Source organism: Dipodomys merriami, unplaced genomic scaffold, assembly GCF_024711535.1.
Source record: "Dipodomys merriami isolate MVZ:Mamm:240054 unplaced genomic scaffold, mDipMer1.0.p SCAF_7, whole genome shotgun sequence".
In the NCBI taxonomy this organism is placed as follows: domain Eukaryota; kingdom Metazoa; phylum Chordata; class Mammalia; order Rodentia; family Heteromyidae; genus Dipodomys; species Dipodomys merriami.
Genome location: NW_027206290.1, coordinates 41,075,833 through 41,210,401, shown reverse-complemented (window position 1 = coordinate 41,210,401; position 134,569 = coordinate 41,075,833). Strand labels below are relative to the sequence as shown.

Below are 134,569 nucleotides of genomic sequence, written 5' to 3'. Positions count from 1 at the left end.
CGCGGGTGCGGGGACGCCACGCGCCTCCTTCGCGTGATCCCCGCCGGCAGCAGCGGTGTCCCGACGGCCCGGAGGCTTTCCGGGGGCCGGCGCCCAGGCCCCCGAGACCCAGCCCCTCCGGAGGCCAAGCTGGCGCCCGGGGCTCCCCGAGACCCAGCCCCTCCGGAGGATGAGGGCGGAGGCCGGCGACTGGAGGCCTGGGAGCCTCGCCCACCCGGGGTCTCACTGCCCGCGCTGAGCCCGAATCGCCGGCGTCATGGGCTCAGGCCTTCAGGTGGAGGTCCGCTGGGACGGCCTCACGCGGACCAGCGCTGTGCGGGTGTGTAAGGGCGGGTGCTGGTAAGGACCGCTGCTGTGCGGGTGTGTACGGACCGGTGCGGGTGTGTAAGGACCGGTGTGGGTGTGTACGGACCGGGCGGGTGTGTACGGACCGGTGCGGGTGTGTATGGACCGCCGCTGTGGACCGCAGTGATGGATACGCAGTGCTTGCAGCTCTGGGCCGATCTGCCTGGCTTCAGGGCAATCTCGGCTTCAGGGCACTGCCGGCTCGTAGCTGAGGCCACCGGCCCGCGTCCTCCACAGGTAATGGCGGCCCACGCAGGCCTATCACCGGTTCTGAGCTCACCCCACCCGGGTTCTGAGCGTTCCGCACCCCGGTTCTGAGGTGAAGCTCTCCCCAGTTCCGACCCTGGAGCAGGCACTGTGTCTAACACGAGAGTACACGTGGAGCTTCAACTCCGGCCTTGTGTTTCTCTTTCTCTGGCAGTTAACTTAGGCCTCTCTCTCCCTCCGCTGGGCCTTCTACCTCTGCAGCCACAAAGCCCTGCTTTCCCTGGGCTTTTTGAAGAGCCAGTCTCAGGGACCCTTCGTGCCAGGCTAGCTGCAAACTGATCTTCCAGATCTCTATGTTTATTTAGTAAGATTACAGGAGTGCTTGGCTTGTTTGTTTTTTAAATCTTGAATGTCCACCTTTGGAGCTACAAAAGTAGTTCCATGAGACACTTCTTGTCTAGCAAGCCCTAAATTTGATCCCTTAGCACCAAGCAAAAAACAAAAAGTAAACCAGATCATAACCCTAAAAGCCTTCTCACTTAAACAGGAGGATTCTAAGCCCCACCTCTGAGCAGGGGCCTGACCATGTATTCACAAGTATCCTCTTTTATTCCTGTTGTTGTTGGGCATGGGACTTGAACACAGGGCCTGAGTGCTATCCCTGAGCTCTTTTGCTCAAGACTACGCTCTACCACTTTGAGCCACAGCATCACTTCTCATTTTTGAATGGTTAGTTGGAGGTAAGAGTCTTATGGGGACTCTTCTGCCGAGGCTGGCCTTAAACAGTGATCCTCAGATCTTAGCCTCCTGGGTAGCTAGGATTACAGGTGTGAGCCACCAGCACCCAGCTGCATCTTTTTTTTTTTTTTTTGGAAGACAGCTACCAAAATTATAGCCACCTCAGACCCAACAAAACCTACCCCTGATAGGCTCTGAGATCAGAAGACCTAGTGCTCACCTATAATCCCAGCAATTTGGTTTGAAAGTTCAGAACCAGCCAACCTGATCTGCGTAATAAAGTCATAATAAAACTTGGTTTCAGAGCTACTATCTGAGCAATTTGCTGAATTTCCCTCTCAAAGCAAACTAAAGATAAATTGACAAGCCTGAGCTGTTGTAATAATCAAATGAAATAGTATTTGCTTGGTAATTCCCGGACAATGCTCTAATATGTCCTCTCTACAGTAGAGGCTGAGGTCTGATTATTGAAGTTCGAAGTCAGCCCAAACAGAAAAGTCCAATTAACCAGCAAAAAGCCAGAAATGGAGCTGTGGCTCAATTGATAAAACACCAGTCTTAAGCGCATGAGGCTCTTAGTTCAAGTTCCAGTACCAGCACACACACACACACATACACACAATCTACCTCATAGGAATATTATAGTAATAAAATTGATATTTCAGATCTCAATTTCTTTATTGCCCTGGAATGGAACTAGAGCCTGCGATTACAGGTAAAAATCCTTGTTGTTCTGCCAAATTTTCTTTGTGATGTGAGCTATGAGACATTGAAGAAATAAACTAAAAGGCATAGGACCAGCAACTTAAGACTGAGAAGAGGATAGAGACACCCTCCATATTTTACACAATTGGAAACCAAGCCCAGAGAAGCTAAAAGAATTTCTGAAAGGCAGGAGTGGCACTGTGGCTCAAGTGGTAGAGCACTAGCCTTGAGCAGAAGTAGTTCAAAGACAGAGCCCAGAACTAAGAGTTCAAGCCCCATGACCAAAAAAAAATAACAGTTTGGGGTTTTTTTTGGTCTGGGACTCCAATTCAGTTGCCAAAATGGAACCCCGCCTTTATATGCTAATAAAAACATTCTTGAAATAAAACAAAGACTGGGAGCAGTGGCTCATACTAGTACTTGGCAGACAGATCAGGCAGACAGGTTTGAGTTCAACCTAGGCAGAAGACTCCCACCTCAACCAATAAAAACCTGCACATGATGGTATGCATCTGCCATCCCAGCTACTCAGGAAGCTGCTGGGATGAAAGAAATTTCAAAAAAATAACCAAGAGCAAAAAGATTCAGAAGTGTAACTCAAGTGGTAGTACACCTGCCTTAACAAGCACAGAGCCCTGAGTTCAAGCCCAGTGCTGCCAAATGGAAGGGATGCAAGGGGAAAGATTAGTGGCAAGATAAAAGTTCAAAATTGAAAATTCCAATAACAATAAGTAGTCTTCAAGTTGAGTAAGTTGCTTGATTGCTTTATCTGGAAAGAACAAAAATCAAGTAACTGGGTGCTGGTAGTTCATACCTGTAATGCTAGCTGCTCAGGAGTCAGATCAGAGGATCAAGGTTTGAAGCCAGCACAGACAGGAAAGCTCATGAAAATCTTTCTCCAGTTAGCCACCAAAAAAAGCCAGACATGGAGGTGTAGCTTAAGTGAGAGATCTCTAACCTTGAGCAGAAAAGCTCAGAGACAGCTCACAAACCCTAAGTTCAAGCTCTGTCTAGTACACACACAAGATTACAGTGTGTTTTCTTCAGCTAGTTGGAACCACTTAACATATTTCCTCAGTTCCCTCATTTTTTATGTAATATAGGAAATTGTTATTCCCATTTCACTTAATATAATGCATCTTTTTAGTCACAAGTGAAAATACTACTTGAAATTTATAATAAGCAAGGAATTTTTTTACAAAAGTTATGAAAAAAATTCTTGCTAAGCAAACACCTAGAGTAAAGGAAATAATGTCAACCCTGAAAACATTTTTTCTGTTAGAGTGGGGAGATGGTGATTCACACCTGCAATTGAGATAGGAAGACTGTTTGAGGTCAGCCTGGACTGTACAGACACTGCCTCAGAAGAAAATAACATTAAGAACCCTCCCATTTAGAGCATCATCTAATTTTCATCTTATACGTCAACTATAGTCCGTCTACTTCCCAGAGTCTAATCTGGATCTGCAGAGAACTCATCATTTTTTTTAAAAAAGATTAATCAAGATGGTGAGATGCAACTGGGCCCCTCCCTGACCTCTCCCAGTCTCTCCTCAGCTCTTCCTGCTGTATTTGGCCCTGCTTTTATCTCTAGCATACACCACTTCAGCACCCTAATCAAGTTTCCTTACTAGCACCCTGTTAGCATGACATAATTTGGCCCAGACAGTTTGATAGAAAACAAATTGATTGCAATAAAAATTTTTTCAGGTGAGGAATTTTACTCTTTGTAGCTATGTTTTTTGTATCAATGTGTTTAATGATTTGGGTTGCCAAAAATTTGTTTTCCTGCTTCTCTGAGTCTTATAGGAGGTTTTGTTTTGCTTTTAGATTTTTGTTTGATGTATATATAAACATGTTTCTTCAAGGAATTATATTACATATACTATGAATTTTAAATAGCATGGGAAACTTATGTTTGTTTACTGATAGTCCAAAAATGACTTTATTATTTGCCAGTCCTGGGGCTGTTTGTTTTGTTTTTGGGTTTGGGGGGGGGGGTTGGTTTTTTTGTTTTGTTTTTGTTTTGTTTTGTTTTTTGCTACAGGCTAGCATGAACCACTTTCTAGCTTGTTGATGGTTAATTAGAGTTAAGAGTTTCACTGGCTTTTCTGCCCAGGCTGGCTTCCAACCATGATTCTCAGATCATAGGCTCTGGAGTAGCTAGGAGCACCTGCTCCTCCTGTCTTACCTTTTGCACAAATTCTAGGGCCAAATGTTAAGCCAGTTATTGTACTCTGATACGATTACCTTCTTGTGAGCATGTAATAAGGTCATTCACCTGTAGAGATAAGGTGAAAAGATTTCCCTATAAAATAAGTAGATGTCATTATCTGTCCTTTCAAAGAGATTCTTCCCACAGAAAAACTTGACACAGGGCTGGGAAGGTGGCTCAGTGGTAGAGCGCTTGCCTTGCATGCCTGAGGCCCTGGGTTCAATTCCTCAGCACTACATAAGCAAAAAGAAAAAAGCCGGAAGTGGTGCTGTGGCTCAAGTGGTAGAGCGCTAGCCTTGAGCTGAAGAGCTGAGGGACAGCACCCAGGCCCAGAGTTCAGGCCCCATGACCGGACCCCAAAAAAAAAGAAAAACTTGACACAGAATGGTTGGGAGATAGCACTTCTGGATATGCCTCTGTGTGTGTGTGTGTGTGTGTGTGTGTGTGTGTGTGTGTGTGTGTGTGTGTGTGTGCGTGCGCGGGCGCATGTGTGCACATGCGTGCTCACACATGCACACACACATTTACACTGGTCCTGGAACTTGAACTTAGGGCCTAGGTGCTGTACCTAAGCTGTTTTTGCGCAAGGCTAGCACTCTACTATTTGAGCCAGAGCTCCACTTACGGCTTTTTTTTTTCTTTTGTTTTTGTCGGTCTTCGGCCTTGAATTCTGGGCCTGGGCATTGTCCCTGAGCTCTTCAGCTCAAGGAAAACATTCTACCACATGAGCCAGAGCCACTTCCAGTTTTCTGGTGGTTTTTTTTTGTTTTGTTTTTTTGGTTAGTTGGAGGTGAGAGTATTTTATCTTGGATTTGTCTTCCCGGCCTGGCTTCAAATCTTAATCTTCCATTTCAGCTTGCTGAAAGGCTAGGATTACAGACCTGAGCCACAGCACCCAGCTCTCATTCTTGGATTTTAACCAATAAAGGAGACAGACAATAACAGAAAATTGTGTTGGAGTTAGAAAGTGAGGAATGGAGCCAGGCACAGATGGCTCACACCTATAATTCTAGGCACTCAGGGGGCTGAGATCTGAGAATTACAATCTGAAGCCAGACCAAGTAGGAAAATCTGTGAGACTCAATATCCATTGAACCACTCAAAAGCTAGAAATGGAGCTGTGGCTCAAGTAGTAGAGTGCTAGTGTTGAGCAAAAGTGCTCAGGGACAGTGCTCGAGTTTAAGCCTCAGGACCGGCACCAAAAAACAAAAAAGTGAGGAATGCCAGGCTGGTAGAGGAAGGAGGCAGCAGGCTAATCTCTTGTAGCCTTGTCTCTGCTGCAGTGTTTGAAAGAGGTGAGGCCCAGTGCTTGCCCCCTAAGTCCTCCTGATGCTTATGGTGACTGGTGAATGGCCAAGGGAAAGCTCAGACCTCAGAGCAAGAATTATAGAAGTTTTGTGTTGGACAGCCTCCTCACTGGCAGATCAAGACCCGAGTTTAAGGATAACTTCCTTACAACTTCATCCACAGTTTTCTTTATCCTAGACCCAGGGTTCCATTCGTCAACAAGGTCATGGTGACTGAAATGGCCACTGTGAAACTTCTGAACTAGATAGCCTTCAGCCCCAGACTTCACAGCCAAAATGAATGAGTTCTTTTCTGTCCATTTATTAAGACATGGTTTCAGCCCAACCAATGGTTCTTTTTTTTTTTTTTTGGTCCGATCCTGGGGCCTGAACTCTGGGTCTGGGCGCTGTCCCTCAGCCCTTCAGCTCAAGGCTAGCACTCTACCACTTGAGCCACAGTACCACTTCCAGCTTTTTTTTTTCTGCTTATGTGGTGCTGAGGAATGCGAACCCAGGGCCTCATGCATGCAAAGGCAAGCACTCTACCACTGAGCCACCTTCCCAGCCCAACCAATGGTTCTTGTCTGTAATCCCAGCTACTCAGGGGATTGAGATCTGAGGATCACAATTTGAAGCCAGCCAGGGAATGACTGTCTATGAGACTCTTATCCCTAATTAACCAGCAGAAAGCCAGAAGTAGAGGTATGGTTCAAGTGCTAAAAGTGAACAAAAAAGCTTAGGGACAGTTGCCAGGCCTTGAGTTCAAGCCCCAGCAACTGCACACCACACACACACACATACACACACACACACACAATGTATTGCTATAAATTTTGTGCAAACTGGGCTGCTTCATCTCCTGGTAAAGACACACACTGATTTCTGTTGAAATTAGGTCTGTTATTGCTAATAAATATTTGTTGATTACTACAGAGTGTTCAGTGCCAGCATTATGATGGTGATGCTTAGTGTATCCTCTCTCAGGCACTCTAGACAGTTTATATGGGCTTGCTCTTCATTTTTCTGGCCATCTCTAAAGGATCTGCAGCAATAAATTCCACAATTCCATCCTCACCTCCCCAACAAAAATAACTCAAATTCCAAGATTTTCTCATCATTATTTTGACTCCAAAAAGCTGTCAAGTTTTAGATCCCTGCTAGTCCCCACAGCTTGAACTGAGTACACAGCAGGTAGCTGTGTAGTTTGCCTTAATCCCTAAAGGAAGCCTAAAGGGACTTTGCACTTGGTGTAAGCTAAGAGAAAAGCACCCTAAAGGAATTTTGCACTTTGTGTAAGCTTTTGATTGTAGCTTTACAGAAGTAAGAGGAACAGAGGGGGAAGGGAGGTGTTCATTTGAAATCTTCTTTTTGTTTCCTTCTCTCCTTCCTTGTTCTCAGCCTTTCTCCCTCTCCTCTGCCCTCTCCCCTCCCTTTTCCCCTCTTTCCCTCTCTCCTCTCCCTCTTCCCCCTCCCCTTTTTTGTACCTCTCCCCCTCCCCCTTTTTGTACCTCTCCCCCTCTCCCTTTTTGTACCTCTCCCCCTCCCCCTTTTTGTACCTCTCCCCCTCCCTCTTCTTATTGTAGCCTAGGCTGACTGGAAACTCTAGATCCTCCTGCCCCAGCCTCCAGAATGCTGGGATTACAGGCAAATGCCACATACCTCCTTTTATCAACTTTCAAACAAATATTTGTCAATAACAGCTTACCTAGAAAATGTAGTTATGTAGATTAAACTGCCTTCTTCATCACAATGTAATAAAGTGTAATAGGTTGGTTTCATGGGAAGAGTAGAGGAGGAGTGAGTCTGATCAGGTATACTGCATACATATTTGCACACATCAAAATAAAACTCCCCTACACTGCTAACTAATACTAATTTTAAAATGTGTGAAGGGAGAATAAATAAAAGCCTAACAAAGTAACAAATAGGTTTTCCCCTGACTCAGACGTTACTTCTCCCCAGACCCCTCCCTCTTTTTGTTGATGCTGGTACATGAAATTAATGGCAATGACATAACAACACTAAAATATAAAATGCTAACCAAGAAATAAGAAAGGAAGGAAAGGAAGGCTGGTTCCCATTAAAAACCCTAAAAATATTTATATAAAGTCAGAAAGGACATTGATAATTTCATAATCAAAGGGTTACAGAGGTTTTGACCTTGCTGAGCATGGTGTACATCTCCCTAATCTTAGCAGAGGCAAGAGGATGGAGAGAAGAGTTGGAGGCCCACCTCTGCTCCATAGCAAGACCATGAAAATATGAAAATAGGGATGTGTATAGGACCAGGGCATAGCCAGCGGTATAACACTTGCATACCATGCACACAAAGTCCTGGGTTTGATCCTCAGCACCAAAATAAAATAAGACAAAGGAAAAGAATTGGCACTTACCCTTCCCCCTCAAAACACAAATGATCAATATAGGCAACAAACATTTGCTATAACTAAACATGTGTGAACTGAGGCAGATCAGCTTAGGCTACAGGACAGAATCCTGTCTCGATAAGTAAGCATGCATATTGACAAGCATGTGTCTAAATTATGAGGTACCTTACCTTAAGGGTTTTGTTTTGTTTGGTTGTGTTAGGTCAATCCTGGGGCTTGAACCTGGGCACTGTCCTTAAGCTTTTCTGTTCAAGGCTGGTATTCTACCTCTTGAGACAAAGCTCTATTTCTGGCTTGTTAGTTAGTTGGACATAAGAGTCTCATGGACTTTTCTGCCTGAGCTTTCTTCGAATCACAATCCTCAGATCTCAGGCTTCTGAGTAGCTAGTATTACAAGTGTGAGTGCACATCTTTAGTTTGCTTTTCTCTGTGTGTGTGTGTGTGTGTGTGTGTGTGTGTGTGTGAGTAGCTAGTATTACAAGTGTGAGTGCACATCTTTAGTTTGCTTTTCTCTCTGTGTGTGTGTGTGTGTGTGTGTGTGTGTGTGTGTGTGGTGTGCTGGTCCTAGGGCTTGAACTCAGGGCCTACACACTGTCCCTGAGCTTTTTCACTCAAGGCTGGTACTCTGCCATTTAGACATAGCTCTACTTCTGGCTTTTTGCCAGTTAATTTGAGATAAGTCTCATGGACTTTTCTGCTTGGTTTGTCTTCAAACTGCAGTTCTCAAATCTCAGCCTCCTGAGTACCTAGTATTACAGGCATCAGTGCTCCCAGCTTGTGATTTAAAAAAATAAAAATTGGAAAATATTAAGCATTCTACCCACAACAAAGATGAAAAGGAGGACAATTTGTCAGTCAAATCATAGAACATTTAAGCTGGAGGGTGGGTTTGAAATATTTCAATGCAGCTCTCTTTACAGATAAGAAAGTTCAAATTGATCAAAGGCCACCTAGATAGTGCTTTGAATCCAAATAACAATTGAAATTTTTAATTCTTATTAAAATGCTCATCTTTCTTCCTCTATAATTCAGTGACTGGCAACTGTTCTAACTCTAAAAAGAGCTTAAAATTGTAATAAAGAGAAAAGCAGTATTTCAAATAGCATATCAGTATAGCATTTCTTCCTTTTTTTTTTTTTTTTGGGGGGGGTCCGGTCGTGGGGCCTGAACTCTGGGCCTGGGCGCTGTCCCTCAGCTCTTCAGCTCAAGGCTAGCGCTCTACCACTTGAGCCACAGCACCACTTCCGGCTTTTTGTTTTTTGCTTTATGTGGTGCTGAGGAATCGAACCCAGGGCCTCAGGCATGCAAGGCAAGCACTCTACCACTGAGCCACCTTCCCAGCTCCTCTTCCTATTTTTGACTTAACAGTCACCATGAGAAAAAAAATTAAGCTATCCATATCCTGTGGAATTATCTTCAAAACAGCTCATTTGAAATAAAACCTCTAAATACAATTTTACAATGCTGACTTTAAAAATCCCTTTCTCTCTAACATACTCCCCTTTTTACTTAATGCTATTATCTTTCCTGGTGTCCATAGACTAAATACAAGAAGTAAAAATTAAAATTGACTTTCTATAGGCTTGGCTAGAGTCTGTGGAGCTTTTGGTTGTTTGATTGACATTTCAGCTTTGTTGTTTTATGATTTTGTCAGACAAGGCTTTTCTGTGTAGCCCAGACTGGTCTTTAGTGGGTTTTTTCAGGGGAGAGGAGTGTTTGTGGGGATATCTTGTTTTTTTGTTTGTTTTGTGCCAGTACTGGGGCTGGAACTTGACCTGGGCACTGTCCATGCAAGGCTGAGTGCTCCACCATCTGAGCCACACTTCACCCCTGGCTTTTTTGCTTTTTCAAATAATTGGATATAAAAGTCTCACTTTTCTGCCCCAGCTGGCTTTGAACTGGAATCCTCACATCTTCAGAGTAACTAGGATTATAGTGTGAGTCACCAGTACCTGGCTTAAAGTAATACATTTTAAATGACTAGCATGTAAGGAATTACAGAAGTTTGACGCCATGTCCTTTCATTTCCTAACATCTCTGTCAAATAGAGATCTGTGTTCTTGAGTCAAAGAAGGAAAACCTAAGGGCTTTCATCTGTTGTTGCCCTATAAATAATACATTTTCTACTTTAACTGAGGAAGTAAACACAGCATTAGAAGGTAAAGATTAGGCCCTCCCTACACCTCAGCCACTTGGCTGGTAGCAAGAGGTGCTTTCCTGTGGTCTCCAAGAGTTAGCTTATAGTGTCTTCCAAAGGAAAGGGAATACAAGCTGGAAAGGTCATGGCCAGCAGTGACCTTTTATTTCTGACATGGTTCTGGAAACGACAGGCCCTTTCTGGTATCCTGTACTTTATCACTCTCTATCAAACAAAGAGACCAGCCACCTTGCATCTGCTTCAATGGGGTCTCAATATTGTCACTGCCAGTTAATGAACAGCATCACACCACTCCTCAAAGGAGATCATGAGCCACAAGATCTGATGTGTGTCTCATACAGAAGGAGGGAGGTGGCTGACCGAAATGTCACAGGCAGCTGCTTTTAGCAGCTTGGCTATTAGAGACAAAGCTCCTCCTCCACAACGTTCCACCCTCCTCCTGCCTGAGTCGTTTATGGGGCTGGATGCTTTGAAACGGCTGTGAACTGACAGCTGCTACCTCAGTGTTCCTCTGTGGATGGACTGATACTCACTGGCTTGGCTACCAGTTTGTTTTGCTTTGTGTGTGGGTGTGGTGTACCCACTAGTACAGAGGCTTAAACTTAAGGCCTACACCCCTGCCCTTACCTTTCTCCACTTAAGGCTGGTGCTCTACAACTTGAACAATAACTTCAAGTGTGTCTCTTTGCTGGGTAATTGGAGATTAAAGACTCACAGACTTTCCTGTCCTGATGCTTCAAATTGTGAGCCTCAGATCTCAGACTCCTTAGCTAGGATTACTGGCCTACTGTTTTAATTAGGAAAGAATTCTCTTAATTACTTATCTTAGTGAGAATTGTGTGCTCTGCTATATCAGTAATAAGCCTCAGGTTCCTGGCTAAACTCTTTGTCAAACAATGTCCCTTGAATAAGCTAAACAAGCCCACTGCTTTTCCAGCTCTAAAATTAAGCACTTAACCCTAAATCAACTCAAGATGGGATTGTAAGAATAAGCCATTTCCTCCATCTGAAATTCTCTTCCCTTCCCTTTTCCATTACCAAATACTCCTTTATCCTTTGGATTTAAGTTAAAGTGTTAAGATCTTTGCTGACTGTTTCCTTACTGCCTAAAACCAGGGTAATTCCTTCTTTTGTCACTGGTATTGGCCATTTTGCAGCCAGTGTCTTGTTTATATTTATAATTGTTCGGTGTTCATCTTCCTTATGGGACTATAGTTTATGTAGGCTGTACTACTGTATCTTTCTTCATCTTCCAACTTATGTATCGGTTGTTGTACTTCACCAAATTAGTTTGGTGAGTGAATGAATGAACAAATGATTGATGAATCTCATAATGACTTAGAGATTCTGTGTGTGTGTGCACACTCACCACACACCCACATCCATGGTACTGGGGCTTAAACTCAAGGCCTTGAGCTCTTGCTAAGCCTTTTCGCTCAAGGCTGATGCTCTACCACTTGGGCCATACTTCCACTTTGTGGCTTTTAGCTCGTTAATTGGAGATAAGAATCTCATGGACTTTCCTGCTTGGGCTGGTTTCAAACCTCAATTCTCAGTTTTTAGCCTCCAGAATAGCTAAGATTACAGGCCTGAACCACTGGTGCCTGGCCCAAGTACTGCACTTTTTGTGCCTTTAGTAATCACTCAGGTAAAACTGAGAACAACGTAGAAATAGTCATATTTATTGAGTGGTTCTGAAACTCCAGGCCCAAAGTCCAAGGGTCCCAAATTAGGTCCCACCACTTGCTCCCATATGCCAAATATAGGTACCTGGTGAAGGGCAGAGAACTGAGATTCATTCATGGTAGTCATGGAAAGACAGCACTTCAGGACATCTTCAGGCACCTTCTGAGGTACAGACATGGGCCTCAGGTTGAGTAGGGAGCTTGAGGGCAAGGGTGAGAGAGGAAAGCACAGTTAAAACAGCTCCATGGCACAGTTGTGGCTGGCTCTAGAGACCTTGGGCGGTCAGTAAGCATTGAGTGTTCTCTTCAAGATGATAAGAAGATGGCATTGCCTGTTCAAGGGGCAGTTTACCTCTTGTCGTAGATGCTTTATGGGTGAGTCCTTCCTGGAGGCCATTGCCAAGTGACTACAAAAGAGAATAGCTCAGATTAAAAGACACACATGCAACGTGGAGGCTGGGAAGCTGGCGCTCAGATTTTGGTTAATTCACGGGCCTGTAAACGCCTTTTAACTTGCCTCTAAAAGTGAGCCCTGCCTTTTTCTATAGCCACATCTAAGTAATACTCATTATGGAAAGGACCCTATTTCCCTAAGCTATTGTTTCTCAGAGCTAAGCAGTTCACTTACATGAGGACACACAGCCCCTTCTCCACAGCCTTGGCTTTCTCAGAGCTCAGCAGTCCACTTACATGAGGACACAGCCCCTTCTCCATGGCCTTGCTTGTCACCATGCTTCTGTCTCTGAGGTGGGAATTGTGTACCTGGGCCTCACTCAGTCTGATGCCTCTGCGGTGAGGACACGACTCTACTTTATTGCTCTCTAAGCACTGCTCTTTCAGGTGTTCTATGCAGTGGTCTTTCTTTTTAGAGTTGAGCATTATATTTTTTCATATTTTAGTCAACTAAAAAAAAAAAGGAGCAAAACAGCCTATCCAGGCACCAGTGCTTCACATCTGTGATTCTAGCTTCTCAGTGGGTTGAGATCTGAGGATCAAGGTTCAAAGCCAGCTCAGGAAGGAAAATCCATGAGAGTTATCTCCAACTTACCATCAAAATACCCAAAAGAATAGAGAAAGAAAGAGAGAGAGAGAGAGAGAAGGAAGGGAGGAAAGAAGGAGGGAGGGAGAGAAGGGAAGAAGATTATCCCTCTCAAAAAATTAGGTATCCAGGGCTGGGAAAGTGGCTCAGTGGTCGAGCGTTTGCCTTGCATGCTTGAGGCCCTGGGTTCTCTTCCTCAGCACCACATAAGCAAAAAGAAAAAAGCCGGAAGTGGTGCTGTGGCTCAAGTGGTAGAGCACTAGCCTTGAGCTGAAGAGCTGAGGGACAGCGCCCAGGCCCAGAGTTCAGGCCCCACAACTGGATCCCCCCCAAAAAAATTAGGTATCCAGAGAAGATATTTTATGTAATCTGTAACTACGTTTGAGAATAAGTACATCAACTTGAATATTCTTATCAAGATATCTTGTGTGCAGCAGTGGACCGTACTGGACATTGAAGAAAATGAACTACACAGCTGAAGGGTGGAGATGGGAGAGAGGGAATGGGAGAGAATGAGGAAACAGATGACTCTGTATGAAAGGAAATGTATTTATTACCTGATTCATGTATATGTAACCCCTCTATACATCACCTCTAACAACAATAAAGTACATTGAAAAAAAACCTTCTTGTTACTCTAGTTGTTACTGAAATCGCAACCCTGAATATCTAATTCTGTCTAGAATCCTCAGAATAGACTCATAGTCGAAAGATAAACCAAAGTCAGATGCAATCTGCCAATTCATTCAATGTTTGATTGACAATGAATAAAGAGCAAGACATGCCAGGACCAGGCACCTTTCTAGATGTTTAGAAATATTAATGACTAAGACATTTGTGTCCTCAGGAAGTAGTTATAGAACTTCCGGGGCACAGAAATTCTTACTGATAATTCCATGTGTTCTGGCCCCCTTGCCTTAGATTGGATCAGGGATTGCAGTGATGGTTACCATTTTCAGGCTGAGCAAGGTAAAAGTTAGTGTACTCCACCTAAGCTTCTTTTCCCCCAATCACAACAACCTGAAATTAAATGTTCCACAGGCTATAAGATGCAACCTGCGTCATTTGCTTACTTGACCCTAGTGTGCTGCTATAACAGATAACAGAGTCTATAACTCAGCTATAACTAAGACTCCAGTCTGCTGCTATAACAAGTTATCCGATCCCCAACGCTGGGTAATTTACAAGTACTATACACTTATTTTTCAAAGCTGTGGAGGCTGGCAACTCCTAGATGCAGTTGAAGTAAACTCCAGGACAGCTGAGGTTGGCCCCCTGCTTCTAAAGACACTCTCTTTGCACCTGGAGGAGGTGTGCAAGTCTATGGCCTTAAATGCAAAAGGAACCAAAGGAGCAAACCTGCCTCCACAAGCCCTTTATTAAGCACTGATCCCTAGTGGTTCAGAGTCATAGCCTAGTCAGCCCCTAAAACTCCCCCTTCCTAATATTGTTGCATTAGGGATTAAATTGTGACATGAGTTTTGGAAGAGACAAAGATTTCAACCACAGCATTCCACCCCAGATCCTCCAAAATTCAAGTCCTTCAACTGTAGCATATATTAATTCCATACCACTTTTTCCAGCACAAGCTTTAAACTCATTTATCATCTAAAATAGATCATCTATGTCCAGCACAGATGGCTCACCCTTGTAACCCTAGCTACTCAGGAGTCTGAGATAGGAGGATCCAGGCAGACTAAAGACTTCCCCAGTTAAAAACCTTGAATTAGATGTGTGGTTCAAGTGGAAGAATGTCAGACTTGAGCAAACAAGCCAAATAAGAGCTGGAGGTCCTGAGTTCACACCCTGGTATTGCCATAAATAAAATAATATAATAAAAGATGCCATCTAAATCAGATAATAGTCAAGATACAATTCATCTCTTCAGCACCACATAAGCAGAAAAAGCCGGAAGTGGTGCTGTGGTTCAAGTGGTAGAGGGCTAACCTTGAACTGAAGAGCTGAGGGACAGTGCCCAGGCCCAGAGTTCAGGCCCACAACTGACAAAAATAAAATAAAGGAGCTGAGCTGGGGGGGGGGGGGGAGGGAAATAGATTTAAAAAAATTTAAAAATAGACCGTGATAGAAAATTCACTCCAGGAAAGTTAGAATGAGCTGTGACTTTAAATGAGTATCAGTATTCCACAATACTGTGAAATTCTGGAAATTATATAATCACTTAATCACAATTAAAAAAAAAAAAAAGCACCAGAAAACTAGAAGTGGCGCAATGGCTCAAGTGATAGAGCATGAGCCTTGAGCTGAATTGTTCAGGGACAGCTCCCAGGCCTAGAACTGAAGCCCCACAACTGACAAAAAAAAAGAAAGAGGGAGATCTTTCATGTGATTGTTTCTAACATATTTATAAGATTATGTCTTTGTTGCCTTGTATGTCCCTCCCCCATGGTACAACCCCTGCTTTCACTATATATGATGTTGGTATACGTGGAGGGGAAGGATAAAAACAAATTGTTAAAACAGGGATACAGGAGGACCTATTGCAACAATGAGATGTACAAGTCATTATGTCGAAAAGCGAACTTTACAACTTTGGTGGGGGGAATGGAGGGAGGGAGGGGGAAGGGGGAGAATACGAAGGGACGGGAAGGGGAAACAAAGCAGGAGGCTACAATGCTTGATAAAAAATGTGCTCATTATCTTACCCACGTAATTGTAACCCTCTGTACAGTATTTTCACAATAAAAATATATTTAAAAAATAAATAAAAATTAAAAAGAAACCAACTAAGTTGTTATTGTTAAGTGATCAGTCTTTCTTCCTTCTCCCCCATGTTTCCCCCTCCTGGCCTTACAAGTCACATCGTTCATTTTTTACATAAATACCAAGCACTTCTGAAAGACAGGCAGAGCAGGGCTATTGCCACTTCACAAAGCAGTGGTACACAACCCGGTCTCTGTAGGTCTAAATGCAAACCATTTTGAATCTTGATGCTCCTGGGCTTCTCTTCCCAACGTCTAGGCCCTGGGACAGAGGTTGGCCCATGGAGCTGAGCAGCCCACACCACATCCTTACTGTGCAGCCCACATGTGGCAGTCCCTGGGCTGCCCGGCTGGTGCAGCTCCAGCCTCTAGCCATAGCCCTTGCTCAGACAGTCTCTCTGTGCAGGTCCCGAACTTGCTGTTGTGCTGTGGATTGCCAACGTAGGCCTCCAGTGCCACCCTGGCCCTCTGGAATCCGGTCCTGAGAGCTTTCTGGTGTCCTCAGATCTCTGATGGCCAGGGTGGCCAAGAGTGCTGCCCTGGCACACGGGGGAAGAGCGGGCAGGGGTGGGTCGAAAACCCTGAGGTTCACAGGCCCATGATCCCTAAGCATTCTGCCCTCTGGGCAGGCCCAGCACCCTGCTCCTGAGAGAGGCTGGCCGGCAGCCTCAAAGATCTCTGAAATGCCTCAGAGTTACTCTTCCATTGTCCTGCTGCAGAGCTCTGCTTATTCCTGTCCAGCTAATCTTATCGAATGGCTGTTGGGGCCACTTTGGTATTCTTTCCCAGTTTGTTTTTACAACTTGGTCAGTCTGAGATTTTTTCCAAGCCCTTACATTCAGGCGCCTGCCTCATTATAGCGTCCACCTTTGATTTGTTTCTGCTCTCTCATCTTTTGGTTAAGCAGTTAAAAGAAGCCATGAAGGCCTCAGCACTCTACTAAGGGATTTCTTCTGTCGCACACACTTCGTATTGCTCTGCCTTTTATGAGGCATTAGGACTTGACCACGGTTCCGAGTGACTCCCCCAGCCCCACAGCCGACTGCAACATGCCCTGCAACATACCCTATAACACGCCTGGCACAGCCACCCAGGCTTTTCCTAGCATGTATCTAAAACTCTTCCAGCCTCTACCACTGCCAACTGCCAACAACTAAAGCTGCTTCCACATTTTCTTTTCTTTCTTTCTTTCTTTCTTTCTTTCTTTCTTTCTTTCTTTCTTTCTTTCTTTCTTTCTTTCTTTCTTTCTTTCTTTCTTTTTTTTGTCAGTTGTGGGGCCTGAACTCTGGGCCTAGGCACTGTCCCTCAGCTTTTCAGCTCAAGGCCAACGCTCTACCACTTGAGCCACAACACCACCTCCAGCTTTTTCTGCTTATGTGGTGATGAGGAATCAAACCGAGGGCCTCATGCATACAAGGCAAGCACTCTACCACTGAGCCACCTTCCCAGACCCTGCTTCCATCTTTTCAAGCATTTGTTAGAATACCTTGTTCTCAATATCAACTTCTCAGTCTGTTTGTCTTGCTATTAAAAGAAAATAATAACACCAGGAAACAGTGGCTCACATCTGTAATCCTAGCTTCTCAGGAAGCTGAGATCTGAGGATTGCAGTTTATCTGCCCAGCTTGGGGAGACAAATCAGAGAGACTTGCATCTCCAATTAATCAGCAAAAAACTGAAAATGAAGCTGTGGCTAAAGTGGTAGAGCACCAGCCTTGAGAGGAAAAAGCTAAAGGATGGCACTCAGGCCTGAGTTCAAGCCCCAGTACTGGCACAAAGGGAGAGAGAAAGAGAGGGGGAGAAAGAGAAAAAGAAAGAGAGGAAGGACAGCACCCTTCAGTCTGCTGGAGGATACAGACATCTGTCTCAGCTTTGGACACGCAGGGAGGCTCCCTGAAGTGGCCTCCTGGGTGACCTAGGCTTTGTCTCCAGAGAGGAGCAACATGTCAGCAGGGCTCTGCTCTTCTTCAGAAGATGCACTGCTGTCTGAAGGGCGGTCTGCTCTGTGACCTGTGCTCTGGTGGGGACTTCTGTCCTCCTGGAGGTGAGGTGCCACACATGCACTACGGGAGAACACTGCTCACGTCAAAGGGCTCAGACGAAGTCAGGGAAGCCAGAACTGGTACACCTGCCCAGCTGTTCTGATTTTAGTCAATCTGTGGGCAAGAGCTGCATATACATTGCTCCTCACATTAAAACCATTGCATTCCAGGTTAGGTTCCAACACAGACTTTGGAGAGAACCTAGACCCCGTGAAGTGGGAGAAGCACTCAGCCCTCACTGCCCAGCCCTGCTAACATGGCTTCTGTGAGGTACACATCTTTTGGTGTCTGGTTTTTTTGTTTTGATTCATTGTGCATTTTGTGCCAGTATTAGAGCTTGAACTCAAGGCCCGGGCTCTGTCCTTTGTTTTTTTTGCTCAATGTTGGAACTCTCTTGAGCCATAGCTCAAGTTCAGTTTTTTCTGCTTAATTGGAGATAGACTGTCATGGACTTTCTGCCTGGGCTGGCTTTGAACCATAATCCTTAGATCCAGCCTCCTGAGTAGCTAGGACTATGAGCATGAGCCACTGGTGCCCTGCTTCCAATCACATCTCAGTGGTGCAAAATAGCTACAGACCAAGCCTTCAAGATATGAGCCTTTTGGGGACGTGTCATATCTGAACAGAAACCGAGCTCATTAGCAATGCGGTGATGTTTAATTTGTAACACAACGCACAATTCATATCAGTCTCTGATTATTTTAGGTATAGGCACATTGACTCCCCATTGAGATTTTAAGCTTGAGGACAGTAATAGCATCTTATGTTTTAAATATATATAATTGTTATTATTAAAGTATTGTACGGCCGGGTGCCGGTGGTTCACACCTGTAATCCTAGCTATTCAGGAGGCTGAGATCTGAGGATTGCGGTTCAAAGCCAGCCCAGGAAGGAAAGTCCGTGAGACTCTTAGCTCTAATAAAACTACTAGAAAATTGGAAGTGGCACTGTGGCTTAAGCGGTAGAGCGCTTGCTTTGAGCCAAAGAGCGCAAGCACAGTGCCCAAGCCCAGAGTTCAAGCCCCACGACTGACCAAAAAAATAATTATTGTACAGAAGGGTTACCGTTTTCTAAGTCAGGTAGGAAGTACACTTCTTTCTGGACAATGTCACCCTTCCTTCGTTTTTCCCCCTCCTCCCTTCCATCCCTGCCCAGCATCATGTAGCTCATTTTCCTAGTAGGGCACCTTACTTTTTAAAGTATTTTGCAATACAGTTCCTAACACCATGCCAAGTAAAACGTAAAGAATTTACTAACATCACCTTTTCCCATTTAAATATGGAAGAGATTGTATTTGGCATGATGTACATAAAGGTAAGGACTCAGATTACATTTTGCCATTAAGCACATATTTTTCAAAGAACCCAGCTACTCCGGAAAATCTATTTTATGTGCAGAACTATTGCACAATCTGACACTCCTATCCACTTCACTGGAATTGTCATTGCCAAATGTTTCCTGGCCTCGTGGAAATTCTTGGCCAGACCTATGGATCGCCAGAATGCACAGCTGTTCACCCTTGAAATCCAATTCTATAATGTCACTCAAATAACATTTCTTAATAATGGAGCTGGTTGCCAGAGGAGGTACAAAGACATAATTGCTACTCACAGTAGTATAGAGTTTATATAAAAGCCAACATACATATTTAGTACCATGACAGTAATAGAACTTTGCTGTTTCCTGGGGTTTTTTTAACTTTCTTTCTTTTTTTCTTTCTTTCTTTCTTTTTTTTTCTTTCTTTATGCGCGTGTGCTCTCGTGTGGGCATGTACGCACGCGCGTGCCCACACACACACACACACACACACACACACACACACACACCTTCTACTCTCACTTGGCTTTTTCCCTCAAGGCTGTACTATTTAGGCCACACCTCCACTTCCAGCTTTTTGCTAGTAATTGGAAATAAGAGTTTCTAGGATTTGTCTGTCCCAGCTGGCTTCAAACTATGATCCTCAGATTTCAATCTCCTGAGTAGCTAGGATTCCAGGAGCTCCTAGCTTTGTTTTATTTTACATAGAGTATGCTTATCTCCAGCATTGTGCTCAGAAGGCTGTAGAACCTGGAAACGCTGTAACTGCTATTGATGTAAAACATACTGCTACTCTTCATTAATATCTGTAGATACATTACATATGATATATTATTATGTAATTTGAATTATATATTTATATATTTTGAATTATATAATTCTAATCAAATATTTATATATAATTTGAATTTTTGAAAACTTAAGCTGTCAACTTTGGAAAAATAAGTCTACAAGTTTACCCTTGCTGAGTTGATATCATACAAAATTAATGGCCATATTAATTTAGAAATGTCTGTACGGGCTTGGTGTCAGTGGCTCACACCTCTAATCCTAGCTACTCAGGAGGCTGAGATCTGAGAATCACAGTTCAAAGCCAGCCCAGACAGGAAAGGTTGTGAGACTCTTATCTCCAATAAACAACCAGAAAACCAGAAGTGGCGCTGTGGCTCAAGTGGTAGAGTACTCACCTTGAGCTGAATAGCTGAGGGACAGTACTCAGGCCCAGAATTCAAGCCCCACGACCGACAACAATGATGACTATGACAACAACAACAAAGAAATGTCTGTAAGAACTTATTGGAGAAAGATAGCAAGAGCTAAGAGTCCAGAGCTGGTAGTGGTAGCTTACACCCTTAATCTTAGCTTCTCAGGAGGCTGAGATGTGAGGATCAGTTTGAAGCAAACAATGCGGAAGAGCCTATGAAACTCCTATCTCCAATTAATGAGCAAAAAGCCAGAAGTCAAGTTGTGGCACAAGTGGTAGAGCATCAGAATTGAGTGGAAAAAGCTAAGGACTGAGTTCAAGCCTCAGTACCAGCCCTCCTCCCTGCTGCCCCAAATGAAGGAGCCAAGAGTCCAGTGCAGAAGCCCACCATGCTCTTTTCTCCCCTTCCATCACAATGTTGAAGTACACTTATGGGAAGGAGATGAACTCTTTTTTGTGTGGACTATCTCTCATCTCATATGCTGACCTCAGGCCACTCAGCAGCATCACTGAGATTCCTGTTAGGGAAAGGTACTCTTCTCCCTCTCTTCACTGCTAATTCTAAGTGTTAGATATGTATGACTTCTACATGTCCTCCTCTCTCTTCCAGGATTATCACAGAACTGTCTTTCTTCAGAAAGGAAGAAGCTTTGTCAAAATAACTGCAATCATCAGCCATCAGGGGCTCACGCCTGTAATCCCAGCTATCTAAGAGGCTGAGAGGTGAGGAGCCCTGCACCAAGCCAGCCCTCCCAGACAAACCCAAAAGCCTCTTAGCTCCAGAAAAAAGAAAGAAAGAAAGAAAGAAAGAAAGAAAGAAAGAAAGAAAGAAAGAAAGAAAGAAAGAAAGAAAGAAAGAAAGAAAGAAAGAAAGAAATCAGAACACATCCCAGAAGTGGAGCTGTGGCCCAAGTGGCAGAGGGCTAGCTTTAAGTGAGAAAACTGAGCTTGAGTGAGGTGCCCCCAGTTCATACCCCAGTGGCATATGAACAAAAGAACAACCAGAAACCACTGCCTCTTACTCCACATCCCGTTCCCTGTTCCTTCCCTAGCCCCACTCCCTCAGCCACTCTCCTTCATCTGTTTCTGGATGGAAACAAGCCATCCCATTTCAAGCCTGCAATCAATGCATTCTAAAAGGAGAGAAAGCCTAGGAGTATGAGTCAGCTTTATTCCTGGTACTGGAACCTGTTTGTTCTTGTGTCAGTTGCCCTGAGGAACAGGGAAGAGAAATGCAGCTACTGCTTCTCTATTAAAGGAAGTCACTGGCAGTCAACCCAGGCCACTAATTTAAAAGAAAGGGATTACACACTGGCTCCTGTTGCAGGCACATAGGGCCTTATGATGTATTTACTTGATGGTACTTAACATGCAACCCTCACCTTTTTAACCTTGATGTTGGCTTCTTAGGCAAAAATAGGGTCAGGCCACCCCAGGGGATCAACTCGCATTCGCCGAACAGCCTGGTAAGTGAACATGGTCTCCTTTATTACTGCCAGGTACTGTGACTGTAACTGTGGCCTACCCTTTTCCTGGCACCACTTTATATTAACTATTTATATTACAGTGATGGGTGTCCTGGTTAGAAGGTAGCCATCTGGGATGGAGATGTGGCTCAGGGCAGATCACCCTAGTAAGGCCCTGGGCTCCATTCCCAGCACCACCACACCAGATAAAACCAGCAAAACCCAATATCCACCTTCTCAAGGGAGAGAACCAAGCATCTATTTTCCTGTTCGTCTTTAAGTGACACACAAGTGCTCAACAATTGTGCATTTGCATGTGTGCATGTGCATGCATATGTGTGCACATGTGTGTGTACCTGTATTGGGACCTGAAGGAGGCCCTCTCCATCTCACTTGGCTTTTTTGCTTAAGGCTGGCACGTAAGCCACACCTCCACCTTTGTGTCTTTGCTGGTAAAGCAGAGATAAGAATGTCACAGATGAGAATCTCTTGGGGCAGGCTGGCTGTGATCCTCAGGATTACAGGTGTGAGCCACAGGTGCTCAGCTCAACAAATGTTGGTGCTTTGTTTTGCAGTATTGGGATCTGAACTGAGGGCCTTTTGCTTGCCAAGCAGGCGCTCTACCACTGGAGCCACACCTCAAACAACAAATGCTATTCATCAGCCAATCAACCATATCTTGCTGAAGTGATGCCCTATCCGCCACTCTTCCCAGGATTTGTGGAAGTCTTTTCATCTCTCTACACCAGTTCTCTACATGTTCAAAACAGTGACAACAGCAGTCACCCATAGCAACCATGTGCAGCAAAATCTGGAGATCCAATGACAGCCAGAGAGAGGGAGTGTGGGTTGTAAGATCTCGCACTGTCATCTGATGCCCATTGGCTCTGAGGAAGGACGTGTGGAAGGGGGCCTGTGGAAACCTCACCTTCGAGAGTGGTATCACTTGCTTTCAGCACTCCACAAACAGCCTCTGAGGACCTTGCTCTGGCGGCACTCTGGTTCCCCAGTCTGCAAGGAAGGGAGGCTCTGTCTGGCCCCAGCCCATGACCCAGAGTGGCTCCCTGACATGAGAACTGCTGAGACTGAGCAGATGCAGTAGGAATGCTGGTGTTCTGCCCTGACTGCCTATTTTGGCCATCTCCCTGCTTTTTAGACTCCACAGTGAAGAGGCCTGGGGGTTGAACCACGCCAAAGACACCGGAGAAAGGTCAGGAATCTACCTCAATGGGTGGGAACTTGGGGAAGGAAGAGCAGGGCACTGTGGGGAACGGTGGAAAACAAATCTTCTGCAAGAATCTGGCATGGTAAAGGGACAGCATTCCTGTCCAGTTAACCTGTGTACACCGTAGGAGCTCTGTTTTCACGTGTCAACCTAGAAAAGGGAGAGATGACATGGTTATCTTCAGTCAAAAGTCAGCAGTGCCATTTGACTGCCTCGATTGCATGCTCTCCCGCAGCAGTATCGAGGGGCCAGCCCAAGGAAAGAACTGGGGAAAACAGAATCTGAGTGTTCTGTGTCCATTTTGTAGAAAGATATAACTGGGTGTGGCTGATACCTGCCTGCAATCCTAGCTCTGGAAGCGTAGGCAGGAGAATCTGAAGTTCAAGGCCACTGTGGACTATATAGCAATATCAAAGCCAGCTTGGGTAGTACACAGGAAAACACTGTCCCAAAAAGAGAAAAAAATAATAAGTTGCATCCCTGTGGCTCACACCTGTCATCCTAGCCACTCAGGAGGCTGAGATCTGAGGATTTCAGTTTGAAGCCAGCCCAGGCAGAAAAATCTGTGCGACTCTTATGTCCAATTAACCAGCAAAAAGCTGGAAACACAGGCATAACTCAAGTGGTAGAATACCAGCCTTGAGCAGAAAAGCCAAGCAAGATCACTAGGCCTTGAGTTCAAGCCCCAGTGCCAGCACACACACACACACACACACACACACACACACACACACACACACACACACACACACACACACACACAGAATAAGTATGTAAGTAAATAGAGAAAAGCAAAAGAGAAGGGAGAGGAAGGAAGGGAGGAGAGTAAGAACAAAGACCCAAAAATTAGGGGCTTCAGTTCTCATTGTGTTGTCCCAATGTGGCAGCCCGATAGTACTAGAAAAATTCTCCAGGACCTTCCTCCTCCTCCTGTGCCCTGGAAGAGCAGGGAGAACAGAGGTTTGCCTGTACTGGTCCTTTCTGGTGATTGGCTGTGCATGGCATCATTCCACAAACACTGCTAGGGGCCATCCCTTCTTGGTTCTAGCTCTGTGGTGGCCTTGAGTCTGCAGATCCCAGGGCAATAATCTTCCCTCAGGCCATGGCTGCTGTTGCTGGTCTGGCTTCTAATCTCTCTCCTGAGAGACCCAGGCTAGCTAGAAACTGCAAGTCTGAGGACAGGCTTTGTGTTGAAGGCCTGGATCTGAGATGGGGCCAAGGAACAAAGTTGACTCGTGCTGTGAGCATGGCTCCCCTAGAGCTGCGGCAGCCAGCGCACCTGCAGGCCATGCAAATTCTTCTCCAAGCAGTCTCTTCAGTAGCTTCAGAAACAGCGTTTGTTATTCTTTGGTTTCCAGTGGACAGGCAAAACTCTAATGGCAACAGTGGCTGTTTCTGAAGGCTTCAGAAATGAGGAAACAGCTCCACCAGAGGGGTCCTGGCTCCTACTGCTGCTGTGGGGCTCAGCGATGGGACTCCTTGCTGATGACCTGGAATTGATGTTGCCCTTTCAGGTCAAAGCTTTAAGTTCAGCCAGGCCTGGGTTGCTCACAACTATAACCCTAGCCAAGCAGGGTTTCCTGCCTGTGCAGGCAACTCTGTGAGACTCTTATCTCCAAGTAACCAGCAAAAAGCTGGAAGTCGAGTGGTTGAGTGCCAGCATTGAGTGAAAAAGTCAAGTGTCAATGTAAAGCCCTAACTTAAAGCCCAGCACTGCCACAAAAGAAAAAAAAAATACAAAGCAAAAAACCATATACTCAATGCATAACAGATCAACGTGTAGTTACTAGCAGGTGTAGTAAGGAGAATGGCCAGCAAGACTATGCTTAAGTTAGAAAACACAAAGCTACGTTCAGTAAAGAATGTCATTCGGAAGCAGGTTGTTGAGCCTGGAACAGAGGAGAGGAGCTCACAGGTGAGAGGTCCCGCAGCTGTCCAGGACTAGAGGAAGTACACTGCTGCTCCAGAGTTGGATGAGTTTGATTTCTATCGTGACCCATAAATACTCATAACATAAAGCAGACTGGCTCCAAACAGAAACAAAACAGATGCCCTTGTTTCTGATTCTGTGCTCAGCGAGCAACCTATTTTAACCAGCTCCCCAAGGGCTGTCACAGGACACGGATGCTTTGGCCCTCCACCTTTCTATTTTTTTCTAGTTCTATTCATAATTTCATGAGTAACTGGTATTCCAGTTTTGAATGCCAGCCTGTGAAAGCTTGAGTCAGCTTTGACAGACAAATCTATGTCTATGTGTTAATAGATTGGATTTCTAAGCTTATATGACCTATACCAGATCGTCACTGTGGTGAATTATGCCACAGGGGTAGGAAAACGTTGGGAGGAGAGAGGCTGCGAGTCCCCGAAACACCGTGGCTGCCAGGTGGTCAGCAGGCCAGCCTTGGACAGGAAGTTTTCAGGCACAGTGAGGTTCTTTCTAGATTTGGCACCAGCTTGTGTCTAGAATCTTGGTTGTGAGGCCAGATAGATTTTTCTAGGATTTTTCACAGAGGATTCCCGTGACAGTCACGCCCTCACTGTCTCCCGTGCTCCCTGGGAGAGGAAACAGCTCTGGGGGCTGATAACATCAAGCGCTTGGCCACATGTACCTATCTATTTGAAAAGTGGAGGGTTCTTATCTCTCAGTCCAAAGTTAACCTATTTGGAATTGACCACTGAGAGCTACCTCCTGTTTAAAGGCTCAGCTGTAAGTAAATAATCTAAAAAATTGAAGACCTTGTTCTCTATCAAACTTTTCAAAGATCTTAAGTGGGTAAAAGTTCATTGGACTGAAACAATAGAAATACTTGGAAGTGGAATATGGCTTTTTGTTTTTGTTGAGACAGGGTGCCATGATGCAGCTCAGGCTGGCCACAAATTCCCAACCCTTCTGCCTCAGACTCCTGATTGCTGGGATGACAGATATACTCCACCACAACCAGTTTATGCCATGATTCAAATCTCACTTTCCACCCTGTGCTCTAAGAGATATTAAAAAAATTACATAGTCCTACATTAATGAGCCTCTAAATTAGGAGAGGAACAAATTAGTTACTAATTTTAGAGTGTAAAGGTAATTACATGCCATGAGTTTGCTGATGAAATTCAACGCAGTAAATCACTTGTCCTCATTCATCTGATAAGTTCAGATTTCACATATTTTATCTCCCTGGTCCTTTACTTCTCAGATCGGAAGTTCAGAAGTTGGTCAAATATGAAAAACATGATGAATTTATCTGTAGTTTCATTAAAAAAAAGTTCTGCCCATACTCAGTGCTTGAACTCAAGGCTTTGCACTCTAGCTTAGCCTTTTCACTGGAGTCTGGTGCTTTACTGTTTGAGCCACAGCTCCACTTCCAGTCTTTGCTGGTTAACTGGAGATAGGAGTCTCACAGATCTTTCTTCCTGAGCTAACTTCAATCCTCAGATTTCAGCCTCCTGAGTAGCTAAATTATAGGTGTGAGCCATCAGGGCCCAGTTAGTGTCATAATTCTTTTAACAACAAGGTGATCTTAGGTAAAGGAAGACTGCTGGAGAGCAAGTAGCCAATTTTCACACACCATGATATCTTACTGATAAAATCACAAGTCATATCCCCTACCTGACTTTAAAGCAAACCAAATAGATAGGACTTAAGTGATTACGGGTAGAATTTGTCTGCCCCTACCTCCTCACTCTGTGTAGGGAGAAGAAAGAGCCATCAGTGTATGGTCATTCTGAGTGCTTCCCAGGAGATCACCACATCATCACATCGTCCCGCTGTCAGCCTCGCCTCCTTCCCAGTGCCCCGTCACTAGATTGCCTGGATGCATTGGTCTTGTGATGATTTTTTTTTTTTTTTGTCAGTCATGGGGCTTGAACTCTGGGCCTGGGCGCTGTCCTTCAGCTCTTCAGCTCAAGGCAAGTGCTCTAACGCTTGAGCTATGGTGCCACTTCCAGTTTTCTAGTGGTTTATTGGAGTTTCACGGACTTTCCTGCCCCAGCTGGCTTTGAACAGTGATCCTCAGATCTCAGCTTCCTGAGTAGCTGGGAATACAGGCAAGAGCCACCGGTGCCTGGCCTTTGTGATGATTGTAACCAGGCATGGGTGCTCACACCTGCATTCCTAGCTACTTGGGAGGCTGAGAACTGAAGATCGCAGTTGGAAGCCAGCCTGGCAGTTAAGTCATATTTCCAGTTAACCAGCAAAAAGCCAGAAGTGGAGATGTGGCCCAAGTGGTATAGTGCCAGCTTGGGCAAAAAAGCCAAGGGAGAGCTTGAAGCCCTGAGTGCAAACCCCAGTTCAAGCACACACACACAAGGGAAGCAATTTTTGTAGCCACAAGAAACAATCTACCAACATTTATAAAACTGAAGGCTGAACACACTCTGTCTTGCAGATAATCTGCATGTACATCTTTAACATAATCAGATGTTTATCTCAACCCAAGTACTTGCATCTTGTTAACTATCCACCTTGTAATAAATGCTCAAATGCACTGAGGTTGTCAGTTGCTGGCTCAATAGCTAGGGAAGGGTGTTAGAGACAATGTTATCACCTCTCAGCCTTGTTCTTTTCAGGGTTTAATAGAGACTGAACTCAGTGCCTCTCAAGCATCCTGTTACTTGAGCCATATCCCCAGACTTTCTTAGCCTACTCTAAGCACAAGTATGTCACACCCTTTAGTCTTAAAGTTACGCACTACGTTTTCAATCTTGGCCAGTTCTCTTTCAGATGTGTTCAGTTGGAAATGATTTATTAAGTGTAGAGCAGCACCAATGAAAAGATGATTTAACATCTACATCCTACTGGTGGTGCATAAGTCATTTGTACAAGAACATCTTGATAATGGATGCAGCTCTAGGCAGCCTTCACACTGAAGCCTCCCAGCTCCCCATTCCCACCATGGTCCAGAATTCTAAAGAGGTTCTTTCTTTTTCTTTTTCTGGATAGTCTTCAACTGATCTTCTTTCTACCCTAGTCTACAGAGGACTAGGGTTACAGGCGTGTACCACCACACTTGCCAAAAGAACTTCTTTCTTTTCTTTGGATCATATCCTTGGAATCATCAAGAAGTTCTTCTCCTTGGACTGGTCCGCAGGGTGGTAACATATTGCTTCAGTGCAACATGGATAATTCAAAAGAGTAGCAAATGTGATGTGTTTGGAGTGTGTATATGTGTGTGTATATGTGTACTATGTATATGTATATATGTATGTGTGTATTTGTGTGTTTGTGTGCGCGCCTTAACTGTACCTTAAACTCGTGGTCTCAAGCTCTGGCTTGGCTTCTTCAAGTCTGATGTGCTACCATTTGAGCAAACCTCCACTTCAAGCCTTTTGCTGGGCAACTGGAGATAAGGGTCGTAAAGACTTTTCTGCCAGATCTGGCTCTGAACTTGGATCCTCAGAGCTCAGTCTCCTGAGTAGCGAGGATGACAGGTGTGGGCAATGGAGCCAGGCTCATTCTGGCTCTTGAAGCTGTCTGAGAATGGGCCTGAGGTGAGCCAGAGGAAAGAAGGCACCCACTAGAATGTGGGAGGTGCTGAGCATAGAGGTTCAGGTGTCGTTGCGTAGACTTCTCAGTCAGGGAGCCCTAGAGACTCCAGTGGACCCCAGTCTGAGCATATCGTGTTTGTATGTGGTTGTAGAGCAGCCTACATTCCAGAAAGACCTAGTACAATGAGAGCCCAGTACCAGTTAGCACCTTATAAATATTATTCATTCCCCGCTAAAGAAGCCAGGGTTTCTTCAGAGCAGCTTCTAAGAATAAAATGATAAGCCTGGGGTGTCTTGTTGGGTCATAAAATTAGGAAGCTCAAAAAGTGTTGAGACATGTAAAATGAGTGGCTTGAAAAAACAGCCACTTCCTACATCAGAGACAAATTGAACATTACTATAAGTACTCTCAGCAATAGATTATCCATTATGATTATTATAATTAATAGTTGAATTTGAATAAAATATGAACCTGTGAGTTTATACTGTCAAGAAAAAGAAGAGAACCTAGGCACCAGTGGCTCATGACTGTAATCGCAGCTACTCAGGATGCTGAGATCTAAGGATTTCAGTTCAAAGCCAGCCTGGGCAGGAAAGTCTGTGAAATTTTTATCTCCAGATAACCACTAAAAAACAAAAACAAAAACAAAAAAAGCAGGGAGCTCAAGTAGTAGAGAGCTAACCTTGAGCATAAAAGCTCAAGAACAGCTGGGCGCCTGTGGCTCACACCTGAAATCCTAGCTACTCAGGAGGCTGAGATCTGAGGATCGCAGTTCAAAGCCAGCCAGGGCAGGAAAGTCCGTGAAACTCTTATCTCCAATAAACACTCAGAAAACCGGAAGTGGTGCTGTAGTTCAAGTAGTAGAGTGCTCACCGTGAGCTGAAGAGGTAAGAGACGAGACAGTGCTCAGGCCCAGAGTTCAAGCCTCACAACCACTACCACCACAACCAACAACAAAAAAGCTCAAGGACAGTGTCCAGACCCTGAGTTCGAGCCCCAGGACTGGGAAGGAGGAGGAGGTGGAGGAAGAACAAAGAGAAGGAGAAGGAGGAGAGGAAAAAGAAGAAGGAAGAGGGAAAAGAGGGGGGAGGAGGGAAAGGGGAAGGAGGGAGAAGAAGAAGAAGGAAGGAGGAGGAGGAAGAGAGAGGAGAAGGAAAAAGTTCCCCTTCTTTCTTTAGAAATTTTTTGCCAGGTGGTAATGGCTTATGCCTGTAATCCTAGCTACTCAGGAGGTTGAGAACTGAGAAGGATCTTATTTTGAAGCCAGCACAAGCAAGGAAGGGTATAAGAAACTGAGGTCTTGAATTCAAGCTCCAGTATTGGCACAAACATAAATAAGAAAGGAAGAGAATGCATTAATTTTTAGTTATTATACAGTGAAGTATTTCAGGGGAAAGTATAACTTACAACCAAGAGGAAGTTCAATAAAAATAAAGACGCCCTCTCACACACACAGTTTGTACTAGGTGCTAAGGGACAGCATTGAAATAAACAATGAACCCTAACAAGTAATTCTGAGGATGAGCCCCGAAGACCTTTCCATGAACTTGAATCACACCGATTGTCTCACATGAGCTATGGATCTAACACATAACATGCATGTGTCTATTTATACTACGTGTTGTGAGATAAAACAACATCTTTATATCTGTTTACATTGCCTGTTGTAAGATGAAGAATTGCCCACTCAAGATGGCCTTGAGTCCCAGGACCCAACCCTGCTCTGTAGCCAGTCAACTCACCTCCTTTCAACTTCAACTCCACAAACTATCAAACTAAAGTTAAACAGTGTAACTTCCATCTCCACGTGGGGTGACTGGACACACATCCCACGCCTTTCTGGGAACAATAGGAGAATCTGGTTTTGACAGACAGGTTGAATCCAAATAACCTCCAAACACCAGTCCAAGATGGAACTGAAACCCGCTGACTGGAGCTCAAGGCTAACGTGCCGCTGTGAAGGGCTCCGGGCTAGTCTCAGGACTGGCTGTATTATCCCTGCACCGCAGCTTCCGGACATAGACAAAGCACTACGCAGAGTCTACTTGTTTCTTTTACAAAAGAAAAACAAATAGATGGTTTACTCTAAGAATGTATGGGAACTTATATGCTTAATGTCCATAAATACAAATTCTAGGAGCTCTTATCACCTCCAAACCCTTCAACAACTTCTCTTTTATCTTTTTAAACATCTTCATAAACTGTAGTTGTGTCTAGAGTAGGAAGACAAATAAGATAATAATTAGTCAAACATCAAAAAGCACTTATGTGGGCCGTCCATAGACTTTCAAACCTGTCTCCCACCAACGCCATGTTCATGGGGTTTGGGGTTTTTTGTTTATTTTAAATCTCTAGCCGTATCAATGCATCTTTGTTTGTTTGCTTTTTGTCCTTTCTTCTGAGTAATTACTGTGAATTTTTACCAGGTTAGGAATTTTTCTCTGGAGGAAACCCCAGATGATGATGATGATGATGATGATGATGAAGCCAGACAAAAAGGGCTTGATGTAAGCTCGGTGTGAGTCTCCCCTGCCTTTGATTTTTCTCTCCATGTTGAGTGGAGTTATGCATGGGCCTGCACATCCTCAGCGTTACACAGGGGAGAGGCCTCTGCCAGGGAGTCCTGCCAACTACACAAGATGAGTGTGGAGCTGTCCTCCTCATCAGAACCATGCAAACCATCTCACACTGGCTATGAATCTACTACTTGTGTATGTCCAGCAGGTAGTGTCTGTGTGTATATGTGTGTGTATGCACATATGTGTCAGTACCAGGGCTTGAGCTCAGGGCCTGGAGCTCTAACTTGGCAATTTCTCTCAAGGCTGACACTCTACCATTTGAGTCACAGCTCCACTTCTGACTTTTTGGTGGTTAATTGGGATAAGAGTCTCAAGGGCTTTCCTGCCCAGGCTGGCTTCTAATTACAGATCTCAGATCTCAGCCTCCTGAGTAGCTAAGATTACAGGTGTGAGCCACCACTGACTGGCACCATTTCACTTATAATGAGAAATATAATTCATTTATTTTGGACGTAAGGACTAGGGATTTTGCTTGCTTGCTTGTTTGTTCTGTGGTGTTGAATATTGAACTCAGGGTCTGTGCATGTTGGTCCAATACTCTACCATTGAGCCACAGTTCTGGCCTGTTCACTCTTGACCTTAGTGTAATGTCCAGAAAATAATGCAATAGTCCACATTTGACCTGAAAGGCAGAAAGTACACTATGATTTTACATCCTTTAATCTGGGCACAGCACAGCTATCAGTATCCAAAGACTGCATTTGGTGTTTTATCTCTGAAATGAGATTATTGATTCACATCGAGCTTAATAAAATCCTCCCGTACTTATTTTTCTTTTTTCTGCTCCATCAAGATGGTGCGCCCTGTCACCCCAGCCATGGTGGAAATGTAAAACAGGAGGACTGTGATCCAGAGTGGCACAGGCAGAAAGAAAGACCATATCTCAAATAAATCAGAGTGAGCTTGGCACTGGTGGCTCACTCCTGCAATCCTAGCTACTCAGGAGGCTGAGATCTGAGGATCATGTGCTCTACCACTTGAGCCTTGCCTCCAGCTGTAGCTTTTTACTGGTTAATTGGCTATGAGTTTCTCTCGGATGTGTATGCCTAAGCTGGCTTCAGGCTTGCCTTCGGCTGCTGGCGCCAGCTATAATAAGTGTATTTACATGTGTCTGTAAATATGCAAACCACAATTCATTGTCCATTTTGTTGTTTATGGACTTTCTCTCTGAATTGGAAACCCGACACCATAACCCTAGTTCTGTGTCATCAGAGATTTAGAAGATTACATTTCTGTCTACACAAATTATTGACTCTTTTGTTTTGAAGCTTTAGCAAGTTCCATTTGTTGAGATGGAGCCCTTCCGACTTTGCTGCCTCGAGGCCAGCTCAGTGCCCTGTGGTTCGGGGCACGGGCACACAGTTCTGGGCCCAGCATAGTCAGGAAGAGAGCTGGGCTTTTCTGCCTAGGCTGGTTTCAAATCGTAACGTTTCGACCTCAGCCTGCCATGTAGATGGGGTTCCAGGCTACAGCCCTGGTGCCTGGCTTCACTGAAAGATTTGAGCAAAGAATTCTAATAGCAAGGTTTGGGTTTAAGATCACTTTAGCTTCTGTAGAGAGAATGAATTTTGCTAGTGAAAAATTAAAATAAGCTGGGCACCAGTGGCTCACGCCTGTCATCCTAGCTACTCTGAGGATCGAGGTTTGAAGCCAGCCTGGGCAGGAAAGTTCATGAGACTCATACCTCCAATTAGCCAGCAAAAGGCTGGAAACAGAAGTTAGCTGAAGTGGTAGAGCACCAGCCTTGAGCCAAAAAAAAAAAAGCCAAATGAGAGCCTGAGAGCTTGTGTTCAAAGCAGCGTTCTGTAATGGAAGGAAGGAAGGAAGGAAGGAAGGAAGGAAGGAAGGAAGGAAGGAAGGGGGGGAGGGAGGGAGGGAGGGGGAAGGGAGGAAAAGAGGGAGGAAGGGAACAAAGAAAACAAAATCAGGTTAGAGGAGGCAGTGGCTCAGAGGAGGGAATTAATTAAGGGAATTAATTCAGGGAAGTGCTAAGGAGAAGTGAGTGGATCTGGAATAAGATTTGTAGATTGGAAAATGGGTTCTTCCCAGGCATTTTGATTAACTGGATCACTGAAAACTTATTTCTTTGATCTACCTATCCAGTAATCATTTCCAAAAATAGGACCTGGCCACTGCTGTGCCCAGGACGTCTGTGTACTTGAACACCTCACTTCTCCCCTCCCCTTTGTTCACCGGGCCAGCCAGCCCAGACACCGCATGACCTTCCTGGTAGGATTTTCACCTAACACAGTGCTCATCCTTCAGGGCTTTGGTTAGACACAGCATTCTCTGGGCAGGCTTTGCCCTCCTGCCTCCTCCTGTGCTAACTGGGTGTCCACAGCGATTGTTCCCCCCCCCCCCCCGCCCCCGCACACAGTCATTCTGCCATGATCTTTGTCATGTCTTCCACAGGTCTCTGCTCCATCCCATCAGTGGCTTGCTCCATAACTGGAACCCAGGAGACATATAACAAATATTTGTGAAGTTCATGAACTTGCCCCAGCTGTTCCACGTGGGCAGTTCAGGAACACATCTGTGAACTCTGTGCCAACATCTTTCCAGGGATCGTCACAGATGTCCAAACGACAATTTTCAGTATCTCATTTTTTTTCTAGATGAAAATATAATATGGGTGTGATTTTAAAGCATTACCCAACCGGGCTGGGAGAGCTTGTTTAGCCTGCACAAGGCCCTGAATTCAAGCCCTAGCACCACTACATAAATACTTGATTAATTAAAGAATAAATGCCAAATATTTATAACAATATTTTTAAACTGTTCTCTATCCCTAAATTTTAATTCTTTTAACCCAAGACCTAGTTTGTGCTAGGCAGCTGTCTGTGGGAGTGAAGGTCACCTATGGATGCTCATGGTTAGGCTGACTGCAGGCAGAGTCAGAAAAAGTGAATTTTCCTGTCACGCCTTTTGCACCTCTTGAATTTTGAATTATGATGTGTCAGTGTGTGCTGGTCCTGGGGCTTGAACTCAGGGCCTGGATGCTATTCCTGAGCTTTATTGCTCAAGGTTCACATTCTACCACTTGAGCCACAACTCTACTTTCAGCTTTTGGGTGGCTAATTGGAGATAAGAGTTTCACAGGCTTTTGTGCCCAGGCTCTTCAAACTGTGATCCTCAGATCTCATCCTCCTGAGTAGCTAGAGTGACAGGTGTGAGCCACCGGCACCCTGTGGTATGTCATTTATTTTTTAAATTAAGTTGTTATTATCGAAGACTTAAGTCTGGGAGGTGAATCTTTTTAAAATTATTATTAAGTGGTTGTCCAAAGAGGTTACAATTCTATACGTCTGGTTATGAGTAGAGTGAATCTTTATCAATGCCACTCTGAGAAGAGGAATTTAGGAGTTCGTTTTGGCAGCTTAGATCCTGGGATTTACTCCTTTTCACACTCGAGTTGTTCATTTGATTTGTGGTTCTGTGCTGGGAGGTTTTAGTGTAGGATCCTTTCCTTGGAAGCCCAGCCCCCAATCCTGTGCTGGAATCTAAACAGACCAATTTATGCATGACATCTCATTCCTTCACGCCCAGCAGCAAGTAGAAGTCATGTTATAACGAGATTCCACTGCTGCTGGAGATGGGTATGGCCGTCATGCGCCAGCCCTGCTTTTCACCAGCTGTGTGGCCTTCTGCAGACCAGGAATCTTTCCCGTGGGCTCTGGAGGTGCTGTGGAGTGACCCTGGCTTAGGGAGTGCTGCAGCTTCTGACTCTCTCCAAGGCCTCCCACATGCTGGGAGTCCAGAGCTTCATTTTTTCTTCTAAAGCTGGAACTCAGCCTCATTCTCCTACTTGTTTTTCTCTGCTCCAAGGAGGCACTCTATCACGGGAGCCACACTTCCACCTCTGACTTTTTGCTCTTAACTAGAGATCAGAGTCTCATGGACTTTCCTGTCTGAGCTGGCTTCAAACTATGATCCTCAGATCTCAGCCTCCTGAGTAGTTAGGATGACGAGCATGAGCTCCGGCCTGGAGCTCCATTTTAGTTTTTCTTTTTTTAAAAATTATCCTTGGACTGGGAAGGTGGCTCAGTGGTAGAGTGCTTATCTCACATGCATGAAACCCCAGGTTCCTCAGTACTACATACACAGAAAAACAGGAGTGGCACTTCTGGCACTGGCTGTAGATAATTTAGGATCATTTGATTTCTCTGACTGCCCTAAATTGTGCTTGAGTTCCAGAGAAGAGCCCCTATCCTCCAGCTGGGATTAGGCAGCTTTCTCCGGAGCCTGCCCCAGGTGCCTCACCCCATCTGCAGGGGGAGGGGAAGGAGCTCCTTGTTCCACCTGGATGCTGACTCATTTCTCCAGAGAAGAGATGCAGCTCTCAGCTCTAGCTCTCTGACACTCACCGAAAATGTGCACTGGATGTAAGCAGACAGCTGTGGTGCCTGCCCTGGGGATGTGGACCGCAGAGGAGGAGTCTGAGGCCAGCCTGGAGGGAGGGAGGGGGGAAGGGAAGAGGGAACAGAAACTCACAGAAGCTGAACTGAAGAGTATGATAGTAATAATAGTGAGGACAATGATAAAGCCAGTAGTTTGTGCCTGAAGTTCCAGCCACTCAGGGAGACTGAGGCAGGAGGATTGCATGAACCCCAGAATCTGAGGCCAACCTAGTCAACATAGCTGGTATTGGGCAGTAATAGAGTTCGTGTCTAAATCAAGTTTTGTGTGTAAGTCAAAGTTGTTTCTCGATCTTTGTCAGAGTTAACACCATCAAGTGGGTGGACACATGCTCACTGGGTTAGAGCTCCATCCAGCTCTGTAAGCAAGCCAAGTGAGGTCAAGGTCCCCGGTTCAAGCACCAGTACTAGCAAGAAAAGAGAGCTGACTGTGGGAAATTAACTGTGCTCATGGTAGGCAGGGACAGAAGGGGGAAACAGAAAGCAAAGGAAAGGGTGACACTGTCCAAAGGGAAATGCACTCATTGCCTGACTTAGAAAGCAGTAACCCTCCGTACATCACCTTTATAAGAACAATAAAACTATCGATTTCAAAAGCGTCAAAAGTGGTTCAAATAGAGTGCCAGCCTTGAATGAAAAGGCCAAGAGAGTACAAATCCCTGAGTTCAAGCCCCAGAACTGGCACACATATTCACAAAAAAGAAAAAAGAGTCTAATTGGGCACCAGTGGCTCACACCTGTCATCCTAGGCTACTCAGGAGGCTGAGCTCTGAAGATGAAACCAACTAGGCAGAAAAGTCCCTATAAGACTCTTAGCTCTACTTAGCCACTCAAAAAACTGGAAGTGGAGCTGTGGCTCCGTGTTACAGTGCTAGCTTTGAGCAAAAGAGCTCAGAGACAGGGCCCAGGCCCTGAATTCAAGCCCCACAACTGACAGGAAAAAAAAAGAGTTTAGAAAGATTGAAGAGAGAGTGGTGTGGTGTTCAGTCACCTACAATCCATCGCAGGTAAGACATTTTGCAAGAGGCAAAGGGCAGGACCTGAAGTAAACCTGGCCTGTCTTCCAGGTCAGTGCAGGGCATCTGTCCACCAGCAAGGATCTGCTGATGGACAGACAGACAGGCCCAGCTCTGCCTTGGCTTGCCTGGCAGACCCAGCCAAACACAGAACTGAGAAATCAGTAGCATCCTTTGTTTCTTTGCCTTGTTTTTGTTCCCTTCCACCTTCCTTTGCCTGAAAACAGCTGGCAATGGGATTTCTCTTGCACACACCTTGAAGGGCACACTTTTCCTCCTCTCTCCTTTCCGAAGGTGAGAGCGAAAGATGTGTGCAGACCAGGTTGCACAGTACCACACAGAAACTAGCACAGCTTCTGTGTCCTCCCAACCACCACTAGCCTTCGAACAAGAGTGACTTAAACTGGGAAAGTGGTAAGGCGAATGGTGCTGTTATTTGGGGGAAGAAAAACAATGCATTTGACGGTGGGGGTGGGGGGCAGAGGTTATGGGGCTTGAACTCTGGGCCTGGGCACTGTCCCTCAGCTCTTCAGCTCAAGGCAAGCACTCTACCACTTGAGCCACAGCACCATTTCTGGTTTTCTAGTGATTCATTGGAGATAAGAGTCTCACCAATTTCCCTGCCCAGGCTGGCTTTGAACCTCCATCTTCAGATCCCAGCCTTTTGAGTAGCTTGGATTACAGGCAGGAGCTATCAGTTCCTAGCTGAATTTTTTTTTTTTTTTTTGGTCTGGTCATGGGGCCTGAACTCTGGGCTTGGGCGCTGTCCCTCAGCTCTTCAGCTCAAAGCTAGTGCTCTACCACTTGAGCCACAGCGCCACTTCCGGCTTTTTTCTTTTTGCTTATGTGGTGCTAAGGAATGGAACCCAGGGCCTCAGGCATGCAAGGCACGTGCTCTACCACTGAACCATCTTCCCAGCCCTGAATTTTGTTTTTAATTAATTAATTTATTTATTTTTGTCAGTTGTGGGCTTTAAACTTAGGGCCTAGGCGCTGCCTCTGAGCCTCTTTGTACTCAAGGCTAGCACTGTACCACTTGAGCCACAGCGCCACTTCCAGTTTTTGAGTGGAGATAGAGTCTCACAGGGATTTTTCTGCGCAGGTTGGCTTCAAAATGCAATCCTGAGATCTCAGCTTCCTGAGTAGCTAGGATTACAGGCATGAGCCACCAGTGCCTTGCTGGAATTTTATTTTTGTGCTGGTCCTGGGGCTTGACCTTAGGCCTAGGTGCTATGTCTGAGCTTTATTGTTGATGGCTGGCACTCTACCACTTGAGCCACACTTCCACTTCTAGCTTTTTCCTGGTTACTCAGAGATGAGAGTCTTCCAGACTTTTCTTCCAGGGCTGGCAGATCTCAGCTTCTTGAGTCAGTAGGATTACAGGCATAAGCCACCAAGGCCTGGCAAAAATTGAATTTTAAAGTTTTTCTTTTCACTTTAAAAAAATGCTCTTGCCGGGCGCTGGTGGCTCACGCCTGTAATCCTAGCTACTCAGGAGGCTGAGATCTGAGGATCGCGGTTCAAAGCCAGCCCGGGCAGGAGAGACCGTGAGACTCCTATCTCCAATAAACCACCAGAAAACCGGAAGTGGCGCTGTAGCTCAAGTGGTAGAGCGCTCGCCTTGAGCTGAAGAGCTGAGGGACAGTGCCCAGGCCCAGAGTTCAAGCCCCACGGCCGACAAAAAAAAAAAAAAAAATGCTCTTGAGTTTCTGGGATGGAGTTTGGTGTTAGAGTGCTTACATAGCTCTGGTGTCAACTTCCAGCACCACAAAAACAAAAATAAAAATAAGACAAATAAAATTCTCTCTGAAGTACAGAAATACATTACCTACACCTAGGCCTGTGGACCTGAAGTGGCCAGGTAGGGTGAATCCATTCTGGATTGTCATCCCTGAGAGGAACGAGCCTGAACAAGAAAAACCAGAACTTGGGGTGAGAAGCCTGGCTCCATCAGAGCAAGCTGATACCAATTACAGACTGGCACCGGAGAAGACAAGAGCTTAAAGGACAAGAGACTCAGGACCCCAAAATTGTATTGGGGTACTGGAAACCATCTTCAATTTGAATAAGGGAAGAGTGGGACAGAGAATGAGAACAGATGCCTGGTTAAAGCACTCCTGATCAAAGTGTGGCCCCATTGATCATTATTTCAGTCTTTGTTTCTGTAGGGATTTTGGTCTGTTATCAGTTTACCTCTGGAGCCAAACAGGAACAAGCTGCCTGGCAGGTGGCCTCCCAAGCCGTGGGCTGTTTTCTTTAAGATGAGGAGATGGCCCTGCTTGTTTGAGGGGCAGTTTGCCTTCCTTGATGGGATGCGGACCCCCAGGTGACTGTGAGATGACTAAGGTTAAGAATGGGTCACATCAAAGAGCAAGTCAGAGGGGAGGGGCTGGAGGGTTAGCCTTGGTTAATTTAAAGCTCAACAAAAGCAGCTCTTCCATTGCCTCATAAACAGAACTGCCCTGTGTTCCTGGTTGCCTTTGCTGTGGCCTGAGTTTCCATCTAGCACCCTGTGCCCACTTCCCAGGCACCACTCAGCTCTCCAGGCCTCAGCACTCTGCTCCTGTGTAAACCAGAAAGGAGCAGACTTGGTTCACCTAGAGGGTGACAAAGCCTTCGCAAATGGTTCTTAATTCAACTATGATGCTGGTACCAATGAACTTTTGAAGTGTGGCGCACACTAGTCTTCCAGAGGGGGTTCATTATGACATTTGCATACTTATCTATCTAATGTCTGCGTCAGCCATGCCACCTCTGCCGCTCCCCCTCATCCCTTCTTAAAACATTCCAACAGGTTTCAGGTTTAATTCTGATCATGGAAACAAACTAGTGGTCCATTTTCATCTCATCCTCCCAGTCAGCCCCACTCCCGAGTGCCCATACTACAACAAAGCTTAGTGTACTTTCCTGTCATTCTTTTCATCTTTTTTGGTGTGTATTAATTGTGCTAAAGAATGGTTTAGCACAGTATTTTAGATGTGCATATATTTTGGACATAGATTTTATATATTATATTTTATTTTTATATATTACATTTGTTCCCCCCTCTTTCTTTGTGTATGTGTATGTGTGTGCTTATTTTTCCAATAAGGACTTATATTTATGCCTGGGCCCCTACCTTGATCCTCCAACTTTCTGCCTCTCATGTATCCAGGATGTCAATCATGTGCTGTAGAGCTCAACATTTTGGTTGATATGGGAAAGGTCTCTCAAACATTTTTGCCCATGATCTCTGCCTCCCAAGTAGTAAGAATTACAGACAGCACGTCTAGGCATGGGTAACTCACATCTGTAACCCTACCTACTCAGAACTGAGATCCAGAAGATGAAAGTTTGGAGCCAGTCTGGGCAGAAAAGTCTGAGAGATCCCAAAATAACTGGCAAAAGTCCACACTGGATATGGAGATTCCTCAAAGGACTACACATAGACTCCCCTATGATACAGCAATCCCACTCCTGGGCATTTGCCCACATGACCACAAACAAGGCCACACTAAAGCTACCAGCACAACCATGTTCATTGCAGCATTATTTACCATAGCTAAGATATGGAAACAACCCAGATGCCCCTCAGTAGATGAATGGATCAAGAAAATGTGGTATATGCACAATGGAATTCTGTGCTTCCATCAGAAAGAATGACAGCACCCCATTTGTAAGGAAATGGAAGGTCTTAGAAAAAAAATTATATTAAGTGCAGTAAACCAGACTCAAAGAAACATAGGTCATATGGTCCCTCTTATTTGTAATAATTAGTATACATCTAGGATAATCTTAGCAGATGAGCAGAATAGCTCAATAGCTATATACATATGACCATATAAGATGATGCCAAGTGAAACAAACTCTAAGACATGGACACAGAGGTTTTTCTTTGTTGTTGTTTTTAATATACTACATGATTTCTTTTTTCTTTTGTGTTTTCCTCCTATGGTTTATCCCCTGTTGTCACTGCATTTGATTTTGGTACCCTAGGTATTATGTATGTTTATCTGAATTAGGACAGGGAAGGGGAACAACAAAATGGTGAGACAAAGGACAAGGGGGGAACCTATGCAATAAGGACACAAGACAATATGTTGGAAATAATCTATACAACTTGGAAGGGATGAGGGGGAGGGAAAATGGGAGAAAAATGAAGGAGGGGTTAACAAGTTCCACAAGATATGTAATCACTACCTTACTTATGTAACTGTAACCCCTCTGTACATCACCTTGACAATAAAATGTTTAAGAAATTAGACAAAACATCCACACTGGAGGTATGGCTCAAGCAGTAGAGTACCAGCAGAACAAGCAAACCAAGCAAATTGGGTATTTTTAATGATTTCCAGTTCCAATCAAAACCTTCATTCTCCTTGGCTAGTGGTACTCTCCTGAAATCCCAGAAGTCTGGAGGCTGAGTCAGGAGGATTTATAATTCAAGGTTATCCTGGGTTATATACCTGAGATCCTGTCTCAAAAACACAAAAAAGAAAACTTCATTTTGAGTCTAGTCTAGTCCTGTTCCAGCTTTGTGATTCTGATGAGCACTTGAGGGCTTTTGTTTTTTCTTTTTTATTCTCTGTCTTTCTGTCTTTCTTACTTTCTTTCTTTTTCTTTCTTTCTTTCTTTCTTTCTTTCTTTCTTTCTTTCTTTCTTTCTTTCTTTCTTTCTTTCTTTTTTCTTTCTTTCTTTTTTCTTTCTTTCTTTCCTTCCTTCCATCCCTTCTTCCTTCCCTTCCTTCCTTCCTTTCTTTCTTTATTTTTTGCCTATCCTGGGGCTTGAACTCAGGGCCTGGGCACGGTCCTGAGCTTCTTTTGCTCAAGGCTAGCACTCTACCACTTGAGCCACAGCACCACTTTCAGCTTTTTCTGTTTATGTGGTACTGAGGAATGGAACCCAGGGCTTCAGGCATGCTAGGCAAGCACTCTACCTCTGAGCCACCTTCCCAGCCCACTGAGAGCTTTTCTTTTGCTTTAGTTTGTTCATCCATAAGATGAGTCTGTGCTTAAAAATGTAAGTTATGATCTACCAGTAAGTCATGTCATTAATTTAGGAGGCTGCAACTGGTGTTTTAAAGTTGAAATCTAAGTGTTCCATCTGTAGTAAGGTAAAAATTGTTTCATGAAACTTTGCTAGGTTATATTGTATGGTGCAGGATCATGCTGTAGAGTATACTTTTTGCTGCTAGCATAAAAAAAACTAAAGACAAAACTAGCAACAAAAGACAAAAAACAAAAAGATTAGACTAGATGGTAAATGTGGCCTCTTTCATCCTTCATCCACGTGAGCTGACAGGACTGCAATGCCACACTGACAGAGCACAAAGAAGACTGGCAAAAAATAAAGAGCTCATAACAGGATGTGAACTATAGAACAAGAAGAACCAATAAAAGAGCACCGTAAAGGTAAAAAATAGAAAATCTCTTTAGAAACTTGTTCATTCTGTCCTTGACCTGGCCTTAAATCTCAGGCCTGTGTATGGCCTTCATTTTTGGTGTGGAAAGAACATTGTGTTTTCCTGGGGCTGTTTGCTCCAGCCTGGCCTCCCCTCCTCCCATCCTCCCCCTAGTACATAGTGTGTGTGTGTATGTCTGTGTCTTTGTCTCTGTGTGGATATGTCTATGTCTCTGTGTGGGTGAGTCTACATGGTATGTGTGTCTATGTGTATCTCTGTGTTTCTCTGTGTGTGTGCTGGTAGGCAGGGGGACTTGAACTCAGGGTCTTACCCTCTTGTCTGGCTTTTTTTACCCAAGTCTTGGCACCCTACCACTTGCACCACACCTCCACTTCTGACATTCTTGTAGGTTAATTAAGGAGAGGAGTCTCCTGGACTTTTCTGCGTGAGCTGGCTTTGGGCCTCCTAAACCTCCCGTGGCCGGGACCATGGGCGTGATCATCAGTGCTCAGCTCCTGGTCTGTGGTCTTTGTGCCCTTCACCCCAACTTCCCTCCACCCCTGAGGGCCCCCATGAGAGCCTGCACCTCAATGACTGTAGGCTATCTGATCGCAGACCTTGTTTCTTCCTTGGTGCTGAGTTTTAGATTCAGGGCCTTGTGTGCATCAGGAAGCTCAGCTGCTGAGCTATGCCTGCAGCCCTTTATTTGCATCAATTACATTTGAGATACAGTTGTGATTTCTCCCCAAGCATATTCCTGGACCTCCATCCTCCTCCTTTTCTGCTTCTCACCATAGCTGTGATGTAGGTGACCATCCCGGGTATTGGTTAAGAAGAAGTGTGTGCCAAGTGGCAGGTAGCAGCACTTTCTGTTCCTCCTTGGTAGTCTGCCGCATGGAATCCACACATCTTGGATCCAAAATGTGTATCTGGAATATAGAAGAGGGCTTGGATGTGATTTAAAAAGAAGGGTAGAGGTCTGGGAAGATGGCTCAGTGGTACAGTGCTTGCCTTGCATGCATGAGACCCTGGGTTCGATTCCTCAACACTATATAAGCAAAAAAAAAAAAAAAAGGCCAGAAGTAGCACTGTGGCTCAAGTGGTAGAGAGCTGGCCTTGAGCTAAAGAGCTGAGGGACAGCGCCCAGGTCCAGAGTTCAGGCCCCATGACCAACAAAAATTTAAAAAATAAAATAAAAAATGGTGGAGATAGTGAAGGTAAATTTTATAGAATAAGGACAAAAGGAAATTTGCTCTACACTTTCTGAAGTTTGTGGCAAAGATTACATAGAGATGTATTTGCTACAGATGTATTCACGAGCAGTGGGGAAATCCCAGCAAAGCAATGGGTCACCCACAGGTCTAAGTCACTTAGGGGCAACCACACAAGCCTCCAGGGAAGGAGCGGGCAGGGTCGGGCGCTGTGGTGGAGTTCGGGGAAGGCCAGGTGTGTGAAGGACATTCAGTGGTCAGGGACAAGTCCATAGGACTAGCAGAAGCCATAGTAGATTATGAATCTCTAGATCAATAAGGAGGACAATGTTCTGTAGTCTATTTCAGATTCTTAAGTAGTTGTACAAAAGGGCTTCAATCCCAGAAGTCAGGTTACGTGATCACCATCACCTTCCATTGTTCTCCCTCATCTTTCTCCATCCCATTCCTTCTCTCATTAATATCGTCCAGTTTTTGCATAATGTACATTGAATATAATAACTGCATGTACCCACCCTCCCTCCATTCATATGTGCCACATCGCCCTCACCAACACTTTCAACTTCCTGTATTCACTGTGTTAAATGTTAGTTGTTCAGGGGAGTTACGCCATTGGCTTCTTCCCTTTCCTTTGTGTGTGTATGTGTGTGTGTGTGTGTGTGTGTGTGTGTGTGTGTGTGTGTGTGTGTGTGTGTGTGTGTGTGTACTGAGGCTTGAACTCAAGGCCTGGGTGCTGTCCCTTAGCTTTTGTGCTCACACTACCACTTGGGCCACAGCTCCACTTCTGTACTTTTCCTATTTTATTAGACACTCAGAGAGGCCCAGTACTTTGCCTTAGGGTGGTGAGGTGTTGCGTAAGGTCTGTGACTGTCAGGCCGGCGCACCTGCAGCTGTGTGAGTCATAGGCATGTCACCTGGGCTGGCAGCTGGGGTGGTGGTGGAGGAGGCGAAAGGAAGCTGGAGAGCATTTTGGTCCAGCGTGGAGCTCTGCAGAGCTGATGCCGAGGATCATGGGAAGGCCGGCCTGGCCCCTTGGCTCCCCCTCCAAATGAGGTTGGCCTAGAACTTCAGTCTTCACCTGTTTTGCTCTGCTTTAAAAGTTTTGAAAACTGTATTTCCTCATGAAATGAGTATCTCAGCCAGGTGTGGTGGTACAGGCATGAGCCACCCAGCCTGATGGAAAAAGAAAACAAAAACACTTGGTTGACCACCCTGGTGGGAATACTTTTCACTCGGAACTGAGCACAGCACTGAGCCGAGTTTGCCCCTAGTCCTATGTATGCTTTTTGTTGTTGTTATTTTTGCCACAAAATGCTTAAGTTAAAATGGAGATTTTTTTTATGTCAGTCCTGGGGATTGAACTCAGGGCCTGGGTGCTGTCCCTGAGTTTTTGTGCTCATGATTGTTGTTCTACCACTTGAGCCACAGCTCCACTCTCAGAGTTTTGGTGGTTTATTGAAGAGTGGAGTCTCACAGATTTTCCTATCCAGGCTGGCTTTGAACCACAGTCCTCAGATCTCAGCCTCCTGAGTAGCTAGGATTATAGGTATGAGCCACTGGTACCTGGCAGAAGTAGTTGTGTGTGTGTGTGTGTGTGTGTGTGTGTGTGTGTGTGTGTGTGTGTGTGTGTGTGTGTGTGTGTGTGTGTGTGTGTGTGTGTGTGTGTGTATGCGCATGCATGCCTCTACCTACCTGTATTGGGGCTTGAACTCATACCCTTGTTCAGCTATTCTGCTCAAGATTAGTGCTCTACTGCTTTAGCCACACCTCCACTTCTGAGTTTTTGCAAGATAATTAGAGATTATCTAATTATCTGAGCAGGGCTGGCTTTGATCCACAGTCCTCAGATCTCAGCCTCCTGAGTAGCTGGGATTACAGGTATAAGCCACCAGCGCCCAGCTTTAGATTTTTTTTTCTCTACCTAGGAAGAAGTCTGTTGAGAAAATGAGATAGAAAGAAAGATTCCAGATGTCCTCCCCACCTCCCAGGCACCTGAGCTTTAGGAGAGAAGACACAGGGAAATTGGACATTTGGAGTTTCATTTCTTTGAAATTATCCACAGCCCCATAGTGTTTGGAAAGCATCCCTGTCTCCTGATAGCCCCAGCCCTGCTGTCTCCCCGGCCACAAAGGCTTTGGGGGAACTGGGTCACCATAGCAATGACGGGCAGTGTTGTTTCTTACCCTTGGCTGCGCATTACCCGCAGCCCTGGAAGGCCCCTTCCCGCTGCTCTGAAGTCTCTGGGGAGGACTTTTTTTAGGGGTGGGGGTCCTCTGTGGTTTATGCCCTGTCTGTCCATTCACTTGCTACTCCCTGCGACAACAAGGCTTCTGGCCTCTCATCTGCCTTCATGACTCACTGAACCCATGGTCAATTGTGGTCTGAAAATCCTAAACAGAATATTCTAGAGATAACTCATAGGTTCTCATTAGTTTCTTTCTTGTTGGAGGAGGCCTCACGATGGAGTCCAGCCTGGCCTCTAAGTCAGCCTCCTCCTGCCTCAGCCTACCAAACGTTTCATATTAGCTTTGGTCACACCTAAAAAGCTTCAAAACTAGCAACTAGAGTGTGTGCTGACATAGGTCCTGTCCTTATGCCCAAAGCCTGGCAGAAGTGATGCCATGTTATCCCCCAAGGACAAAGGCCCCTGACCCCAGAGCTGTTGTTTGCTCAGCAGGTTCTATCTACTCAGTGTTTGGGGAAGTAAGTTTAAACTTACTGGTAATGCCTCTGTATATGTTTTTCAAAACAAACAAAAAAAAAACAGTAACAAGAGTGTGTGACGTGGCTAAAGTAAGCTGGAAAGGTGTGAAGTCTGTTTGTGGGAGACAGGAGCAAGGTGTCTCACGGCCGTCACTCTAGCTTGGCTGAAGTCTCCCAGAATAAGTGGCTCTAAGTCACCTGTTCTGAGTAGAAGATAATTACTCTGATTCACGAATAGATTTGCATTAAAAGGTAAAAAATAGGATAAAGCCAAAGCCATGTACAGAGCAGAGACTGACATTTCTATAAAGAAAAACAAAAAGGAGTTTAGGGTACAGGTGCCTGCCTAGCAAGGGCTGGGCCTGAGTTCAAGTCCTAGTACCACTCCCCCCCCTCCCTCCAAAAAAGGGAAGAAAAACAAAACAAACAAAGGAAAACAAAAATCATCTGGGCATTTTCTCTCAGCATACTCAGAAAGCAAGGGCAGTAGTTATATTGTCTATGGAATGGTTCCAAAATGTTCTATCCCAGAAGAAAAAAGATACTGAGAAGCTGAAGTGTTGGAATTTGCTATGAAAATAAAAACATAGCTGGGTGCTGGTGGCTCACCCATAATCGTAGCTACTCAGGAGGCTGAGATCTGAAGATTGCAGTTTGAAGCCAGCCCAGGCAAACAAATCCAAGAGCCTCTTATCTCCAATTAACCAGCGGAAAGTGGAAAGTGGAGGTGAGAATCCAGTGATAGAGGGCCAGCCTTGAGCAGCAAAGCCCAGCAAGCATGAGGAGAGCCTGCAAATTCAACCCTAGCACATGCATGGCAAACCAACAAATGAGAGAATTCTTCTTGCAGACTACTTGACTTAGAACAATATCTCGACCACAATCTTGAACTGTCCTAGGCCCTGAAGGGGTCAGTTACCTTACCTTGTATATCTGGCTGAGATTCTCCTACTAGATAAACCTCTCTGGAACGGACATCAGGTACCTCTGGAGCCCTGGTGCTAGAGGACACTGTAGGAGACACGTGCTGGTTCAGCAGCCTGCATACCTGGTGTTTCCACCCTGGGGTTGGTAAGCTGATTTATGGCACTCTTTTGTTCTCTGACTAAAAAGTTGGTGTAACATCTTCCATGGTAGTGTCATTCGGTTGCCTTTCCTGGGCGACAGTCACTCATTTGGCTCAGAATTGACTGCTTTCTTCTTCTAATGCAGGAATATGTCACCATAACCCAAACTCAATGCATTAAAAAGAAAAGGATGCCAGGCATCAGTGATTTATGCTATAATCCTAGCTACTCAGGGGGCTGATCTAAGGCCTGAGGTTTGAAGCCAGCCTGGGCAGGTAAGTCCATGACACTCTTACTTCCCATCAACCAGCAAAAAGCTGAAAGTGGAAATGTGGCTCAAGTGGCAGAGCGCCAGCCTTGAGTGAAAAGTCTGAGCCAGAGCATAAGGCTCTGAATTCAAGACCCTGCACCAGCACCAGAAGTAAAAGAAAAACACACCCCACCGATGGCCGTTTCTGCTCCTGCTATCAGTTGTTGGCATGGGCAGGCCTGGCAACCTAGGTTCACTGAAGTAGATGATCACACCTGTGAGCTGTACCCCAAGAATCTGGCCAGGCCTCTGTCTCTGTGCTAACTCATTCTAAATCTAAACTCCATCCTTTTCTCCAGTGTGCCGTTTCTTCCTTCCTCTGATGTTCTTCAGGATTTTCTACTCACTCCATACTCATTTGCTGTTCCTGGAGCTCGAGTTTCTGTCTGGCCTTTTCACTTGAGGCTGGCATTTTACCACTTGAACTATACCTTCACTTTTGGCATTTTGCTAGTTAATTGGACATTGTCTGCCTAGCTGGTTCTGGAATCCCACACCCATCTTTTGCCCCTCTGCTCTTTTTTCCTCCTTTGTTTCAGAGAATGCTGGTGTCCAGAACAGGTTTTTGTTTGATTGTTGGTTTGCTTCTGGTACCATTTGAAATTTGGGGTCTCCTGCTTGCTATCCGAGTGCTCTACCACTTGAGTCACATTCCCAGCCCAAAAATGCTGGTATTAAAGCCTAAAAAACTTTTGTGAGATGTTCTCTGGAGATTTATCCTGAGCATCTCCCATATATACGTCATTTGTATTAATAAATGTGTTTGTTTTTCTTCTGCCAATCTGTCTTTTGTTACAGCTAAGAACTTACTGAGGGTAGAAAATTTTTTTTTCTCTCATACAAGATCTATCACTTGGTTTAACAAGAGACTATGCATCCTGTCAAAAGCAAAATTGTAACAATTTAGTTTTGATATCGTTTTTCTTTCTGTGTGTGTGTGGGTGTGCACGCACGTGCATGCCAGTCCTGGGGTTTGAACTTAGGCTAGTTCAAGGTAGCACGCTACCATTTGAGCCACATCTCCACTTCTGGCTTTTTTGGTTGTTAATGGAGATATGAGTCTCATGGATTTTCCTGCCTGGGCTGGCTTTGAATCGTGATCCTTAGATCTCAGCCTTCTGAGTAGGTAGGATTACAGGTGTGAGCTACTGGCGCCTGGCTAATTTGGACATTCTTAATGTGCTCTATTTTCATTCTAGAATTGAGCAATATTTTAATCCTTAAAACAAAATACATGTTCTAGTGGGCTGGGCTCAGCAGATTCATTTCATAGAAAGAAACAAAAGAACAAAAAACTTGCCCTATAAGGTGGACAGAATAATAGAAAAATAACTGATTGATTAAAGTCAGTTTATTTCAGATTGTTTTTGCATGTGTAGAGTGTAAGACAGAAGGTACCATGCCTATTTGTCCTGGCCTGTTGGAAAGTTGGCTATTTGTGTAATGCAGGTCCTTGTTAGGTAAAAGAAATAGTATAGTTTCAGACTGGGAATATGGCTCTTTGGCATAGCTAACTCCATTTTAATTTTGAGCATGGTTTGTTGGGTCCCAATGCAGGAACCTGATATGAAACAGTGTCTCCGGTAACTTCTGATAACAGTCCCCAGTATTTAGCTCCAGGGTCTGGACAGGGAAAGTCTTATTGGCATTGGCTGCTTTGAACATTGTGCTATTGAAAAAAATCTGGGGGAAAATGGAGAATTCTCCTGACTGGCATGTGTCATAAATGGGGATAAAGGAGTCTGAGAGATGTTCGTTGTAGTCAGATCAGAATGCTATAACAATACACCGTTAGCTGGGTGCTTTCTTCCTGTGTTTGGGACAGAGATTCACTCTGTAACCCAGCTGTCCTCCAGCTCGAAATCCTACCTCTGCCTCTCAGGTGCTTGGATTACAGATGTGTACTACCATGCCCAACTTCAGAGTGGGTAATTTATAAACTACCGAACTTGGGCTGGGGGTGTAGTTCAAGTAGAGCACATGTACAAGGCCCTGGGTTCATGCCTGAGCAACACGCACAAATTAAGCTATAGAAATTTACTGCATATAGTTATGGGTATTGCAAAGTCCAAGATTAAGGTACCGGTAGATTGGGTGGCCGGTGAGAGCCGTTCTCAGTGATGGTGATTTTTATATGGTACAAAGGGCAAACACCCTCCCTCAAGCCTCATTTATAAGGGTTCTGCCTTTTTTTTTTTTTTTTTTGGTGCCAGTCCTGGGGATTGAACTCAGGGCCTGGGCACTTTTCCTGAGCTTCTTTTGCTCAAGGCTAGAGCTCTATCACTTGAGCCACAGTGCCACTTCTGGCTTTTTCTGTAGTTAATTGGGGATGAGCCTCATGGACTTTCCTGCCCTGGCTGGCTTCAAACCACGATCCTCAGATCTCAGTCTCCTGAATGACTGGGATTTTGGGTGCGAGGAACAGGCTGCCCTGTGGTCTAGGGCTCTCCTGTTATCATTTCCTAAAGCTTGAAGAGAAAAGCCTGGTACTGCTGGCTCGCACCTGTAATCCTAGCTGCTCAGGAGGCTGAGATCTAAGGATCAAGGTTCAAAGCCAGCCTGGACAGGAAAGTCCAAGAGATTCATCTCCTATTAACTACCCAAAAACGGGGAATGGAACTGTGGCTCAAGAAGTAGAGCACTAGCTTTGAGTAGAAAAAGCTAAGAGAGCATCTAGGGCCTGAGTTCAAGCCCCAGTCCCGTTGCACACAGAAAATATGCGGAACATTTCTACTGGTTATCTTTAGGCGTATAAGCAGAGGGGAGTGGTTGGTTCTCTTTAAATTGGTCCAAGGGCCTTTAGGTGTCTGTTGGGTAAGGGCTCCCCACCCCAGAGGTCCTAGGGTCTCAGGGAGCTGAGTAGGGGACAGGAAGCTCTGGGCTCTGGAATGATTGCTCATCTCCACCCCCGTGAAGAAAGGGCCTGCTGTGGTTTCCTGTCAGCTGGGATAAGAGAAGCATCCATGGAGAGTGGGCCTGTTATCTGACACCACCCCACGCTCCAGGGGGAACATTGGCTGCTCTTTCTCCACGGGAGGGAGGAGGATACAGCCCTGGTGATCTGTGAGATCTTCTGGCCTGGATGTGGGAGGGTCTGGGGGAGGCCATGGGCCAGGGACTTACAGCACAGCACCCTGGCCAGGCCAGGGAGTTACAACACGTCAGCACAGCACCCTGACCTCACTCACCCATCACCCAGCCAGGGCTTCCATTGAGCACAGCGCCTGGGAACAGCTCAGAGCAGTGAAGAAGGCTCACACCTGGCCCCACCTCCCCCCTGCTCCAAGGGGAGGCCCAGGAGAGGGTTCTTCCCCCTCGCTCCTCCCTCCCCTCCCCTGAGGCAAGGCTCCATGTCCAGGCTGGCCTCCTGCATGTACCTCCGGAGTGCTGTACCCAGAGCAAAGCATGTTTTGATTTGTGATGGAAAAGGCATTTATTTCCTCTGTCTCAATTTTCAGAAGGTGTTTCAACAAGCCTGGGGGAGATTTTTAACGTACGTGAAGGTTCTCTGTAGGACGGAGTTACATAGAATACCACCCTGCACACATGCGTGCGTGCACGCGCGCACACACACACGCATGCATGCACATGCAGCCATCCACTTTCCTGCACCTGCAAGTGCTGCTTGCTCATTTTCCTATGATTTCCCTCACTAGGACCCTGGATTTGTTTTTCTCCACTGAAGACCTGTCCATGCCCTGCTGTTTGCAAGAACTTGGGGAAGGAAGAGATGGAGATAGAGACAGGAGGTGGGAGGGGAGGGGGGAGGGAAAGGGGGAGGGAACAGGGGAGAAGGGGAGGAGGGAAGGGGAGGGGAAGGGGAAGAGGAGGGGGGAGGGGAGAGGAGGGGAGGCAAGTCGGTGTCCCTTGGTGAAGGGGGCAGTTCAGTCCAGGGGCTCAGGCCGCCACAGCCCCACCTGAGGTGACTGGTCATTCCCCAGGGCCAGGCCGCCCCCTGCTGCCCACTGCCAAGCAGCAGAGGCTGAGGAGCGGAGGAGGGAGGCCAGAGCTGGATGGGCTGTAGGTCATGTCACCACAGAGGCTCCTGCAGAACCTTGTTGAACCATGCAGAGAAGAGAGACGGGCTAAGTCCTGGGTATCCCGGGACTCCCCCACCAACAGCGGGCTGAGCCTGACCCCCACAACCCTATGACCTCCACAGCCCCAACCCTCAGCCCTGCCCCCAGGTGCACCTCTGCTCACCTTGAACAGAAAGATGGTTAGAAAAGGGAAGCCATGATGAGCAATGATGATGATGGAAACTTTCCATGTGGAAGGATTCACAGGCAATTTGTCAAGGCTCAGACTTTTAAAACACCAAACCAAACCAAACAAACCTTCCTTCATCAGACCCGCCTTTGTCTCTTTGGATGGTGTGGGATCATTGTGTATCAGGTCTCGGTGTGGCCGTCCTCATGCTGGGAGGTAGCAAGGAAGCAAGGATTGATCCAGAGGAGTTCACGTCACAGCTGCACTGCTGGCGTGGACAGTGCCATGACCTCCTTCTCCTTCCCTCTCCCCGCCTTCCCCCACAGCTCTGGCTGTAGCTGACACCCTTGGTAAAGGTGACTTCCTACCTAAACGAGCCCGGGAAACCATCTGACTGTCAGCAAGGCCCTAGAAGGAGGCCGTGGTAATGTATGGGAGAAAAGATGGGGTTATACTGTGGGGGAGGCAGGGAAGGCAAGAGCAGCAGCCAAATCTGTGTGAGTGTGTGTGCACATGCACATGTGTGCATATGTGTATGCACATGCATGTGTGAGTGTGCATGGTGTGTGTGTATGCCAGTACTGGGGCTGGGATTCAGGGCCAGGCATTCTTGCCCTGGCTTTTGTTGTTGTTTTCTTCATGGATTCTGAGGCTTGAACTCAGGCCCTGGGCACTGTTCCTGAGCTTTTCTGCTCAAGGCTAGCACTCTATCACTTTGAACCACAGCGCCACTTCTGTTTTTTTTGTTGTTTTGTTTTTTTGTTTTTGTTTTTTTCAAGAGCTGAGGACTGAACTAGTGCTCTTCCATTGAGCTAAATCCCCAGCCCCCCACTTCTGGCTTTCTGTAGTTAATTGGAACTAAGCGTCTCATGGACTGTCCTGGCTAGACTGGATTTGAACTCTGGTCCTCAGATCTCAGCTCCCTGAATAGCTATGATAATGGCTCTTTATTATCTTTAAATAGTTGTGCCAAGAGGCTTCAATGCAACATGTCAATCCATATGTGTCTTATTAGTGTCACCCTTCCATATTTCTACCCTCTTCCCTACCATTGTTTGTTTCTTGAGACAGGGTGCCACTGTCAAGGTCAGCTGGGAATGATTCTCCTGGGTCAGCCTCTTGAGTTCTAGGATAACGGGAATGGGCTACCGTGCCCCGCTATTCTATTGCTTTGGAAGTGCTGGCTGGGCAAGCATCTGTGACAGTAGCTAGATAAATGTGGCTTCTATGTGACACGTTTAGTAGTGGATGCAGCGCTGGCCTGGACCCGGTTCTCAAAGACTGGGCAGCCATTCTGCAAGGACTAGTGGACAGATCCATTCCCACCTTGCGCCCACTGCCTCTCCCCAAGGCCATGGACATCCCAGGGACCCTGGTCAGACTCTTGCCTCAGAGCCACCAGCTGTTGCCCACTTTCATCCCTTGTAAGTCATTCACTTGGTTGCAGCTCTGTAGCAATTTTGAGACTGGCATTAGACCAAAACTCCAAGTGGGAAAAGCACATTCATAGGCCCTAAGTAGGGAATGGGTGTTCCGGGCTCTGTACTCTCAGACGGATGGGGTTAAGGAAAAGCCAGGTATCAGAAGGCATCAGTAACTTCCAGACTCAGCACAAAATGAAAATACAACGGCCCTCATTTAAATACTATTAAAGCAATCAGGATGGTGATAGCAGAACATAGAAATAAGCATACCGCTCTCTAGGGTGAGAGTCTGTGGAATGGCACAGGTGCCTGGTCTAGGAAGTTGGGCAGGAAAGTCTGTGTGTTCCAGGGACTTAAACTCAGGGCCTGGGTGCTGTCCCTGAGCTTCTTTGCTTAAGACAAGGACCCTACCACTTGAGCCACAGCACCACTTCCAACATTTTGGTGGTTACTTGGTGCTGAGAGTCTCACAGACCTTTCTGACCAGGCTGGCTTCAAACCGCCATCCTCAGACCTCAGCTTCTTGAGTAGCTAGGATGACATGTGTGAGCCACCTATGCCCTGCTAATTTTTTTTAAGTGAAAACATTAAAACAAAATGTTTGGAGCTGGGGTATAGCCCAAGGTAAGCACAAGGCCTCAGTACTGATTTTTTAAAATGCCAGTCTGCTTAATGGATTTAGAAAAACTTTTCTAAATGGGTTATCTGTAGAACAGACAAAGCTGTCTTAAGGAAGAATGTTCAGAGGTGCCCTAATTACGGAGAATGCAAAGCCTGAGCTGCAAACTCCTTCAAAGCCTCCCTTATTTCCCTCTTTCCTGGGGGAGGAAGCGGGCAAAGTCTTTGAGACTCAGCAGTAATCACAGAATTGTATTCTACCTCTGCTCTGGGATTAAAGTAGATGCAATGAGGTTAAGAAATCTGGTCATTGTTCACTTTCAACAATGTGAAACTTGTTCCTTAGCAGCTGAAGCATGTGTGGCATGTGGATGGGACAAGGAGGGTGCTAATTGTCCTTGTCATGGTCACTAATCAACCTCTGCAGAGCTCCCTGCTAACAGACTTTGGATGGAGCACCCTATTTACCTTATCGTTATCTGTATGAGGACTGTTTGGCTAGGATTGTTCTTTCTCTCCTCCTTCCTCCAGCTATGTTGCTATTTCTAACCCCCACCTTGCAGGAAAGGAAAGGGAAGCAAAGAGAAGTCAAATATTTTACCTAAGGTTACAGAGTTGATGAGTGGCAGAGCTGGGATGGGGGGTGGAGTGTGCATGTATGTGGATGCATGCATGCATGTGTGCATGTGTACGCATGCATGTGTGCGCATGTGTGCTGGCAGTGCTGGGGGTCAGAGCCAGCCTATGTCAGCCAAGCACTGTCTCCAAGTTCTGTCTCTGGCTGCAGAGCTGATATTTGAATCCAGGTTCCTTGGGAGTCAGTTCATGCCAGCCATCCAGTGTACCTCCACTCCACTGCAATGAAAAGGCGAGAAGCCCTGAGTCCGGCTGGAGACTCCCATACAGGAACATACTTGGTTTTACCACACTGAGGACCTGCACAAAGTCTCTTGAAAAGGCCAAAGAATGCCCTGGGTCCTGCCTGGGCACAGGGGGGCAAGCGGTATTTGAGCCGGATCTTGAAGCATTCCTGGCTTTGTTCCATTGAGGAGAGGGACAGGGAATCCCAGGTACAGATTGCTAAGGAAAACGAAAGATGAAAGCACATACCTGGGCTGGCAGCTCATGCCTGTAATCCTAAATATTGAGGAGCTGAGATCTGAGAGTTGTGGTTCAAAGTTAGCTTAAGCACATCCATGAGTTTCACATCTCCAGCAATAGAGGTGTGGAAATAGAGGAGGTGTGGCTGAAGTGGCAGAGAACCAACTTGAGTGAAAAAGCTAAGGGAGAGCATGAGACCCTGAATTCACACACACACACACACACACACACACACACACACACACACACACACACACTCAGCACTACTGGGAACATGGGTGCACAAACCTCATTCAGTAATTCTTTTTTTTAATTTTTCTTTTCTTTTATTTATTTTTTTTGTCGGTCATGGGGGCTTGAACTCGGGGCCTGGGGGCTGTCCCTCACCTCTTCAACTCAAGGTTAGTGCTCTACCACTTGAGCCACAGAGCCACTTCTGGCTTTTTTTCTGCTTATGTGGTGCTGAGGAATTGAACCCAGGGCCTCGTGCATGCGAGGCAAGCACTCTACCACTGAGCCACCTTCCCAGCCCTATTTACTTATTTTTAATTAGTATCAATTAGTCATACAAAGAGATTTTATTTTAACAAGTCCAGGTATGAATAGAACTATCATGATCAGAACCCTGTTCCCTGCTCCTCCATCCTCAAACCAATCTCATCCAGCTTCATTGTTCAATTAAAACAGATTCTTCAAAGCTGAGAAAATTTCACATTCTAGACAGCCTCTGCTTAATCTAGTGACTCGCAACATATTCAGAAATTCTGATTTCACTGGCCTAGACATCAATATTTTAATCTCACTCATTAGGTAATTCTGATAGGCAGCCAGAGTTGAAAACTCTACTGTAATCTTTCATTGTTGCTGATTCTTCAGTCCTATGATGCCTTTTATCTGTAGTTGAACTATGTTAGATATAAACAAGAACAAGTTGCTAGAAGCATGATGCAGTGGTAGAAAGCCTATCTAGCAAGCTTGAGGCCCTGAGCTAAAAATCCTGGTACAAAAAAAAAAAAAAGGGCTGGGAATGTGGCTCAGTGGTAGAGTGCTTGCCTTGTATGCATGAGGCCCTGGGTTCCATTCCTCAGCACCACATAAGCAAAAAAGAAAAAAGCCAGAAGTGGCGCTGTGGCTCAAGTGGTAGAGTGCTAGCCTTGAGCTGAAGAGCTGAAGGACAGCGCCCAGGCCCAGAGTTCAGGCCCCACGACCGGAACCCCCCCCCCCAAAAAAAAGAATACAGAGGTACTAGGGTTTAAATGTGTTCCCAAAATTTCATGTGTTAGAAACTTAATCCCCAGTCATATGTTAATAATATTTCAGGGCTGAAGCCTTTGGGAGGTGACAGGAGCACGAGGTCTGTGTCCTCACGAATGGATTAATCCACTTAGAGATTAAACTGTTTCCCTCGGAGTAGCTCTGCTGTGAAAGGGTCAGTGTTTCTGGACGGTAATCCAAGGCACTTGAGAAGCAGAAATCTGGAGGGTGGAAACTGATGACTAGCCAGAGCCAAAGACTCCATCTCCACTAGCAGCTATGGCAGGTATTGGCATTCCAGCTACGCATAAAACATAAATAGGAGGATTATAGTCCACACAGCACCAGGTATAAATACAAGCTCTTATCCCCAAACAACTAAAAGTGCTGGAGGTATGGCCTGGTGGTAGAGCACCTGCTCAACAAGTGCAAGAGGCTTTGAGTTCCAACTCTGATAGCATCCCCGCTCCAACAAAAGGCCCCTGCTAGATGCCAGGATCAAGCTCTGGGACTTTCCAGCCCACAGCCCTTTGAGTTACACAGATTTTTATGCAAATTACTCCATCTTGGGTATCTTATTGCAACAACAGAAAATAGATTAAGGTAATAGGCAAACCTGTAACAGAAGTAACAATAATTAGCACTTGTTGAGACATATGTTCCAGGAACACTGCAAGTTACCTTACGTGCATTACCTCATTGTATCCACCCAACCATCTAATGAGACAAGAATGGCTTCTCTTTCTTCAGATGAGCAGGCCCAGGGAACTGAATTTAGCTGTCCCAGGTCAAGCCTCGAGTGTGTGGACTTGAGGAGCTGGGTTTGTAGCTTGTGGATTGGCACTGCCCTGGCAGGTGAAATGTCCAGGGTTCCATCCTCCCTCCACAAAGATAAGAGGGGACTCCCTGACCACAGCCCATCCCAGAGCTCTGACCATAAGCGATCCATTTATAATCTAACATTGCCCAATTTGCTGGAGTTGCAGACACACCTATGTGGTTATCAGGGCCTATCAGGTCATAGCAAGGTGGGGCTTTGTTTTTAAATCACTTCCTAGTGCCTCCCATATTAGCCACATTTTATGTACCTTGTGTGACATACACTCAGATTATACGTAGGATCCTGTGTGTGTGTGTGTGTGTGTGTGTGTGTGTGTGTGTGTGTGTGTGTGTATGTGTTGGTACTGTAGCTAGAAATCAAGGCCTTTTGCTCTCACTTTTTTTGTTGTTGTTCAAGGCTAGCACTCTACTACTTGAGCCATACCTCCACTTCTAGCTTTTTGGAGATAAGAGTCTTGGCTTCAAACTGCGATCCTCAGATCTCACCCTTGTGAGCAGCTAGGGTGAATGCCTGGCCATATTCAATACTGTATCAAGTTGTAGACAGCAGGCTCCAGTGTAGGACACCTATTCCCAGTTTGATTTTTACCAGCACAGTGAACTTATACTCAGACTGGCTGATGTTTTGCTCATCTGCAAATCATGGGAGCCAGTGCTGCAGGGTTACCTGAAGGTCAAGCAAGGAGACGTGCTCACACTCCTCCCAGGTTGGAGCTTGCTGCTTACAGTGGTCTCTGGCTTCACCTTCCACAGCGGGGCTGCACTGCACTGCACTGTGCCTGTGGATATGCTAATCACCTTTCCTCCCCCCCCCCCCCCCCCCCGGCTTCCAGTCTACCCATAACGTCAGCAATTGCCTGCAAGGAGCACAGGTCAGAGTTCACAAATGTACCAGGAAGCAGGCGAAAGGGCATAGGAGAATGGACAAGGCTTTTTTTTTTCTTTTCATAACAAGTCCTTGTTGGCTAGGTGGCAAGCAAACAGGCACTCCCTTCCCACCCCATGTCCCAGTGGGCTCTCGGCCCACGCCACACCAAGCTACACCTCCAGCCCCAGAAACAGGCACTTTGACCCACTCCAAGTGGGAATGAGACTTAGTAAAAACAATCTGGGCTAGGCACCAATGGCTCACACCTGTAATCCTTGCTATGCAGTAGGCTGAGATCTGAGGATCACAGTTAGAAACCAGGCAGGAAAGTCCTGAGACTTTCATCTCCAACCATCTACCAAAAACAAAGACTTGGCACTGTGACTTAGGTGGAAGAATGCTATAGCCTTGAGCAGAAAAGCTCAGAGACAGTGCCCAGGCCCTGTTAAAAGTCCCAGGACCAGAATACACACACACACACTTGGGACAACTTGCTAACCAACTGTAAATCAACACATCAATCTTATTTTGCATTAAATAATAGAAAATAAAAAGTAAAGCTGGAGCCAGGTACAGTGGTTCACATCTGTAACCCTACCTACTCAGGAGGCTGAGATCTGAGGATCACAATTTGAAGCCAGACCATACAGAAAAGTTATGAGACCCATCTCTACTTAGCCACCAAAAAACTAGAAGTATGGTTCAAGTAGTAGAGTACCAGACTTGAGTTAAAAAGCTAAAGGACAGCACCCAGGTCCTGAGTTCAAACCCTGGTACCAGCACACACACACACACACACACACACACACACACACACACACACACACACACACACACACACACACGCACACACAATTAAATAAAAAAACCACGTTTATATTTATACCACAATTTACATAGATAAAGTAGGAGAAGATAACTAGTAAATGACCATCAGAAGCTATCTTAGGTGAGGGGAAGTTTCTCCTTTGTATTTTCCTGTGTAACAAGTTTGAATTTGCCTATAAGAATTTAATATTACTACTATTGTGTTTTCAAAAAATGAAATCTGTTCATAGCAGAGGATGGCTAGCTAGGTACATCTGGCAGTGCTCCATGCCCTTGCCCGGTTCCACTGTGTAAAGTCGGCCTCGGAGCCAGGAGGGCACTGCCCCTGCCCGCCCCGCCAGCCCTCCCGGCCCCTGCCAGCCCCACTTACTTGCCACATGCTGACCTGGCAGCCCTACCAGCTGTGTGGCAGCAGGTTCCCGGTGGCTGCTCAGCTGGAACTCCTCAGGACAAACAGGCCTCTGGCTGTGACGACCTCTGAAGATGACCCTCATTGACAGAAACCTCAAAATGTGGAGGAAACAGCTGGTGGCCCACGCCCATCACCCTTGTTACTTAGGAGATCTCTGATCTCTGGAGGGTCACAATTTGAAGCTAGCCTAATCAGAAGAGTCCTTAAGACTCTTATCTACAATTAGTCAGAAATCCAAAATGGAGCTGTGGCTCAAGTGATAGAGCATCAATCTTGAGTGAAAAAACTAAGGGAAATCATCCTGGCCAGGAGTACAAGCCCCATGCCAAGCAAAGTGGGAAAATAATGTTGAGGAAAATACCATGCCGCGTCACTCCTCAGGCCTTCTGGATCTCGCAGGAGCTGGACCTGGGGCACTGCGAAAGGACCCTGCAGGTGCAGCTGCCTCCTGCAACCCGACCCCAAACGTGTTTAGAACTTTTGCTCCACTGGCTATGTCAAGGTGGCCCTAGCCCCCTCTATCACCTTGGCGCTTCCTCTGTGGAAAACCAGAACATCTCATTTCTTTCATGCAAGATGCCTGCCCATGGCAAAGGCAGATCCTGATGAGCCTGGAGAAGGGGGCAGGGGAACCAGTCTCTCGTCTCTGACACTTCCTAGTTATGTGGCGTTAGCCTATGGCTTCACTTCTCTGAGTCTAGCTTTCCCTATTTATAAAACATGGAAACAAGCATAGCTGCATCATAGGGTTGAATATGACATTGTTGTTTGGTGCTGGTATTGGGGCTAGAACTCAGGGACTTGTGCTCTTACCTGGCCTTTTTGTTCAAGACTCTATCATTTGAGCCACCTTCACTTACAGCTTTTTGCTTATTAATTGGAGATAAGAGTCTCACAGACTTTCCTGCCCTGGCTGGCTTTAAACTGTAATCCTCAGATCTCAGCCTCCTGAGTAGCTAGGATTACAGGCGTGAGCCGCCAGTGCCTGGCAACTTGAAGATGTTAGTGCTCTGTCTCACATCAAGGAATGCCCAGGGACTGCTACTTATGTATTGATCCTCATGTCCTGTCACTCTCCAAATGGTGGTGACTGAGAGCCTGGACTTCTAGGGCTGGGAGTAGATTGATGGTAAGACATTTGTCTATCACATGCCTAAGGCCCTTGGTTCAAGTCCAGAAATACAAAAAAAAAATACTAGCCTGGTTGTGGTGGTGCACACTTATAATTCACCACTTGGAGGCTGAGGCAGGAAGATGATGAATTCTACACTACTCTACCTGTTCGGTTATAAGGCCTGTGAGTTGTAACAACCATCTTCAGTCCTTCCCCGAGCACTCCGAGGGAGAACGGGGCTCCCAACCCAGGCGTCTGCATCTCTTCCTGTGGCACGAATGCTCCTGCCCTCATCCACCTCCTTCTTACTCTTCTGGCGTCTTTCCCGGCCCAGGCCTCTCATTAGTCCAATTAATAAGCTGTTGCTGTCATTGTGGTTCAGTCCCTGTGCATAGACCTGGTGCTGGGGATGCAATGGGGAGGGGCTACCCTATCTGCCAGGGTGGGGACACAGGGACCAGGGCTGGCAGCAGAAACCTCCTGGCTCAGGTCTCCTGGGACCTCATCAGGATGGTCAGCAAGGGCTTCATTAGACTAAGCAAGAGACCGTCCATTTGGCAGGACACCAGGGTCCTGCTCAGGGACAGGATGGCTCAGGATCAGAGATAACGGCCAGCCTTAGGCTCTGGCCTGGTTCCATGTTCAGGTCGAGCCTTCAGCTCCCTTGAGAGCATGCACGCAGGCACGCATGCACGTATACAAGCTAGTTCCCTGGGCTTTCAGTCAGCCAAAGTGTTTGTGGGTGCATTCCTGTCCTTGAAGGCTGGCGAGCAAGGCGAGGTCACAGAGCCCAGAAACGCACGAGTGCTCCTGCTGATTGCTGAGAAAAAATGAACTCGGAGGTTCCCAAGAGCCTAGGAAGCCATCACAGGTCTGAGGGCCTTCCCTCCCATCCCAGAGAGGGGGAACAAGAGGGCCATGCATCAGCAAGAGTGAGGCCTTTCCTTTTTGTCTGCTGACACCTGACTCCTATCTGCTTCCTGCCAACTACCTAGAATTATGAGCTTCTGTTCTGGCAGCAGCCCAAAGAGAACGTGAAAGAAGAAGGCCAAGTTGTTTCATTGCTTTTGGGGTTCTGTGTGTGTGTGTGTGTGTGTGTGTGTCGCGCACTTGGGCTAATTCCCTAGGGCCTCCTATTCTTGCTTGACATTTTTGCTCAAGGCTGACACTCTACCACCTTAGCCACAGCTCCACTACTAGATTTTTGACAGCTCATTGGAGATAAGAGTCTCATAGACTTTCCTGCTTGGGATGGCTTCAAATCTCGATCCTCAGATCTCAGCCTCCTGAATAATGAGAAATAGGAGTGTGACACCCTTGGACCTGGCCTTATCATGAAGTTTTGTTCTTCTCTGGAGGCCTATCTGCCAATATTGATTTCTTTCCTTATTGAGACAACCTACAGCACATTCCTGTTCTCTCTCCCCCTTTCTTTTCTTCCGCATCTCAATCTCATTTCCCCTCTCTCTCCACAGAGGCCACAGTAGTTTTGAACTTGTTGACAATTCTGCGCATGTATTCACTGCCTAGTATTTGTTTTTGCAAACTTTGAACTTTGTGTACTTTGGACACAATGTACCTATTTTTGGCAGTTTCCCTTTTCCATTAAACATTGAGATTTATGTTTGGTGCTTCTCTTGATGAACATTAGGCTGCTTCGGATTCCCTCCCTTCCTCCCTCCTTCCTTCCACCTTCCTTCTTTCCCAGGATTGTTTTGGCACTTTATGGTATTGATGTATTTTTTATTTTAGTATATTAAGATTTTATCAAGCAAACATCAAAGCTCAGAGTGTTAGCTTTGAGATAACTTATGAAGAGAAATAGTTTCTTGTCTTAGAGTTTTACCTTTCAGTCTATGGTGGGATAGTACCCCTGTGTTGGGTCTATGGTACTCCACAGCAGGAGTGCTTGGGGGCACACACTTGCTCCTCTCCTTGCCCCAGTGATTTGTAGAGCCCAAGCCCCATCTACCAATAGTGCTGACAGCTGGTGACTGAGTGAGCACTGAGGACATTCCAGATCCAAACTATAGACTTTACATTTCTTCTGAGAAACTACAAACTACAGAGTTTAGGTTTCTTTGTGTTTATGTTTTTCTTATTTTTCTTGTGCTGGGTATTGGGACTTGAACTCAGGGCATGGGTACTATAACTGAAATTTTTGTTCTCAAGGATGGTGTTGTACAGCCTGAGGCACTCCTCCACCCAGCCTTTTGGTGGTTAATTGGAGATAAGAGTCTCAGACTCTCTCCTGCTCTGGTTGGCTTAAAACCTCTTCATTCAGATCTCAGCCTCTTGAGTAGCTGGGGGTCCAGGCATCAGCCCCTTGGGCCTGGCTGTGTGTTCACACTGTGGCACTGTGTGGCGCTGGGCGGGGTTGGATCAGCACTTTCCCATGGTTTTCCCTCTCTGAGTCATGGCCACACATACTCTGGTTTAATGGAGATTGGGGTGTTGTCACGTACAGTGTTCTAAGGAGCAGAGCTCGGTTCTTGGGACGCAGAGGCTGGAACCGGGAACTCGCCATGCTCTTCCTGCATGCTCGCTTTGCACACGGGGGTTTTCTTCGGAGCACAGTGTGAGTTGGAAGTCCTCTTAAAGTGTAAGTGAGACTCTCGGGCTCCCCGCCGGCCGCGGTCCTCGGAGCCAGGACCTAGCACAGGCTGTTCTCTTCCTGTTACAGTCCTGCTCGTGACCCGGGCGGCCTGGGCCTCCCGCCTGGGCCTCCCTGCTGCCCCGGCCTCCCCGCTGCCCCAGCCTCCCGCCTGGGCCTTCCCACTGCCTCGGCCTCACGCCTGGGCCTCCCCACTGCCTCGGCCTCCCTCCTGGGCCTCCCCACTGCCTTGGCCTCCCCGCCTGAGCCTCCCCGCTGCCCCGGCCTCCCCGCTGCCTGGGCAGGGCTGGAGTCGAACACACAGGTGCTCTATGAGAAGTCGTAGTGCACCGCAGGAGAGTGAGCCGCTGCTGCAGCTTTAGGTCTTCCGTGCTGCTCTGGGATGAGGAGAGGTATGAGGTGTAAGTTGAGGTGTGAGGCGGGTCCACATGGCTCCGCCATGACGTGTGAGGTGAGGTGTGAGGTGTGCGTTGAGGTATAAAATATCAGGTGTGAATCATGAGGTGTGAGTCAAGGTGTGAGGTGTGAGTCATGAGGTGAGGTGGCAGGTGTGAGTTGAGGTGAGGTGTGAGGCCGCCCTCACGGCTCCGGGGTGAGGTGTGAGTCATGATGTGTGAGTTGTCAGGTGAGTTAAGATGCGAACTGAGGTGTGAGGTGAGGTGTGAGGTATGAGTCAAGGTGTGAGTCGAGGTGTGAGTTGAGGTGAGGTGTGAGGCGGCTCGCATGTCTTGGGCGTGCGGCTTGAGGAGGATCTGACATGCTCAGGGAAGCAACGCACCCGGCAGGGCGGGGAGGCAAATTTGAACTCTCTCCTTCCACAACAGGCGGGTGCTGGGCGCTCGATGCTGCCCGCAGCCGGAGGGAAGAGGCGGCTGCCCTATGGTTCCGCAGTCCCCGTCCTCCCCGGGGGCCCTGCGAGCTGTGGCCCAGCGCAGCGGCGGGCTGGAGGCTCGGAAGGCGCCGCCGCCAAGCCCCTTCCTCGAGGCGCCCAGGGGACAAAGTGCGGCCCGCAGCTCAAGGCCCGCAGCCCGCCAAGCGCCGCCCGCCTCGCTGGTTTTCCTCCCGAGAGGCCACGGCGCCCCTCGGCGGCGGCAGCGCCGCACGGCCCCGCCTAGCGCCAAGTCCCGGGCTCCAGAGTTAAGCAGAGGAGTTTGGCCCTTCGAGGGCGGGACCCGATGCCGCCCCGCCTCAGCCTCCGCCCCGCCCCCGCGGCGTTCCTCGCGCAACCTCGTCAGAGGCGCTGATTGGCTGGCGGTCTGCGTGAGGGCGCTGCGTCGCGGGGCGGGGCGCGCGCGCGGCGTCCGTGGGGCCTGAGTGAGTCCCGGTGGCCCCCCCCTTCACTCGCCGCCGCGCCTCGCCCGCCTCCCGCCTTCCACCCGAGCGTCTGGGCCTTAGGGTGGGCGGCCGCCTGGCTTCCGGCGGAGCTGCCCGGGGGAAGGCAGCGCCGCCCGGCGGCACTCCGTGTGGGGAAGATGGCGCCGGGGCCCCCGGGCGTCGGTGCGGAGCCGCTCCCCTCGCGGCTCCTGCTCCTCGCCCAGGCACTGCTCCTGCTGCCCGCCGCCCGCGCTGGGCCCTGCCCCGCGCCCTGCGCCTGCCGCCCGCCGCTGCTGGACTGCAGCCGCCGGAGGCCGCCCGCGGCCGGCTGGGGTGCGCTGGTGGGCGCGCTGCCCCCCGGCGCTGCCGGCCTGTGAGTAACGGGAAGCTGGACGAGGGCGGGGGGGGGGAGCGGGGAGCGGGACGGGAGGAGGGGGGACGGAGAGTGGGACGGGGGGGCGGGGAGCCGGACGGGGGAGGGGCGGGGACGGGAGGGGAGAAGACTGGGGGGGGACGGAAGGGGGGGGCGTAATGTGTCCTCTCTGGTCAGGACGGAGCTGGCCTGAGGGCATAGTTCTCCGCCGGAGGTCGCTGTCCCCACGCTGCTGGTTCAGTGTTGGGTACTGGGCCAGAGCCCATGTCAGAGCTCCTGGGAACTTTGGTGAAGACCGAGCCTGGTTTCCTGGACCCAGGAGCTTCAGAGCGGGCAGTGGCTTGGGTTGTCTACACATGTCTTTTTGAGGTACCAGCACCCTTCTTTCTTTGGGGTGCCCGTCCTGTCAACGCAATGACAGCCTCTCTAGTCTGTTATTGGTGGGTGGGTGTTCTGCTACGGTGGTCTGGGGTACCCAGCGTCGTGAACGTGGACCCTGAGACTCCTCACCAGATTGGGACATCTCTCTGAGTAGCATTCATAAGCTGATTCAGAAACCACAATAAGAAAGGAATTATTTCCAGAATCACTGAGGCTTTGATAATTCCTAGTGCCTTTCCAAGTAGGGAGGACAGAAAATCCCTCTCTTGTGTTTACAGTGTGAGCACCAGCATGGTGGCTGGGTGAACCTTTGCCCAGTCTGCCTGGACCAGGTCAGGTCAGGCAGTGCTGTGGAGTGCTCCTTGCTCTGAGTCAGCTCAGTCTGCCTGGACCAGGTCAGGTCAGGCAGTGCTGTGGAGTGCTCCTTGCTCTGTGTCAGCCCAGTCTGTCTGGACCAGGTCAGGTCAGGCAGTGCTCTGGAGTGCTCCTTGCTCTGAGTCAGCCCAGTCCACCTGGACCAGGTCAAGCAGTGCTGTGGAGTGCACCTTGCTCTGAGCCCAGTCTGTCTGGACCAGGTCAGGTCAGGCAGTGCTGTAGAGTGCTCCTTGCTCTGAGTCAGCTCAGTGCCTGGACCAGGTCAGGTCAGGCAGTGCTGTGGAGTGCTCCTTGTTCTGAGTCAGCTCAGTGTGCCTGGACCAGGTCAGGTCAGGCAGTGCTGTGGAGTGCTCCTTACTCTGAGTCAGCCCAGTCCACCTGGACAAGGTCAGGCAGTGCTGTGGAGTGCTCCTTGCTCTGAGTCAGCCCCAGTCTGTCTGGACCAGGTCAGGTCAGGCCATGCTGTGTAGTGCTCCTTGCTGAGTCAGCCCGTAGGGTTGTTAAATACTTGGAACTATGGGAACTCCCAGCAACCAACGCACAGTTAGTTACTTTTCTGCCACTAACTGAGCAACGTGCTTATTAATTGACTTGTAATAGAGTCATCTCTGAAAGAAAGTCACCACCGAAAAGAATATCTTAGGGTGTAATTAAAATTTGTTTCATTGGAAATAGAATATAAATACAAGATCTGTATTGTAGAGGTTAGGAAATATTGACATATTTACAAAGAGATTAGCATAGCTAGGAAAGGAAGCTACCTCACATTCATTGAAAAGCTAAGTATTGTAGAAAATATAGAATTCAGTGTCATAGTTTCTGTTGTTTTATAACATGTGTCTGGTTCTCAGATTACAAAATGCGTATCCTTGTGCACTGAGTGTAGTCTGACATACATGTAGCATAGTATCTCAGTTTTACATTCTTGAAACAGCTACCTGGTGATAACTGAATAAGTCTGGCTCAAGTCTGAATACAAATTGGCTTCTTGTAAATGTGATTGAAACACATTTGGCTTACTTTTTAAGCTAGCTTCACCGGGGATGGGATGTAGCTCAGTGTTAATCTACTGAGGATGTCCAGGCCCTGGATTTGATTCCCAGCACTGAAAAGGAAAAAGAAGAAAAGACCCTCCACTGGTCATAAGACAGTGATTTGAAATGATTTTATATGAGATGCATTTATTTTGTGTTTCATTTTTGTTTAACCAAACAAATTATCCAGAGCAAGTGATACTCAGAAATTTTGCTTCCTTCTTGAAACAAGGTCTTGTAGCGGGGCTGGCCTCTGACTCACTGTCTTTCTGCTTCAGCCTCTTGAGACCTGGAATTAGAGAATGGCCTAGCTCAACATGGAGACATTTTAACCATCCGATGGTGAAATTAACATTTTCAGCTGAAATGAAATGCTTTGGAGGATGTTCTGGTGTGGACATGTAACAAACAGAAGTGCTAGGAGCAGAGGCTGAAATGGTGACAAGACTCCCTCACCAAGCACTCACACAGATGGAAGTTTATTATGAGCTGGACAACTTACAAATACTGAAAGATAGGATTATGTTGTCTTAAATTGAGACATGAGATATTATTTAGCAATTATTTTCTACTCTAAAACCACCAAGTATGTTTAGGTTCTTTTTTGTAATTTTGGATTTTAAACATGTGATACACTGTATAATCAAACTCATTTGTTCAAACTTAAGCTCATTGAAATTATTGTCAACAAAATTTGTTAATCCTTTTCAGTGCTACAGTTGAAACATGGGGCTTTTTTGCATGTGAAACAACCATTATATTACAGAGCCCAGCTCTGTTTATTTCAAACCTATTTAGATACTTACTGTCATTTTGCTCCTCTCCATGAGAAACTCCAAAATACTATTTGGTCATTCAGAACCTAAATGGCCCCCCTTGAATGAGAGCTCTGCGTTATGTTGCTCTAATTCTGCATGGCCTTGGAGACCCAAGAGTATTAGTCAGTATTTTGCTTTTTAATTTTGTGGTTCCAAGGATTGAACTCGGACCTTGTGCTTGCCAGGCTACTGGCTAGTCATGTATCCTTTTTCTGTTTTCCAGATAGGGTCTTGCTGTATGCCTGGCCTGGCCTGGCCTGCAGCCCTCCTAGTGTTTACTCTTTCTGTTGTCTGTTTTATGGGGTTTGGCCAATGGATACTGACACATACCCATGTGTATAGTTTACAGGTTTATTCCACTGTCCTAAAAATCCATGATTTCTCCAGAGCAGTGGCTTATGCCTATAATACTAGGTACTTGGGAATTGGAGATTGGGAGGATCACTGTTCAAAACCAGCCTGGCAAACGTTAGACACCATCTCATCTGGATGTACTTGCTGGTTTGTGCCTGCTATCTCAGCCCCTTGGCCAGCATAAATGCAATTTATTGTTCAAGCCATTTGGGGCAAAATATTTTAAAAAATAGTTAAAACATGGCCCAAGTGGTAGAACACCAATCTAGCCAGCATGAAGCCCTGAGTTCAAATCCCTGTATTACAAGAAAAGGCCTCTGTGTCTAACCTACACCCCCTCCCCAATCCCTGGCAACCACTGATCATCTCTACTGCCCACATTTAGCTCTGCCTTTCTCAGAATGCTGTGGGTGTGACTGTGATGTGTCCCCGGCTCAGAGCGCTGCGTGGTGGGACTGTGACATGTCCGCAGCTCAGAACGCTGTGTGGTGTAACTATGACTTGTCCCTAGCTCAGAATTCTGTGTGGGTAACTGTGACGTGTTCCCGGCTCAGAACACTGTGTGGTGTGACTGTGACATGTCCCCGGCTCAGAGCTCTGCATGGTGTGATTGTGACGTGTCCCTGGCTTAGAACGCTGTGTGGTGTGACTGATTTGTCCCCGGCTCACAACACTATGTGGTACAACTGTGACGTGTCCCCGGCTCAGAATGTCATGCGGAGTGACTGTGACATGTTCCCAGCTCAGAATGCCGTGTAGTATGACTGTGATGTGTCCCCAGCTCAGAATGCTGTGAGGTGTGACTGTGACATGTCCCTGGCTCAGAGCTCTGCATGGTGTGACTGTGACATGTCCCTGGCTCAGAGCACTGTGTGGTGTGACTGTGATATGTCCCCAGCTCAGAGCGCTGCATGGTGTGACTGTGACGTGTCTCCAGCTCAGAACGCTGTGTGATGTGACTGTGATGTGTCTCTGGCTCAGAATGCCGTGTGGTATGACTGTGATATGTCCCTGGCTCAGAGTGCTGCGTGGTGTGACTGTGACGTGTCTCCAGCGTTTCAGTTGATTCCCAGTTCAGTGGTAGGACTTAGGTGGATGGGCTCTAGGTCCTGACTGTATCTTGGGTTCTCTCCCCCATCTCTTTGTCCTTCCAGACCTTTATCTTGTAGTATGTTAGTTTCCCCAGAGGGATTTCTTCAAGAGGTTTCTCCACTTTTATACAAGGAATCCCAGTCCACCGCCTCTTGTCTCTCTCCCCTCCCTCTTCCATCTTATTGTTCTGTTTTCATTGACTGAATTCATCCTCACTGTTAGCTCTCCCCCTTACTGGGGTCAGCCCTTCCTCCCACAACACATCTGAGCCTGGTGTGTGTGTGTGTGTGTGTGTGTGTGTGTGTGTGTGTGTGTGTGTGTGTGTGTGTGTGTGTGTGTGTGTGTGTGTGTGTGTGTGTGTGTGTGTGTGTGTGTGTGTGTGTGTGTGTGTGTGTGTGTGTGTGTGTGTGTGTCCTTCCACAACACATCTGAGCCTGTTTTGTGTGTGTGTGTGTTCCCTTGGTACTGGGTTTTCTTGGTCTTGAGTTCACCGTGTAGCCCAGGCTGCCTGTCTTCCTGCCTCCATATCCTAAGTGCTAGTACTACAAGCCTGTACCACTGTGCCCGTTAACTTGTTTCACCAAATAAAAATGTTAGAAGTCCTCTTCCCAAACATTTCTTGTCATATTCATTTCATGATAGTGTCAAAAAATTAAGAATCATGACTAATTAGAATTAAGGACAATCCTATGTGTTTAAAAATGTCACTAGTCTTGTAGTCTCTTTTTGTTTTCCAGATAGGGTCTTGCTCTATGCCTGAGCTGGCCTCGACTGCAGCCCTCCGGGCATTTACTTGTGATCTTGTCCTTATTTTCATTTCACTATAGACAGCTGATAACTTAGGGATTTGGAACCATGAGTCCTAGATTAGTTGCAGTGTATTACATGTGTAGTTTCTGTGTTGTAGTCTTTACACTCTTAGGACGTTAGCATTCACTGAGTAATTCTGGGGAAGTCCTTCTAGTCACGAATGACTTTTGAGCTTCACCTCTGGCTGTCTCAGGCTGTCGACAGGACACCTTCGTTGTTCACATGGGGAAAGATGCTGTGATAAAGCAAAAACTGTACAACTTTGCCTATATTTTCTATTTCCTTCTCTATTAAACTTTCTGTTGCTGTGACAGGAGTAACTTGTGGTTGGAAGGATTTACTTTCTATTTTCTGGCAGTATTGGGGTTTAGACTAAGAGCCTCAAGCTTGCTTGCCTTTTCAACTTGCTTACAGCTGGTGCTCTGCTAACTGAGCCATGCCTCCAGCCCTGCTACGTCTGGTTAATTGAAGATGAGAGTTTCACAGACCTTTCTCTCTGTGCTGGCTTAGAATCATAAGCCTTTGAATCTCAGCCTCTTGAGCATTGTAATTGTGAGCCACCAGCACCTAGTGAAGGCATTTTGCTCATGGTTTCAGAGGTTTCAATCCATTGTAGTAAGGCGAGTGTGGAACAGGGTGGCTCACTTCTTGATGGCTAGGAAGCAGAGAGGAGAAGGGGGAGGTGAAGGAGGGATAAGGAAAGGGAGGGAGGGAAGGAGGAAGAAAGTAGGGATAGAGAAAGAATGGTTGGGCCCCTAGCCTAAGGGCTAGTACTTCCCACATTCAGGAAAGGGCTTCATGCCTTGGTTATTCTCTGGGAACACTGACACATCCACCAATGTCCTCAGTCCAGTCAGATTGACAAGACTAACCATCATACCCTTCCCAAAGGGACAGGAAACTTGCAGTATCCTTCCCTATACATGTAATGCTAGTGAACACTGAAATACTCTTTGGAAAGCATTCTTAGTTTTAGAATGGTAATATAGAGTGGGGCTTGATTTGAAGACCTTTTACAAAACAGTGAATTTCTGGGCATGGTGTCAGGAGCCTGTAATCCCAGCTACTTGGGAGGTGAAGATAAAGGAAGATAAAAGCAGAACTGGGGAATGGCTCAGGCAGTAGGACACTTGCCTAGCAAGGGCACAGAGCCCTAAGTTCAGTCCCTAATACTTGACGGCAAAGACATGTTCCTTTAAAACTAGTAGGATTTTAGTGCTGAGTAACCTAGGTCCTTATATATTACCATTGAACTACAATCACAGTCCTTGCCCAGTGAAATGCATACCAGCAGTCTAACAGTCTACCAGTATGGCTTGCTACATTTACCTTGGATTTCATTGTTTAAATCTTGTTTTAGAAAACAAAAACCTTACCCGGTGTATACCCACATACCTGGCTAAAATAGGTCTGTGTTTTAACTGCAGCTTACCAGGTGAGATCAGGTACGGGATTTTCTTCTTGTGGCATGTGTTCATGTTCAAAGGTTGGGGAATTTGGAACATTTTGTTTTTTGAGGTAAGGGATGTTGGACCTCTATTTAAAAATCTTCCCTGGTGATATTCATGTGCAGCAGTAGTAAGGAACGACAGTAATTGTAAATAGCTGGTGTGATTCACCATGCACTTATTGTGTGAGTCTTGTGTGAATCTTGGGCTCAGCCCCTGAGCCTCTCTCCAACCCCAGTGTTGTTGTTTCTTGAATGTTATTTTAGAAGATTGGTGTGCTTTGCTCAATTCTTTAAGGTTCTTTTATACTTTGGAGAACCGATACACGTGCATGTGCACACACAGCTCAGTGTCCTAATTATGCTTTGTTGTATAAATATTTCCATTTTTCAGTATACAACATATCTAATCAACATAAGTCATTAAATATACTAAGATAGTCTTGTGGATTCCTAGTGCTTGAAAATGCATTTTTTTCACCCTAGGTCCAAGCCATTTTATATGCTTTATTCTTTTAATTTCTAGCCTAATGAAAAACTGGAGAAAAGATCACACCATCTTAGCCAAAAGATAGAGAAGTAGTTGTCTTAATCACATTATGTTAAGAGCTTAGCAGCAGGTTTGTTGTTGTTGTTGTTTTTTGTGGGTCATGGGGCTTGAACTCTGGGCCTGGGCGCTGTCCCTGCTCTTCAGCTCAAGGTGAGTGCTCTACCTCTTGAGCCACAGCACCACTTCTGGTTTTATATTGGTTTATTGGAGATCAGAGTCTCACAGACTTTTCTGCCAGGGCTGGCTTTGAACCTTGATACTCAGATGTTAACCTCCCAAGTAGCTAGGATTACAGGCATGAGCCACCGGCCCCTAGCAGCAGTAGTATTTTTAAGGAGTGCTTTGAGGCCCTAGTGGATGGTGTTTTCAGTAGCAGTGCTCATGTAGCTTGCTTAAGCCCTGCATTCAATCCCCAGCACTGTGAAGAAAACAGACTTGGAGTTAATACTTTCACCATATTTTCTTTTATGATTCATTTATTCTATATTCCAACTGTGAAAAATGTTAGAGTGTGTAAATGATGCAAATAAGGAAATTTAAGTAGTTTTACCTCATCAATATTATTTTGAACTCAGCATTTGTACTTGTAGGTGAGTGCTGTACTACTTAAGCTACACTTCTAGCTCTGGTATGTGTTCTTTACTTTTGCTTGTATTGCCCTTTTCCAGTCTAGAAGTAAGACTATATTATTTTTCACAACTGCCAGAACAGCTAGTGGTAATAAACAGCTTTACAGCTATACCATAAACAGTACAACACTGGTGAAGTGTGATGTAAATACATATATAGCAAAACACTCCTTGTTTCTTTTACATATTTTGTATTTTTTACATGTGTATGTATAGTAATGTATATATTTCCAAATCACTTTGATAACTAACTTGCTTCTGTAATCAAAACCCTGATAAGTTGTAACAGGAGAAGCATAGCTAACTGTGAGCCTAAGTGTGCTGGTACGAGGAGATACTAAACTTGGTGCCAGATTAAACTATGGAAAATCTTGGATTGCTTTTTTTTTTTTTTTTTTTCCTGTTGGTTGTGGGGCTTGAACTCTGGGCCCAGGTGCTATCCTCAGCTCTTCAGCTCAAGGCTAGCGCTCTGCTACTTGAGCTACAGTGCCACTTCTGGTTTTCTGGTGGTTTATTGGGGATAAGAGTCTCACGGCCTTTCCTGCCCGGGCTGGCTATGAACCATGATCCTCAGATCTCAGCCTCCTGAGTAGTTAGGATTACAGGCGGAAGCCACCAGGCTACATCGCTTTAAAAAATTTTTTTAACTTTAAATTTTATTGTCAAGGGTGATGTACATAGGAGTTACAGTTACATAGTAGGTAGTGAGTACATTTCTTGTCAAACATTGATACCCCCTCTCTTATCCCCCCCCCTGCCAAGTTGTACAGATCATTTTCAACATATTGTCTTGTGAGAATACTGTTGTATTGGTTCCCCCTTTGTCCTTTGTCTCACAATTTTTGGTTCCCCTTCCCTTCTCTAATTCAGGTAAACATATGTACAGTATCTTGGATCACCTTAATAAGGAGAAATTCAGCATATGCTTGGCTTTGTAAATAGACCTCTGCCAACATTGAAAATAATAAGATACATTGTTTTAATGTCCATCTGCTTCTAAAAATCTTTATAATAACAGTTCTAGATAGTTTGTGTAGTAACCCTAAGTAGTTGATACAAAGAAAAGTATTCACTAAGATGGAAAATGTCATATTCTGTATATTTCCATATATAAGCTTATGGCATTTGTTCTATTATTTCCAAACCTTTTTTTTTTTTTACACAAGGACTCACTGTGTAGTCCAGCAACCCTAGAACTCATTGTGCTGTAGTGTTGTGCTGTAATGTAGCAAGCCTAGAATTTAGGTTGTAGTCCAGCAAGCCTAGAACTCGTATGCTGTAGTCCAACAAGCCTAGATCATTGTGCTGTAGTCCAGCAAGCCTAGAACTCACTGTAGTCCAGCAAACCTAGAACTCATTGTGCTGTAGTGCAGCAAGCCTAGAACTCGTTGTACTATAGTGCAGCAAGCCTAGAACTCATTGTGCTGTAGTGCAGCAAGCCTAAAACTCATTGTGCTGTAGTCCAGCAAGCCTAGAACTCATGTGTTGCACAGATTGGCTTCAAACTAATGATCCTCCTGCCTCAGCCTCCCAAGTGCTAAGGTTAGTATTTTGTCCTATCCTTCTATTTTAAAAAGGAAGGAGAGGCAGCTACTAAAAATGTGGATGGGAGATAAGGGACTGTTCAAGTGGTTGAGTGCCTGCCTCAACTGATTTCAAGCTTAAATACTACCAAAAAACAACAATGACAGAAGAAGTCAGGCAGCGGTGGCTCACACCTGAAATCCTAGTTACTCAGAAAGCTGAGACCTGGAGGATCAAGATTTGAGCCATCCTGAACTCCAACTACTCAGCAAGAAGCTGGACTTGGAGGCCTGGCTCAGGTGGTAGAGTGTAAGCAAACCAACCAGAGCAAGTACAAGGCCCTGAGGGCGGGCCTTGGAACTGGCAAATTTTTAAAAAGGAAAGATGAAAGGGTTATTTTCTATGGTTTGGTCACTAAAAGTTTAGCTCTGTTGATTTGAGATTGGAGCGGTGAGACGCAGGCCTGTAATTGTAGAACTCAGGAAGACTGTGGATCATGAGTTTGAGGTCAGCCTGGACTACACAGTGAAACCCTGCATCAAAAACCAATACAACACTGAAACAAAAGTATTACAAAAAAGAAAGTGGCATTTATTTCTGCCTAAATCTAGTGTATTTGCATTTTCTACCTAATAAAATATAAATTACTGAGAGGAAGAGCAATGACCATGTAGGCTCTGGCCACTGTGATAGCCCCAATTGGTCATTTTATGGTATTATTCTGGAACATTGTATGAGAAGAAGCCTTCTTCCTTCCCTTTTTTTGTTTTGTTTTGTTTGTTTTGTTTTGTCTTCTATTGTAAAGCAGTGCTAGATTGAACTCAGGGCTCTAGCCTTGTGGGAGGAATATTAATCGGAGAAAAATAAATGAGAATCTTATTTCCCAGTACATGGTGGTAGATTTTTTTTTAATGGTATGTTTAGTTCTAAATAACCTATCGTACTAAACAATTGTAGTGGTGGTACAGAGTTCCTAAAGGTAGTCAGGTCACAAGTTCCAGGGTCTTTTTCGTGTGTTTGTGTTTTTTTTTTTTTTTTTTTTGCCAGCCGTGTTGTTTGAATTTGGCTCTGGTGCTGACTGTTCCTACTATTTGAGCCACAGCGCCACTTCCAGCTTTTTTTCTGAGTCGTTTATTGGAGATAAGAATCTCACAGACTTTTCTGCCCAGGTTGGCTTGGAACCAGGATCCTCAGATCTCAGCCTCCTGAGCAGCTAGGATGACCGGTGTGAGCCCTGGGTGCAGGCTCCAGTTAATTTTATACTAGGAAGTGGATTAAACCTGCAAGCAGTAGATAAGTGCCCAGAAAAGGAGGTGGTGCCAGACCCCATCCAACTTCAAATCCTGTATTACATTCTGTGCTTATCATCTTATTTGTGTTTTAAGTTTTTTTGTTTTTTTGATCAGTCATGGGGCTTGAACTCAGGGTCTGGGCGCTGTCCCTGAGCTCTTCAGCTCAAGGCGAGCACTCCACCACTTGAGCCACACCGCCACTCGTGGTTAATTGCAGGTAAGAGTCTCACAGATGTTCCTGCCCAGACTGGCTTTGAACCGTGATCCTCAGATCTCAGCCTCCTGAGTAGCTAGGATGACAGGCGTGAATCACTGGAGCCCAGTTCTTTTAACTCTTAGAGCAGTCCATTAAGGCTAGTACTGATATTCTCATTTCACAGTGAAAGAGACTGAAATACACAATAAATTAATTAAGTAACTTGCCAAAGATTCCTAACCTGAGCATGGAAAGTTCAGATTCTTTAATGTAGTTATAGAATTCTTCACATTTTGTTGCTACATCACAGAATGAAATATTATTGTATTTTCAATCATTAAAAAACTAAGGAAACAAAATGGGGGAAAAAGCATGCTGCTAATTCTTTTATATATTTATTTTTAGTACTGGTCCTGGGGCTTGAACTTGGGTTGGGCTCTTTCCTTGAGGTTTTTCGTTTGTTTTGTTTTGGTTTGGTTTTGTTTTTTGTTTTTGCTCAGGGCTAGCTCTCTATCATTTGAGCCAGTTCCACTTAGGGCTTTTTGCTGGTTAATTGGAGGTCAGAGTTTCAGACTTTGCTGCTCTCATGGCTTTGAACTGCAATCCTTAGATCTCAGCCTTCTGATTAGCTACGAATACAGGCCAACTGGCTCCTGACATGTCTCTAATTCTTTTTATTTTTATTTTTATTTTATTTTATTTTATTTTATTTTATTTGAGAACATACTGTACAGAGGGGTTACAATTACATGGGCAGGATAATGCATACATTTCTTACCAAGCATTGCAGCCTCCTCCTTTGTTTACCCTTCACCTCCCTTCCCAGCCTCCCCCCTCCCCCCCACCCAATCATACCCCCCTCCCCCCCACACCGACATTGTAAAGCTGGTTTTGACATGTCTCTAATTCTTGAAATGAGTGCTTCCATCTTCCAGCCTCCTCCAGTGTTTTGGATTCATAGAAAGGGTACTGTGTAATGTAAACAAGTACAAATAAAGGAGAGGAAGTTTAATTTGAAATAGCATAATGCTTCATGCTACCATAGAATCTTTTTTATCCTGCATATTTACCCAATACTTCCAGTTATCTTTAGCTTAACCATAAAGCAAAAAGGAACCATTTATTTGTAGAGGAGACTCAATCTCATTTACTCCTTATTCAGACAGTGCTAATAGGCACTGGGTTTCTGAGCCTGAAACAATTTCAGGGTGTGTGTGTGTGGTGGGGCGGAGGGCAGGGGGTGTAAGTAGGCCATTACAGGCAGGAAGGGTAACAGTTCTAAAATGTGGGAGAGCTTTTAGTGCAAAGCTGTTAGTGGCAAAAGAAGAGCCAATCTATCAAACAAACAGTATTTTAAGAGTTGTTTTCAAAGTTTTGTGCTTAGTTCATTATACCTCAAGAATACTTAGATCATGCATGTTAAATCACAGCATGGTAATGGATTAGAGTTGTAACCCTGAAGATTATTTTCAAAACTAAATTGTCCTAGGTATATTCTGATAGGACAGGAGTTAGTCACAAAAGATAGAATTATGCTAGATAAGGAAGTGAAGGATGTCATATCCCAAATATTAGATTTTGGGGTGTGTTACTGGAGATTGAACCTAAGGTCTCATGCATGCCAGGCAAGTACTGTATCATTGAGCTACACCTCTAGCCTTGTAAATTTTTTTATACAGGTTGTCTTGAACTTTTGATCCTCCTTCAGTCTTTTGCAGAAGTGGGATTACTAAGTGGTAACCAGTAATTACCTTGGCTTCTTGTGTTTTCTTATCTTTAACTTTTGTAAAGATTCCTTTTATCAAAGGCTTTATTATTGAAGTTATTTATCATTTAAATACTTCAATGGGCAGAATAAAAGCCTGCCTGTAGTCTGGACTTCTTTGCAGTTAGGTGCAGAACTTGGGTTCCTCCCCATAGTGTATACTCTATAAATAATTTACACTCCATGGTACTACATAAGTACATTAATGGCACCTCTGGCTCCACATGATATTCAAAACTTCAATAATTCATCATTTGTTACAGCTGCATCCTCAGCCTAAGTGGAGGTAGACTTTACAGCATGGTGATATAAGGCCTTCTCTGAGACCTTTACCATCCAGTCGTGTCCATTAACACTTAGAGATTCATAGCGTTAGAAAATAAAGAAAAGGTACCACTATAAGGTAAGTAAGTACCTCTCAACAGTGGAGGAAGACTAATTTTGTCATCTGCTTAGGTAAACTAAATGGAATTAATGCTTGGACATAATAAAAACAAGAGAGGCTTCTGAATGTTTTGTTGGGTTTAGTTTTTTGGCTATTCCTAGGTGCTGTCTCTGAGCTGCTTTTTGCACAAAGCTAGGGCTCTTACCATTTGAGCTCCATTTCAGGCTTTTTGGGTAGTTTAGTGGAGATAAATGTCCATAGGCTTTCCTGTCTGAGCTGGCTTTGAACTGTGGTCCTCATGTCTCAGCCTCCTCAGTCAATAAGATTATAGGCCTGAGTTACCAGTGCCTGCTTGTTTTGTTTTGTTGGGGTTTTTTTGGTGACAGCGTCTTACTGTATAGCCTAAGCCATCCTCTTCACTCAAGTGCTGGAGTCACAAGTATGTAGGTGAAGAGCGGCTCCAAGTTTTAAAAACCAATCCAAACTTTTTTCCCCAGTGTGTGTAAAGGAATGGTTCCCTTGGGGCCTTGTGCAGGCCCACAATGTTCTGCCTCTGCGTTGTACCCTCAGTGTATCCATTGGGTTTTCTGTTTGATATTGGAAATCTTCACATTTTCATTTTCTTCTGTTTTTGGAGTACTTTTAGGAAAAGAAATGTGGTGTCTGCATGTAGTCCCAGCTGTTCAGAAGGCTGAGGCAGAAAGTTTTTGTTTTTTGTTTTTTTTGTTTTATCGGTTGTGTTTTTTTGTTGTTGTTGTTTTATCGGTTGTGGGGCTTGAACTCTGGGCCTGGGCGCTGTGCCTCAGCTCTTGAACTCAAGGCTAGAGCTCTACCACTTGAGCTGCAACACCACTTCCGGTTTTCTGCTGGTTCATTGGAGATAAGAATTTCATAGACTTTACTGCCCGGGCTGGCTTTGAACCGCGATCCTCAGATCTCAACGTCCTGAATAGTTAGGATTACAGGTGTGAGCCACCAGCTCCGGGAAGTGGCACTGTAGCTCAAGTGGTAGAGCACTAGCCTTGAGCTGAAGAGCTGAGGGACAGTGCTCAGGCCCAGAGTTCAAGCCCCACGACCGACAAAAAAAAGAAAAACACCGGCTGAAAGATTTGAGTACTCAAGTTCAAGACCAGTCTGGGTAACATGATGAAACACATATCTCAAGGGGGAAAAGAAACAAGAAAGTCATGAGTATGGAAAATGAAAGCATGTGTGTACTCCTGTAAGCGCACATGTCATGCGATTCACTTCCAAAATGAAACAAAAATATAGAAGTTTGCCAGGTGCCAGGTGGCTCACACCTGTAATCGTAGCTACTAAAATCTGAGATCTGAGGATCACAGTTCAAAGCCAGACTGGGCAGGAAAGTCCTTGAGACTCTTACCTTCAGTTAACCGCCAAAAAGTCTAGATGGAACTGTGACTCATAGAGCACTAATCTTGAGCAAAAAAGCTAAGAGACAGCACCTGTGCCTGAGTTCAAGTGCCAGACTCAGTGCACACACATTAATTTATACATTTCCAGTGAAGGGAAAAAAACAAGTTGCTGTTGAGTTTCTTGAATTTTGGAGTAATTATAGGTAGATGTTGTTTTTAGGGAAAAAGAAAAAGATTACTGGTAGATGATGTTTGAAGTCCTACCACTCAGCATAGTGAATTGGCACATCGTCTATCATATTTCCAGTAAATTGGTCTGGTGATCATGTAATCTGGTTAGACACCTACTTTTTCAGGCATCTCTACTGCTGTATGCTAGAAGCTTTCTGTGGTAGTACAGTGTTGGGATTATATTCAGTTCACTAGTGATGTCTCTTCATCTCATCCTGGTAGGCTGGTTCAGAAGGTTCTGTGGGGTTGTGAGCTTGAGCCGTTTGCCACAGCCTGTGTGTCTTTATTTATTTATTTATTTATTTATTTATTTATTTAGGGTCCAGTGGTGGGGCCAGAACTCTGGGCCTGGGCGCTGTCCCTCAGCTCAAGCCTAGTGCTCTACCACTTGAGCTACAGCACCACTTCCGGCTTTTTTTTTTCTTTTTGCTTATGTGGTGCTGAGGAATCGAACCCAGGGCCTCAGGCATGTAAGGCAAGCGCGCTACCACTGAGCCACCTTCCCAGCCCCAGCCTTTGTGTCTTTAAAACTCGAGGCTCAGCCGTCATAGCTGCAACAAACTGCCCTTTCCTCCAGAAGAAAGATTCTGTTGTTTTCACTAATGCTGGCTACAAAATTGTTCATACCATGTGTCTTGTCAATAGAGCTTATTTTATTACTTTAATACTAATTATTTTAAGAGCAATTATCCGGTTGTGGTTATCAGTGTTGAGCGATACCCACAGGAAAGAACTCTGTGAGGGTCACACTTGTAGGATTTAGGGAAGGTGTTCTGAGGCCTCTTAGATTAATGTGAACACTCCACTCTAGGAGGAGGGGATGTTACAGTGTTCACAGCCACAGGATGTAGAATTACAGCATACCATGTTAAGCCTGCTGCCCAGCTGCTTATTTGTCATGGGAAATCTGTGACTTCAAGTAGAACAGTTGCTGTTTCCCCCCCCCCCCCCCCCCCGTGGTGGTACCTAGGCTTGAACTCAGCCTTCTGCTCTTGCTCTGCTTTTCCATTCTTAGCTGGTACTCTACTACTTGAATCACAACTTCAGTTCACCTTTTTGCTGGTTAATTGGAGGTAGAGTCTCATGGACTTTATTGACTTCAAACTTTGATCCTTAGAACTTAGCCTTCTGAGTAGGCAGGCCTAAAAACAGCAACAAAACTATATTCGCTTGATTGAAATCAGGAGTTTGTTGTTTAGTAGCAAATATAAATTGGATTAAAGCATCTAAATATAAGATTTTTGTTGTTGATGCTGAGTAATTGAACCCAACACACTTTTTTTTTCTTTTTCTTCTTTCTTTGTCAGTTCTGAGGTTTGAACTCAGGGCCTGGGTATTGTCCCTGAGCTCTTACACTCAAGGCTATCACTACCACTTTGAGCTATAACACCACTTCCAGTTTTATGGTGGTTAATTGGAAATAAGAGTCTCACAGACTTTTCTTGCCCAGGCTGGCTTTGAACTATGATCCTCAGATCTCAGCCTCCTGAGTATCTAGGATTACAGACGTGAGCCACCAGTGCCTAGTGGCACATTCTTTATTGCTGGGTAACACTCCCAGCCTAAATACACTTTCATTAATTTTTTTCCAGTGCTGGAGATTGAGCCCAGGGCCTCATGCTTGCTAGGCAAGTACACTCTACCATTTGAGCTGTGCCCCACTACGTGGAATGAATTAATATCTTTAAATTTTTTATTATTATTAAAGTGATGTATATGTCAGGTAATGAGTACATTTCTTTTTGGACAATGTCACCCCTTCACTGTCTCCCATTTTAATGTAGGGCCTACTGAGTACTGAATTCATATTCTTACCTGTTTCCCAACACAGACCTTCATTCTGATACTTCATGCCAGATACATTGTAATGAAAGTCCTAGAACAGTTGTGGGAAAGCAATGGCATAACATCACCTTAGTTGCCATGGTGTTAATTAAGCACTAAATGAAAGTGATACATGGGCTGGGAAGGTGGCTCAGTGGTAGAGTGCTTGCCTTGCATGCATGAGGCCCTGGGTTTGATTTCCTCAGCACCACATAAAGCAAAAAACAAAAAGCCGGAAGTGGCACTGTGGCTCAAGTGGTAGAGCGCTAGCTTTGAGCTGAAGAGCTGAAGGACAGCGCCCAGGCCCAGAGTTCAGGCCCCATGACCGGACCCCCCCCCCCCCAAAAAAAAAAGTGACGCAGTTTACAGATGGGCAGGCATACATCTAGCTGAGAACAAATTGCTGTGCTGTGTGTGATTCAGACATCAAAACAGCTTGTGTCTTTCTGGTGCCTGTGGCTGCACAGGGAGCTACATTGGTCTAAGATGTGTCTCCACTGTGTGCCTTCTGCTAGCCATATTGTATAGCATGTGTGGGTTGGATTCTCCCTCAGCTTATAGGTGCCAGGAACCAGGTGAATTCCATGACTGACTTGGGTGAAATATCCTTGCTGGAAGTGAGGTGGGATTAGCATTTTGAACTTATGGCTTCCTGACTTGCGGTTGTGTGACTTTGGATTGACAAACTAGTGATCTCTGCATGTTTCTTAAAGTGAAGATTATAAAAGCATTTGCCTTACGAAGTAGTTGTGTGAATTAAGCCAGTTAATTATAATGTGAGAAGAAGACTGCATGTTACTTAATAAATGTTATTCACCTGTGGTCATCATTACCATAATTTGAGATGAGAGGAATTTCCCTCTCGTGAATCTAGATAGTTATTTTTAGGGTAACCACATCCCTGTAGTCAGATCCATTCTCTTTTTTCCACCAATACTCGAACTCAGTACCTGACACTTTTTGCTCATTAGCTGGTGCTCTACCACCTGAATCATACCTCCAACCCCTCCAGTTTTTTTTATTGCTATAGGTTGGTCTGGAACTTGTATCCTTCTTGGTTCCATTTTCTCTTGAGTGCTGGAATTAAAAGTATGCACTACTATACTAAGCTTCATTTTTTTTTTTTGGTCAGTCATGGGGCCTGAACTCTGGGCCTAGGTGCTGTCCCTCTACCACTTGAGCCACAGTGCCACTTCTGCTTTTCTAGTGGTTAATTGGAGATAAGAGTCTCACAGATGTTCCTGCCTGGGCTGGCTTTGAACCTCCATCTTGAGACCCCATCCTCTTGAGTAGCTAGGATTACAAGTGTGACCCTCCAGTGCCTGGCTCTTAAACTTAAAAAAAAATTGAACCTTGTTGAAGAAAACATAAAAATTAAAATATAATGCATGTATTTTGAAACCCAGATAAGTTTTTTATTGTTGTTGGTCGTGGGGCTTGGAGCTGTCCTGGAACTCTTTTACCCAGGGCTAGCTGCTCTACCACTTTGAGCACTGCTTCCAGTTTTTGAGTGGTTAATTAGAGATAATAGTCTCAATAGTCTCACAGGGACTTTTTTTTTTTTTTTTTTTGTCGGTCGTGGGGCTTGAACTCTGGGCCTGGGCGCTGTCCCTCAGCTCTTCAGATCAAGGCGAGCGCTCTACCACTTGAGCTACAGCGCGACTTCCGGTTTTCTGGTGGTTTATTGGAGATAGGAGTCTTACGGTCTCTCCTGCCCGGGCTGGCTTTGAACCGCGATCCTCAGATCTCAGCCTCCTGAGTAGCTAGGATTACAGGCGTGAGCCACCAGCACCCGGCTCACAGGGACTTTTCTGCACCGGCTAACTTCTAACTGTGATCCTCAGATCTCAGCCTCCTGAGTTGCCAGTATTTACAGGCATGAGCCGGCGGCCTCCGGTTCCAGATACATTTCTATTCGTAAACATTTCAATCTGTACTATACAAACTCTCTCTCTCTGTCTCTGTCTCTGTCTCTGTCTCTGTCTCTCTCTCTCTCTCTCTCTCTCCCTCGCTCTCTCTCCCTCGCTCTCTCTCTCTCTCGCTCTCTCTCGCTCTCTCTCCCTTTCTCTCCCTCTCCCTCTCCCTCTCCCTCTCCCTCTCCCTCTCCCTCTCCCTCTCCCTCTCTCTCTCTCTCTCTCTCTCTCTCTCTCTCTCTCTCTCTCTCTCTCCCCCCCCCCACCAGTGCCTGGCACAAGCTCATATTTAATAAGACTTTTATGCCTATTTTAGTTTAGTTGCTTTTTAAAAATTTCTATTTGTGTAATTAGGGATCAAACCCAGATTCTGGCACATACTAGGGAAGACCTCTCACTAAGCTAAATCACCAGACTATTATTTTTCCTTTAAGTTTGCTCTCAACACTAAATTAGAATGATTTTCTTTCCTTCAGGGATTTGAGTCATAATCGATTGTCTAATTGGAACATCAGCTTGGAGTCACAAACACTGCAGGAAGTGTAAGTTATTTTATGTACTTAATGTTAAATTCTTTGAAGTGATTTAATTATGAATTTGAGTATATTTTATCTAGAGATGCTGTCAAATGAATTTCTTTAATGTAGTTACATAGTTTGTTTTTCATTATTCATTGTTTTAATGTAGTTACATAGTCTGTCTTTCCTTATTCACTGTTACATTTTCACAGGTTAAAGCATGTTCCCCTCAGTCTCATCCCTTCTATCACTCTCTCTTTCCCTTCCCAAACATTTCCAATGAGTTTCAGTGTTCTACTTTCGTACCTGCTCACAATCTAACTAGTTACTCCTCCACCACTCTGTTTACCCGCTTACCCATGAGGGAAACTGGTTAATTATATTACTTAGAAACCTAAACTGTTGTCTTTGTTTCTTATTATACACTGAAGGTATTGAGTTGGTGACTTCAGGATACAAATTGTATAGAAATATTCTGCTTCTCTGAAACCAGAAATAAAATTTCTTCCCTCCTGGGAATAAGTTTTTTTTTCTTATTTTGTCATAGTTTCAAGCTAATGAAACTGTATGGTGTAAACTTTTTAAATGTTGTGATAAATTGTCTAAAATAGTAGCATCATATCTAAAGTTATTTGTAAGAAATATAGTATTTGGGTTATTACTTGAGAATGTGGTGGTTGATAGAATCAATTTCCCTCTTGGCTGAGGTTTTTCCTTTAATTAAATGTAATGTGTAATTTGGGAAGGAATTTTTCTGTATCTTTTCTCCCCTCTTCCCCACCTCTTTTTATTGTTGTTGTTGTTCCAGTCCTGGGGCTTGAACTGAGGGTCTAGGCACTGTCTGAGCTTATTTTGCTCAAAGCTAGTGCTCTATCACTTGAGCCACACAGCTTTTCTCCTGGATATTTTTAGAAGTGTATTGGAGATAGTCTCACAGACTTTCTTGCCTGTGCTGGCTTCAAACCACAGTCTTCAGATCAGCTAGGATTATAGGCATGAGCCGCTGGTGCCTGACATTTTTCTCTTTCTTTTTTTTTTTTTTTTTTTTTTTGGTTGGCCTGGCTTTTGAACTCTGGGCCTGGGCACTGTCCCTCAGCTCTTCAGCTCAAGGCTAGTGCTCTACCACTTGAGCCACAGCACCACTTCTGGTTTTCTGGTGGTTTATCGGAGAGTCTCAAAGAGTTCCCTGCCTGGGATAGCTTTCAACTGCAATTCTCAGATCTCACCCTCCTGAGTAGCTAGGATTACAGGCGTGAGCCACCAGCGCCTGGCATTTCTTTTCTTTTTGAGTCAGTGTCTAACCATATAGTTCCAGCTAGACTTCAGATCCTCCTGCATCAGCCTACAGAATGCTTATTTTATAAAATATTAACAGTAAGCCGGGAGCTGGTGGCTCACACCTGTAATCCTAGCTACTCAAGAGGCTGAGATCTGAGGATTGTGGTTCAAAGCCAGCCCAGGCAGGAAAGCCCATGAGAGGCTTATCTCCAATTAACAACCAGAAAACCGGAAGTGGCGCTGTGGCTCAAGTGGTATAGTGCTCACCTTGAGCTGAAGAGGTGAGGGACAGCACCCAGGCCCAGAGTTAAAGCCCCATGACCAACAGGAAAAAAAAAATTAACAGTATCAGTTATTGTGTTGTGATGTTCTCCAGGATGCAACTGTTGATAGACTGCTTTTCTCTTTACACCCTCAGAACTCTGAGTTGTTTTTAATTTTTAAGATTTTGTTTTTAAATTTTGATTTCACACATTGCATATGGGGGGGGGGGTCCTTAGGACGTTTCCACATGTGGAACCAGTGTGTCCTGATCAGCCTCATCCCCTGCTACTCCCCCTGTCCCACTCCTCCTTTTATTTTTTTTTCTCTTGTTTTTTTTTATTGTAAAGATACTATACAGAGGGTTACAGTTACATGAGTGAGGTAATGAGTACACTTCCACTTCCTCTTGAACATTGTTACCCCCTCCATTGTTTTCCCCCTACCATCCCCTCCCTCCCTCCCTTCCCCAAGGTTCTTTTTTTTTTTTTTTTTTTTTGATTGTGATTAAGTGATTACTTAATTTCCGGAAATTCACAGTATTGTGGAATAATGATGCTCATTTAAAGTCACAAGTTCATTCTAACTTTCCTGGAGCAAATTGTCTATCACAGTCTGTAATATATAACGGTGCTCATATGTTATATACCATATATGTGATCAGCAGCATGGGGATATTTAGTAGTGGTTCAACCAGATGAGTGGGAGTTCTTTGTTTCTTAAGTCCTGTTAGTTTTGTCATATCACCTAACATTTTGGATTCATCATCCACTTATCAGGGAGACCATGTACTGTTTGTCTCTTCGTTCTTGGCTTACCTCGCTCAACATGATTCCTTCTAGCTCCATCCATTTCCCTGCAAATGCCATTATTTTGTAATTTCTAATGGCTGCATAATATTCCATTGTGTATAGATACCACAATTTTTGGATCCATTCATCTGTGGTGGGGCATCTAGGTTGTTTCCATATCCTAGCTATTGCGAACAGTGCTGCAATAAACATGGAGGTGCACGTGTCCTTGTATATTGGTTCCTGTTGTTCAGGGTAGATGCCTAGAAGTGGTATGACTGGGTCGTAAGGGAGGTCAATCTTTAGCTTTCTAAGGACCCTCCAGACTGCTTTCCAAAGTGGTTGTATGAGTGTACATTCCCACCAGCAGTGTAATAGCGTTCCTCGTTCTCCACATCCCCTCCAGCATTTGTCGTTGGCTGATTTGTGGATGTGGGACATTCTGACTGGGGTAAGGTGGTATCTCAGGGTTGTCTTTATTTGCATTTCCTTCACCACCAGGGATGATGAACATTTCCTCATGTGTTTCTTTGCCATTTTTATTTCTTCATTTGAGAAGTCCCTCTTTAGTTCCCTTGCCCATTTAGTAATTGGTTTGTTGGGTTTGGGAGGGATTAGTTTCTTGAGTTCCCTGTATATATAGGATGTTAACCCCTTGTCTGATATATTGCTGGTAAATATTTTTTCCCAATTAGTTGGTTGTCTTTCTAGCTTGGTTGCGATAGCTTTATCTGTGCAGAAGCTTTTTATTTTAAGGTAGTCCCATTTGTCGAGTCTCTCTCCACTCCTCCTTTTAAAAGGATAACTTCTTTGAGTTCTGTTGTCCCTGTATTATTTTCTCTCTGGCACCAAATATACTGCTTTTACTTTCTTGTAAACTGAATACACAGCTGAAAGAATGGACAATGAGGAAAGGCCTCCCTGGGGAGATTTGTTGCATGACTTTGTAACTTCAACTCGTTTCTTATAAACCATGTATTTCTGGTTTCTTTTCTGATTTTGAGTTTGTTGGTGATTACAAACCAGGTTAATGAAATGTGATTTAGATTTGTTCCTGAAACCTTTGAAACAGTGTGTTGAAAGGGTAGCTAAGAATAAGCATATCATGCATACCGTAATAAAATTACTCATAGGTTCTGTCTCTGCATGGATGAGTTAATTCCTCCTGTGTTCCTCAGCAGCCTTCTTAACTTTAAATAGCTTTCAAGAGTGTATGTTACAACTACTTGAAGACAATAAAAATGTGTGTGTGTGTGTGTGTGTGTGTGTGTGTGTGTGTGTGTGTGTGTGTGTGTGTGTGTGTGTGTGTGTGTATAGAGAGAGATCTGGGTGGACTTAATTATACTGTAAGGACTCAATTTGTAAATACACGTTTTCAGAGAACTTTGCTGATACTAAAATTATTTAATGTGAAATATTTTTAGCCTTCCTAATATTTTAATAACCAGTATTATTAAAACATTTCATATTAAATTGTGTAATTTCTAGATAAATAACATTTTTATCTTAGTCAAACCCCAAGTCATAGACCTTTTCAAATTTGGCTCCTACCTAAATAATATATATTAGGCAGAAACCAGAATTTGAGAGGCAGAAAGCATTTCTTTTATTAAGCTTTTAAGTCTCTTTCTCTTTTCATAGGAAAATGAATTATAATGAACTAACTGAAATTCCATATTTTGGAGAACCAACAACTAATATTACTCTACTTTCATTGTAAGTAATTAAGATTTCAGATCTCTTGTTTAAATTCTGAATAGATACAGGATTTTTTTCTTTGTTTTTTAAAAAGTACCCATTCTGTTGATCAGAGTTACGTAATGACCTGTGGCCTATGGCGAATCACTGGTAACAGCTTTACTATAATATTTGTTTTGTAGAGTTCATAACTTAATCCCACAAATAAATGCAGAGGCATTCCAGTTTTACCCTGCTCTTGAGAGTTTAGACCTCAGTTCCAATATAATATCAGAAATCAAGACATCTTCCTTCCCTCGAATGCAGCTTAAGTACTTGTAAGTAAAATGAGTTTAATTTATTTAAATTTTTTTATTTTTTAAAAGTTTGATTGTGAAGGTGATGTACAGAGGGGTTATAGTTACATAAGTAAGGTAATGAAAAGAAATGTGCTCAGAATTTTAAGTACTTTTTTATTACTCATTGGTACCTAATTTCCCTCAAATGTCTTATTTATTTGTGATTTTGGTATTCATGTAGTAAACAAGCCCAGGACTGGGTCATTGGATTACTGGTCTCCCACCTTCCTTCCAGAAGAAAGAGTACACTGGTTAGAAAACATTGATAGGCATCCAGAGCAAACTTTGAGGTCCAGTTCTGGATTTTTTTTTTTTTAAAGAATAGCAGCTTTTCTAATTGGTTTGTGGTGCTGAGGATTGAGCCCAGGGCCTTGCAAATGCTAGGCAAGCACTCTATCTCACCTCCATACTTCCAGCCCTAATCAGCAGTTCTATAAAAGGTAAATAGGAATGATTGAATTATTTAATAAACAGTAACTTGCCCTGTATAATGATGATGATAGTTAGCATTTATGCTAGTGTTTTCTGGTTCATAAAGCCTATTCACTAGTCAGACACCAGTGGCTTATGCCTGTAATCCTAGTTATTCAAGAGGCTGAGACCTGAGGATCACTGTCTAAGCCAGCATGGGCAGGTGAGATTCTTTTCTCTCTACTACCAAAAGCCAAAAGAGGAGCTGAGGCTCAAGGCACCAGCTTTGAGTGAAAAAGCTTAGGCACTGGGGTTCAAGCACCAGTACTGGCACACACACACAAAGTAAGTGAATGAACTTAAAACACAAAGAAAGCCTATTTACACGTAATCGTACATAACAACCTACATAAAGTAGTATCATACTTTTTCAGTTCTGGGGATTGAAGCCAATGCCTTATATATTTTAGGGAAGCACTCTACTACTGAGCCACACTCCCAGACTTGTCATACTAATTTTGTAAATGAAGAACAAAAGCAATTAAGTGATGTGTAAAGTTGTATATAGTAAAGTGATAGAGCCGGATCTCAATTACAGACTTTGAGCAGCTTTTTAGTAGTGTAAATTTTACCTAAAGCTTTTTCTTTTGTGTTATTTTGTTCATTTTAGGAATCTGAGTAATAATAGAATAACCACTTTGGAGGCTGGTTGCTTTGATAATTTATCAAGTTCCTTATTAGTGGTAAAGTTAAATAGGAACCGGATTAGCATGATTCCACCTAAGATCTTCAAGCTGCCCCACCTCCAGTTCTTGTGAGTAACTAAATAATGGATTGTCAGGAGACAGCTTTTCCTTTCACTTGTCTCTTGCTTCTCACTTATTGTTAGAGCATTTCAGTAAACCAATTTTCTGACTAGAATTGTTTTATTTAAGGGAACTTAAAAGAAACCGGATTAAAATTGTGGAAGGTCTTACATTCCAAGGGCTTGATTCCTTAAGATCTTTGAAAATGCAGCGCAATGGAATTAGCAAACTTAAGGATGGAGCATTTTTTGGTTTGAATAACATGGAAGAACTGTAAGTACTGAACACTAGAATAGAGGGTTATCAGGAATAGAGTCTGCCTGAGACCTTTCAGTGCTAAATGTCTAGAATGGCTGCTTAATTAATACAAAGGTACATTAGTTCTCTATTCTCTGTTGTGAAATAAGTATATGTAAAACTTTTTTTTTAGTGATGGAGAGACAACTTAGGGTTTCACAATGCTAAGCACACACTCTACCACACACTACCTGGTTTTTACATAAAGCTTCCAAGTTTTGTTAGCCTAGTTATTTATTTATTTATTTAGTACAGTCATGGGGCTTGATCTCTGGGCCTGGGCACTGTCCCCTTCAGCTCAAGATGAGCGCTCACCACTTGAGCCACAGCGTCACTTCCAGCCTTTTCTGTTCATGTGGTGCTGAGGAATTGAACCCAAGGCCTCAGGCATGTGAGGCAAGCACTCTACCACTGAACTACCTTCCCAGCCTGCTAATTGATATTTTTATCATTGTTCTTAGAAACTTCTCATGTAGAGCTTGGTGCTATAATCCTAGTTACTCAGGAGGCTGAGATCTGAAGATCACAGTTGGAAGCCAGCCTGGCAGAAAAGTCCATGAGGTTCTTATTTCTAGTTAACCACCAAAAAGCCAGAAGTGGAGCTGTGGCTCAAATGGTAGAGAACTAGCTTTGCACAAAAAAAGCTCAGGGACAGCATCCAGCCCCTAGGACAGGCACCAAAAAACCAAATCAAGACTTTCAAAAAACTTGTCATATAAAAAAGTTTATATCCCTAATGATTTGACTGGTGAAAACTATCTGAAATTATCTGGAACAGGAATGCTATACCACTTTAGCATGCTGGTTTTGTAGCATTGATACTTTTTCATCTCTAGCAATAAATCTTAAATAGAACTGAATGTGTTACTTGGGTTGATCAAAAGTACATGAGGATTTAAAATTATATTTGCACTGGGCACTGGTGGCTCACGCCTATAATCCCAGCTATTTAGGAGGCTGAGAGCTGAAGATGCAGTTTGAAGCCAGCCTGGGCAGAAAAGTCCATGAGACTCTTATCTCCAATAAACCACTCAATTAAAAAAAAAAAAAGCCAGAAGTGGCACTGCGACTCAAGTTGTAGAGCACTAGCCTTGAGCACAAAGAGGCTCCAGGACAGCACACAGGCCCTCATTTCAAGCCCCAGGACTAGTAAAAAAAATTGATTTTGCTCTCAAAATGCCTTGTTTTTACTTACTTCCATTTTCTAATTTTACAGAGAACTGGAACACAATAACCTTACTGGAGTGAACAAAGGTTGGCTGTATGGCTTGAGAATGTTACAGCAGTTATATGTGAGCCAGAATGCTATTGAAAGAATCAGCCCTGACGCATGGGAGTTCTGCCAAAGACTGTCTGAGCTGTACGTGTTGGGTGACATTTCAGTGGAAGGTCTGTTAAGTGTGGGGTGGCATCACTGGAGGTTGTGGACTAGAACAGGTTGAATTAAGTAGCTCTCATGGCCATAAAGAGATCTAACATCTGTCTTTCCTTGAAGCTTATTGGAAGCTAAACTCCCCATGATGATATAGGAAAAATTGTAAGTTGAGCCAAAATATAGCACCTTATTTACCTTCCATATTTCTTGTTTTTAGAGATTTGTCCTATAACCAGCTGGCCCGTCTTGAAGAGTCTGCCTTTGTGGGTCTGAGCTTACTGGAGAGATTGAATTTGGGAGACAACAGAGTCACTCACATTGCGGACGGTGCATTTAGGTTTCTTTCTAATCTTCAGACACTGTAAGTACATTTTAAAAAACAAGTAAAAGCTGGGTGCCAGTGGCTTATGCCTGTAATCCCTAGCTACTCAGGAGGCTGAGATCTGAGGATTGAGTTTTGAAGCCAGCTCAGGCAGAAAAATCCATGAGACTTATTTCCAATTAACCACCACAAATGTCAGAAGTGGCTCTGTGGCTCAAGTGGTAGAGTGCTATCCTTGAGCAAGGAAGCTTAGGCCCTGAGTTCAAGCCCCAGAACCAAGTACACACACACACACTCACACACACACTGAAATAAAGCAAATTAAAACCAGTAATCAGTCTTCAGATTTATGTATTCTGCTATTCTCAGCCCTGTGCCACATGGCAAGACGGTTGTGTCTGTTCCATAAGTTTTACACCTATAGTAGGCCGTGAGTATGTACTTGAAGTTAATCATATGAACATTAAAACTGGTTACTGTTACTAGTTTGCTACATGACTATGTTTGTGTTTTTTAGGGAGAGAGAAGGGAAGGGAGTTGAGATCCAGCCCAGGGGCTGTGTGTGCCAGGCAAGCATTCTATTTGCTCCCAGACACCAGCATATTATTGCCTTTTCATATTAGTAGGATAAGGTCTAAGGGGTTAATTTGCATGATGTTTGGACCAGAATTAGAACCCAGATCAGTTTTATAGCTTTTTACAGGCATTATTTTCTTTGTTTCTTCATCCATGAAAGAAGAAATGCAGAAACATCCATATGAACATGGTTGTAAAACTAAATTTCAACTCTAAAATCTGGTGGTTCCATAAAAGCTGAATATTTTGTCTTGGATTATGAAGTGGAATTTTAATGAAATGTAGTCCTTTCAAACAGCAAAATAAGAGAAAACAAGATAGTAGGTATTGTAGGTTTTATTTTTCTAAGACAGATTCTTGCTGATCTTGAACTCCTGTCTCTCTGCCTCTTGAGTATTGGAATTACAGTCCTGTACAACCATGCTTGGCTAAATTTGCAAATGTGTTTACTGGACAAGCAGTGCTGGTGATACATAATTGCCTTGTGCCTGGTAGGCATGTGGGCTGCCACTGACTTACAACCCTGGTGTGAATTTGTAGGTTCTGATCAGTTCTTTGCTAGGAGACTTTGTGGCCCTCAGAATTGGAATCATACGTGGTTTCAGAAAACTGCTAGGCTTCCAGGCTTGGGACCTAACCATCAATGAGCTGCATAAGTCTTTGTTTTCTGTTTTGTTTGGTGGTGCTAGCGAATGAATCTGGGTCTTTGGACAGTCACTGAGGCCAGAGCTCTCTCCAGTTTTGTCCACAGCCAGGTATCAGTCTGAGTGACTCCCCTCCTCTCCTCTTCTTTCTGTAACATCCTTCAGATTTGGCCTTGAAGACTAAGGTGATTTCTCCTCCCCTTTCCTGTATAAGAACTGAAACTAGATTAGTACAAACTTAGAAACATATCAGATTCAGATTGGCCTTTTGACACTTCTGAGAATGTCAAACAAACAGTTTTACTATCAGTATATTATCACTTACAGAGTTAAAGTTTAGGAAAGTAATTAAGGAAGTAACCATCTAGTGTCACTGAAGTAGTTAAGGTAGAATAAAGATTAAATCTGACTTATTCTGTGTGGCAGTATTGGAGTTTCACCTGGTTTCATCTACCTCTTGAACCCTACCTCTAGTCGGAGAGTTGAGCCACTGGTGGTTTTGGTGTTTATTCCTTAGTAAAATGAAATGCTTTGTTAGCTTTTCACTTCAAGTAAAGATGGCTAAGGAAGAGAAAGATCACCTGTAAGTCACATAACTTTATGCTAGGTTTTTTTTTTTTCCAATACCAGAGTTTGAACCTAGTAGGGTCCATGCTTGCTTGGCTGGTGCTTTACCACTTGAGAACCATCCTCTCTAATTAGCCAGTTCCGCTTTATCTGGTTAAGTAGAGAGGATATCTTAAGAACTTTTCTGTCCAAGCTAGCTTTAAACTTAGATCGTGAGCCTTCAAACTTAGATCTCAGCTCCTGAGTAGAAATATAGACCTGAGCTACGGCATTCAGTTAACTGTGTATGTCTTACAAATCAGTTTTTTGCTTCCTTAGGAAGCTACAAAGATATGTACTCTCTCTCTCTCTCTCTCTCTCTCTCTCTCTCTCTCTCTCTCTCTCTCTCTCTCTCTCTCTCTCTCTCTGTGTCTGTGTCTGTGTCTGTCTGTGTGTGTGTCTGTCTGTGTGTGTGTCTGTGTCTGTATGTGTGTGTGTCCTGGGGCTTGAACTCAGGGCCTATGAGCTATCCCTGAGCTTTTTTACTCAAAGCTAGCACTCTTAACATTTGAGCCACAGCTCCACTTCTGGCTTTTTGGTAGTTAATTGGAGGTGGACTTTATAGTCTTTGCTGGCTGTGAATTTGGATCCTCACATCTTAGCCTTCTTAGGTGTAAGCCACCGGCACCTGACTCAGTGCTTAGCATGCATTCTTTCTTCCTTAGAGGCATGGAAATGGCTCTTGAACTGCAAAGTTCAGTAATGCTCTTTGTCAGTCATCTTAAGTTTGAGGTCCAGTGGGGAAGCTTGAGTTACCCAGAAATCTCATGATTCTGAAATTGGGTTTGTAAGCAATATTTGCTCTGTCTTCCTTTTTGCAAGTCCCTATTTATAATTTTTTTTGGGTCCAGTTGTGGGGCCTGAACTCTGGGCCTGGATGCTGTCCCTCAGCTCTTCATCTCAAGGCTAGCGCTCTACCACTTGAGCCACTTCCGGCTTTTTTCTTTTTGCTTATGTGGTGCTGAGGAATCGAACCCAGGGCCTCAGGCATGCAAGGCATGCGCTCTACCACTGAGCCATCTTCCCAGCCCCTATTTATAATTTTTTATATGTTCACATAGTTAGCTGCTGTTAGCTAGGAAGATTAATACTATTATCAGATTGCTTAATTTATTTTATTTTTTTATTTTTTTATTTTTTTATTTTTTTTGGGTCCGGTCATGGGGCCTGAACTCTGGGCCTGGGTGCTGTCCCTCAGCTCTTCAGCTCAAGGATAGCGCTCTACCACTTGAGCCACAGCACCACTTCCGGCTTTTTTCTTTTTGCTTATGTGGTGCTGAGGAATCGAACCCAGGGCCTCTGGCATGCAAGGCAAGCGCTCTACCACTGAGCCACCTTCCCAGCCCCTGCTTAATTTATTTATTAAGGTTAGCTTAATGCTTCTGAGAACATCATCCTTTGCATGTTTATTACAAATTTTCCTTTAGAAGGCCAGACTGAATCATTATCATCAGTTGTTTTTTATTAGCAAACATGAGCTCTATACAAGGGGATTTCACTGACATTTCCTTGCCAGTATTCAGTCAATCTCACTCTGTCACTTGCCCTTACCCTCTTCCTAGAACAATTTCAGCAGTTTTCCTGGTTCTGTTTTCATGTATAATCTACTTTACCAAAAAGGTAAAGTAGATTGGGCTATTAGCCCAACCCCTCCTTGCTAGTACCTCCCCCACCAACAGAGCCTGTTTTTCTTTCCCTCCCCATCAACTGCCTAAGAATCAACAATTTTTAGTGAGGTTCTTTATGCTGTTTTAATATACAGTTTTAGTTTCTCAGAATTATTCACACAATTATTCACCTTCTGCTTTTATTTTCCCTTTCTTCTCTTAAGTAGTCCCTTAGACTATGTATATTGTGTGTACATCGTGTGTGTGTGTGTGTGTGTGTGTGTGTGTGTGTGTGTGTGTGTGTGTGTGTGTGTGTGTGTGTGTGTTTTCAGTAATCATTAATAACTGTTAAGAATGTGGGTCAGAATTAGCACAAGCCCCATGGCATTGCCAATCCAGGGTGTGAGGCTCATATTGATCAACATAACCTGATTTTCTATGACTTTATTTTTAGAGACTTAAGAAACAATGAAATTTCATGGGCCATTGAAGATGCTAGTGAAGCCTTTGCAGGACTCACAAGTCTCACTGAATTGTACGTATTCGTTATACTTGAGTATGTCTGCAAAGATTAGATTGTGTTTATTTGATACAGTTAGAAAGTCTGAGCCTTATGATCTATCTCCTAAAGGCAGGAGCTTTGTTTTTTTTAATCAATGGTGTGTCATTATTGGTTGTTAGTGGGCTCTTCTTTAAAAAAAAAATTGATAAAGCATTCTTACAGACCCTTAAAGAGAGGTTAAGCAGCTAAAATCTTTTCATTCAATTAAAAGAGATGTACTCATACTGTAGTTAACTAATAGTGTATTGAATTGTGTGATATTGATGAGTATGTGTCTAGTGAAGAATCTCTCATGTAGCACTTTAAATCCTCATGATAAGAATTTCTCTAAAGTCTCACACTTGTCTGAATTTATTTGATCTCTTGTTAAGAAATGGTTGCCCAACTAGCATAGGCAAACCACAGGTTTATTAGTGGTCACTTTAGTGTCAGTGTGCTTTATCGACTGACATCTTTTTTTATTCTAGGCAGGTACTCTACCACTGAAACCATGCCATGCCCAGAGCCTTGTTTTTGTTTCATTACAGTAAGATCCAGACTCTCTCTCTCAAAACAAAAAAAATAAGCTGGACATTGCCTGCAATCCTAGCTATGCAGGAGGCTGAGATCTGAGGATTGCAGTTCAAAGCCAGCCTGGGCAGGGAAGTCCATGAGACTCTTACCTCCAGTAAACCACTCAGAAAAAAAAAAAAAAAAACGGGACTGGTGCTGTGGCTCAAGTGGTAGAGTGTTAGCCTTGAGCAAAAGAATCTCAGCAACAGTACCCAGGCCCTGAGTTCAAGGCCCAGGACCGGCAAAAAATAAAAAATTAAAACAGGCCATTGTGGTTTGAAGCCAGTCTGAACAGAAAAAAAGTCCCTTGAGACTCTTGTCTCCAATTAACCCGCAAAATGTTAGACTGGAGCACATTGGTAGATGGCTATCTATATGCATGAAAGCTAAACAAAAGCCAAGGCCTTAGTTCAAGCCCTGGTACTGCACATGTGCGTGAACACATGCATACACACACACACACACACACACACAAGCTAGTAAGAACCAATGTAGTAGGAACCAGATCTCATTGAGCACCTAGTTAAGACCAAGCCCTGGTACTGCACATGTGTGTGAACACATACACACACACACACACACACAATGTAGTAGGAACCAGATCTCTCATTGAGCATCTAATTAAGACCAAGAAATGGATCTTACTGACATCTTAATATCTTAATAGAAGCCTTTGTTCTGGTTTTGCATAGATTCACAAATTCATAGCATTCTTTTTTTTTTTTTTTTTTTTTTGGTCGGTCATGGGGCCTGAACTCTGGGCCTGGGCACTGTCCCTCAGCTCTTCAGCTCAAGGCTAGAGCTCTACCACTTGAGCCATAGCACCACTTCCGGCTTTTTCTGCTTATGTGGTGCTAAGCAATCGAACCCAGGACTTCATGCATGCAAGACAAGCACTCTACCACTGAGCCACCTTCCCAGCTCCAAATTCATAACATTCTTAAAATGTATATTCTTACTAAACTGTACACATTAAATGTTTGTAATGTTTTATCAATTTCACCCAAGTAAGGCTGTTAAAAAACACACATACAGCATGAACACTTATTTTTACTTTATAAGTAAATATTTAATGAGTTATATTTTATTTCAGAATCTTACAAGGAAATCAGATTAAGTCAATTACAGAGAAAGCATTTCTTGGCCTTGAGTCCCTTGAACATTTGTAAGTATTTTGCATATATCTGTTGACTGTATAAATCACCTTTGCTGTTAGCAGAGGTTGTTACAAATATGTAAAGTGTATAACTTAAAAATTTTTTTCTATTTTTAAGTAGTTGTACAAAGAGGTTACAGTTCCGTAAGTCAGGTTTATGACAATGTTTCTTGGTTACTGTTACCCCTCCTTTGTTCTACCCTGCATCCCCTCCATCCCAGCTGTCAAGTTACAAGGTTGTTTTTACATAATGTACATTAATGTAATGACGTACTCTTCCTCCACTCATGTCCCCCATTGCCCTCCCCCAAACATGTTTATATAACTTAATTGTAGAAATGGTGACTCATAATTTTTCATTTCTGTCATTTCAGAGATTTGAACAACAATGCTATTATGTCTATCCAAGAAAGTGCTTTTGCTCAGACTCCCTTGAAAGAACTGTAAGTGACGAATGGTGTTTGGGTTGGTTTGGTTTCGTTAAAACATTTTTTTCTATGTTCGTGCTTGTGTTTCCAGTAATGTGCAGTTCAGGCAGAAGGAGAAAAGCATGTTATTAATTAGTTATTTTAGTGGAGGAATGTAGTTTAGAAACGTAAGTATCACAAGATATTTTTGTATTATTTTTCCTAGACTTTAATTGTAAGGGCACAACTTAATGCAATTTAATTTTGCCCCTTTTTTTTTGGCCAATAAGGAAATTATATGAACTCAGTTTAGGCTGAGAAGGTGGCTCAGTGGTAAAGTGCTTGCCTAGCATGCATGAAGCCCTGAGTTTGATTCCTCAGCACCATCTAAACAGAAATATTGAAAAGCTGGTGCTTATGATTGGGAAAGCTTAGAAAGCACCAGATTCAGTTCTTTTTCCCCCTTTGTCCCTATTATCTCAGAAACACATGTCCCCAATTCTTGCCCTTTGTGTGGGTTAAAATGAAGATATTATTAGTTTAGTTTTGTTCTCTAGTTTGTGACTTGGATGACTCAGGACTTTCTGTATAATTATCAAATAATACTTTCAAATTACTAAAATGATCAAAGCTGATAAGTAAAAATAGCATTTCATATCTCTGTGTATGATTTTTTTTTCTTTTTTGGTGAGTGCTGTCCTCAGCTTTTTCTCTCAAGGCTCTTGAGCTACACTTCCATCTCCAGCTTTTTGCTGGTTAATTGGAGATCTTGGTCTCATGGACTTTCCTGCTCAGGCTGACTTCAAGCCACAATTTTGAGATCAGTTTCTTGAGTGGATAGAATTACAGGTGTGAACCAGTGGTGCTCAGCTTGTTTCTCAGCTTTTTTCACTCAAGGTGTGCTCTACCACTGGAGCCACACAGCTTTATGTCTGGCTTTTAGCTGGTTAATTAAAGATAAGAATCACATGGACTTTCCTGCCTGGGCTGGCTTTGAACCTCAATTCTTGGATCTCAGGCTCCTGATTAGCTAGGATTACAGGTGTGATCACTGGGGCCTGACTTTTTTTTTTTTTTTTTTAAGTTTGAAGGTTTTGAGCACTGAGACTTACATACAGATGAGTAACTATAAGCACTGAGACTTACATACAGTTGAGTAACTATAAAACTTGAAATGTTGTGGAAACCATCATTAAGCCAAGGATGGTGACCTCTGCCTATAATCCTAGCTATTTGGGAAGCAGAGATGGAGGACTGAGGATGGAGGCCAGCCTCGGCATAAAAACGTGTAAGATTCCATCTCTGCCAAGGGCTGGTGTTGTGGCACACTCCTGTTACCCCACTGCAGGGGAAGCACAGTGTCGGGCACAATGACCTGGGCCTGTGGTTCCCAGCCACACAGGACAACACAGGTGGGAGAACCACAGCCAGGGGCCCCACCCAAAAACAAGTCAGAAGGGGCTGGAGGTGTGGGTAAGGGCAGAGTGCAGGCCACAACATAGTGTTTTCATTTCCAGTTCAATCCCCAGCACCAAACCTCTTCCAAAAAAACTAACTGGAGAAACGTAAGTGTCACAAGATATTTTTGTATTATTTTTCCTAGACTTTAATTGTAAGGGCGCAACTTAATGCAATTTAATTTTGCCCCCTTTTTTTTGGCCAATAAGGAAATTATATGAACTCAGTTTAGGCTGAGAAGGTGGCTCAGTGGTAAAGTGCTTGCCTAGCATGAATGAAGCCCTGAGTTTGATTCCTCAGCACCATCTAAACGGAAAAACCCGGAGTGGTACTGTAGCTCAAGTGGTAGAGCACTAACCTTGAGCAAAAGAAGCTCAGGGACAGTGCCCAGGTCCTGAGTTCAAGCCCCAGGGCTGGCAAAAACAAAAAACAAAAAAACACAGTTAAGCATAGTTTAGAATAGTTGAAGGAAAATACGTGGTTTCAATCTCTAGAGATTCATTTGGAAATTGTGAAAAAGATTCTTTCCTTGACCAAACTTTAATCAGGCTTTTGAATTCCTGCCTTTTTTTTTTTTCCTCCCTCAAATCAGCTTTATCTTGTCAAACCAGTTTAACAAGAGTCTTTCCAGTGGGACCATCTGGTTAATTTCAGCTGTTCTTGTGGTGTGATCTGGTTCTTCCTCTACCATTCTCCAAGTGATACTTGATCACTAGCCTGTCTTCAACAAGAATTGTGTTAGGTTGATTATATCTGCTTCCTAGTACTTTGCCATCTACTAACTCTCACATGCCCATTGGCTGACGGTTTAGACCAGTTAAAGGTTGAGATCAGTTTTCTCAGCTCCCTCGTGAAATCCCATTGCAGTGGTCTCTATATGTGAAGAGATCGCCTTAAAATCTGCCTTACCATGCTTTAACAAGTGTCATTGAGTAACTTTTTCTTTAACAGTCATGGTGGTATAAGATTCATCATTGGACCCCCAGACCTCTCACCCAGGACTCCAAAGTATGCACCTTTGAAGACTTTGTCTTCATTCCTGAATGATTGATTGGGGATCCAATGGTGAGTCTGACTGGTAGAACCATAGCCGTGGACAAAAGTCCATTGGAGCTGGTAAGGAGAGATTTTGATTCTGAGTAGTTTCTGAAGCTCCCAGAGTTCTTTTTGCCAAGCTGGGAGCCTTCTTTCTGGCATCTCCTTCCTTGACTTCCTTGGCTAAAAATGTTTCCTGGTCCTCTGTAAGGCCCTCTGCTTTCTCTGTGATCTGAATTTCCTCCTCTTCTATCCACTAATGCTGATCTCTTATTAGAACTTTAATGGCCTCTGTGGAAAGTCTCCCAACTGTTGGGGAGATTTTATCATTTTCTTCTGACTGGCACATAACAATAACCTTGGCTTCCCGTTGTTACTCCTCCTTCCTCCTCATACTCACCACTTTTCATCCTCTCTTCAGGTCCCTTAGATCCTTTCATGTGTCTTGTCCCTCTGCAAATACCTACCTCCAAGTTCGCTGCCTTTCATCCTTTCCCTTGCAAGTGATCTTGCAATCACTTGAAAGGCAGGCCCTCTAACGTAGGCTTTCCTAGGACTCAGAGACCCCTAGAGGCTGGGAAGCAAACACTTCCAGAGGAAGTAGTCTGAATACTTTATCTAACCTTAGTGTTCTTGGATGTCTCTTCAGGCTCCATTATATATATATCACAGCAAAAGAAATGTGGACCAGGGAAATGTTCCACGATCCCCAGTGTATGCCTTAAATTGTGGGTAGTGTCAGACCGAATATATACAACTTATTTTCTCCTACCATACCCTTGCAGCCTCAAGTGGAAGAGTTAATCCATCCTTCCACATTCCGTGCTCTGCAGCACTGTTGAATTGAGTAAAATGAGGGTTACTTGAACACAAGCAGGCACTCCTGCAGTAGTTGATCTGATAGCCAGGATGGCCACTAAGTGATATGCCAGTGGACAGCATAGATGGAGGGAGCGCATGAGAGTTTGTCACACTAAGATAGCAACATTCCATGTCATATTTTGAGTTCCATTGCCCGTAGATAACTGAACGGTAAAAAGCAAAAACCATGAATAAAAAGAGGACTAGGATTTTGGAAAATAGGTTGTTTTCCCCATTTTTTGACAAATTAATTTGGATAAATGATGACACAAATAGTTTATATTACTGTCTTACTAATGAATATCTAAAGTTTTAGAGTAAAAGTTATAAATTCTCTTACATCTGCTGATATGGTAATGTATATTTGTGTGTGTGTGTATGTATTATGAATGTAATACTTTTCTACCTCTACGTGATACTGCCAAATTAACTTACAAAATTCTTTAGAAGCAGTTCTGTTAAAATTATTTTAGAGGGGCTGGGAAGGTGGCTCAGTGGTAGAGCACTTGCCTTGCATGCCTGAGGCCCTGGGTTTGATTCCCCAGCACCACATAAGCAAAAAGAAAAAAGCCAGAAGTGGCACTATGGCTCAAGTGGTAGAGCGATAGCCTTGAGCTGAAGAGCTGAAGGACAGCGCCCAGGCCCAGAGTTTAGGCCCCACGACCGGACCCCCAAAAAAAATTATTTTAGAGACAAATGAGCACAAACATAGTTTAAATAATCCCAGATATATAGAAGTTACACTATGTAGTGCCTTTCAAATACCTATGACTTGGTTAAGTCTTTCATAAATAAATTGTTGGTTTAATAAAAACAGCATGCCTTCAGAATTGTCGACATTAACTATAATGCAGATATACAATTTTTTTCTGCCTAAATTTACTGGTCAGCCTTATTATTGCTCCTAAATATTTAAGATTTTAAAACTAAATCCAGCAGAAGTACAAAATGTACCAAAAAAAAAGTGAATTCCTTGATGTATGTTAGGTATAACAGGAAAAGAAAACTATATGTTTAACTTTTCAGGTTTCCTTTTTGCGGGGGAGGGAGGTGGGTAGGAGTTCAGCTATGTAAGTCAGGACAGTGCTCAACTCTTGATCCTTTTGCTTCATCCTCCTGTGTTTGGATTTCAGGTGTGTACCTCCAAGTCTGGGTTTGTCAGGTCATTGATTACTTAAGAGTACTGAGTCTTTCCAATATTAAAATAAGTAAGTTGTTTTTACTTTAGTTAAATGGGTTATCATTATCCATAATACTGTTCAGTCAGCTGTGTAAACCTTTAAATCTTCTTAGCAAATTTCCTAAATCAAATTTAATATTGTCTTATTTTTGTTGTGCTGGGGCTTGAACTATGGCCTTGTGCTCTTGCTTGGCTTTTTCTATTCAAGACTGGTGTTCTACCACTTGAGCCAGTTTTTTGCTAGTTAATTGGAGATGAGTTCCAGGAGTTTTCTGCCTGGGCTGACTATAAATCTCAATATTGCAGCCTCCTGAGTAGCTAGGATTACAGGCTTAAGTCTTCAGCCCCTACCTTATATTGTACTTACTTCAAGTTAACGTGGAGATTACCCAGCTGACTCATATCAATTTGTCTTTTCTTTTATGGTGTTGGGTCCAAACCCGAGGGCCTGCTTTGCATGTGCTAGGCAAGCCTTCGACCGCTGAGCAGCACCCCAGCCCTTGGTTTTCTGAGGCAGTCCTCCTATGTCACAGGAGTGATTCTCTGGCTTTAGCCTTCTGAGTAGCTGAAACTGCAAGTATATGTCATGGGTCCTGGCTTTTCCTGGGAAAAAATTAAGAATTAATTTCTTTAAAAAAAGAGAATTAGTTTCTTACCCTGTAAAAAGATATAACTTAATAGGTTTACTTGGTATATTATGTGGTAAATATTTATGTGATAAACTTAGAAGACAAAGGCTGGAAGATCTTGAGTTTGAGGCCAGCCTGGGCTACTTTCAAAAGTGATGCTAGGCTGGACACCGGTGGCTAACGCCTGTAATCCTAGCTACTCAGAGGCTGAGATCTGAGGATCGCAGTTCAAAGCCAGCTCGGGCAGGAAAGTCCATGAGACTCTTAATTCCAATTAACCACCAGAAAACCAGAAGTTGAGCTGTGACTCAAAGTGGTAAAGTGCAATCTTTTTGAGCAAGAGCTCAGGGACAGTGCCCAGGCCCAGAGTTCAAGTCCACACCACAGCTGGCAAAAAAAAGATGCTAAATGTTAGGTTATATTTATATTATGTATGATAGCAAGTATTTGAGAAGTTATGTCAAGTTAATAGAAATTTGTCAACTGCTGTTCATGAGAAATCTGTCATGGTGCTACCAGTCATAATTTTGGTATATTGCATACCACAAAGTGACTACTTACCAGGTAAACTCATCAGATCTTTGAACGATGACCATTCTAAGTACTTTGGTATTTGCAATTACTGTTTTACCCTCATGATTTCTTCAAAGCTTTGTAAACAGTTAACAGTCCCAAAGTACTTCATTTTCAGAGGTTCATGGAATAGACCTGAGTCTGCTCGACTCTAATGAAGGAACTGGTTTAATTATAAAACTGTGAGCTAGGGACCAAGCAGAACAAGAATTAGTCAGTGAGGTTCAATGAACCAGTGAAGGGTAATCACAGCTCTTGGTTTGGAAGAGTCCTGGTTCTTTTCAGATTTAAAGAATTCCTTTCTGGGGCTGTAAGGTGGCTCAGTGTTAGAGCGCTTGCCTTGCATGCATGAGGCCCTGGGTTGTATTCCTCAGCACCACATAAGCAAAAAGAGAAAAGCCAGAAGTAGCGCTGTGGCTCAAGTGGTAGAGTGCTAGCCTTGAGCTGAATAGCTAAGGGACAGCGCCCAGGCCCAGAGTTCAGGCCCCATGATCAGACCCCCCCCCCAAAAAAAAAAAAAGAATTCCTTTCTGTTTTCTCTTAAGCTGTCTGTAACTTACAGTAGTTTAACAAAGTATACCCTTTAGTGACCAAAATTAAACAGTTTCCCCCCTTTCTTAAGTCTTCAGTTACCCAGAAACCTTTTTTTTTTTTTCATGGCAGTATAGTTGCTTCCATAAATTTACTATTAGGAGTACTATTAGGACACAATGGTTGTATTGCCAAGACTGACTGGAAAGTCATATTTGAGAAGAATGTATAAAATCTGATGCAATCAAATAGTTTTAAGGAACTAAGGTTGACTTTAAGGCATCCTTAAAAACTGATCTGATACCTTGTTTTAGGTTTTTTGGCTTTTGTCTGTCAAGTGTTAGTCCCAGAAACTTGAAAATATTTGGGGACTTTTTATTTTCAGTTTGTTGTACTCTTTGGAAACAAAGTTAATTTTTATTACTTTCAGGAGCTCCCAAGAGGGAAAATATTGTTTCTTGGTTATAAAACAATCTAGCTTCATTTTCTATGCCTTTGCCTATTTGGGGGCTCCATAAGGATTTCCAAAAATTTAACATTTTTGGCAAGAAAAATGTGTGAATGTATAGCAAGGTTTCAGTGCTGAGGAAAGTTACTTCTCCTTTTTTCTTCTCTGCAGTGTTCTGAACACAAGCAGCCTGCTCTGTGATTGTCATTTGAAATGGTTGCTTCCTTGGCTGGTTGACAACAACTTCCACCATTCTGTAAATGTGAAGTGTGCACACCCAGAATGGCTCTCTGGGCAGAACATACTGAAAGTGGACCTGAAGGACTTTGTCTGTGGTTTGTATTTTTATTTGTGTATTAATTTATAGATTATTTGCTTAGCTTTTTTTTTTTTTGGTGATTTGCACTTGCTAGGCAAAATGTTCTACCACTTAAGCCTTACCTTTATCCCTCACTTAACTATCTTAATAAAATGTGAAGAGAAAAGTAATGAAAACACCTCGAATATTCTCAGCATCCATGGGTGTTTCTGTATTATAGTTCAAACCATGTATCAGTGATTACTTTTCTTTATGGTCACAGGTTAAATTTTGTCTTTGACTTAATGCTCTATAAACAGGTTTTTCTCGTGATGATCATTTTAAGCAGGCTGAATGTTGGGCTTTTACTTTCTGAGGATTGCTAACTTTATCATAAGTGCCCAGTAGCAGGAGTCCTGTATCCATAACTATAATTGTATGTGGGTGTGGGTGTGTGGGCACGTGTATATGTGCACACACATGCTACTACTGGAGTTTTAACTCAGGGTCTCGTGCTCTTGCTTCACTTTTCACCCACAGCTATCACTGTTACACCATTTGAGTTACTCCTCCAGTCCAGCATTTTGTTGGTTAATTGGAAATAGACTCTCATGGACTTTTCTGCATGGACTGGCTTTGACCAGAACCTGGTGGGGTTTTTTTGTTTGTTTGTTTTTGGGTCCGGTTGTGGGGCCTGAACTCTGGGCCTGGGTGCTGTCCCTCAGCTCTTCAGCTCAAGGCTAGCGCTCTACCACTTGAGCCACACCACTTCCGGCTATTTTCTTTTTGCTTATGTGGTGCTGAGGAATCCAACCCAGGGCCTCATGCATGCAAGGCAAGTGCTCTACCACTGAGCCACCTTCCCAGCCCCATAAAGGGAAAGTTTTTGTTTTTTTTGTTTTGTTTTGTTGGTCATGGGGCTTGAACTCTGGCACTGGGTGCTGTATACACCTGGTGTTTTTTTTTTAGGCTTTAAAAAATTGTTATTGTAAAGGTAATATACAGAGGGGTTAGTTTCATAAGTCAGGTAATGAGTACATTTCCTTTTGGACAATGTCTCCCCTTCCCTGCTGTCTAGTTTTTCCCTCTAGTCCCTGTTCACAAGTTCATTTTTAACATAGTATCTACTGAGTACCACTGCTACATTTGTTCACCCTGTGTCCTTCCATTTCTGTGTCTCCCTTACCTCTCCCCCTAAGACAGATAAACAAACATACAAAACAAAAAGGGGAAAGAAAAACCTCTTGTTTCCATTTCCTGGAATTGCCTGGTGATTTTTTTTAAAGTATTTTTAAAGCTGGATACTGGTGGCTCATGCATGTAATCCTACCTACTCAGGCAGCTGAGATCTAAGGATCATGGTTTGAAGCCAGCCCAGGCAGGAAAGTCCATTGAGACTCTTACCTTCAGTTATCTACCAAAAAAGCCAGAAGTGGAGTTGTGGCTCACGTGGTAGAGTACTAGCTTTGAGCAAATTTTCAAAAAGCTCAGAGACAGTGTCGAGGCCCTGAGTTCAATCCCCAGGACCAACATTTTTTTAAGAAAGCATTTTTAGTAGATCTTGAAAAGTGCCACTAGGAATTTTTAAGTACCACCAGTAATGCTGTAATGCACTTGTATAACCATGTACTAATTCGTGTATTTTGTATTTGTTGTTAATATGAAGGAGTTGTAGAGAGCATGTTTTGTAAGACTAGAATGGCAGAGTTTTGGGGGAGGTTATGGGAGTCATGGATAAAGGTGGCTTTTGTTCTAGCACTTAACCTTTTAGGTACATATCTAAACTGCTGACTTAAATGTCCTTTCAAGTGTAGTGTGTGATGACTGATTCTTAGCTTTATGTAGTACAGTTGTCCCTCAGTATCCACAGAAGGCTGGTTCCAGGACCCTCTATGGCTACCAGACCTCACAGATGCTCAGGTTTCTAATATAAAGAATGTTGTATTATAGATAACCCATGTACATTCTTCTGGATACTTTAGGTTATGTCTAGGTTGCTTATAATCTCAGTGTAAATGCTATATAAGTAGTTGTTAAACCATACTGCTTGGGGCTGGAAGGTGGCTCAGTGGTAGAGTGCTCTCCAATTAACTACTCAAAAACCAGAAGTGGTGCTGTGGCCCAAGGATAGAGTGCTAGCCTCAAGCAAAAGAAGCTCAGGACAGCGCCCAGGACCAGAGTTCAAGCCCCATGACCCACTCTACCCACCCCCCCCCCAAAAAAAAAAGTATTCTAAGCAAGACAGCAGTGAGGATAGTAGGAAAAAAAAGCCGCATCTTAAGATTAGGTTCTGCCTCAATACAGTGTCTTGAAGGAAGCTGTTTGACTTTTCTGGACTTTAAACAAGGGCATTAGACTCTACTTCTAGTATATCCTTCTGCTTCAATATGCTACTCACTATATAAACAGAATTACAGTTTTACAGTCTTTACAGTTGAACATAAAGCAAAACTAAGTCCCTGACCTGGCTGCCTGTTGGGGTTTTCCCTCAGATGATTTTCTCAAGCCACAGATAAGAACGCATCCCGAAACCACAGTCGCCCTAAGGGGCGTTAACGTGACGCTGACCTGTGCCGCAGTGAGCAGCAGCGACTCACCCATGTCTGTCATGTGGCGCAAGGACGGTGAGATCCTGTGTGATGCGGACGTGGAGAATTTTGTGCGCTATCAGCAGCAAGCTGGGGAAGCTCTGGAGTACACCAGCATCTTGCATCTTCTTGGGGTGAACTTCACAGAGGAAGGAAGATACCAGTGCATTGTTACTAATCACTTTGGCTCTAATTACTCTCAGAAAGCTAAACTGACTATAAATGGTAAGGAGTTACACTGATTTTTTTTCTTGACTTTAGAAGGGTTTTTCATGTCCAGTTTTTAAATTTCTTGATCAAGAAAATTTTGAGGAAGAATCTTATTGTCTTGACAAAGACTGAGGTGCGATTTTTGGATTTAGCTGATTTACCCTCAAGTAAATGGATCTTTGGTTGAAGGATACAGTCCATTGCCCTAGGAAATGAGTTAATTCCACTTGATCTGTGCTTTTGAAATTTTCAGTTTTCTCTCCAAAACCTGTGAAAACTATGAAATTCATTTCTAATGCTGTTCACAGAGATTCTACTGTCTGAGAATATTTAAGATATTTCTGGGTCCAGTGGTCATTATTATTTTCTCAAATGTAGCTACATAGTCTTTTTTTTCTGTTTGAGACTGGGACTCAAACTTGGTAGCTGACACTTTAACTCATTGGTTGGCACTCCACCACCTAAACCACATCTTCAGTCCCCATAGGATCATTCTTTTTTTGGGGGGGGAGGTGGTCCGATCGTGGGGCCTGGACTCTGGGCCTTGGCGCTGTCCCTTAGCTCTTCAGCTCAAGGCTAGCACTCTACCACTTGAGCCACAGCACCACTTCTGGCTTTTTTTCTTTTTGCTTATGTGGTGCTGAGGAATCAAACCCAGGGCCTCATGCATGCAAGGCAAGCGCTCTACCACTGAGCCACCTTCCCAGCCGGAGTACATTTCTTATCAAGCATTGTAGCCTCCTCTGTTTCCCTTCCCATCCCATCCCATCCTCCCCGTGCCCCCTACCCAATTCTTTTCCCACCCTCCCCCACCAAAGTTGTAAAGTTTGTTTTCCACATAACGACTTGTACATCTCATTGTTGCAATGGATCCACCTTTAAGGATCATTTCTTAAATGAGGAGTCTTTTTGCTGAAACCAAAAAATCCTCTTCAAAATGATCAGATTTCTTTTGCCTATCAGATTGTATAAATACATTTTAGACTTTGTGCAGCCAAAAGTTATACTTCCATCTTGCTGCTTTGATTTTGAATGTTTTTAAAGCATAACAAAATTAAAAATATGGAGTTCTCTTGACAACTGTTGCTAGTTTAGAAAGTATTGTTGGCTTCTTAATTAAGGGAGTATATAGGGAATTTAGGGCCAGGTGCTGGTGGCTCATGCCTGTAATCCTAGCTACTCAGGAGGCTGAAATCTGAGGATCATGGTTCAAAGCCAGCCTGGGCAAGAAAGTCCATGAGATTCTTTATCTCCAATGAATCATCAGAAAACTAGAAGTGGCTCTATGACTCATAGTGGTAGAGTGCCAGCCTTGGTCAAAAGAGCTCAAGGACAGAGCTTGGGCCCCACAACCAACAACAACAACAAAAAGGTAAAGCTGTCTTCACTATCAATCCAGAGAGCGTGTCTTCGCAATAGAATGGGACGTCACAGTAGTTGCTGTTTTGCCTATTGGATTCCTGTGTGTGTCTGTCTGTCTCTCTTGCCCCCTACCTACTTTCTCTTGATCGTCTTTTTTTTTTTTTTTTTTTCGGAACAGAGATGCCAACTTTTCTGAAGATGCCAATGGATTTAACTATTCGCACTGGTGCCATGGCCAGACTAGAATGTGCTGCCGAGGGACACCCTGCCCCTCAGATCTCCTGGCAGAAGGATGGTGGTACTGACTTCCCTGCAGCCCGAGAAAGACGCATGCATGTCATGCCTGAGGACGATGTCTTCTTCATTGCCAATGTGAAGATAGAAGACATGGGCATCTACAGCTGTATGGCACAGAACATAGCAGGAGGCCTCTCAGCCAATGCCTCGCTGACAGTGTTAGGTGTGTTCCCTGCTCTGTTTGGGCTTTTGAGAACTACTCTTGGGCTTAAAATTAAAACACAGTTTTGAGATTTTGGTTGTGATTCTTACCTTCTTAATTTTGTCATTAACACGATTCTCTCTGCTTTGGAAGTTAGTGAGTCAGATAACTTAAACCTAGGAGATGTTATAGGTCAGTTACAGATCTTTGCCCAGAATTCAGATTTCTTTATCACTTTATCTTTTAAGTCTCCATTTACAAGATTTCTACTTCATTTTTTTTTTTCTATTCAGTGCGTTTACTTTTTTTTCCTGAGAAGTATCCTAATCATTTTATAGTGCTTTGTAGAGAATCTAGGAAAACTATTTTTCCTAGTTAAATAATTTAATATTAAAAAAAATCTGTCTTCTGATAAGATTTTTCTGTTTCCCCTTCAGTGTGCTTGTCAGAATCTTATGTTCTGTTAAAATGTCTTTTCTTTGCTTTCTTTGCTTTCTTTCTTTCCTTCCAGTTTATTTTTGAGTGGTTAATTGGAGATAAGAGTCTCCTGTCTGCCCTGCTTGGGAACTGTCCTGTCAAGGCTGGCTCCCACCCCAAATCCTCAGATCTCAGCCTCCTGAGTAGCTAGGAGTACAGGCAGGAGACTGGCGCCTAGCCATTTTTTTCAAGCTAAAATATCTTAAGTCCTCCCTCCCTCTCTCCCTTCCCTTCCTCCCACCCTGCCTCCCTCCCTCTCTCCCCCCTCCCTTCCTTCTTTTCTTCCCTCCCTCTCTCCATCCTTTCCTCCCTCCCTCTCTGCTTGCTTGCTTGCTTGCTTCTTGTCTCTCACACTCTTATTAAAATTATTTTCCTGGAACTCATATCCAAGGCAAATTCTGCTTATTGATTCTTTATTTCCCTAGATGCCAGGGGTTTTGCTTTATTATTTTGTTGAAGTTTGTTACTCAAAATGTGGAGGCAGTTTAATTCCAGCCTAAGCTACTTAACAAGATCCTGACTAAAAAAGGACAGCACCATCAAATGTTTGCTAGGAGCACAGTTCAGGTGATAGATCATTTCACTAGCATGCGTAAGGCCCTGGGGAAAAAAGCTTGTTATTTAAAAATGTTACAAAAAATTAAGTCTCTCAAAAACCATTCAAGATTTTAAACATATTCTGTCTATTGCATTTAATATTGTAGTACATAAAGTCTTCATAAAAATACTATGTAGCTACTATCATAGTCATTTTTCTGGTAGATTTTCACATTTCCTTTTTAAAAATGTATTGAGTTACTAAATTATTGAGACAAGATTTATGGTTTTGTTTTGTTTTCACAGTGCTGGGAATCATGAACAAAGCCTTATTTATCTTGGGCAAATGTTGTACCATTAAAATGTACTTGCAGCCCCAGATTTAGATTATTTTTTGCTTTTTGAGGGAGTGTACTGGGGATTGAACCCAGGATCTCATGCATGCTATGCAAGTATTCTGCTACAGCTCTGAGATCCTCATCCTTTTTCACTTTGGTTTTAGACAGGATCTTGGTTAGTTGTCAAGACTGTTTTAGCCTCATATGTGTCTGGGATTACAGGTGTGGATATCCAACTCAGATGTAGATTGTGGGGCCTGAACTTTGGGCCTGGGCGCTGTCCCTCAGCTCTTCATTCAGCTCAAGGCTAGTGCTCTACCACTTGAGCCACAAAGTCACTTCCGGCTTTTATTCTGCTTGTGTGGTGCTGAGGAATAGAACCGAGGGCCTCATGCATGAGGGGCAAGCACTCTACCACTGAGCCACCTTCCCAGCCCTTTTTTGAGACTTTTTAAAAATGAATTATTAACTCCTAATTGTCCCATGAGTATACAGAACTACACATACCACCACACTTTCAGCAATGTCATTCAGTAGGATTTTAAGAATAAAGTTGTCTTAAGTTGACTTGTTTCGCTTCCATCCTTCCTCTTAGAAACACCTTCATTCATTCGCCCTCTGGAGGATAAAACAGTGACCCGAGGTGAGACAGCGGTGTTACAGTGCATAGCTGGAGGGAGCCCAGCCCCTCGCCTCAACTGGACAAAAGACGATGGGCCACTGCTGGTCACCGAGCGACACTTCTTTGCCGCGGCCAACCAACTTCTCATCATTGTAGATGCTGGGCAAGAAGACGCTGGGAAATATACCTGCATTTTGTCTAACACCCTTGGGACAGAACGCGGCCATATTTACCTAAATGTCATTTCGTCCCTCAATTGTGACTCTTCTCAGAACAGCCTTGGGCATGAAGATGATGGCTGGACCACAGTTGGCATTGTCATCATTGTTGTGGTGTGCTGCGTGGTGGGCACCTCCGTGATCTGGGTCATTGTTATTTACCACATGAGGAGGAAGAACGAAGACTATAGCATCACAAACACAGGTGAGTATTGCCCAGTGGCCACCTTAGGCTTGAACTGGGGTCCTGTCGTGCAGTGTCTCCTGACATCTCAGGGGGTTTCCTGGTAAATGTTCACTTCCTTGATATGACAGAACCTCTTTGGGGGAGTAATTTTAAAACTTTGCAAACCCCTTCCCTCTCCCAAAAAATGCGTTTATAAATGTGCTATAAATTCATCTTTTTTAGTGCATGTGGTTCAGTCCCATCATACTTTTGCTATAAGGAACAGTGTTCTCCCTAAGATGAGAAGATACCCAGCAAGATAGATTGAGAAAGTGACTGGAGGTCAGGTTTTAGTTTTTCCCTTTTTTGGGGTCAGGGTGGGGGATTCGGCGTGGGGAGGTGTGTGGGTCTGCACATGCTAGGCAAGCATGTGCCATGATGCTTTACCCAGCCCTCACTGTACTTCTAAAGTGAAACTTGAAGACAAAGTCTAGTAAAATCTAGTCTTAGAAAAAGTATAAAGAACTATTGTGGTCCCAAGTCTGTACCTTTTCCTGGCCAAATACAAATTTGTAAAATTGTCTTTTTCATGTTGGCTTCAACTGCCTAACTTTGAGACTAAATGTCTGTTTTCCAGAGGAGCTCAATCTGCCTGCAGACATTCCCAGCTACTTGTCCTCCCAAGGAACACTGTCCGAACCCCAGGAAGGCTACAGCAGCTCTGAGGCTGGCAGTCACCAGCAGCTCATGCCTCCTGCCAATGGGTTTGTACATAAAAGCACTGACGGTAAGGATTTTCTAGTTCGTTACAGTTTTACCCTATTCCATTGTATTTCTCAGTGTGTAGTTTCTCCATTAACCTATGCCAGTACTTTTACAGTGAGACACCTAGTAAAAAATACCTAGCCTCACGCAAAATAGATGCAAATTTGACTAAATTCTTAAGAAAACGATATAGTAAGTACAAGTACATGATTTGTTATAGATTGAATACAGAGCCAAAGCTCCTAAATCTCTCTTAGGGAAGGAAGGGGAGGGTCTAGGAATTATTTTCAAAAATCTCTTCTTTTAATTCCCCTGCTGATAAGTAGCTATGTAAAGTTTTTTTTCTTTTTTTTAAATACTTTTTTATTGTAAAAATACTGTACAGAGAGGTTACAGTTACATGAGTAAGGTAATGAGTACATTTCCTGTTGAGCATTGTTACCCTGCCTTTGTTTTTCCCCTATTATCCCTTTCCTCCCCAATCTCCCCAACTTCTCCCTCCCCACCACCACCACCAAAGTTGTAAAGTTCATTTTCAAAATAGTATTAGACTTTTATTTTTTGTGCACAGCTGGCGTTTGAACTCAAGGGTTCTTTTTTTCCTGGAGCTTTTTCACTTAAGGCTGGCATTCTACAACTTGAGCCACACCTCCACTTCTGGCTTTTTGCTGGTTAATTGAGATATTGTCTCTTGGATTTGTGTTACTGGTCTGGCTTCAAACCATGATACTCAGGTCTCAGCCTCTTGAGTATTTTAGGATTATGGGCATAAACTACTGGTTCTCAGTGGACTAGTTTCTGCTTTAGATTCTTCGTTTCCTACTTACTGGCTGAGTAATTTCAGTCAAGATCTTCAGTTAATCACCTTCATTGTTCCTCTAGCTAGGAATGCATTGTGAATTATGTGTAGAATGAGTTAGCATGTACAACTGTTCGAACAGTGTCTGGCATAGGGGGAATGTTCACTAAGAGTTATCTTTTGTTTTTTCAAATTCTTTATTGTGACTAAGTGATTACATAGTTTCCTAAATTTCACAGTATTGTGGGATAGTGATGCTTAGTTAAAGTCACAAACACATTCTAACTTTCATGTGGCAAATTGTCTATAACATTTATGAGTTCTATGAGCTTTGCAATACAGTTATTTCTTCCACATTGGGTGATATGTACATTTCTTTTGTTTTGCATAGCATCACCTGTTCCCTCTTTCCCACTCGTTCCCTCTGCCATTGAGTTGCTTAGTTCATTTTGATCAAAGTCCAGTGCAGCTGATGGGTCCTGCTGTTGTATGTTTTTCCCTGATTCCCTCTAGTTCTGTGTCGTCCTCCTGGTTTCCCTCCAGTGTGCACATATATACCATATATGTGATCAGTAGCATGGGGTTATTTAGTAGTGATTCAACCAGATGAGTGAAAGTCCTTTGTTTCTTAAGCCTTGTTAATTTTGTAGCATCACCTTACGTTTTGGACTTATCAGGGAGACCATGTACCGTTTGGCTCTTTGCTCTTCTTGGCTTACCTCACTCAACACGATTTCTTCTAGCTCCATCCATTTCCCTGAAAATGTCATTAAAAATTTTGTCCTTTCTAATGACTGCATGATATTCCATTGTGTATAGATACCACAATTTTTTGATCCATTCATCTGTGGTGGGACATCTGGACTGTTTCCATATCCTAGCTATTGTGAACAGTGCTGCAATAAACATGGAGGTACATGTGTCCTTGTATACTGGTTCCTGTTTTTCAGGATAGATGCAAGAAGTAGTATGACTGGGTCATAAGGGAAATCAATATTTAGCTTTCTGAGGACCATCCTGACTGCTTTCCAAAGTGTTCGTATAAGTGTACATTCCCACCAGCAGTGTAATAGGGTTCCTCTTTCTCTGCATCCCCTCCAATATGTGTCGTTGGCTGACTTGAGGATGTGGTCCATTCTTGACTGGGGTAAGGTGGTATCTCAGGGCTGTCTTTATTTGCATTTCCTTTACAACCAAGGATGGTAAACATTTCCTCATGTGTTTCTTTGCCATTTTTATCTCTTCTTCTGAGAAGTCTCTCTTTAGTTCACTTGCCCATTTAGTAATTGGTTTGTTAGGTTTGGTAGGGATTAGTTTCTTGAGTTCCCTATATATACTGGAGATTAACCTCTTGTCTGATATATTGCTGGTAAATATTTTTTCCCAGTTAGTTGGTTGTCTTTCTAGCTTGGTTGCTATAGCTAAACTTTATTTTAAGGTAGTCCCATTTGTCAAGTCTCTCTCCAATTTGTTGTGACCCTGGGACTCTGTTCAGGAAGTTCCTGCCTGTGCCTATAAGTTCAAGCGTCTCTCCTACTGTGTCCTGCAGTAGTTTCAGAGATTCATGTTTGATGTTAAGGTCTTTGATCCGTTTTGAATTGATGTTGGTGCATGGTGATAGACTGGGGTCACTTTTAGTTTTCTGCACGTGGAGCTATGTAAAATTTAAATAAAACAGACCATCAGAGATGTGAAAAATGTTCTCAGTACTACCTCTCACCCTTCCCTGCTTCTCCTGCCTCACACGGGAAGGTCAATTTGATTGCTAACTAGTTCTCTTTCTAGCTTTGTGACCAAGAGCAAGTTACTTAAGACTTTAGTTTGTTCTTTATTTTGGTTTTGTTTTTGAGATAGGGTCTTGCTGTATAGATCAGTCCAGCCTCAAACTCTTGACTTGCCTGCCTGCTCCCTCTGAGTGTTGGGATTATAGGCATGTACCACTGTACCTGGCTGGTTTGCTCATTTTAAAACAAAGAAACAATACTCCATTCAGCATTTCCTCCAAGATTGTTACAGCTATTTTCAACACATCCTTGTACATCAAATACAGTACAAATGATTTGCTCTTCAGAGATGTCTTTAGTCTTTTAGCTTTTCAAAGGAAAAGGAAAATATCTGAATTTTAATAGATTATCTTTGAAATCTGTGAGAAATGTTACTATATTGCTCAAGCTGGCTTCAGACTTGCCCTCCTCCTGTCTCAGCCTCCCTAGTGCTGGGTTTGTCTCCTGTTTAGAAGTTCTGTTGCTTGATGATGAGTGACTTTTTCTTTAACACAGTCATTCCTTTTTGTTTTCAAGTCACCCACACATCGTCCAGCTGGATTCTTGACTAGGGGTATTTTTAGCAGAGGTGTTGCTTCTTGACTCAAAATGTACCATGTCTCATGAAGCAAAGTCACCACTCTCTGTTCTCCACTTTAGTCTGCTTGGCCAAGCAGATGTCTTATAGCTCAGTGCCAGCCCTGCCTACGGTCTCTTGATCTGAGTTTGGCCCCTCCAAGCTGGACAGAGATGTTTTACCTTAGTACTTGAGAGCCTGGGCTCTAGAACATTAACCTGAGTATTGTAGCCCTTCCTCTGGCAGTATCTCCTTCAGTCAAGGTATTCCTCTGTCTGGTGGTCATGCCCAGTGTAGAATGAGGGTTGGGCAGCAGTACCAGCTTCATAAAGATATGTGAGGATGGCACAAGTTCATTCACAGTTCATTCACAGTTCCTTGATCCACAGACTTGAACTTCACTGCACTGGTCAGTAAGTGCATAGGAAATCCTGTGTTGACTGGCAACCACAGTCCATAATAGAAACATGTTGTGGCTCTTTCTTATGTGGTCCTCAGGTGGCCCTGGTACCCGGGTGATCTGCTCAGATTGTTACGACAACGCCAACATCTATGCAAGGAACCGCGAATACTGCCCCTATTCCTTCGTTGCTGAGGAAGACGTTCTGGACCACTCTCTCTCCAGCCTCATGGTGCAGATGCCCAAGGAGACATTCCTGTCACTTCCTCCCCAAGAGGTCCCTGCCCTGGAAAGCCTGATACCATCCATAGACAAAGAGCAGGCTGCCTTTCCCACCAACCACGAAAGGATGAGTGAGAAGAAACTTCCCTCCGTGCAGATGAGCAATGGTAACACAGGCTTTCCTAATTCTTTTGTTTGCTTGCTTTCACTTCTACCTAGGAGATTCCCTCCTTTTTCTGGGAAGTACTCTCATTTGAGAGGAAGCAAGTGAATTGGTATGACTAGAGAAATCACCACTGCTAACTGAACTCACATCTTTGAGTTAGGACATCTTCACCTGTGGGACAAGAATAGCTCTTGTAGAAATGACACTTATCTCCTGTCTTTAAATAATTGAGATTTGAAATGCTCATGACATCATCTGGTCATATTTGGTGAAGTTGTTGACTGAGAAGACTTGGAGATGTTCTCTTCGGTTCCTGTTGTATCTGGCCTGTTTGTGCATGTATGCATGAGGACCAAGGCGTGAACTCAGGATCTCCAGTCCTTGTTCAGGTCTCGCGGCTCAGTCTGGCATTTTGCTCTGTGCCACTCTTTTCTGGTTGACTGGAGATGGAGTCTTGAGAGCTTTTCTGCCTGAGCTGTCCAGAACACTGTCCTCTGGGTCAGACCCTCTCAGTCACTGGGTCACAGGTGTGCCAGTGGCACCTGGCATCGCTTGGCAGGTGTTCTCTTTCTTTTATGAAATATGGTTGGGACTCAGTGGAAGGGCAGTTTTGAGGTTGTGACTTATATGAGCCAGGGGAAGAAGTACTGTATATACAAATGGTGGTCACTCAGAGTGTCAGGCCAAGGGTCCTATTGAACTTGTCTTCTGACTGTCAAGGCTTTTTTTTTTTTTTTTTTTTTGTCAGTCCTGGGGCTTGAACTCAGGGCCTGGGTGCTGTCCTTGAGCTTTTGCTCAAGGTTAGCCTTCTACCACTTGAGCCACAGTGCCACTTTTGGCCTTTTCTGTGTATGTGGTACTGAGGAATTGAACCCAGGGCTTCCTGCATGCTAGGCAAGCACTCCACCACTAGGCCACATTCCCAGCCCGACTGTCTAGGCTTTTATTGGCTGTTATTTCCTGGTATATCAGAGCATGGAAAATAAGCCAGAGGGTAAGAATTACAGGTTTTCAGAGGAAGGTAAAGAATATGGTGGTACTTAGCAGCAATAAGTGATTAACACAAGACTTAAGATGTGCTCTGTTGTTCTTAAGAGACCAACTCGGAAGAGTTCTAAAGAAAATATAGGTCAGAGAAAAGTACTGCTAGTGAAGTCAGTTTCTTTTTTTTAGGTAGATTAGGGCAGTACGAAGGTTTGAACTTGGGAACTTGGGCTTCTTAGGCAAGCACTCTACCACCTGAGCTGTGCTTCCAACCCTGTCTCCAGTGGTTATTTTTGAGGTGGTCTTCCTTCCCACGTGGGTGGCCTTTAAACTTTTAATTAATGTTGGGCACAGGCACAGGCCCTGTGTCCAGCTGCCCTCTGTGAAGATGGGGTCTTACAGACTTTTCTGCACAGGCTGGCCTGGAGCCATAATCCACCCCATTGCCGCCTCCCACACGGCTTAGGATGTCCCCACTGTGAGTTGAGGAGGGTTTTTTTCTGCCTGGGCTGGCCTCAAACCACAGTGCTCCCAGACTCAGCCTCCTGAGTAGCCAGGAGTTTAGGCATAAGCCACTAAACCCCAGATGAAGTTAGCCTCTTCATATTCAGGGTCCATAAAAGCAATTTACCATCATGAAATCCATCTTTCCACTTCCTAGAAGAGTTAAAGACTTAAGAAGAACCAAAGTGGGCTGTGAAGGTGGCTCAGTGGTAGAGCGCTTGCCTTGCATGCATGAGGCCCTGGGTTTGATTCCTCAGCACCACATAAGCAAAAAAAGAAAAAAAGCCGGAAGTGGCGCGGTGGCTCAAGTGGTAGAGTGCTAGCCTTGAGCTGAAGAGCAGAGGGACAGTGCCCAGGCCCAGAGTTCAGGCCCCATGACCAGACCCCCCCTCAAAAAAAAAAAAAAAAAAAGAACCAAAGTATAATGCATCTTTTAAAAAACATTTTCTTGGATGACTTAATTCTCAATCTAGTCTGAAGGAAAGTAGATCAGCAAATAAGAGTAGTTGGGTGATTGTCTCCTCTTTACCTCAGTGCTTTTGCTCTCGCTGTTTAAAGGTGTGGGCTAGGTTTGAGCATTACCTCAGAGCGTGTTTGCATTGCAGTCATGGGCAGGCAGCTCACCCCTGTAATCCCAGCGCTTGGTAGGCAGAGATCAGGATAACTGAAGGCAAAAACTTAGTGAGACTCCATCTCAACACAGTTAAGTCAGATGTGGTGGCACACATCTGTCTCAGCTAGACAGGAAGCATAGGTAAGAGAATTGTGGTCCAAGGACCCATTCAGGCAAAAAAATGTGAGATCCTGTATGAAAAATAACTAAAGCAAGCTGGGTGGCAGTGGCTCATGCCTGTAATTCTAGCTACTCAGGAGGTTGAGATCTGAGGATCGAGGTTCAAAGCCAGCCCTGGCAGGAAAGTCCATTGAGACTCTTACCTCCAGTTAACCACCAGAAAACCGGAAGTGGCACTGTGGGTCAAGTGGTAGAGTGCTTGCCTTGAGCTGAAGAGCTGAGGGATGGTGCCCAGGCCAAGAGTTCAAGCCCCATGATGGACAAAAAAAAAGAAAAAAGAAAGCAAAAGAAAGACTAGAGGTGTGGCTAAGTGATTGAGTGCCTGCTGAGTTCATACCCAATACTGCCAAAAAGAAATGCATTCATAATCCCACCCCAGACCTAATGAATCTGAGTCTACATTCTAATAAAACCCTCAAGTTATTCCTGTGCATATCAAGACTTCAAAAACCTACTTCCTTTTTACATTGATTTCATTTTTATTTGTGGGTGTTTATTTTTCAGATTAATTAGAGCTATAAAGTTAACATAACTCAGTAAGCAGTCCTTTGGAAAAGAGCTCATCACTCTGGTAAATAAATGAAGATGCATTTTTTTAAAACCAAAGTTCAGATAATCTGATATAATATAGGTGCTTTTTATTATTTGTTACTAATTGGTTCTTACATACTAGAATTTAGAAGAAATGATTGTTTATTTACAAAATGTGTATCATGGAATTTTCATGACAATATGTCTCTATAGTCATTTTCTTTTTGTGAAGAGTTCTTAAGTTTCAAAGCAGCAAAACTACTGACTTATAACGAAGAACATGAAATATATATAGTTTCAGGTTAATGGATTTGATAAAGAATAGTTTCAGTTTTTATTTCATTTTGTTTTAACTGTAGATAAGATATTTTTAAGTTTGTTTTTGTTTTTAATTGTGGCAGGTGTGCCTTTGATCTCATTGCCGTTAACTCAGGGATATCAGGTGTTATTTCTTTGAAGATTGGGTTAAAAGTCCATTAGCTTTTAGAAAATGAAATCTGAAATCATAATAACCACTGATAATTCTTGTTCTTTGTTCTCAGGAACAGCGCAGCGGCCTCTGTGGAACATAAACAGAGAACTAGGTCTACCTTCTCTCTCCTCCCCTCAGCCTCATCCAAAGGAGGGTCTGGCGGAGAGGGTCCCTGACTGTTCATCCTCCGTGGCGGCCCACAGGTTACACGATTTCAGTAGGACTCGAGCCATTCAAGATAGTTGTGAGGGCACTTGAAGCCCTCTCCAGGAAGAGAAGGGTCAGAAACTCTAATTAGTTTTGTATTTACTACCTCTGCGTCCGGAAGGAACCCCAAGGTCAGCTCTGGTCTTACCTTTGTTTCTGACCACACAGTGTAGGTCTGGCCGTTGTGCGAGCTTATTCCTGATGAAGGGAGGGAGTGGCTGGTAGATACATGGATCAAAGAGGAGTATTCGGGCAAATGTGCTTCCTGGTGGCTCCTGGGGTGTGCCCAGGTGTGCATTGCCCACCAGAAAGAGCACCATTGCTGCTTGTCCCAGTTCTAGAAGGATCCTGAGAAAACACTTCTACTTTGATGTTCTCTTTGCCTTCTGAGAAACAAAAATAACTTGGGAGCTCTCTGGAAGGCGAGTGTGACTGGAATTGTTGAGAGGTTTTAAGCAGACAGTTCAGACAAGGCTTTGATATTCAAGGTCTGCAGCAAGAATCCCAGGTTTGACCAGTTGATACCAGGTCAAAGGTTTTGTATTCCCTATTGCCTAGGGATGCTATTGTAAATATATGTGCATTTATAAATAATTTTTCTATTCATTGGCCTTGTGTGTTAGCTGAGATGTAAATACTTTTGATATGCCAAAACTACCACGTCTAGTTATATTGACATCAGCTTCTCAGATCACAGGTTTTGTAAAACGTAATGAGTTCTAAAAACATGCTTGTTTAGAAGTGGTATCTCTGACCACCTTGTGCATGGTTGATGGTTCACATGTGCCGTCATTTTCCAACCTCTGACAAGTGCCTGAACACTCCCTTTCTAGCCTAAAATGTCTTGCTCTTTCCCAGCCTGCAGCCTTGTCCCAGCAGAGTGAGCACAGAAGACCTGTGTGGAGACAGTTCCTTCAGCAAAGGACTTCCCTGACAAGGAAACCAAAGATTCGCTTCCTTTCTGGGTTTCTCCTGTTTCTTATAGTCTTCTGATGGGCAGACATCTTGGGAAAGGAAGAATGCTCTTGGGAATAGAGGAATGTACAGAAACTCCTACCTGTACTAGAAAGCTTGGGAGTGACCCTTGTGTTGTATAACTGATTGTTTAAGCCACAGAGTTTTTTTTGACTTTTGATAGCAAAGAGCTTTATGTAAGCATAGAACTTAACACTAACAAAGTATAATGGACTAATGTTCTTTCTTTGTGCTTTCCGATTTCCTCACATAGGCTACTGTTAGTTCTGTCCTCTAAATTGAACATTAGTTACTAGACAACTGCAGTCTCTTAGACATAAAGATCTGTTTGTAAGTCTTCATGCATTTTTCAGGATTTAAGCTCTCACAGTTTCTCAGCTTTCTGTCAGAGGGCTTAGCTGGATTTCATACTTACATTTAATCCTGAGGTTTTTCTCCATGTACGTCAGTACTTCTTTGGCTGTTAATACTGCTGCACTCTCTGTGTCACCTTTGAACTGTCAATTTCTGTCCATTTTTACTTTGAATTTCTTACATATGACAGTTTGCCTATGCCTTTGATCTGGCACATGGCAGGGTGAGTTCTTTTACTTCCTTAGGCCCCATCTTTCTCATTTATGAAATGAAGCATTTTGCTAGATGCTCTAAAGCCCTCTCCAGCTGAAACGTTCTATGAATGTGCAGTTCCCTCCAGAGTCAGAGGATTATGCTACTTTCATAAAAGGCTGCTTTCACCAAGTATATGTTAGCCGAGAATGAGAGTGATGCTCGCTCTAACTTGAGCCGGATTTATTTCCTCCATAGCAGAAGCCGTGGTCTAAGAAACACTGGCCACTGCTCCCTAGAGCAGCAGGTCCGAGAGTCGGTGGTAGTGGCACACAGCACCATAGCCCTGGAATCAGCTGAGAGGTGGGCCCCTGATGGTGCACTCAGCCCTGCTTGCACATGGTCAGACAGGTTTTCCTGTGTGCAGAAGGAAGTAGACGTTCTGCCAGACATCACACCCTGGCAGAAAACAGGCTGTGAACCAGTGCTTTAGCACCTGCATCCATCCCTGCTGACAGAGGTCCTCTGGCCAGAGGCGTGTGTGTGTGCTCCCACATTACATCACCTAGATGGCTAAAACCCCTTCCCAGATAACCCTCACTTGTAGGAATGACTAGTCGGGAATCAGTTTATATGAGAAGAGCCTACCTCTCTGGTCTTACATTATTAATAATAATCCTAGGAAAAGGAATTCCTTTTCAAATATGCATACATTCAAATTTGCATACACATTTGACCAAGGGTACACTTTACTTAATGGGACTGGGGGCTTATTAGTAGTACAACGCTTGCCAGTGCTAAGGTAATCGGGGACATATGCAGAGTAAGGCAAAATGAAATGAAGTGAAATACTCCGTTACACTTCAGTACATACATAATCTTGATTTGTGCACCTCTTATATTGATTTTCTAAGTCTCCCTGTAAGGAGAAAATGCATTTTCATTGAGCTCCACCCCTAACTGGATCTATAGCTAAGCCATTGGCTCTGCACCTGGTGATTTGTAAGTGCTCTGGTACAAACTGATGACCCAAATAAGAAAGGAGTATCCAAACCTCAGTTGCCCCTAACATCCACCTCAGCATGCTTTATATCAGCCTATCTGTGATGCAGCCTTTGTGCCCAAAATGAGTGCCTGCACATTGCCCACCAAGGGGATGCAAAAGAAACAACATTTAAATACATTTGCCTGTGAAAAGGGTGTTGATAGAAGTCTGCTGCGAGGTTATAGATGACAGGAGTCATCTATCGGGCGGTGAGTATAGACTCAATAACTATTAGCTATCAATTACATTGATCTAATAATTGGAGTAATCAACCTTTTGGGAGAAAGTTACAGAAGCTAGATAATTATCTGCTACTAATGTCAAAGAGATTTTGTGGCCTATAATCCTATACTCAGGAGGCTGAGGTCTGAGAATCTTAGTTTGAAACCAGCAGGGACAGAAAAGTCCATTGAGACTGTCATCTCCAACTAACTAGTAAAATGCTGGAAGTAGAGGTGTGGCTCAAGTGGTAGAGCACTGGTCTTGATCAAAAAAGCTAAACAAAGAGCTCGAGGCCCTGAGTTCAAACCCCAAGACCGGCAACATAAAAAGACTGACTCGACAAAGAGCTTTGGCCTATGTTCATGACTGAAGACATTAATTTATGGGCTTATTCTTGCAAAGAAATCTAAAATTATTAACATAAATGGCATTACTATAATTTGAAAAAAATTCAAAGCCCATATTCTATTGTAGCTCTCCCTTTTCTACTTTTTGATATTTTCAGCCTTGTGTTTGCTGAGCTATGGGACTAGTTGGGATGGATTATAATTATGGTGTTTATTTTTATACTTAATATTTTACCTCACTGTGATAATATGGCCTTTTCTGGTAATTCTATCCACAGAAATGCCAGACAAACAATGGAACAGATCGAATTGATAGATATCTTATCCCCCACCACTCCCCAGGTGCTGAGTGTTGAACCCAAGGCTTCTTTGAGGCCAGGCATATGCCGGTCCCTTGAGTTGTGTCCTTGAGTTTGCTGTCATTTTAACTAACATCTTATGTCTTCTCACTTTGCTTTTTCCATGCAAAGATTATAGGTATAATTGGGGAAACCATTAGACCTTACAAGGTTGAGCTAAGGATTTTTATTTATTTATTTGGCAACCTGAGAGTAACTTTTTTGATTATGTGGTATTTATTCAAGTTTGACAGGTATGCCCTCTCCCTTCTACCTAAACTACTTTTTGGGAATGTAATCAAAATCAACAACAGCCTTGATTCTATTTTTCTCTTTTTTGGACAATTTCCTGGTTCACTGACAGAAGTAACAAGTTCTGAATTAAGGAGTAGATTATGCACTGGTCATAAAACATCTGAAATCAATACAAGAATCATCTGGAGTTTTTCTGAGAATCTAGAAGACTTGTGGGAGATGAGAAAGAAAAGGGTGTGTGTGTGACCTAGGCCTTGTATTTCAAGAGTTAATATCTGGACCCATTGTTGGGATTGTATGTTGCTTCACAGAGGTTCTGATAGCCCAGGTGAAGAAGAAACACTTGACTTGTCTCTGCCTGTTAGGGGTATAAGGAGGAAAGTGGTCTTTTACCACCAGGAACAGTTTTGAAACAAATTGACCTGCAGGTGGGTAAGGGCTCTCTTAGCTACGCATTGCGATCTCTTCATTCATGGGAAGGGTTACTGCCACCCTCTACTTTACTTTGGTTCCACTTTTTTCCTTCCTAGAGTATGTCAGTCTGAAAAACCCCAGTATTAACCATGTCCAAAGGGAAGTAGAGGCCAGGCTGTTCAGCTTGTCCCTTCCCTGCATCATCCAGAAGAATGTAGATTATAGGGTGTGTATTCGTCCACTTGTCTGTCTACTGTAATGTCTCAATAAAGCTTACATATGATCTCCTGTCTTCCTGTGTGAGTTTGCATCCTTTTGAGAGAATCTTCAGAGTGGAGCAAACTAAAACTAGAAGAACTGCTCTCTAGTTCTTGCTGAGTGATAGGAGACTTGAGCTGTGACCGGCTGTGCCCTGGACCAAGCGCTGGGACACCACTATGTGTTCTGGATGTCCTTGTAGTGCAGTCTTGGGAGACGCCCAGAAACGAAGGTACTTCATGCTTCATGAGAAGGGAGTCATGGTATTTTTTGCACAGAGATGAGCCCAAAGGCAACATTTTTATTTTAACTTGACAAATGTTACACTGACACTTGAATGTCCGTATATAACTTTATAACCCTGCCAACTCAGGGGGCTGACCCCTTCACAAAAGCCAACTCTGAAGACAGAGCTCGTAATTCCAGTCTTGTGTCCATCTGCATTTTATTCCTTATGAGATCCTTTCCATAGACATTATTTTGTTTGAATCTCAATAAAAATCTTAGCATTATTGGGTATAATTTTAATCGGTATATTTTGTAGTTAAAGGAAACTAACTCAGTGTAATTAATACATCTCTGGTGTTAAAGCTTTTGGACAATGAATTGAGAATTTGAATCCGGATTTCCTGACTGGGACACAGGGGTTTTCACCCTGATCCTTTCTAGCTCAGGAATACAGAATGGTTCCAGCATGAACATTTTAACCAGAAGGTACTTCTCTGGAAGTTAACTTTCTCTAAATTGCTTATGGGAAAATAGGACTACCATTTGTGTTCTCGTATAAAGTAAAATACAGAACGAAACAAACACTATGGTTTTGTTTTTCATAAAATAAATGAGCATGGAAACCTAAAACTACTGATGATAAAACGCCCAAATTTGCATAACTAGTAGAGAACCAGGAGCTGAAATTACATCATGACCTCAAACCACAACTTCTTTCTTTAAGGGAAGTAAGATTTTTGTCACATTTTGTCACTAGCAAGCTTTTATTTATTTATTTTTGGCTGACTTGTTTCCCTCCCCCATCCTCAAAATCATGTTGGTGCCTACTTCAAAATATTAGTCATATTTCATGGGAAAGGGAATATTTCTGACTTCTAAAAGAGTTCTTAGAACTTGAATACTCTTGAGAAGTAACATTACTAACACACTCTAAAGAGGTAACTAAGTTGAGCTGGTCTGACTGTTGCCTTCTAAGAAGAGAGGCTTGCACAGCAGACGTGGGGTACAGGGAAGATGGCTGAGCACATGGGCAGGTGGAGAAGGTGGCCCCTGCTAGCCAGACCAGTTCACACAGTGCTTGGGACTCCTTGCTTCCAGAACTCTGGGGAGAGGGAGAGTTGAAGCCACCCAGGCTATAGGATGTTTTTGGCAGATCTGGCAAACTAAACAACCCCAGCAGGCTAGTTTTGGTTTTGGTATTTTTTCCCCAGATGTATTGACTTGTGCTGAACCCTGGTGACCCACATCTGTAATCCTACCTCTCAGGACCCTGAGCTCTGACAATCACAGTTCAAAGCCAGCCTAGACAGAAAAGCTCATGAGACTTCAGGGAACCACCAAAAAAGCCAGAAGTGGAGCTGGCTCAAGCAGTACCAGTCTTGAGTGAAAAAGCTAGGGGACAGTGCTAGGTCCTGAGTTCAAGCCCTTGTGTCAATACACACAATAAATTGTCTCAGGTTATGCAACTAGCCTGTGTTCAGATTTGTACAGGTCAGGATGGTTGTGCAAATGGTGGAAGGTACTGTGGGTGATGAGGTCTGAGGTCTGAGGAGAGAAGACATGAGCATGCTGCTGGCAGCCTTGCCACTCTGACCCATCCCTAGGCCTCCAGAATTTCAAAGACATCTGCAACTCTGAGCCAAGCTTGGCCAAAAGCAGGAAGCCCTGGTGTAAACAAGTGTGTCAGGGGCAGAGAAGCAGGCAGGACACTTGAAGCACTCAAGTGAGCTTTTTTTTTCTTGCAAGGAGAAACCAGATTTTGATTCTGTCCATAGAATCCCGAGTGGGAGTAGTTTCATTTTGTCTCTTCTAAAATGCTCCATCAAAGCCACCAAATTCCTCAGTCTTGAAAACACTGGAGACATGGTTACAGTTGGCAGTGGTAGACTAGCTTGAGTTACTTATTTTTTGGAGCCAGTTCCTGAGATGCGTTGAGCATGTATATTATCTGTGTGAGTGGCTCGTGTGGGGAAGAAGCTCTTCCTGGCGTGGGTCATTGCTGCTCACTGGATCTGTTCTTCATGTATGGATCAGGGTATCTCAGCAATGACACAGATGCACTGAATAAATAAAATTCACCTTGAATTTAACTCATGTGTGATGTTGAGAACTGTGGCAAGGAGGGGGGTGGTACTGGAGCTTGAACTCAGGGCCTGATCCCGATATCCTTTAGCTCTACCATCTGAGCCACAGCTTAAGCTTTTTGCTGGTTAAGAGTCTAGGATTTGTCTTAATCCCCAGATCTCAGCCTCCTGAGTTGCTAGGATTACAAGCATGAGCCACAGGTGCCAGCAATGTTAAGAACTTTTTTTTTTTTCCTGCCGGTTGTGGGGCCTGAACTCTGGGCCTGGGCGCTATCCCTCAGCTCTTCAGCTCAAGGTAAGCTCTGTACCACTTGAGCCATAGCGCCACTTCCGGTTTTTTCTGTATGTGGTGCTGAGGAACCGAACCCAGGGCCTCATGCATGCAAGGCAAGCACTCTACCACTGAGCTACCTTCCCAGCTCTGTTGAGAACTTTTGACTCCTAGAGAGAGACCCACATAATAAATTGCCAGTCCGAGGGAAGGCCAGGCATGTTGGCTGAAGGCTGTCTTTGGGCCTGTTCCTCCAGCAGTACCGGCTTGCTTCCACCACTAGAAGCGTTGGTCTCCTGTTTCTCCTGCAAAATGTATAGTTTCCCGGATCCAGAGGGCCTCAGTGCCCAGAGAGGTAAGGAGAAATATGAAGGTGCCATCACATCTTACTTCTGCCTTAGGCTGCTGTGAATTAGGAACTGTTCTCAGGATGTGTTCATTACTTCCCTCTGTCCAGGATAGGGGTTTTCCAAGAGAGATGGCTGCTTTGTCTCTTTGTTGTATGTAATTGCAGTTTGATGTGACATGAGACTTCTTGGTGAAATGGTCCCAGAATGGTCAAAGGATTTAAAAACAGCATAGAATTTTTTTTAGAAGCTCTTGACAGCAAGGTGTGGCTTTTGAAATATCTGTTTCCTTTGTTTCCCCATGAAACAGATGTTTTCCTCTTAGTTTATCATTCCCCACTCCCAGCATCCAGTAAAAGAAGCAGCTCAATTCCTCCTACCCCAATTTTCCATCCATGTGAGGGTCACCTGGAGAGGTGGGGCTGCCAGCCTCCCGCAGACAGCTGGTCAGGTAAGGATAGGCAGTTCCTTGTGGCCAGCTGGGGCCCGCATTATTTTATGTCTTTTGTGTTGTGTTGGCACTGGAGCTTGGACTCAAGGCTTTGTGCTCTTGCTTAATCCTTTCCATTCAAGGCTGGTGCTCAGCCTCACAGGAGCCAGGACTACAGCACCCGGCTTTATAGTGGTTAACTCCCAGGAAAGACTTCATCAAGAAAATAATTCAAATGGTTATTCCTTTTTTTTATATATTTACTGTTATTATAAAGGTGATTACACGGAGCTGGGAAGGTAGCTCGGTAGAGCGCTTGCCTTGCATGCATGAGGCCCTGGGTTCGATTCCTCAGCACCACATAAGCAAAAAAAAAAAAAGCCGGAAGTGGCACTGTGGCTCAAGTGGTAGAGCGCTAGCCTTGAGCTGAAGAGCTGAGGGACAGTGCTCAGGCCCAGAGTTCAGGCCCCACAACTGGAGGTGATTACAGAGGGATTGCAATCACGAGTCAGGTAGTGAGTACATTTTCTTTTGTACAGTGTCCTCCCTCCCTTCCATCCCTCCTGTTCCCCCCCCCCCCCGCCCCTTGTGAATTACATAGTTCACTTTAATCAGTTTCCAGTGAGCTCCCTGAAGGGTTACCTGGTTGTGTGCCTTTATAAGCCCTGCAAATCCTTAGCTTGGGGGTCTCCTCCTAGGCTCCGCTATGTTGGAGTGTAGGACGAGGCCCGAGCTGCAGCCCGTCTAAATAAAACCTGGATCTTGTTTTTGCATTTCGGAACATCTGACTTTCGGTGGTCTTGGTGGGGTCCTGTGACTTGGGCACAACATATTAGTGGGGGCTCGTCCTGGATCCCCCCAAAAACCCCAGAGACCTCAGACTCCGAAGGTAAGAAAACAACGCTGTCAATTCGTCTTTGTTAATTTGTCTTGTACTGTTGTTCATCTGTCTGTTTTACTTTCATTTTCCTTTGTGAGGATGGCCGCTCCAATTGGTATTGTGTAAAGGGTTGTCGAAGCAGACGCACTTGCACCACAACCCTAGAGGAACTGGGAGACGTCCCAGATGCTCTTGTGAGGGGGGGGTCCTTGGAACCCCACCGTGAGAATTGTGGGGCATGGGTCAGTTCGGTGTTGGGCCAGAACTGACCAAGAGGGCCTCCTAACAGAGGCCCAAATCACCCACTGTGGGTCCGCTCCTGCTTACAGGAGTCAATTCGGGAGATCTCCACTTCATAAGCTTTTTTTTTTCAAAAGTAAGCAATTTTTTTTTTTTTGGTCCGGTCGTGGGGCCTGAACTCTGGGCCTGGACTCTGTCCCTCAGCTCTTCAGCTCAAGGCTAGCACTCTACCACTTGAGCCACAGCACCACTTCCAGCCTTCTTTTTGCTTATGTGGTGCTGAGGAATAGAACCCCGGGCCTCACGTATGCAAGGCAAGCGCTCTACCACTGAGCGACCTTCCCAGCCCCTGTAAGCTTTTTTTTTTTTTTTTTTTTAAACTGTCAGGCCTGAGTGTGTTTTGTTTGTTGTTTTTTGGACTGTACAACGGACAGGACTGGAAACCATGGGCACCACTCCATCTAGCCCTCTAGACTTACAAAAAGAAACTAAGAAAGAGGAAAAGAAATTGTACCCCCCAATTTTTCAGGGAGATAACTTGGAAGAAGAAATGTTTCCTCCCCCATACTCCCCTTCCCAGGTTCCTTCTGCAGAGCCTGAGAATGATCAAGAGGAGGAGGGAGCTATAGAACCAGCAGCCGAACCCTCGGCACCTGTCCTTAAAAGTTTCTGAGGGGCCAGTCACTCTACGACACCATGGGATCAACCCCCCTTCTAATGCAGCTGTTTTTCCCTTACGCGCCATAGGTCCTGTGGATGTGGATGATCAACAGCAATTCCAATATTGGCCATTTTCTACCAGTGATCTATATAATTGGCGCACCTAAAATGCCCCCTTTTCTGAGAAACCCCAGGATTTAATTAGTTTGCTTGAAACTATTCTCTTTACTTACCAGCCCACTTGGGATGATTGTAGTCAGCTTTTGCAGGTCCTTTTTACCACCGAAGAGAGAGACCATATCCAAAAGGCAGCCCGGAAACATATCCCTGGCCCCACAGAAGCGCCCATCACAGATCCTGCTCTGATCACTGCCTATTTTCCCAAGACCCGACCAACATGGTACTACAATATGGCTGAAGGTAGGGAGTGACTCCTTGTCTATCACCAGGCTCTGCTGGCAGGTCTCAAGGTGGCGGCTCGCCGACCTACTAATGTGGCCAGTTTATGATGTTAGACAGGGAGGAAGTGAAAATCTGGCAGCATATCTTGAGCAGCTCATGGAAGCTTTTAATCAATATACTCTGTATGACCTTGAGATCCAGGAGTCAGCTCAGTTGATTATGTTTGCCTATATAAATCAAGCTGCACCAGACATAAAGCAAAAGTTGCAGGCTCTAGACAGACTTGGTGAAAAGTCTATTCGGGATCTAGTAGCTATGGTGGAAAAGGTTTAGAAAAGATAGAGACAGAGGAGCAAAGTCAGGAAAGGAAGGACAGAGAACATGAAATTGAGCATGAAAAGAGAGACTGGGCCAAGGATCCACATGCTCTAGAGGGGGTGCTAAAACAATTGCCCAACCAGTGGATGAGCAATGCCTACATGGTCCATTACCAGAACTTGTTTATTAACCCCGTGAGGATCAGCTTTTGCATACCCATATATATAGCATTAAACCCAGCTACTCTGCTGCTGGATCTGGATCTGGAAGTGCCCCTGATGACTGTGAACAGATCCTGGCCCAAGTATATAGTCTCAGGCCAGACTTGTTGGACTTGCCACTATCACATGCAGAGCAATATAGTCTCAGGCCAGACTTGTTGGACTTGCCACTATCACATGCAGAGCATACCTTGTTCACAGATGGCAGCAGTTTCATTCAAGATGGAAAAAGGTACGCAGGCACAGCAGGCACCACGAACACTGAGATAGTATGGGCAGAAGCACTCCCCCAGGGAACATCTGCACAAAGAGCAGAACTAGTGGCACTAACAAAAGCCCTACAGATGGGAAAAGGGAAGAGACTAAACATTTACATGGACCATCGGTATGCTTTTGCCACCATGCATGTCCATGGAGCCATTTACCAAGAGAGGGGGCTGCTGACAGCCGAGGGAAAGGCTATTAAAAAACAAGAAATTTTTAAGCCTCATTCAGGCCTTATGGGAACCAGCAAATATTCCCATTATGCACTGCCCTGGCCATCAAAAGGTAACTGATTCAATAACCAAAGAAAACAACTTGGCCAATCAGGCAGCTAAGGAGGCAGCCCTCCAGCCCAGAGCAGAAGTACTGACTCTAGTAGACCCAGGGCCACGAGCTTTGCCTCCTGAGCTTCAGTACTCCCAAGACGACTTGGAGTGGATAAAGAAAATTCCCATGGCCTATAAACCTCCAGGCAGAGAAGAAAATAAAGACTGGTGGAAAACTGGTGAGGGGAAATTTATCTTGCCACAAAGATTGGACAAGGAGATTCTTAAGAAAATCCATCAGGCCTCTCACATCAGAACCCGAAAAATGCAGGACTTGCTCCAACACTCAGAAGTAAAAATTAGGCAAGGAAATCAACTCATTGAGGACATTGTTAAAAATTGTAAAGTCTCCAATTAAAAAAAAAAAAGTAAAGTCTGTCAGCTCATTAGTGCCCCCAAACAACCGGAGCTCACCTCCGTGGAGATAGGCCAGGTGTGTATTGGGAAGTAGACTTCACAGAAATTAAAACTGGAAAATTTGGATATAAATATTTGCTAGTTTTTGTAGACACCTTTTCAGGATGGGTTGAAGCTTACCCAACAAAGCATGAGACCTCGAATGTCATGGCTAAGAAGATCCTGGAAGAAATCCTACCCAGGTATGGCTTCCCATCCACCATTGGGTCAGACAATGGACCTGCCTTCATCTCAAAAGTAAGTCAGGGAATAGCTGCAGCACTGAGGATGGATTGGAAATTGCACTGTGCTTATAGACCCCAGAGTTCAGGGCAGGTAGAAAGAATGAATCAGACTCTAAAAGAGATCTTAACTAAATTGTCTTTGGAGACTGGCACAGACTAGGTATCGCTCCTTCCTTTTGCCCTGTTTAGAGTAAGAAATTCACCCTATCAGCTTGGCTTTACTCCTCTTGAAATAATTCATGGACACCCTCCACCTATTATCCCTAACCTTCAGACTGGATTGCTTGCTGATTTGAGTGATACTAAATTTCTATGTAAACTTGACTATCTACAGCTTGTCCACAAAAGTGTGGACTTAGAACTTAGAGCATTATATGATTCTGCTTCTATTCCTACCCTCCATTCGTTTAAACCAGGGGACTGGGTATTTGTTTGAAGGCACAACTTGAGATCTCTGGAACCATGGTGGAAGGGACCTTACATGGTGCTACTGGCTACACCCACTGCCCTTAAGGTGGATGGCATTGCTGCTTGGATCCACTGCTCCCATGCCAGACAGGCTGACCCCTTTGCCCCGGACGACTGTGGAGAAACATGGGAAGTCTCCAAGCATCATACCCAACCACTCCGTGTATGCCTCAAGAAAAGAAAAATGGACTGATTGTTATTGGTATTGTTTATGGCTAAGGTCAGAGAGGGACTAGAAAAGAAAAGAACCCATTCAAGATCAAGAGGTGTTGGAGTTTAGTTTTGGGCTGGAGCCACAAGATTGTGTCTCAGGACCATAAGTCAAGAGGGGCAATGAAGGGTTACCTGGTTGTGTGCCTTTATAAATGCTGCAAATCCTTGTCTCAGGGCTCTCCTCCTAGGCTCCGCTGTGTTGGAGTGTAGGACAAGGCCCAAGCTGCAGCCCGTCTAAATAAAACATTGCTTTTGCATTTCAGAACATCTGACTCTCGGTGGTCTTCTTGGTGGGGTCCTGCGATTTGGGCACAACACTCTCCTGCTGCAATTTTTACCCTTTTCCCTTGAGATCGCCACCCTTCTGAAGATACACGCACAAATATACCTTACATAAGACAGAATCATCAAAAACTAAAAATTGAAGAACAAAGAGAGTTCTTGTTTCTGTGCCTGGGATGCATGGGATTTTTAGCAGTCAAAGAGACTGACTGAACTCACTGGTTAAAAAGGAAGGTAAGAAGCCGGGCACTGGTGGCTCACACCTGTAACCGGAGCTACTCAGAAGGCTGAGATCTGAGGGTCATGGTTCAAAGCCAGCCTGGACAGAAAGGTACTTGTAAGGCTCTTCTCTCCAATTAACTACTCAAAAACCAGAAGTGGAGCTATGGTTCAAAGTGGTAGAGTGCTAGCCTGAACAAAAAGCTCAGGGATAGCGCCCAGAGGCCCTGAGTTCAAGCCCCACAACAACCACAAAAAGGCAATGAAATAGACAACAAAATCAGGAGAAATTTTTTTTTTTTGGTCCGGTCATGGGGCCTGAACTCTGGGCCTGGGCGCTGTCCCTCAACTCTTCAGCTCAAGGCTAGCACTCTACCACTTGGGTCACAGCACCACTTCCGGCTTTTTTTTCTTTTTTGCTTATGTGGGGCTGAGGAATCGAACCCAGGACCTCGAGCATGCAAGGCAAGCGCTCTACCACTGAGCCACCTTCCCAGCCCCAGGAGAAATATTTTTCTTTGATGAAATTTCCACCCTCTATAACTAACACTCTATAACTTTACTCTTGAATGAGGATCATCTAGTCTTACAAACTCCTCTTACAGTGTAGTTCAATGATTGTGTAAGAATTTGTGTAACAATCTGGCAAACTGAATTTCTTCTTTCTATGTTGGCTTCCAGAAGAGGGAAGATGGCATTGTGACAATTGCAAGTGTGCAGATGAATGCTTGGGTTTGTGTCATGGCTAGTCTTGTGACCAGCAGATTGCTGAATGTCTTCTAACCTGTTTCCTTCTCTGCTAGAAAGTATTGATCATCCTCACTTTACAAGATGACCCTCAGTACCAACACGCTTCGTTTCTATTGGAGAAAAGCAAACACTTGAGCTTGCATAAACATAACTTATTTTGGGGACCAATACAGGAAATGGCAAATTCACACGGCCTGGGCCCTGTGGTGAATCAGTGGACAGCACTTCATCCCTGAGAATTGGGTCAGGGTCTGGGTCTGGGTTGTGGGTCTGGGTCTGGGTCGGGGTCGGGGTTCTGGGTGTGGGAATGGGACTGGATCTGGGTCTGGGGTCTGGGTTTTGGTCGGGATCTGTATATAGGGTCTGGGTTTGGGTCTGGGTCTGGGTCTGGGTCTGGGTCTGGGACTGGGTCTATGCTTGGGGTCTGGGATCGGGGTCTGGATCAGGGACTGGGTCTGGGTCTGGGTCTGGATTCTGGGTCTGGGACTGGGTCTGTACCTGGGGTCTGGGGTTGGGGCTGGGACTGGGTCTGGGTCTGGGCTCTGGGACCTGGGGTCTGGGGTCTGGGTCTGAGTCTGAGTGTGGGACTGGTTCTGGGTCTGAGACTGGGTCTGGATCAGGGTCTGGGTCTGGGGTCTGAGGTCTGGTTCTGGGACTGGGACTGGGTCTGGGTCTGGGACTGGGATCTGGGTCTGGGGCCTGAGTCTGGGGTCTGGGGTCTGAGGTCTGGGGTCTGAGTCTGGGTCTGGGTCTGGGAATGAGTCTGGGTTCTGAGTCTGGATGTAGGTCTGGGTTTTGGTCTGGGGTCTGGGTGTGGGTTTGAGTCGGACTGGCTATGGGTCTGGGACTGAGTCTAGGTCTGGGGTCTAGGATCTGGGTCTGAGACAGGTCTGAGTCTGGGGTCTTGGGTCTGGGTCTGGGACTGCTTCTAGGTCTGGGTCTGGGGGTCTGGGGCCTGGGAGTGTGAGACTGGGTCTGGCTCTGGGTCATGGTGTGGGTGTGGGATGTGGTCTGGAGTCTGGGTCTGGGATCTGGGGTCTGCGGTCTGAGGTCTGAGTGTTAGACTGGATCTGGGTCTGGGATGTGGTCTGGGGTCTGGGACTGGGTCTGAGTCTGGCTCTGGGTCTGAGTCTGGGAATGGGTTTGGGAATGGGTCTGGGCATGGGTCTTGGAATGGGTCTGGGCCTGGATCTGGGGTCTGGGATCTGGGTCTGGGTCTGAGGACTAGGTCTGAATCTGGGAATGGGTCTGGGTCTGGTGTAGTTCTTGGTCTAGGACTGCGTCTGGGTCTGGGTCTGGGTCTGGGTCTAGGGTCTAGGGTCTGGGGTCTGGGTCTGGGAATGGGTCTGGATCTGGGTCTGAGTCTTGATCTGGGGTCTGAGGTCTGGTTCTGGGACTGGGTCTGGGTCTGGGACTGGGGTCTGGGTCTGGGCCTGGGGTCTGAGGCTTGAGTCTGGGTTCTGGGGTCTGGGGTTTGAGTCTGAGTCTGGGTCTGGGTCTGGGACTGGGACTGGGTCTGGGACTGGGACTGGGTCTGGGACTGGGACTGGGACTGGGTCTGGGGTCTGAGTCTGGGTCTGGGTCTGGGTCTGGGAATGAGTCTGGGTTCTGGGTCTCGATGTAGGTCTGGGTTTTGGTCTGGGGTCTGGGTGTGGGGTTTGGGTCTGGGTCTGGGTCTGGGACTGGGACTAGGTCTGGGGTCTAGGATCTGGGTCTGGGACTGGGTCTGAGTCTGGGGTTTGGGGTCTAGATCTGAGACTGGTTCTAGGTCTGGGTCTGGGTCTGGGGTCTGGGACTGGGTCTGGAGTGTGAGACTGGGTCTGGTTCTGGGTCTGGCTCTGGGTCGTTGTCTGGTGTGTGGGATGTGGTCTGGGGTTAGGGTCTGGGTCTGGGTTTTGGGGTCCGGGGTCTGAGTCTTGCACTGGGTCTAGGTCTGGGTCTGAGTAGTGGTCTGGGGTCTGGGACTGTGTCTGGGTCTGGCTCTGGCTCTGAATCTGAGTCTAGGACATTGTCTGGGACTGGGTCTGGGTCTGGGTTTGGAACTGGGTCTGGGCCTGGCTCTGGCTCTGAATCTGAGTCTAGGACATTGTCTGGGACTGGGTCTGGGTCTGGGTTTGGAACTGGGTCTGGGCCTGGATCTGGGGTCTTGATATGGGTCTGAGTCTGGGTCTGAGGACTAGGTCTGAGTCTGGGAATGTGTCTGGGTCTCGGTGTAGTTCTTGGTCTAGGACTGGGTCTGGATCTGGGTCTAGGGTCTGGGGTCTGGGTCTGGGGATGGGGCTGGGGCTGGGGCTGGGGCTGAGGGCTGAGGTCTGAGTTTGGGGCTGCATCTGGGTCTGGATCTGGGTCTGGGGTCTGGGTCTGAGTCTGGGTCTGGGGTCTGGGACTGGGTCTGGGTCTAGTTCTGGGTCTAGGACTGGGTCTAGGTCTGGGTCTGGGTCTAGGATTGGGTCTGGGTCTGAGACTGGGGTCTGAGTCTGGGATTGGTACTGGGATTGAGTCTGGGTCTGGAGTCTGGGCCTGGGTCTGGGAATGAGTCTGAGTTCTGGGTCTGCATGTAGGCCTAGGTTTTGGTCTGGGGTCTGGGTGTGGGTTTGGGTCTGGGACAGGGTCTGGGTCTGGGACTGAGTCTAGGTCTGGGGTCTAGGCTCTGGGTCTGGGACTGGGTCTGAGTCTGGGGTCTTGGGTCTGGGTCTGGGACTG

At 44.5% G+C, this 134,569-nt stretch overlaps 1 protein-coding gene and 1 long non-coding RNA gene across 6 annotated transcripts; both read left to right on the top strand.

Annotated features, from left to right (window-relative positions):
* The first annotated feature begins 22,706 nt into the window (after window positions 1-22,706).
* Window positions 22,707-122,656, top strand: Lrig2 (leucine rich repeats and immunoglobulin like domains 2). 5 transcript variants are annotated; one of them, XM_070006476.1, is made up of 18 exons: window positions 22,707-22,724; window positions 82,341-82,406; window positions 86,354-86,428; window positions 86,593-86,727; window positions 87,830-87,973; window positions 88,095-88,238; window positions 89,479-89,622; window positions 89,855-89,998; window positions 93,847-93,927; window positions 95,600-95,671; window positions 96,037-96,105; window positions 102,956-103,119; window positions 105,575-105,895; window positions 107,421-107,702; window positions 109,629-110,078; window positions 110,677-110,826; window positions 114,442-114,732; window positions 118,086-122,656. In XM_070006476.1, exons 3-18 carry the CDS (start codon window positions 86,358-86,360, stop codon window positions 118,271-118,273), a joined length of 2,850 nt encoding a protein of 949 aa, XP_069862577.1. In that variant the 5' UTR covers window positions 22,707-22,724; window positions 82,341-82,406; window positions 86,354-86,357; the 3' UTR covers window positions 118,274-122,656. The 5 variants fall into 5 exon arrangements, with proteins under 5 accessions (XP_069862577.1, XP_069862578.1, XP_069862575.1 ...); XM_070006473.1 differs by lacking the exon at window positions 22,707-22,724 and adding an exon at window positions 63,545-63,868; XM_070006475.1 differs by lacking the exon at window positions 22,707-22,724 and adding an exon at window positions 64,219-64,237.
* Window positions 122,657-127,476: 4,820 nt separating this feature from the next.
* On the top strand, window positions 127,477-130,880 carry LOC138817134 (uncharacterized). The gene is made up of 2 exons (XR_011368767.1): window positions 127,477-128,182; window positions 128,905-130,880. It is a non-coding gene; the product is annotated as an uncharacterized lncRNA (long non-coding RNA).
* The last annotated feature ends 3,689 nt before the right edge of the window (window positions 130,881-134,569 follow it).

Excerpts from the sequence above, each read along its gene's own strand:
- Lrig2 (XM_070006473.1), top strand. The coding sequence starts at position 63,654 with ATGGCGCCGGGGCCCCCGGGCGTCGGTGCGGAGCCGCTCCCCTCGCGG. Across the intron at positions 96,106-102,955 it reads CAGACTCCCTTGAAAGAACT|TGTTCTGAACACAAGCAGCC; the intron begins GTAAGTGACGAA and ends TCTTCTCTGCAG. Across the intron at positions 110,079-110,676 it reads CTATAGCATCACAAACACAG|AGGAGCTCAATCTGCCTGCA; the intron begins GTGAGTATTGCC and ends TCTGTTTTCCAG.